Raw genomic sequence first — 132803 nt, forward strand, 5'->3', positions numbered from 1 at the left:
TTCCTTGAAGGAATCCTACTGTGCACAGGCATACTATGTTTTAAGGGAGGAGATAATACCTGGGAAATATTAAATGCCCTCCACCGCCTTATTGACCCAGAAAAGTGGACCAACGCAACAATTCCTCCGAAAGCACTTCGAGCTCTAAAGATGCTCTGCCAGCTTCATGAAATTGATGACCAAGGAAAATTGCAGACAGAGCTGAAGGTTTTTCACAGATCATATTTGGAGTTTTCATCTTTCAGTGCGTCGTCCATGCTGTCTGTCATCAAAGAAAACAATGCTGATCTGGTTTTTCCCAACATGACTGTTGCCGTAGACGTTGGTGAGGCGGCATAAGTTTTCAACAGTCCAGACAAAATATGTCTGGTGGTCTAGCTCCGATTTACATATCTTGCTAAATTGCGGGTTTGAATATTGCAATACTTTCCTATAACAAAAATAGACCTGCAGAAAGAAATTACTAATAAAATATTTTACATATGCATAGTTGTATGTTCTATAGAGATTTTACTTAGCTTTGATTGTATATCTCACAATTTTGTAATTTATCATTGTTCATTAAACTCTGAAAGCTGTGTGGCTTTGCTAATATTCTGTCCGAAAATGGGGTTAGATGTGCGCTGTTTTTTTTTTTTTTGTTTTTTTTTTGAGCACCTGCCCCTTTAGTGGTCTCTGCACAGCTCTGGATAGATAGATAGATAGATAGATAGAATGAGTTTGAATGAGTACAAAAGTAAATTCAAATACATTCACCATTTTCATATTGTTGTACTTTATTCATATAGATCACGGCCTGCAAAATATGAGTCCATCGAGAAAAGCTCATCAAGCTGAAAGAAACGGTCCAAACAGACAAAAAGCTGTGTATTAATTAGTGTAGTGTAATTTCATGCCAGTACGTCTTGCCATATTTTGCTAAAAAGCATGTAACATGTAGTCTATCGATAGAGAACGGCGGCGTATTTGGGCCAGCTCAGGGTGGAAGGTTGCAGGTGCATATTATCTCCTTCCCATTCCAATTTGAACAAGGACTTCATTTCCCAGGGTGCTCTGCGCCTCGCCCGACAATCTGTGAAAATCCGAATGCGCCTGCGTATCCAGACGTGGCAACGGCATCATGGCCTCCTGGATCCGCTACAGGAGAAAGATGAGAGAGGCGACAATGTTCGCGCTGGTGCTGCTGGTGAGTGTGCTGGCCGTCTGTTTTGGGTCGCGGGAGCTGCACGAGCTCTGCGTGTCGCTCCGGCGCGCGTGGGGGGTGAGATAGCGCGCGGTGTTGCCTTTGGTGGAGGAGGAGAGGAAGGAATCTGAGTCGGTCTCTCCAGCATGTCTCCTAGCCCTTCTCCGCGCAGGGGCTGCGGGAGGTGAAGTTGACAGCCGCTTGGTGAAGTTAGTGCCCACGCAGACCCCCCGCTACTTTTACCGTACAGTAACGACGGGCATTGTCGCTAGGCTTGTGTGTTTACCTGCAGACAGAGGGCGGGTTTCTGGTCTCCTGCGCTCCTCTGCGGTGTCCGAACCGGCTGACGTTCATTGAAAACAGTAAAGTCACAGCAAGCTGAACCACTGGGATAGTTAACCTGTAACTTTTAGTTCTCCATACATATATTGTACGTCGAGTTACAGAAGGAGTATTCAGCGTTTCAGGAGCTGCCCTGTTCTGTTCAGCAGCTTGTCAGGCGGGGAAATGAAAGTATATAACTTTCACATTAGCATACCGCAGTATATCAGTGTTTAACAGAAGTGGCCTTTGGCAGCAGTCCTGTGGGCCTTGCTTGGTTTATGGAGTAACTGGCAAGAAAATATATGATGTCTGATATTGTAAGACCTGAGGAGAAAAAGCCTGGAATATAAGAATCTCAGAGGTTGCTACTAATGAGCCACACTTACTCGGTTACATTTGCTTGAGCAACTTTGAAATAAAAGTTGCACAAGTAGCTTATTTCAAAGTTTTGGCTTTAAGAAGCTAAGACTTCTTAAAGTAGTTTTATTGTATCATACATTTTACTTGAGTAGTACTGAGTACAAGTTTTGGCTGCTCTACCCGCCTCTGAAGAATCTTGTTTTTGTTAACTAAAGTGACAGAAAATGATTGATATTTTCCATTTTTGAAATGTTTCCCCCCCCCTGTTTTGTTCAGTATACTGATTCAATCTGTGGCCTGTAATCTGAAACGGATAAAACGCTTACCGTTTTATCTGTGACGTTCTTCAAAGGATATGTCACACGTAGTTCCTGTGACAGAAAACAACAGATAAGCGGTACGAAGAGTAGAGATGCATTTGTGAATGTGGCTGACTTTTATTTTTACTATATAATAAAAAGATGAACAAACGTTGTGGAAAATGTTTTTTTTTCTCTTGTTCCTCATTCCTCCTTCATGACTTGCATTTGGAGCAAAGCTGGTGTCACCTCTGCGGTTGAGCGAGCAAGTTGTGGTAAAACAGGATTTTGCTATTTTAAAACAGAAAAGTGTTTTGTAGTTTCAATATCAGTACTACTACTCAACCCACAAAAGCATTTCCTTATCAGTGTAGCACAATGTAAGGATAAATAAACTTTTGAACTCTTAAAAAAATTGCATTATAGAGACACATTGTTACAACAAAGTTTACAAAAAATACTTTTAATTCACAAATATGTTGTTTTTAGTTATGAAATTCCTCCAAAACTTGTGAATGAGGTCAAAAAGGAAGCTGCTCACTAATGTAAGGATTTGGGTGTAAATTAGAACGAGATAGTTGATTTCAATTGAATTTTGTTTTTCCAAAATGAATTAAACATGGAGGCTAAAATAACAATAAAAAAACCCAATCCCAAAACAGAATTTCATAAAGAAACCTGTTAACATCGGCATTGAGAATGAATTAAATGTGATGGATTCGGTTTGGTTATACAGGCTGGTATTCATACAGCTGTAAACCAATCTTTAAAACAAACAAATGCTTTCCGGGTCTGCTTCCTGTATGCTGCAGCTTTGACAGACTGGGTGTTTCTGTAAACTCATCTCTGTATGCTTTTGGGCAGTGGCAGTGTTTGTTGTCTTGGCGACGGGCCACTGCTCTTTGGAGCTGAAAGACATCCATTTGTATAAAGTTAGAGTGCTCACTCTCAACTATAGTTGACAGTCTGTATCAGCAATAGATGATGCAGGAAAGATGGTTAGGGGACGTAAAATCAACTTGGTAAGTAGAAAATATTGGGGTTTTAATACTTTTATTGATCATCTCTTGTCCCAGTCCTGGTTTTGAATGGTAATGTTGACCCTTAAAGCGAGTTTTGAGATTTCTTCCTTTTTCATGTTGTGACTGCATTAATATCGGCCCATATGCAGAGATTATCATCATGGCTAAAGGATTCTTGTTTAACTCTCAATACAAAGAAAAGAAAATGCATTTGCTTTTCAGTAAAGACAACGTCATTACAGTCCTATTGAACAAGTATCACAAGAAAAATATTTAGGAATAATTTTAGATGCTCAGTTAAATTTTAGGAGCCATGTTGATAAAACCAGCAAAACTGCTAGATCAAACATAAACTGTTATAAAATTATTAGAAATTGTTTAACACTTCACTGTGCAGAGATGTTTTTGAACTCAATGATCCTCACATCTTTCCTGTGGAGCTACAGTCTGGTCTCAGAATGGTCAAACTATACTCAAACCATTAGCAAGTCTCTATAACTGGGCTTTAAAGGTTTTATGTCAAAAGCCAATCAGATTCCATTATTGTCACACTTTGGCTAAATTTGGCATTTTGGATTATGACAATTTTATAAATGCTAATATTTTAAAATTGATTTTTAAGTGTTTAGACGGATATGCACCTACACCATTAAGCGATTGCATACAGAAAAGCGTATCTAGGGACAAGTTCTGTGAATTAGCTGTTGCTAAAAGCACTACGATGCACACATGGGACTGCTGTTTTGTTCAGTTTGTCTATGTCGATGTGTCTGTCCCTATCAAATAAACTTAATAAAAATATTAGATCTAATATGTATGTTTTTGGACTGTTGCTTTTCATTTCTAACACCTTGAAAAGCCAGTAAAGTCGTAGAAAGGGATGATGTGAGTACAATACATATCTGTATTGGTTCGGTAAGTCAACTGAATCGAAATTAATAACTGACTTTTGTTTGCGTCTTGTTGCCGTTTGTTTCTGTAGGATTAAGGGAAGCGGTGGACGTGTGGTATCTGTTTGGCCATTGGCCGTGATGGCGACAATCGTTTCTTTTTCATGCCGTTGAAAGGGTAGAGAAAAATATGTAATATTGGTTAATATCGGCCATAAAAGCAATATAAATATCGGCTGTTGACATTGGCCACCATAGTTCCATCAGTGCATCCCTTTTTGCAAGTATTTATTTGTTTAAGCACAACCAAACACTAGAAATCCAACCTAATTACTCTGGACTGCCATAGGTGGTCATAACGTTTCCACATATTATTTATAAAACAAGCAGATTATTCGAGTGACTACAAACTATAGTGGGACAATGTTTGTATTGAGAGTTGAGGAGTTTTACCAACCGGATGAGGTCAAGGATTATTTGTCAATGCAATCAATATTAAAGCAGTCTTTGTTGTCCAAAGAAAAACTCATGGTTAATTATAAACCACCAGAGATGGTTGGATTCTTGCTTTTCTTCTATGCTGCTTTCCACAGATATTCACAAAAATATAAAATGTAAACTTGAAAAAACAAAAAATTTGCAGAACATTTAGAGAGACACCTAAACCTAATTATACATAAAATCAAAAAATAAAATGTATGCAAGGTAATGGAAATAAAACTCGATACAGAAACCAGATTAAAGTAAATTTTTTTTTTTTTAAATAGTAATCCAATACATCAAACAGGTCACAGCTGATAAATTGTTTGTGTCAAATGTTGCATTTGTGTCACTGATAAGGTATGGGTATTAACCATATTGACAGAAAAGCTAAAACGGCTGCAAAGCAATCAACTATAGACGGATATCTCAAGAGAAAAGTAAAGTCAAAAATGTCCACTAACTATTCTATATAACTGTAGGGCATAGGATGTACATTTCATTTTCTATCACCGAAAACAGTGCGCAAACAGTGAACGTGTAGTTCACCTGTTGCCGTAGTTTTTCGCTTTTTAAATATCCCAATAAATGTGCGATTGCAGGAACGGATGCAGGCGTGGTTTTAAACAAAGGATCTCTGCTATTAAGAATGTGATTAGGAAAGAAACAGCTCGGCAAAACAAGTGGCTGAGATAGTTTGAAGGCGTACAGATCAACAGCTGTTGGAGCATTCAAAATTCACTTCCTGCTGAAAGTCGAGGAAGATACTTGAGAAACATTAAGGTGATTTGTGTTGAAGCTACAGACGGAGAATGGTTATCTTCTGTTCTCATAGCATCCCGCTTGGCTTTTTATTGCAGAGCACGCAGCACACCTTATAGCAGATAAGAAGAGGAAAGGAACGGTTCACTCAGTTTAAAAGGACATTTAAACAAACAAAGGGCTTGAGATAAAAGCATCAGTTTTTCGATGCCAGATGACATTTAGCGTTGTGTCTCACTGGGTCTGGTTGTTCCACTGCACTGTTATCTGCTTAAAAACCAGATGGCAGAGGTTCATTCACTTTGTTTTGTTTTTTCTTTTATATCATGTAACGTTGGGAAAAAAAAAAACATGTCAAAATGTTTGGAGAGCAGCATAACAGCTCTTGATATAATCCATTGACGGGGGGGAAAAAACGAAATGTAATTTGGAACTTAAATTTGCAGCGTTTCTTTTGTGTTTAAGTATTCCCGCGTGTCCTATCGTGGGTAACAACGGGAAGAATTACTTTAACGGCTATGCTAAATTTTGGCGCCCTCCTTATCTTTTCCAGCATTGATCTGCTTCGCGGCAATCAGTCACTCCGACCCGCATCTCGTGCTAGGCAGTGTGGTGATGGTAAAGACAGAGATTGCAGTGAAACGCACCGCCATTGTAGCGGCTCTGACGGCCAACAGTTGTGTTAGATATCCTCGCCTGGTGAGACGGTAAAGCAAAACGTTCAGTTCACGGGCCGAGGTGTGAACCCAATGTGAAATGCATAAAACCAGAACAGTGTCACATGGTTTTAATAGACGCTTTAGTAATTCATCTTACGGCTTTATTTCTCTTTAAGTGAAAATGTGGCACAGATATAGAACATATCCATGATGAGTTTTTTTTTTTTTGTTTTTCATCTGAACAGGATTTATTGGAAGATGGTGACCCTTTTTTGTCATATCATGCGAACTAGATCGTAATTTATGGTTTTGATAAATGAAATGATGAGTCGGCCTTTTCCTGCTCCAAAACGTCACGCTGATGTTTCTCTGTGTGGATTAAGGATTTGACATGTTCCTGGAAAATTGTCTCATACGTCATGACAAATGTTTCTTTTGAGACGTTTAAATGGCCAGATGGTGTAACTTCCTCTCCAACCCCTAAAGGGTGGGGCATCCCTGAGTTCTTTGAGAGATAACAAGTTTTGATTTGGAAAACCAAATTATACTTACAGTCTCTTAAAAAAAAGTATTCTCACCCCTTGCATCAATACTTTGCAGATCTGCCTTTTCTACTAGTTGAGGCTGCAGGTCTACCAGATTTACTAAAACTTTTATTTTTTTTGACTAATGTTTCAAATGGAGTCAGATTGCATAGATAACATTTAAACGTAAAATTTCAAGTCTGGCTACTTCTTCTCAATTGAATCAGTCAAGATGTTGGCTGTATATTTTGATATCAATTACTCCATTTTAGTTCTAGCTGTGTGCTCATGGTGGTTGTTTTGCTCACAGACGAACATTCACACAAGTCTTAAGTCTGATGTGGCTTCTACAAGCCATTTCCAGTTAATCTTCCCGTTAACTCCGACTTGCTAAAGAAAAACTGCGCCACATCAAGATGCTACCACCAACATCGCTAGATGGTAGTGATGGTGTGCTCAAGGAGTGTTTGATTTCTGTCATTCCTCCCATCTTGTTTGCAGAGCAGAACGTTCAGTTTGGGTCTTGCCACAGCACCCCGTTTCTCATGTTTGATGTGCTCCTAGATGGCTTATGGGAAACTAAAACACAAGCGTTTATAGCTTGTTTTCTTTTCATAAATTAAAGCCAGATTTGTAACGTGCATACTTAACAGATGTTATAGTAGGATTTTTTTTTCTCTTAAATGCTTCCCTTGTATAACCAAAGTACATCCAAAAGTCGACTACATTCACTCTTCAGAAACCAAATATACCTTCAATTACCTTATTGATCAGGAAATAAACTGCAAGTAAAGCCTGGTGGCCCGCCAGGCTTATAATACACTGGATAAAACCCTGCATATGAAGATATAATTGATGTTTGAACTATTGAAATAGGCAGTTATTAGTGTTTTTAGAGGGGATCTGAAGTATTCTTTGATTTCAATTTGTGGGGGTTACCCCACAAATACTGGGCGTCCATTGTATTACATCCACCGTACTTAATTTCGTAACATCTTTACTATTTTCATAATGTGCATTACAATTACCAGTAAAGTTCATTATTAGAAAACCATTTTACTATCTTTTCTTGACTTGTTTTTCCCCAGTAAAGCAGTGAAACGCTCAATATTCTTTTGAACCATTACCAAATTGTTCAGAGCTGCAGCTCTTACGGTATTAGATGTGAGGTGGTGAACAAAGATCCATCAGAGATATTTGACTGACTGGATGATTTTAATGTAGAAGCTTTGAAAATCAACTACTAGTCCACCTGTAAAAATAATGTAATAAAAGGCTTATCGGGCTCGAAGTTATCGATTATATTGTCATTGGTAAAAAGAAATATCTCCAGCGTGGCTGTGCATTCATTTCAGCTATGAATTAATCTGTTTCTGCCTCCGTATGCATGAACTGCTTGGAGATAAAGCCTGAGATGAAATCATGACCATTGCAGTAATTCTGCTTCTGAATTGGCCTGTCACTTGCCATGTATAATGGAGAAACTGTCAGCCCCCTGTTTTTTTTTTCTTCTCTAATCATTGTACATCTGTCACTGCAGGATGACACACACCATTCAGCCGATGGAAGACATTTTATCACAGCCATCGGCAACCGCTGCCTTGACGACGGGAGGCAGCGGAGGCAGGAAGATAGAGCACATAACACCAGTTTTAAAGTCCCTACACTGGCTCCCTGTAGCTCAAAGAATAGACTGTTAGTTTATGAATCACTGAACGGTTTAGCACCACAATACCTTAAAGATCTGTTATTGCTGTACCAACCGTCTAGACCCCTCAGCTCTTCTGGTTCTGGTTCTGCTCTGCATCCCCAGAACCAGAACCAAACGAGGAGAAGCAGCATTCAGTTTCTATGCACCACAAATTTGGAACAAACTTCCAGAAAACTGTAAAACAGCTGAAACACTGGGTGCCTTTAAATCTCAAATTTCACACACACACTCCCACACGGCACAGTGGAGAGGTCAGGAGAGAGCTGAGGGAACCCCCTGGTGGCGAGCTGGCGGCAGCACGGTGACAGAAGACGACAACATCCAAACTTTTGCTCGACCGAGAAAACAACCAGTGGAAAACGACGCGTTGGATTGACAGCAGGCAGAGGTAAAACTCTGCCTTGTCCGTAAGTACCGCTATCCACCACAGTCAGCAGAACAGCGAGAGATCGGCTGTGCTTGGACAACGCGTCTGGCCCAGGGTGTCTGTGTTCACAGAGCGACAGTGCGGCTAGCTTGCTGCGGCTAGCTTGCTAACATCGCGGCTGCTAACCGGGACGAGGCCAACGCCCGGCAGCTAACCGACCTAACCGAGAAAACAACCAGTGGAAAACGACGCGTTGGATTGACAGCAGGCAGAGGTAAAACTCTGCCTTGTCCGTAAGTACCGCTATCCACCACAGTCAGCTGAACAGCGAGAGATCGGCTGTGCTTGGACAACGCGTCTGGCCCAGGGTGTCTGTGTTCACAGAGCGACAGTGCGGCTAGCTTGCTGCGGCTAGCTTGCTGCGGCTAGCTTGCTGCGGCTAGCTTGCTGCGGCTAGCTTGCTGCGGCTAGCTTGCTGCGGCTAGCTTGCTGCGGCTAGCTTGCTGCGGCTAGCTTGCTGCGGCTAGCTTGCTGCGGCTAGCTTGCTAACATCGCGGCTGCTAACCGGGACGAGGCCAACGTCCGGCAGTTAACCGACCTAACAGAGGACAAAACCAGTGGAAAACGATACGTTGGATTGACAGCAAGCCGAGAGAGACAGTGCAGTGGCCTCCAACTGCTGAGTAGGAGCCTTAAGGAAGCGACAGGCAAAAAGAAGCGAAATAATGCCTCCAAAAGGATCCAAGACCGACGGGAGACAAGATGAGGACTATGTATCACTCACGCAAGTCAAAGAGTTGCTGAGCCAGCAAAAGCAAATGTATATGGAGTTACTCCAACAACAACAGGACAATTTTAAGGGTTTTGTTAAAATCATTGTGGACACTACTAACACCAGAATGGACGCAATGACACGAGAACTACAGGACATTAAAACCAGCCTGCAATTTACACAGAAAGATATTGACGACATTAAAGTAGAAAGTGCTAAGCACAAGAACCGAAGTGACACGGTGCAGTCAGACATATTTAAAGTATGTGAGGGTATGATGACTATCACTGATAAAATGGAGTACCTTGAGGGGCAATCAAGGAGAAACAATCTGGTTTTTGATGGAATTACTGAATCACCAAATGAGACTTGGGCTGAGACTGAGGAGAAAGTGAAAACTATTTTAAATGAAAAGCTAAACTTTCAACATAAGGTTGATATTGAGAGAGCTCACCGCACCGGTAAACATAGAGGAGACAGACCCAGGCCCATTGTTGTCAAATTTTTACGATACAAGGACAGATCAACTATTCTGCAGAGCACCAAGGCACTTAAGGGATCTAAGATTTTCATTAACGAAGACTTCACGGATGCAGTAAGGAAAAGGAGGGCGGAACTAATGCCGGACTTAAAAGCAGCGCGTCAAAGAGGGGACATCGCTTACCTACGTTATGATAAGTTGATCACCCATCCACGTACTAGTACCCCTAAATTATCCAACAATGTATGACAGACAGCCAGACATAGCTGACGTTCACTTCTGAAAGAGAAACATGAAACAGATCATGGCCTATGAGGATATAGAGCTACCAGTATTCCAACACAGAAACTATCATCAGCAAGATATTGAAACTGACATTGATCCTGATAACAACTTCTATAATGTCAGCAATGATAGTTGTCACTATTACAGCGATGATCAGTTCAACAACAGCATTAAAACAGAACAAAAGCTGTCAATAATTCACTTTAATAGCAGAAGCCTTTATGCAAATTTTGACAGCATCAAACAATACCTCCAACAACTTTCACAGACCTTCAATGTTATTGCCTTATCAGAAACTTGGCTCAATAGTGATAAGGGCATAGATTTTGAAATAAATGGTTATGAAATGGTTTGTAAGAACAGAGAAAACAAAAATGGAGGGGGAGTAGCTTTATATGTTGACAAGAAGATTAATTATAAGTTGATCGAAACAATGTCAACTGTGATGGACAACATGTTTGAATGTGTGACTATAGAAATACTCGTGGAAAAAAGGAAAAATGTCTTAGTGAGTTGCATTTATAGAGCCCCTGGATCAAACATTGAAGTACTCAACAACTGGATAGAAGAAAAATTTATAACAATTAATCAAAAAATAACATTTTTCTGTGGGGATTTCAATATTGACCTTCTCAATCCAAATAAACATAGAATGACTGAAGAATTTATTAACACCATGTTCAGTTTAAGCCTGTATCCTAAAATCACCAGGCCCAGTCGCATTACATCGCACTGCGCTACCTTAATTGATAATATTTTTACAAATGTGCTGGAAAATAATTTAACTAGTGGAATATTAATGAATGACATAACTGATCACTTACCAGTGTTCATAGTCTACGACTGTAAGTGCAAAACAGACGATCAAAAAATAGAGACGCATTACAGACGGGTTACGTCTGAAGAGACACTAAAAGCTCTACAAGCTGAGTTGTTGGCCTACGATTGGAGATTAATATATAAAATGAATGATGTGAATTTAGCATATGAAGAATTTTTAAAAACATTTAAAATATTATATAACAAGCACTGCCCAATCAAACAATATAACAGGAAAAGCAATCAAAAAAATGAACAGTGGATCACAAAAGGAATACAAAAGGCATGTAAAAAGAAAAACAAACTTTATAGAGAATTTCTAAAACATAGAACGTCTGAATCAGAAAACAAATATAAGAAATATAAAAATAAGTTAACTAATATTATAAAAACATGTAAAAAGGACTATTATCATAAATTACTGGATAGGAATAAAAACAACATTAAGGAAACATGGAATATTTTAAATAGAGTTATTAGAAAATCTAACAATAACAACTATCCAGACTATTTTATAGATAATGAACAGAATATTACTGATTTGAAAAGTGTCGTCAATAATTTCAATAGATTTTTTGTTAATATAGGACCTCAATTAGCAGAAAAAATACCGACTACAAAAACTGCAACTCAGCAATATCTAATTGAGAATAATCCCAGCTCCTTATATCTCAACCCTGTACTAGAAGAAGAAATCATAAACATTGTGAATAACTGTAAAAATAAGACTTCCACTGACTGTGATGATCTGGACATGAAAACTATTAAAATAGTAATTAAAGGAATCTCTAAACCACTAACTTATATTTGCAATTTATCATTTCAAACAGGATCATTTCCCAACAAAATGAAAATAGCTAAGGTCAAACCAATGTATAAAACTGGCAACAAACACCTCTTCACTAACTACAGGCCTGTCTCTCTTCTCCCACAATTTTCTAAAATCCTGGAAAAACTCTTTAAGAAAAGACTGGAACAATTCATAGAAAAACATTCGCTACTTATTAGCAGTCAATATGGATTCAGAGCAAACAGGTCAACATCGCTGGCTGTAACTGACTTAATAGAAGAAATAACCAACGCAACAGATAGTAAGAAACTGGCAGTAGGGATATTTATAGATCTAAAGAAAGCTTTTGATACAATAAATCATGAAATCTTACTTAAAAAATTAGAACGCTATGGAATTAGGGGAGTAGTTTCTGACTGGATGAGGAGTTATTTAAAGAGCCGGAAACAATTTGTGAAATTGGGAGATGTGGAATCTGATTGGCAGGAGACTGTCTGTGGAGTACCACAAGGATCAGTATTGGGACCAATTTTATTTAATCTTTATATAAATGATATCAGTAAAGTGTCCAATGTATTAAAATTTATCTTATTCGCTGATGACACAAATATTCTAGCCTCTGGCGACAATTTAGAGCATCTTCTCTCAACAGTCACTTCAGAGATTAGTAAGTTAAAGATATGGTTTGACCATAACAAATTATCCCTAAATTTGGACAAGACGAAAATCATGGTCTTTGGGAACTGTTATAAAAATACTGAAATCCAAGTTCAAATAGAGGACGTAACTCTACAAAGGGTTTTTGCTAATAAGTTCCTCGGTCTAATAATAGATGACAAAATCAGTTGGAAACCTCATATTAAACATTTACAGAGTAAACTCAGTAGAAGTATATCCATATTGGCTAGAGCTAGACATGTATTGAATGCTAAATCACTTCATATTCTATATAACTCTCTGATTTTACCATATCTATCATATTGCTGTGAAGTGTGGGGAGTTAATTACAAGAGCTCTTTACATCCGGTAACCGTCCTACAGAAACGAGCCATTAGAATCATCCATAATGTCGGTTATTATGAGCATACAAACCCACTCTTCATAAAATCCAGAATTCTCAAATTTGACGAGCTTGTAGAATTTAAAATGGCTCAGTTTATGTTCAAAGTATCTAAAAAGTTGTTACCTGAGCACATACAGAGCACGTTTTCTGAAAGAGAAGGGGGGTATAACTTAAGGGGTCACTCAAACTTCAAGATCCGCAATTTTAGAACAACAAGAAAAAGCTTCTGTATTTCAATTAAAGGTGTAAAGTTATGGAACAAGTTACATGAAGATTTAAAACAAAGCAATAGTTTAACACAATTCAAAAGAAAGTACAAAGAGGTAATTTTCAATAGATACACATATGGGTGACAGAAAGCAATAAGGTGTGTATTGCAGATAACTTGGTGTAAGGGTTTAGAAAGACAAACCAGCATAAAATGGGAAAATGTATAGGTAAATATTAGTAACTGTTACTTCTGACTGCCACTTTGATTGTGATTTTTTTAATGACAGTAGGACTCTAAAGTTTCAAGTGTTTAGGGGGTAGGAGTTTATAAGTTCTCACTTCTTCCTACCCCATTTTGAGCATGATATGTTAACTGAAACAAAAAAATCTGTATTTTCTCTTCTTTCTTATGCACTTCTTGTTACTGTGCACTATTTTATTTTTATATTTGTATCATGTTCGAATAAAATTTCATTTCATTTCATTTCAACTTAAAACCTGTTTAGAGTTGCTTATGGCTAAATTAGGGTTAGAGTGTGGGTTTTGATGTCTTTGATGTTTTTATCTTTACTTTTAATCTATTTATTAATGTCACATACTGTTTTTATTTTTTCTTTAATTATGTAAAGCACCTTGAAATGCCTTGCTGCTGAAATGTGCTGTACAGATTAAATTTGATTGACGACGACAACGGTGTCGTTCTTTGGTAACTCCGTTTTAGGAGGAGGCGCCGGCGCTCTGAATATTTCATGTTACAGTGTTTTAGAGCTGCTCCACTTTAATAGAACAAGACACTTCAGCAGCAGGCTGTTTATCTCTCCGCAACCTTGATGTGTTGAAAGAGCATTTGAACATGTCAGACTAAGTAATTCATAATGAATATGTGAGCAACAACAACAAAAAAGAGGCTACTTGGGCTAGCATAATTCTAATTAGTGTCGATTGTTAAATTTCTGTTCGAGAGGTTTCATTAAAATGTGGTTTCCTAAAAATAAAACGCCCACACCTGGGGTTAAAAGGTTAAAAAATGTTTTCTCTGTTGAATTTGCGCCCTAATGGATAGAAGAGGCAAGTTTATGCATGGAGGGGCTTTAGTAATTTATAATGAATTCTGATAACCACCTTCATAGCACTTAGGCTCTTTTGATAGAAACGCACTGTATTCCTCTGATTATAGATATTTCAAGTGCGTCTTCTCTGGTTCTTGTCAAATTCAAGTATAAATCCTTATTAAGTCTGATAGAGGCTGTGGTGAGTGTGGGAGGAGGAAAGTCAGCACATTTCTTTCACACGCTAGGATTAGATTCTCTGCAACGTAAACGTAGACCCCAAGAATGAATTGTAGAAAATTTCTGAAGAAATTTGAACAGGGCCTGCCAAAGTGTGCCCAGTCAGAGTGGACTCATGGTTGCTAGAACTTTACAAGACCGACTGATTGCAGTAATGTAATAGGTGTAAAATATTGAATAAAATATTTTGCTACATGACTGGCTTCATTTTCACTCTTACATTTAACTTTATGACACGCAAAATTACAAGTGGATCGCCAATATTTTCTCCAAGTGTCGCTAATGTTAATGCACTGTGCTAATGTTTGCAAAAGTAGAAAATCAGATGTTTGCTTCGTGGCTTCTCGTTACCAGAAAACGTGCTCATCTCTTAGCAACAGATTAATAACAAATATTATTGTTCAAAAAACACAAGATTTCTAATGCTCTTTTGAAATACTACTTAACTTGCACTACTTACTACTTAACAAGAATGGTGCAGTTGGTGAATTTTTCAGAAAAGTGAAAATGTGTGTGTGGGGGGGGGGGTTGTGATTAGTGGTATTAGACGGACATTCAACACTGTAGTAAAAATCTGAATTATACTTTGTGGCAGTTCGTTACCAGAAAAAATGCTCATCTCTTAACACCAAATTAATCATTGCTTATAAAACATAAGGTATTTTGAAATACTGCTTATCTACCAAGAAATTTACAGTTTGGTAAGTTTTGCAAAAGTAGAAATCAGATGTTTGCTTCATGGCCCTTGGTTACTGATGTGCTCATCATCCCTTAGCAACAGATTATCAACAAATATTGTTATTGTTCAAAAAACATAAGATTTCTTCTGCTCTTTGGAAATACTATACTATCTGTATGACTGTGACAGTATTGCTCAGCATTCATAGCACCACAAACACAAATGTTCTCCAAAATTGTTCCTGTTTGAAATGGACTGCTTCAGGATGCCACTTTCTTAAAATAGTGTGATTTGTACCACTGAGTTGCACACCTGAAAGTTCATTTAATTATATTTTCTAAATTAACAATATTTACTATTATTCTCAGAAAGTGAACGGAGGAGAAAATGGCAAAAAAAAAAAAAATTCTGATCATGCGTTCAGTTTTGTTTTTTATTTACCATGAATAACTGAAATTAAGAATGACAACTAAGTCAAAAATTTTATTATGATAAATGATACGATATGTTAGCCACCCTTATCACTTATCATGCACACATTCATTGGAGCTGACAACAAAACACTTGTCTTTTCTAGCAGCCGTTGTGCAGCGGTTATAGCTGTACAATGACCAAACACACTTGTTAGCTAATGCTGAAGTGAGCAAAGCTCTGCTTGGGTTGGTGAGGGGCCGCACTCAGCTGGGGTGACTTAATAATCTGGAGGTTTTTGCAATGGCTCGTTTTCCAGACATCTACTGAACATTTGATTATTAGCACTTGGATTCTTTCTGGAAGCAGCAAAGACCCAAATGGAAGTACAAGAACGTGCAAAAGCACAACATTGCATCATAGGTCCCCTTTAAGAGTTAAGGAACAATTGTGCTCCTGACTGGGAATCAAGTCAAAATGAAGGAAGCTTATTTCCTGTGGGATTTGGATGTTCCTCTTCTCTTCTCATCTCATTCTAATCTAGCTCCTGTTGCCACTGACTGATAACCGCAGACTGCTCTCCTCTGGAACATGTCCCCAGCCACTAATGAGACTACTCTTTGCCAAGCGCTTCCCTCTTGGGTCCCATACAGACACCGAAACATCTTATGTTTACCTTGTTGGCACGGCTACTTAATCACTTGCACGCGGGTGACAAAAACACCACACCTGAGCACAAATTATACCTAGTAAGACTAATGGCGTGCCTTTCGTGTTGCCATATGGCCGGATGCAGCGGTTGGCGCTTTCTATGAACTGAAAGTGATTCGTCGCTCAACCGAGCTGTAGTCACAAAGGTCGTTTTTTTTTTGTTTGTTTTTTTATTTAATAAACATGACTTGTGTGTGAGTTTCTTACAAGTGCTAAAGTATAGTGGTTGTAAGCCTGTGAAGAAATGCTAACTTTTAATAAGCACGGAAAGCCTTCCAATACTCTTTTTTTTTTTTTTTTTTTTTTTTTGAGGGCCATAGATTTGTGCTACTCTTTAAATTGTACTTTGATGTAAGTTTCCGCCACTCGTTTAAGATTCACGGCACTCGCACCTCGGAGGGGGAAATCTCGTTAGAAATTAAAGTAGAAAATGAGGCTGACAGGTGCTTGTTTTCATTCCGGGTGATATCACTCATCAGGCCGCTGGATCCGCTAAGCGCGCAGACAATGTTCGGTGACTAATTTAGTTCTCCGTAGGCAGAAACGGAGCGCTTTTTAATGAATGGTGATGGCGCGCAGAGGATTAGAATGCAAAGAAATAGCTTTATGTGGCTGGAGTGTAATCAGTCTTCTTTTCTTTAGTCATCTTTGATTAAAGTCCAATCCACACGGTGTGGCTTTTGTTTGCCATATTTGAAGTTTCACACTATTTGCTCAGCTACTGGTAATTGTGGAGGCGCAGGACCTGCCTGTTGCAGGTTTTGAAGTCACTTATTTTTTTCAGTACTGTCACTTTAAGACATTGCTTATGTTCTTCAGATATAAATGTTGTGTAAAATGTGAATTAAAAGCTTTTTTTCCCTCATCAAAACAAATTACTTTAACGTACTTTACATTTGGAAGTATTCATATTTTTTTATTTCAGCATATACATACATAATTTTTATACATATATATATATTAAAAAAGATTTTTTTTAAAAAGTATTTTATCTATAAATAATTAAAAAAGTTAGTTGACACAACATTCTCAGCAAATGTCCATAACAAACAGACCCCAGATGCCAAGGAAAAGTATTTATACTTCTGTATTAGGGCTATTATTGATTAAAAAAAACAAACTTGAGTGATCATAAAGGAGTACATTTCTACCAAAAACCATGTTTGCAAAAAATTGGATATTCTCTGAGTAAAAACATATATTTATAATATTAAACTAGGACATTCTCTTACATTGTAAAGTCAGATGTTTGCATGAAAAAACTGACGTTTTCTGAGATTGTGAATTCAGAGATCAAACGCCAAATGTCGTCTCAGTACTTATGAATATTTGGATAGAACGGAGTCTCCCAGGTGCAGACGTGATTCGGACGAGTTGCAGCTTCTTCCTCACCGTCTCAGGAGGCTCTCATGCGAGGCGTTCATGGCGATCTGACCTCCTGAGATGTCGTTTTGATTCAGGAAAGGAGTCGGGATCTATTACTTACACTTTGGAAAATGTCCCAATACCAATCTTCTAAATTTACTACTTAAACCTTAAGGAGGTCCATCTTTTGGTCGCGAATGTCTGACTTTTATAATGTCAGAGAACTTATTAAAGTTATTTTTTTCTCTCTTTCTCTCTGATGGTACTTTGTCTTATAAATTTCTGAATTTACGATGTCAGGGAACGTCCTTGTTTTATAATATCTGCCTTTAATCCTGGGAACTTTTTTTTTTCTCCCCTCACTTTTATGGCTTTTCGACATCAGAGAATAAAGTTTTTTGGGAGAAATTCATGCACATTATTTATTTATTTTTCTTTGCAATGGTCTTAATATTCCGTAAGTATTAAACACACAAGGAAAAGGAGTGTTTGAGCCACGGTTACCATGAGAAAACACTTGTTACTTGTACAGAAGCAGTTTTTATGTACAAGTTTTATAAATGAGAAGTTTCTTTGTGCTTTTCTTAGTGAAAGTAGATCCTTGCCTTAAATCTGAGATTTCCAACAAGCGGCAGACAAATCCACATCTTTGTTGTGATATGTTTAAACTTCCTCTCGTAGCTCGATCAAACACAGACATAGTTCCTCTTGTAGAAAATACGCTTCTCTTTTCAAATAATTTCTAGCATCTAATGAAAAATCCCTAGGCGTGTCCGGAAGCTTATTTTTTACGGGGCAAGAAACTTTCCTCCTCCCTGAGAAATAATAAATTCAGCCATCGATTTCCTTCTGACTGAATGCTCAAAATGTTGAAGTTGTGTTCAGGCGTAGGAGGAAATGGGATAAATTAGGATTTTGGCTTTCGGGTTCAGGACGTTTTTCTTTTCAGCGAGTATAACATTTATCAACCAGTTGTGTGTGTGTGTGTGTGTTTCCTGTGTGCTTCCCCAGATGCTGATGCTGTCGTCGTCACTGGCAGCCGTGAAGGTGTCTCCTCTCATAGACAAGGTCAGCGACCACAAAGACTTCAAGAAGCTGCTCAGGACGAGAACCAACGTCCTGGTGCTCTACACTAAGACAGGTTGGAAACGGCAGCTGGCCACTCTGCATCCTTAAGTTTGTTCAGCCAACAGGTTTTCCAGTGTAGCTGATAGCTGCAGTCTGACATCTTTCATTGGTTTGGGTTCAGTGCATGTTTATAACCCTTTCTGAGTTTGAAAAGTCGAGGATTTGGCAGAATTTTTTTTCGCCTTTTAGAAAGTTTCAAACTTTGAAAATGTTCGACTTTTACATATTTTCTGAGAATCAAAAGTTGACGATTTTCGAATTTTGAAACTAGAAAATTACTGGGGTCAATCTTAAAATTGTGGAGTTATTTCTTGCAAATTTCAAACTCAAAAAAATTTCCACTTTTTTTTTTTTTCCAAGAAAAATTCAGATTCATTTAAAAATTTCTGGGAGATTTTTTGTGCAAATTCCCAGTTTTTCATTATTTTGTTGTTTTTTTTTTCTAGAAAATGACAGCTAGTCGGCATATCCCAACCTCTTGGACCCAACAGGGTCATAAACTGATGATGAATTCATTTGGTTTTGCGGTCATCTTTAAGGGTGCTGCCCTGAAGAATGCTGATAGTGTCTGCATCTAAAAATAGCCTGGACCTGGACCAGTCCAACAACGCGTTCGGTTCACACACTAAACAAAACGTTCTGCTTTCAGTGGGAGGATAAAAATGATGGATTGCATTAAGGAGTAGAATGTGTCTTTGCTTGCTTTGCTCAGAGGAATCCACTTTGCTTGCCATAGCTGATAAAAGTCTGATATAATGCAGAGCGAATTATATCGCAGTGTTTTCTTTTCCCTATCACAGAAAGCAAAATGTACACCTTGGTTGGGTTTTTTTTTTTTGTTTGTTTTATCTGACATAGGAGATTGAGCAAGTCTCCAGCGGACTACTTTGACCGAGTTACTGCAAAACAATCATAACATCTGGTAATATAGCTGCTGAGATGTATAGCCCCTAGAAACCTGCCTGTTTTTCATCCTCGTACCCCCAAAAAGTCGTCCCGTTTCCACCCTATTGTGTCCCAGTATAATCTTCCCATCTTCCGAACATTGGCGCTATTGTCCGGCGATGAAAGTGGACGTAACTCGAGCCGCTTGTGTTAGGCCCGTCTCATGAATCCTCTTCCGTCGTCGCTCCAACCCAAACCCAGCGAGCTCTTTTCTTTCTCACCTTTTTTTTCTCGGTGAAACGCCGATCCCCGCGGCTGTAATCCAACCCGTCGTCGACTCTTTGTCCGAATTGACGGCGTTATCTGCGTCTTGTCTGGGCTGTAAAGCTGTTTGGGTAATGAGGCTGATCATTTTATTCTCGGTCCACAGCTACGTCGGGGGACTCCTATCTGAAGCTGCTGTCTGACGTTGCCCAAACAGTGAAGGGCCAGGGAACCATTGCGTGGGTCAACTGTGGGTAAGTAATTGGATGATTGGAATAAATCTCTTGAGTTTCTTTGTTTTTTTTCCTTCTTACTTCTATGCTCTTTTCACACTTGCTCTCTCTTTGTCTGGGAAATTTTCTGACCAACTCTAAAAAGTATTTTCTGTCATAATTCATAGTTCACTGAGGCGTAAATGACTCTTTTCACAGTTTCTATTGTAAAGGGCCAATCAGAAGGCCTGCTTGGCCTTATTAGAGCAGATGAAGCTCTGGGTCTAATGCAGTACTTGTTTTAATGCTTTCGGTCAATTAAAACACAAATCATGTCTAATGTTTCTCTAACATGGATACTGGCACACAAGCTGCTTCAGCAGCGTCTGTTAAGATTTACAGAGTGTCTCTTATTTTCTGAGAATATATTATGTGCTTTACAGCAGCTTCTGTTGAAACCGTGGTGTGGGCATTAATCGTATCGTTTATCGTGATAAATTTCTTTTCGTGATAAGAATTCTGATTTATTACTCTGATAAATTCCAGTTACTGTCTAATAAAACACAAAACAGTCTGTGTTGTTGCGACTTTCCACAGTGTTCAATGACAGCATCAATAAATAATGAAATTTGCAAATATGATTGAATTTAGTTACTGTGTGCAGCTTAGGGATACAAATTACACTTCTTTGTGGGACTGGTGTTTGAAAGTAGCGTATTACAAATAGATTGTTTGTTTATTCCAAGAACAATATTTGTTTTTGTAGGGCAATGACTGCTGTGTCATGCAGTCACAGCCATAGAGTTGCCTAAAACAGAAGTAATAAGCAGTTCTTATTGTCACTTTTATTGTTATCACAATAGAACCACAAGATGTCGTCATAAAATTTTAAGTCCATGTTGCCACCCCTTTGTGGATCGGTGTCAGCCGATGCCAAACATCAGATATCGGTATCGGAAGTGAAAGAATATGGATTGGTGCATTCCTGAGCCTTTGCTGAGATGGATTAGATCTGCTTCATGTGTAAGTATCGGCCGATCACCGATCTCCTGAATGAAGGAGAATGAATGAATCAATAAATAGACGCACCTCTAAAACCAACTAATTTCCTTTCATATGGTTCAGATTATTGAATTTTGGACACAACCGAGACTCCCAGCTAGACGACAATCCTTGCTTCAACATTGGTTTTGATTTTCGCGTGTCATAAACCTGTTTCAAACCACACAGTGGAAGTCTAAAATGCTAAATAAAACAACAAAAGACTTTCCTGTAAGCTACGTCTTGCTTTGGTCCCCACTGATCTGACTTTTTGACTCTTTTTTTAGTTCTTCTTCTTTTTGCCCTTCTGATGGTCAGTTTCACCGTCTTCTTTTTCATACCTGTCAACCCATCAACTGCATGAACTCTGCTTCTCAGCAGAGAGAACAGAATGTATAATAACATTGGAAACAACGAGGAAGGGAGTAAGTCCCCTTCGACACCTGGAGCTCATTCCAGCATTCACAATCTCTCTCAAGCTTGTCCGCGGCCGAAGACGAGGTGGACGAAGGCAGAAAGAGCTAAATTCAAAAACACTTTGAAGGACCTGTCAAAGGTGCCGGTGTCCATGTTTCAGTACAAAGGCGCTCTGTGGTGCATGTCCGTCTTTAGTGTATACTTTCTGCCTCGCTCGCTCTTTTTCACTCTTTTACCCTCACCAACTTCAGAACGTTAAAGCGAGTGCTAATGCTAAGCAGAACTTTATTCTGGCCCAGTCACCCACCGGGGGAGTTAGAGTTAACCGGGTTTATCACCGCAGGACACGCGGACCCATTGCCAGGGCTCTCTAGCTAACCATTGTACTAGTTGGCGTAATTCTCCATCATCTCAAACTGGCTGGCTCCGAATCAAAGCCCCAGCTGAGGGCTCATGGCGGACAGAGGGAGAAGGAGAGGAGAGAGCGTCTCGCAGCGTGAGAACTGCTGGCACTGCCAAGGAAGACGGCCACCGAGGCCAGAATGACACACTTTGAACAGATGACAGCGACCTGAGTGCTGGCCAACCGGGTCCACCAGTGGGATGGATGATCTCACACAAGAAGGAAATGGAGGGCCGGGCTGCCCCTTTCCCATTCCTCTGGATTTTTGGAAGAGAGCAAAGAACACATAGAAAGATGTACGAGTTTTGGCTGGGAATAGTAGAGCGCAACAAAACCAAGATTTGGGATCCAAATGTAACTTTTCAAATACTACTGGATGTCAGGCCTTTATAATGGGGATTTTTAAAATAATGTTGTCATTTCTTCCTTCCTGCATGCCGTACTTGTGAAAGGTTTTACTTTCTCAAGTGCCCCAGCAATGTTAATTAGACGTGTCTTAACGTGTTATTACCAGCAAATTGATTTTTCATTGGGGAAAGACCAATAAATAATATGTTACCATTCTCAGAACCATTTCGGGTTTGAATTTACATTTAGACATTTCACTTCAAAAGCAATTCAGATGTCATTCCTGACCTTTGGTGACTCCACTAATATTTATTTGAGCGACCTATCCATCAGTCCCGTTTCCAGTTCACTCGCTCATCACTTTTTAAATTCATAAATCAATCAATCGAAGATGTTACCAGGCCTGAAAGGAAGCAAAATTGGAAAAATATTTAAAATCAGCTTAGAAAGGCAGTTTTTCTAATGACGCGTTGAGTATTTTCTTTGAGTTCTGCTTTTATGTAGAAAATTAATATTTTTATTAATGGCTTCAGGCACCTGTCTAGCCATATTTGATGTTTTTTTTTTATTGTTTTCTGGGCAGGATTTTACATCTGGGTATTAATAAAGTATCCTAACTCATTAATTCATATATATTTTATTGTAATTTTTTTTTTGTTGTCATTTCTGTAAATTAAAAACACACAAAACAGAGCAATAATCTTCTGCTTCCTCACCTTCACTCAGTCATCTCCACTAAATCGCTGACCAACATGTGATGCTGCCTAAACCAACGTTGGAAAAGACTTTCCTCAGAGTAGAACAAAACAGAAATGCCTTTTATTGTCCCACAATAGTGACTAACATCCATGAAAACGAGTCGCCATTCCCAGGTTTCCTGCTCAGCACAGTGTTTGACCATTGATGCGTGGGTTGCTGTTATTCCAGGGATGAGTGGTAAATGACTGCATTCATTCACTGAGCAAAAAGTTGCTAACGTTGTCACTCTCTGCCTTTGTTGTACTGAAGGAACATCATTTAGTACAAGTTATTGGGTCACCATAACTTTTCTGTTCTTGTTTTACTCACTTTTTTTCTCGTCTAATTGATTTGGACAGCAGTCCACCGACGTAGTAATGCGTTTTTTTTTTTCTCCCCACTGTGAGTCACTTGTAGAACAGCAACGCTACGTTTAATGTTACTGTACGTTCTGTACCTGGTTGATTCTGGTTTCAGAGGATCTGCTGATGTTTTATTCAGGTACTGCAGCTCAGAACATTTTAAAATTCTTCGCTGGGTCAGTTTGTCCTACATCTGCTCATGTTTTTAATCATTTTTCTAGGTTCTAGACCAGATGATATGAAGTTTTACAATTTTCCGTCAAACATAAGTTTTATTTTAAGAACCATGTTGTAGGCATTTTTACAGTTGGATCTCAAACCATGGTACGTGTAGCACTGATGGTTCTTGGGCTGCATTTAGTGGCTCTTGGAACTACTGATACTCCCTACTTTAATAGTTCATAGAACAAATGTATGCTAAAATGGATTAATACCCACATATTAGCACCAGCGCAGAAGCTAACATCTACAGTCTTCATGGGGTTCAGCCAATCAATACCAAAGGAAATAAGTGGTGCTCCTGAACTGCCTGCTTGTTCAAAAGATAACAATAGTGGGTCAAGTAATATTGTGCCAAAACATTTAATATTTCCAACCTGCATTTCCTTTTGAATATTTCATAAAGAAAAATCAGCATATTGGCAGATTCTCTGTGTATAATTTGAAGTCTTGTTCCATAGACAAAGTCCCCAAGTTGGACTCCACAAACAAACGGTGGTTTTCTGTATTACAAAAGTAAGAAAGTGTGGTGGAAATTATCGATTGGCTTCACACACAGAGGTCATTTCTTTCAAATGCTTCACATTTTGTTGTGTAAATAATTCTAAGCAAGTCTCTTAATCTAAAGAAACCAGCAATCCTCGCATGCTCCAGATGTCAAACCAATGCCCACCACAAAAAAATTAGAAAAGGATTACAATTTTAAATTACATCAGTTTTGCATTTTCACCCACCCGAGTCGATTAAAAAAAAAAAGTGCTTTTTAAAAAATGTGCCACTTTGAAAAGTTTCATATAATCTAGTGACTGCGAGCCATTTTTTCACCCGCAGCTGTGTGTATCAGTAATGTTACCAAGCAAGAAATCAGTGTAGGGAGTCGGAGACCAAAATAAGACATTTGTTAAAATGTGTTTAAACCTTAGGCTATTTTCTGTCAGCGATGTAACATTTTGTCTTTTTTTTTTTTTTTTTTTTTTGCCTCACAAACTCCCTGCATTCAGCATAGCGAGACCGAGAAGTCTCGGTTTCATATTCAGATGTCCCCAGGCTATGGTGGAGCTGACAGATTTGCATCGCTGCCTCCAAATTTTTCGAATAGTTTCGAAAGTGATTCTTTTCCTCCTGATTCCGGCGTCAGAAGTAATTTTATTCCCACGACTTAAGCCGCCCGAAAGACGACAAACGATACAGGACGAAATGGAAACAGTTTTGATAGCGTGTTTTTTTTTATTATTACTTTTTTCCCGTCCCCTGCTCCCTCAAGGTCACCTGTAAAACAAACGGCCCCTCCGAGAGACATTTCTGAGCGTCTTCCTCGCGGCGTTTCCCTCACGTGTCAGTTTGTCGAGCTGTTGGAAGCAGCAGACTGATCTTGAATCAGGTGACTACACGTCACCTCCAAATGCGGTTCGTGTCGGGGGTTACATCTGCTCCTGTTGTGCCCTTACTGCCGCCATCTGCCACCAGAAGTCAGCCTTGCTGTGTCCCGTTCTTCACACGCTCCTCATCTGAATTGCCGCCTGGCTGTACGCAGCAACTCAGATTCAATCTTAATGCAGAAACGACGCGGCGATTGTGCTGCTGGTACGGTGTTCTGTCAGATCAGCATACCTTGTCAGATAGTCGTACGCTTAGCTCAGACATGTATACGCTGTCATTACCATATGATTTTATTTAATCAGCAACATTGAATCATGACGTAGATCATCATACACTTTATTAACAGCTAAAGGTAAGGTAAAGGTAAAGAGAGAAAAAATAAAAGACGAGAATTAAAAAAAAATCACTTTCTGTTGGGTGGGACTCTAGTTGAGGTTAAGTAGAGAGGAACTGTGTAATGGATCAAATTATAGAGCAACAGGAATTACACTTTTTTTATGTCTATTTGCAAAGTTAACATTTCGAAACCTCTTATTTTAAAACACTTTTTTATTCACGTCCGCATGTCGATGTCTTCCAGTGATTCAGAGGGTCGTAAACTCTGTAAAAAAGTGAAGGTGGACCCGAGCTCCAAACGCGAGGGAGCGGAGCTGCTGCACTACAAGTGAGTCACCAGGCGCTCAGCCGGACGCCACACACTCTCTTCACACCTCAGTGCATTTTGGAAAGTAATGTCACTTTTGCAGCTAAAGAAAATGCATCATTCACCACTTACTTCTGGGGCGGTGTGCATTGTGCCTTTTGTGTGATTTTTTTTTTTCTTTCTTTCCAGAGATGGGACTTTCCACACAGAGTACAACAGACCTGCTACATTTAAGGTTGGGATTTTTCGCATATTAAATTCCTGCATGTTGGTAATGATGACTCTGCTTTATTTTCTACACCCACTTTCTGTGTTTAGTTTGTTTTATTGCAATACTTAACGAGGGATGTTTTATATTTATCTGATCAATACACTGATATTGATTCCAGCGTTTCAGTATCATTTTGTGTTCATCTATGCAAATCTTGCAGCAGTTATGCGCATAGAGCTAATAATTACGTATTGGATGGCGCACACAATAAAAAAAATATATTCTTGGTTCTTATTAAAGCAGCTCAACATGGTGACTTTGATTTGGTGGGATTTGTAGATAAAAGTTTATATAGCTTTATTGTGAATTTAACTTGAGAGATACTTGTACATGTTTTCAAAATGTATTACCACGTGTAGCTTTAGACTTTCCCGTCCAACATCAGTGTGTAACCTCACAGATTCACTCCTTGAATAATGTTTTAAAAAATCCCACTAACTCACTCCTAAAGCTTTCAAACTGTTACAGCTGCAAATGGGGAGCCGACAACATCAAGCTCTCAAAGGATTTTATAAACTTTTGGCAATGCAGCGTATTTTCACTACAGACACACAAACAAAATAACCTTCTTCAATCCCGCACCCACAAAGCCGCTTTCCAGTCCAATTAACAGGACACACAAAGAGATAACTGCTGAAACGATCGCAGAGCACAAGCAAAAATATGTATGAAATATGGCCAAGGTAGGACCTGCCTGTAGTTTGTCATCGTTTAGCAAGATGTGTTGAAGTTGAGATGCACTTATGAACTTTCTTGTACTTTAAAAAAATCATTCATAAATGCATCTTTAACTTCTCTTTTGCGCAGGCAACTGCTACAACCAGGAGATTTAGAAATGGAGACCTCTCTTTATCCTCTGGATTTGCTTTCGGGGATATTTGGAAAACTGCAACCTGTAAACTAATTTAGTTTAAGTTAAGGCTTATGTAACATCAAATCTTTTACTTTTTTTTCAAAATGCAACACTAACTTATAATAATAATAATAAAAATAATAATAATAGTAGTAGAAAAAAGCAAACTTTGAAATTGCTCCACTACTTTCTCTCTTTCTTTATGGATGCAGATGCGACTCTTTAATAGCGGCTCTTTGTTTGTCTAAGAAGCACCAGAATAAATAGCAACACGGTGATTTGATCTGCATTTAATAAAGCATGGAACGCTTTTATTGGGTCAGTTCACCACACAAACACAGAAATATTATTCGAGCTGTGCGCTTTATGCAACAGATTTTATTCTGTGAAGGAATCCACATCTGTTTTGCTAAATTGCTTAGGTTTAGTAAAGTTTGAAGTTTCCCTCTGAGTTTCAGGACCAGTTACGTAAAGGTCTTGTTTTTGTGTCGACTCAGCTGCTGTAGTTTTCACCTCGGTACATGTAAAGATGCATGTTGGTCTAATGTGCATCCTCCCTCAGAGAGGCATGATTGAAACTACCGAGGAACAGTAACAGGAACAGGAAGCCAGTCTGGAATAATAGAGTTTAATTGGCAACTTGACAGGGACGTTAAAGGAAAATACTGATCAAACTAAATCTGTAGCTGATTTAAAGGTCTTGAAAACCTTGATTTCAAAAATGTATTTTGTCACACACGCCTCTCAAAGTTCATTCATTTCCATTTTCTGCACTTTGTCACAATAAAACCACCAAATTAACTGTATTTCTTTTAGATAGTTATTGGATAATTGAGAAATTGACAGAAAAACTGTTTTTGTTGATTTGTTTCAAAGATGTTTTTTTGTTTTGTTTTTTACAAATAAAAATCCAAGCTATTTCTTGCAGTTTTTTGGTTCTAATACCCCTAAGACTGAGTCCAACTGAGTGTTTTGATTTTTATCTCGACATAAATACAGCTGTCAGTGAAGGCCACTCAGGCGTGTCAGAGACTCGGAGAGGACAAAAAGTATCATAAAGAGCAAAGAACGCAGCTGAAAGCTGAGGGACATGAATGTGAAGGAGTTTAAAACGGAGTAAGGCTATAAAACAACGTCTATTTCATGGAGTATGGAGTCTTGTAAGGGACATGGCAAACATGTTGTAGAATGCGACAATGCAATCAGAGATCAGAGCATGCTAATTTACACACTGCAATTATTAATTATTTTTGTTATAGATTATTGTGGCAATTAAACGGATAAAAACAATTGTCTGCAGATTTTTCATTTAGCCACTTAAGCCTATGCAGTAGGAAGAGAGATACTTATATATATATATATATATATATATATATATATATATATATATATATATATATATATATATATAATTTATTTTTTTATTTTTTTTACTGAGTTTGAATCAGGTGAAGGTAAAACTGCCACTTTAGGAGTTCTGTGTAAAACATATTTACAAAAGTTAATTGCACAATGTTTATTCTTTGAAGTGTTTTGGTAATTTGAAGTGTTTTCTTTGTTTTAGTCTGTGTACTCCAGTCATTGATTTATCAACTACCAATTAGTTGATGATTATTTCGATAATCGATTAATCGTGATTAACCTGATTAATCATTTCAGTCCTGCAGTCATGCTAGCATGAGTCGGTCAAAGCTCAAACCTAAAATGACACAAAAAACAGATTGGATGGATCTACGCTCTCCATCCAATCTGACTGAGTTGAAGTTTTAGTAGAAAGAAGTAGGGAGGAAAAAAATCAGTCTTTAGATGTGCAAATCAGTAGAGACATTCCCCAAAAGATTTACAGTTATAAATTAATATTGAGGGTTTTTGGGAGGGGGGGCGGTTTCCCCCCCACACACACACTTTGTGTTGCTGCACAAAGGTGCAGCAACACAAAGGGCTGCTGCACCTTTCAGTTTTTAAGCACAAAAAAAGTTGAAAACTGTCATTCTTCTTCCTCTTCAGGTTAGTGCTAATTTATGCCCCTGTCACAAAAAAAAATCCCAATGGAATATAATGGCTGTAACAAGACAGAGTGTCAAAGTTTAAGGAATGTGAATAGTTTTGCAAGCCGATACTTGATTTAAATATTCCAGGTCTCTGCTGCTGAATGAAATATTTCTTGCCGCCTCGTTAAGACATATATCACATCACATCCACAGCAAACATGACGGTGTCTCAACACAGTCATGCGCTAAACTCAAATTAGGAGCAACTTTTACAGCGCTAACACAAATTACATTGTTGTCCACAGCATGGTTTTGTTTGGAGTGTAGCCATCGCTTCGACACATTCTGACTTTTTGTTGTTTTTGTTTATTTGTTTTTCCGTCCTCCAGTCTATGGTAGCATTTTTAAAGGACCCGTCGGGACCGCCGCTGTGGGAAGAGAACCCCGAAGCAAAAGACGTCGTCCACGTCGAAACGGAGAAAGTAAGTAAATGACCTTGGCGAACTTTTTAAAGATTCTAAAGCAGCATCTGCTGCGTTGTTAAACGCTGGTTTTCAGCTGCCGTGATCAAAGGACTCCCGCCTAGCAGACTCCTCTCCTGTCTAGTTGAAAAAAAAAAAAATTTGAGGCGAGTTTTTGCGTTTGAAGCCAGTGGAGCGTTGTTTCCACCCGTGTCAGATGTTGGTCTTTCGTGTCCCCGACCTCACGAGGACGGAAACCGTTTCCACGCGGCTCTCATCCTGCCCAGTCTGACGAGCGCCGCCATCAAAACCTCTGACAGGCTGGGAGTTGATGCAGCCCGTCAAACTCCCAGCCGTAGCGAGCGCAGCGTGCTGAAAGGCCTTTCGTTTAATGAGCAGCAAGCCTGACAGTTTGGAGCAGCTCTCCAGCTTCCTGCTGTGGGGCTTCTTGAAGATGTCAACTAGAGATTGTGCTGAACGTGGCGTTCTGGAAGTTGCTGAGGTCATGATGGTGATTATGAGGAGAGGAAACCGTTAGGAGGACTCGTGCATCTTCACTCTAAAAAAAGCCTTCACTTTGTTGGAGACGTGTCTAAAGATGCTTTTTTTTTCTTTTTTTTTTTTTTTCCTTTTTTCTTTTTAAACATCTGTTTTTGTCAAATTTGTTGAAATGTTCACAATTTTTTTTAATAAGCCTATGTGTGGCCAGATTGTGATGCCAGTTTTAGTCATGTTCTTTTAGGACCAATAATATTCCACCAATAAGCTTCTGTGCTCCACAAATCTGCAGCAAACTTCTGGGAAACACTGAGTTACTTTTAAAAACCCGCCTGTTTGGAGTTGCTTTTGTATCATAATAAATGAAACACTAACCAACATTGTGTTGTGTAGTAACCGCACTTATGTATGCAGTGTTTCAGTTGTTGATTTTTGTGTGTGTTTGTGTGTTTTCATGATATAACTGCCTTGTTGCTGAAATGTACTATACAGATAAACTTGATTGATGACATAAAAAAACACATTAAAAGCAAATATTTTTGTTGTTACTGCTTATACACTTACTGTCTTGAGAGGTCATTGAGTTTAAAAGTGAGCACAGGTGATTTCACACCACTTTTAGCACGATTGAAACCACAGACTAACCAACTCTACTGGAATGAAACGGCAGGATTGCAGAAATGTGAACAGACTGAAACAACAAATCGCAGTAAACACGATAAAAACATGCTTGGATAAAACACGGTAGCATCAGGTGAGATGCTAAAATGCCTACAACACCTGAAAGGCTGCTAACATTTGCAAATCCTAAAAGGGCTTCATCTGGTTTCACCTATAAACTCATCAGTGTTTATAATAGTTAACCCTCTTCAATCAGTCACAACTCCCGTACCAAAGGGTGTTACCTCACAGCGCTGCACGTTGTCATTCATCCTGGGTAATGATGGCATCTCTGCTTATTTCACCATCGTCTTCCTGTTTCCCTTTGTCTTTTTTTCCAGGACTTCAGAAAGCTGCTGAAGAAAGAGGAAAGACCGGTCCTCATTATGTTCTACGCTCCCTGTGAGTCTCCGCTTTACTGTTGGACATTCACATTTCCCGATGTTCATTTTGTTTAATGCGTTGACCATCTGCCAGTACAAACAAAACAAAAAAAAAAACAAACACTCGGTTCTCACTTGGGGAGAAGACTAAAAGTGAATTAAGAAGTTTTCTGAATTCCCTTTTTTCTTCTAAATTCGGCCCCGGAGTTCTACATCAACCTTTTTAAATCGTCTTCAGCTCATAATGAGAGAGGAGTTGTTGCTTTAAGAACATTAGTTCACATAAAAACAGCAGGTCGTCGCCGCTCTGCCCTGAACCAACATGTTTCTGCTGAACCCCTTCAACAGTTCGAATGGGCAGCATCCATATGTTCAGGCAGAACATCTGTTAGCACATCTGAAATAGGTTTGTTAGAAACTTTAAAATAATAAACACAGCTGTCATTGCTGTGAATCAGTCTCTCTTTAAAGGTTTTCTTTATAGTGCATTTTTAAGAAAGATGAAGATAATCAAATTTTAAGCTGAAATTTCAGAGGTCATGATTCCATACCATTACTTAAGATGTTAATTACACACAATATTCTGACACATTGTTTAAACATCAAAACTTTCCAGATTAACGACTTCATAAGATTGCCTCTTGGTTGATATCCACGTTTTGACCCGTGTTGTTCTATCTGCAGGGTGCGGCGTTTGCAAGAGGATGCAGCCTGTTTTTCAGCAGGCGGCCACAGAAACAAAAGGCAAATATGTAAGTGTGTCGCCTGTCCGTTGTGTTGTTGCAGCAAGTCTCCACAGTCTGATCCCGTTCCTTCGGTTTTTCTGCAGATTAAGAAAGTGTTAAACTTGTTAAAGTAGTTCAGACCGCCTGCCGGTCTTAAATAAGAGACTTTTTGGATTTTATTTAAGACGCCATCAGATGCGCTCTGTAGGTTTTAATGTTTAATAACCCAGATTACCTTCAGATGACTTTCTGAGACTGTACCTGATTTACATTTGATCTGAGATTTAGCACAAAGATCTATTCAGGGGTTTGTTTGTCCAGTCTTTTCAGACAGTTTCTGTCTGGTTTTTAATTTGTTCCTTGTTGAGATTTTTCACATTTTGTCACCTTACAACATTCAAACTTCACTGTATTTTATTGGGATTTTATGATGGACCAGCACAAATGAGCACTCAGTGATAAACAAAATTAAAATTAAGCATAGTTTAGTAGAAACTTTACACAAATAAAATCCTGAAACGCATGCAAGTGTGTTGATCTGTGGCCGTTATGTCCACATCGGCAAGGTCCAAACACTCTGTGGCGGAAAACTTTACGCAGCACTCTGAGTGTTTTTCCACAGCTGAACATAGTGGTGGCAGTATCATGATGTGAGAAACTGGTTGCATATTCACCTGATACCAGGAGAACAACCCAAAACACGCAGCCAGATTTACAGTGAAATAACTTCAATAAAAGCATATACATGTCTTAGAATGGCCCAGTCAAAGTCCGGTCTGTAACAAAGTTTATGTTCATCCAGGCTCACTGAGCTTGAGTTAAGAAGATTGGGTAAAAAATGTTTAGTCTGTCTGTGTGTAACAGACAGAACCCAAAAGCTGTAGCAGCAGCAACAGGTTTTCTAAAATGCATCAACTTTGCATCCAGATTACAGATGTATGCCGCACTTTTCAGATTAAATAAAAAAACAAAAAACAGTTCATTTTCCATTCCGCTCCACACCTACATGCTCTTTTGTGTTGCCCTATCCCATTAAATCTCAATAAAATCTATTAAAGTTTGCGATCGCAGCGTCTCACCAAACAGCTAGCGTTACTCTTTGCAAGGCAGCGTTTGCAGACGCAGAATTTATTGACCGCGTTTTCAGCTCGCACCTTTATCTGCTGTTAATGACTAAAGTCCTTCCAGTTTGGCTTTACAAGATCTATAAAGATAAAATGCCACTTTAACCTACTTACTTGTGTTTAGTCTCTGCCTTTATCGTGTAAAGGGAAATCTAAAATATTTCCCCATCTTGAACTAAACACCGTCTTTCTTTAAAAGTGATGTAAAATGGAAATGTGGTATTTTAATACTTCATCTGTAATATGATTTTTTTTTTTTTTTTGGTAACTTTAATCTGTCCTTTTTTTATGCAAACTGACACCAGCTTGAAGAATATCTAATGTAGCTGCTACTGATGCTGATGGAGATCACAGTAAACATAAACCACGACACATATTTTATGGCTAACATCTCAGAGGATTCAGAATCACTCTATATTGAGAAAAGGCTGTGAATACTGATCTAAATGTGATTTTTTTTGGTATTCTATTTTTAGTAAATTTGCAAAAAAAAAAAAAAAAAAACCTCTTTTCCACATTTTAATTATGGGATATCTGTGCACACAATTTGGAGGAAAGAAAAGATTATGGCAATGTGGAGTGAGGCCGTAGCGCGGCACATCGTGGAGAAAGCGAAGCGCTGCGAATATTTTCTGGATGCTCTGCTGATTCTCAGAGCGTTGCCGCCGCCGCCGCCTCCCACGTTGCTTTGAAGCGAACGTCGAGTGGGAGCTTAACCAAGTTGTGTAACCCATTTCCCGTCTCAGTCAAGGACGAGGGAGACAGCGCGCACGCAGCATCCGATGTGTTTCATTAAGTCTCACTGAAAAGAAAAGGGAGAAACTCCAAAGATACTGCGGGGAAGTTGTTTTATTTCCAGTGATTAGGTTCACTTTGGCGGCGCTCTCATCACGTTTGCTGGTGCAGAAGAGAAAGAGTTTGGCATAACTCTGACGTTTATTTTTTCTCTTCGGCTAATCGTACGCGTTTTGCAGTTTAGTGCAATATTTGCTTTGAGCTCCTGCAGAAGCGTCGGCCGTTTTTAAGTGAGATTTTCACAGATCGCTTCGGAGAATTGGTCGGGCTTTTCTGAAGCTTTCAGGTGAACCTTAGATGATCCCTTTGCCACAGTGAAAGGTGCTCTCTTTCGAAATCACCTTGACATATATATTAACGACGCTGTTAAAAAAGAAAAAGTCACTTTTCTTTTCCTCGAACAACCTCGAAAGTTTTAAAACCTCGCTCCTTCCGATTGATCCTCAACTTCTGAGCCTTTTTCTCTCCATTATTCTGGTCTAAAACATCGACGAGACGTCTCTTTTAATGTTCTCTTTCCGTTTAAACTCTTCTTCTCTGACGGTGGCTAACCGGCTTTGATGTCCTTTCCTCCTTAGCCTTCGCCGTCACTTTTCATCCCCTCCCTGACAACTCAACGTCCCGCTTTTCTCTGGCTCTCTCTGATTTGTTCCAAAGGTGCTGGCAGGGATGAACGTTCACCCGGCTGAGTTTGACGGCCTTAAGCAGGAGTACAACGTCAAAGGCTACCCGACCTTCTGCTACTTTGAGTAAGTTGAGTCATCTGCCTCGTTAAGCCTCGTCTCGAGGCTCGGCCGCTCGCTTTCCAGGCCACTTCAAACAGAAAACGTAATCTGTTGAACACAAGCGGGTGGCAGACTTAAACCTGAAAGCGTAGACTTCAAGTGTTGGTTACTTCACTCTGACTGTAGGTGAGGTTTTTATTTCTAGAAACACTGGGCTCCTTTGGAGGAAATCATTGTAATTAGGTGGGACTAAACGGTTCCTGGTTTGACTTTGTACCTTTCCTTGGGTTGTAACTAGTCACATTTACTCTATTAAATTTACTTAGAGTTTTGAGAGTATTTTTTTTATTACACTGTACTTTTTACTTCTACTTGAGTCATTTTATTGTGAAGTATTTCCATTCATACTTGAGTAAAATTTCTGGATTTTCTTCCCGCTGGATAAAGAACAAACATGTTTTAACCAACATTTCACCAGACTCAGACACACACCTGCAGGTTTTGCTGAAGTTTCGTCAGTTTTCTACTGAAACAAACTGATTTGGAAAAATTTTCTTTTGCCCGACTTTATTTTTTGTTACTTATACAAATTATTGTCCTTAAAATACTAAAATTTCCACTCAGCTTAATATTTTAGTCCATCTGATGATGTAATTTTAAAATATTAAATAATTGATAATGTGATCAGTTATCAGTACTTGAGAAGACTTTATAAAATAACTTTTTTAAGCTTACTTGAGTAATTTCTTGGATGGCTACTTTTCACTTTTACTTAAATAAAAATATAAGTAGTCCTGCTCTTACTTCAGTACAGGTTTTAGATAATCTGCCCACCTCTGCTTGTAACATCTCTAAAGGTTGAAGCATATAGATGAAATGAATTAAAGCAACTCACCAGGTATGTTATTGACAAGGGAATAACATCATAACATGATAAAAAGCTTAAAAATAGTTGATTTTACATAATAACCCTCCTTTGAAATCTCTTGATTTTTCAAAAACATTTGATACCCAGGTTTCCAGGGAACTTTAAGAGATAAAGAAGTAAAATAAAAACTCCATGTAAACAATTTTAGTATTTTTTTGCTTCATTCAATAAAAGGACAGCTGAGGGTCAAAGAGAGTCCACTGCACTGACATGGCAGGCCGAAACACTTCCTAGCTATTCGATTTCCTGGATGCCAGCGCTCCGATCCTTATTTCTCCCCGCTCCGGCTTTATCATCCCCATTTCCACATTAAACACTCTTTCTTTCCAGTCTGGCCTTTTAATTAGGCCGGGACTGATTAAGTGCCTCTGTGGTTAGAAATTGCGTGCTCTCCTCCTCTCTTCCTGTACATCTGCGCATCTCCCTCTCTCGTGCACGCTCCCGCACGCGCCCACCCCCCCGCCTGCTGCAGAACTGGAGCCAGTCTGTTAGCTGGAAGTGCATTAGTGTCTGAGCAGAGCTAGCTAATGACCGTCCAAGTCCACTGGCTTCAATAATGAGCTCCTGGCTGATAAACTGCAGCTAATCACGGCAAAGTAAATCAGCATCAACACCTTCAGTTATCTCGCCGCAGCACCCGCTGCTAGGAAGACCAACTTTTTCAAGGTCTTCTAATGTTTTCAGTCCTGGCAGCGAAAGAAAGTGTGCTTCCCAAGAGTTTAGCCAAACCTAAAAAGTTCTATTAACATTTTGGAAAAAAAAAAAAAAAAAGAACATTCAACCTTTTTATCCTTGCTTTATACTCCAACAAAGAAAAGCCGCTGAGACCGTCAGCCGGGGGCGGGGGGTTTATGTCAGAACTTCCTCAGCATGATTTTGTGGGGTTTTATTGTACTTTACAGCTGGTGAGCTAAACCGGTGGAATACAGAGTTGGTCATAAATCTCACTGATTGAATTCGAACTCTTTCCTCCCGCGGAAGTCGGTTCCCCTAAAACGCTCCGAATGCAGGCGAGTGCCACCACGCGTCGCCTTTAATCACGTCCACTCTTACGTCCCGGGAGCCTCTGGCTGCTGTCGTCACCACCATCAGTGTGCGCAGAGTCGCTCTGCGAGGAGCCGCGGTGGCCGACGCTGATCCTGTGATGCTGGGCTGGGACGTCCAGGTGAGCCTCTCTGCCAACATTTAGCCAGAGAGGCTGGAAAACGGGAACTTGGTTAAGCTTTTAATAGCTTATTTTTATGCTGTAAAGCATAGAGCCGAAACGATTAATCATGACGAATCAATTACTGAAATAATCATCAGCTAATTTAGTAATCAATTGATCGTTTACTGGAGTATACAGACTCAAAAAAAGGGTATTTGCGCTTAAGGAAGAGCGTAAGAGTAGCAAATAACCGTACAAAATAAAGATATATAGTTTGCACTTAAAAAAATGCCTGAACATATTTTAGCTTCATCTGGTACCAATTCTGTAAATTTTGCTATCTAATTATTAATCAGGAAATAAAAAAGATAATTATCACCTCTGTTGATAAGTTGAGCAGAAAGGACTGAGCTTTTCACAGGAGTATGTTTTATTTTTTTGTTTAGCTGCAGATGAATCCTTTGATACAAATGATTGATTGTTCACTGGAATAACTTTTTTTGGTATTTGTTTCCAGGCAATGAAATGTTTATTTTGTCAATTTTAAAAGAATGAAAAACTAAACTGTCCTATGCGTTTCTAATGTTACATGATATGAGGTTAAATGAAAAATCTGCTGATCGTACAAATGTTTTATTCGATTAATCGTCAAAACGGATTATTGTGATGAATAATCGATTAATCGAATAAAAATCGGTACAGTCAATTATTCGTTTCAGTAGTCATTTAGTCATAGATTGAGACCAAATTGAGTATTTTAGTCGTTTTGGTCACAATCTGATCTAATCGTTATCATAACCATTGCAGCCGACGATTATGACTAAAAATAATCGTTGGTTGCAGGCCTAGTGAGGAAACTCTGTCTTAATTTCACTTTAAGTGTTCTATATTGTCATTTCCTCTACTTCAGTGCACCTTCAAGCTTAAAATACAAACTACTATACAATGAAAAACATACCAAGCATGTCAAAACTCCCCCTAAATTCAGAGTTTGACTTACGTAAAGGCATAAACCTTTTGTCCACATTGATTTTAGTTTATTTTTATGCAAATTCTACAGAGAGTTGAGGAACTATAGTCCTGGCTTTAAAAACACACACACAGCATCAGCGATCAAACAGTGCTGAACTCTCAAAGTTATCTTTTCATTGGGATGCTGAAAGAGCACATTATTTCTCCTTATGTTAAACATTTCAGCGGCTGGTAGGAACACTGAAGAAATTGCAAGCTTGCCACTGACTTCTTTTTTTTTTTTCTTTTTTTTGCTCCTTTGCATCAAGCAAGTCATTAGGCAGAAACTGTGCTACTGCATAACTTGATGCTGTTAATACTTGGTGGTTAATCAGAAGCCTGGACTCCCATCTGTATCGTCAGACTATTTCTGGAGTTTCTTCACCTTTGAGTGTCTTTACATTTTGTCACTTTGACAAACTTCTAGCATAGGGATTTATGTTAAGTTTCTCAGGCTTATTTAAACTATAAGGAAGGAGGTTTGAGTTGTGGCAACTAACTTCATTCAGTAATTAGTCTTTTTTTTTTTTTTTTACAAATTGGGTAACATTTATTGTTCAAGTCAGCTGCTGACTTGAAATTGATCCGTGATCATCATCTTATCTTCCAGGAAGGGGAAATTCCTTCATCACTATGAAAACTACGGCGCCACCCCAAAGGATATAGCAGATTGGCTGAAGAAGTGAGTATGATTCATAACTCTACCAGCTGCTTTTTTTTGTTTGTCTTTTTAGTAGCTGTCCTTGAAGTTGCTGAAGATTTAGAGTTCAGACTGGAAACCGTTTTATGGTCTACTAATTTAACTAATAAAACCCAACGTCTGAGAGAGAATCGACTCCAAGGAGCTTGAACGAATCTCCTTCTTTGACTTTCTGTCATCACCTTCTTTTTTCTCCTGCGCTCTTCATCACACCTTTTCTTGCCTCGACTCCCCTGGCCACCTCGTCATGTTGTCATCAATCTACACCTTCTTTCACTTGTTTTTTTTTTTTTTGCCACTTTGTCTCACAATCTCTGCCTGTAAGTCCTCGTCTCTGTCTGTAGAGAAAACTCAGCGGTGTTCGTGGAGCTGCAACCAGCCGGTGCAAAGTACCGGCTTTACAGCCAACAATAACAACGTTTCCATGACGAATGTACGCAAAACTTTGTCGATATTCCACCGATGTCGACAAAACGCAATTTTGCAACCGAGGTGTTTCTATTAAATGAGAAGCGCAATTTTAAAAAAAATCACATGTGAATAAGTTTGTTCACATGACAAGTTGTTAAATAACATTAGGCGCCTTCATCCTCTTACCACTTCCTGTCCGCCTGTAGTAACATCTGGTTGTTGATCATGTGACTTGTGTGGTGTGAAAAAGTGTTGCTAATGTAATTTTGCAAAATAGGCAAATTTTGATAAAGTCAAAATAAAAAATCTCCTCATCATAGCGCAAAAAACTTTATTACAAAAAAAGCAGGTATTTTTTATAATTGCTCTGTTTCTCTAAAGCGAAACTATGTTTCGTAATTCCTGTCTGCGCAGTTTTAACGTGATTGGAAACCCTCCTACTGGCTACGTTGTCATTACAAATGTGTAGATTTTTCACTAATGTTAAAAAACCCCCACCTTTTTGTGGTGTTTCCATGAAATAACAAATGCAATTAAGAGCACATGAGAATATGTTTGTTCACACAATAAGTTATTTCATTGTTTTTTTTTAATTAGTGTGTTTCCATTAAGCTAACTTATTTTTGTAATTTAAATTTTGCAATTTTAAGGACAATGGAAACGCATCTAATGTGACACAGGTGCACTAGCTAGTCTTTTTAACTCTAAAAAGTATTGAACGAATACTTTTTAGATAATTATAAGCAATTCTGCTCATAACTATTTATAAGCAGAATTCCCTGAAAATGCCTCAGCTGTATGACAGTGAAGTTAACAGAAATCCTACCATATTTAACTCGATAATAACCATGGATACAATAAACTAACCTACCTCTCACCTCCCAGTTTTTCCAGTTCCCATACTTAAAGCCCACTGTGTAAATATCTGCCATAAAGCCAGGGTGCATTTTACATTTTAAAATATCTTAGAAATGTAAAGGTTCAAGTTGAAAAAGTTTAGGATTCCTGTTATCGTTACATTTTACGAAATAACTCGACCACCTTGAACCAAAAGGCTGTGATTATTCCTCTGTCACTGCGAAGACATTCCTTCAGATGAATTTACCGAAGCTCACCTGTTAAAAATAGATCATTCATTTGCATATGAACGGATGTGACCTCTCGGAAACCTCATCACATTTGCGGTTTGTCATCTCAAAGGATTTTTTTTTTTTTTTTTGCCTGGAGATACAGGAGATGAGAGCAAGCTGAAACCGGGGGGTTTTGATATAAACTGTACTCATAAACTTCACAGGATTTTTACAACACTCTTATTTTTCACCTCTAGTTTTCATTCCCTCCTCTCTTCCCCAACGTTTTGATTAAGTTTCCCGAAACATCATATTCAGCAGTTTAGTTTTATTTATTTTAGTTCGCTTCTCAAGTTTTTCTGCTTTTTACTGGGCCAAATCGGTTTACTTTAGAAACAAAGGTTATGTAGTTCCTAATTGAAACTATGTTGATGATGAATGCTTCTGTGTGTTGTTAGACTTGTATTATGCCAGACTCTTGTTTTTACACGATGGAAAAGCTAGTCTTTACGTTGAGTCATATCTAGGCAACCAGGTATTAGTCAGTCAGCTACTGCAGAGGTCTAATTTTCCACAAATCACAAATGTATGATATAAATCTATTACTATATAGATTATGCTAAATTAACATTTTCAGGTAATTGTCCATTTTTACTTTAATTGTAGCAAATGCAGGTTTTTCTGCAACTAAGCCAGAATTAATCAGGCTTTTTTGAGTCATTCTGGCTCACAACGCTCACGTTGCTTTGTCAGTCTGGTAGCGTTACATAATTTCATGGAACGCTATGCAGACTCTCGCTCTGCACTGGTGAAGATTCACTTCAGTAGGCTCAGAGTTATAACTGGCTCCTGCTGATGACTCAACCCACTTTCTAATTATATACAAGAAATTATTCGACCGCTTGAAGGCACTCGCCGGAGACGCAACGACAAGTCCAACAAAATAATGCGTACAAAAATCAGAATGTAATAAAAGCAAAACAGACATGTTAAGATAGGACTTGTTTTGTTTTTTCACTTTTAGACTCAAGGATTTTTTTTTATTAACCTGTGTACATCTGTGAATAGATCACACTTCCTTTGTTACTGTTTTCACCAATAAACTGTAGTGACCCATGCTTTGGGAGCGTAGAATGATCATTGTCACGTTTTTCATTATTTTACTTCTGCTTTTATTTTGTGCTACAAGTTGATCTTAACTTTCTGCTTCTGGGATGTTTGAAGTGTTCATTTCCTTGAATTGATCTCTCTGCATTTGACCTTGTAAATCTTTTCAGGTTTGTAAATTTAGGAAAGCAAATCGTCTACTTTCTGAGTTTCTTCACAGCATACTGTACTTTTTTTTCTCAGTTTTCTTCAGCTCACCTCCCGGCCTCGTTTCAGTTGCTGAGCTCGCTCAGTGGATCTGCCGTTTTTCCTCTGGACTCTTCAGCCAGTTTTTCCCCTCTTTGATGGATTCGCTTTTGTTTCTCCAGCCCAATTATGGACCGATTCAGAACTTTTGACTTTTTGCTGAGTCTAATGCAAACGTCACCCTTGAAAATACCTCCAGACTTTTTTTTTATTTCTGGCTTAGAGAGTAATTAAAGTGGAAGCAGCTCCCATCTGAATACCAGTTTATATTTCAGCCTCATTTGTCAGTTTTATCCATTTTAAAAAAAAAGCTACATTCCTTGAACTTTTCCTCCCACTTTTTTTTTTTGTGATCAAGTTTCAAAAACTTGTATCTTGAATTTGTTTATTAAACAGCTTAAAATGTTGATATTTGGCTCCAAATATTTAGATGCGGGGAATATTTGTCCAGCACTCAGAGGACCGAGCCGAGTGTGAGACGGACGCTTCGGTCGAACTCGAGGGCTTCGGTTACATTACTCTTTTGTTTGTAAATGCTGTCCAGCCGCATGTGGTTTTTGAAGAAAACCATTTTTTTTTCTTTTACAATGATGTTTTATTTGCGTACTTGTTCAGGGAGTATATTGTTTATATCACTGTCCACTCAATTCTGGCGCTGCAGCACTGGTTCCTGTCATCGAGATGGGGCCGCTTAGTTTGTGTGCGTGCGTGCGTGCGTGCGTGCGTGCGTGCGTGCGTGCGTGCGTGCGTGCGTGTGTTTTGACACATTGGGTGGAGTGTAGGTTACAGCTGTGTTTGATTCTTTTCTTTTTCTCTTTTATACATATATCTACATATTTTGTTCATACAGAAAACAGACCAGCTGGATTTAATCTGCTTTGCAAAATGGCTCCCGGTCCGTGTCCTTATGCTGTCTTCTTTCCCGTGGTGTTGCAGCCCTCGGCCCCCGCAGCCAAAGACTCCGGAGGTGCCGTGGTCGGAGACGGACTCGCCGGTCTTCCACCTGACCGATGAGTCCTTTGACAGCTTCCTGGAGGAACATCCTGCGGCCCTGGTCATGTTCTATGCCCCCTGTGAGTAATACAGCATGAAAACACAAAGAAGAGAGGGAGGAAAGAAAAAAAAAAGCACTGCCCATTAGTGTGAAAGTAATAAATCAGTTGCAAGGAAACATCTTTCACTTTTCTTCACCTACTGGCTCTCTCTGGGTTTTGCTCTGTAATACTAGAAGCAGTTGTTCTTCTTTGACCGAGGCACTTGATTGTCATCTACGTTCAGTGCGGAACGGTTCTTCACATTTGCATTTCAACCAATATTTGTACTGATCACAGATTTTGTAAAGCTTTGATCTGCCAATACCAGTTTTAAGTTATTCCTATTTCCCTGGAAGGACTTTTACTCTTTGAGGCCAAAGTTTCAAATCTCCACCTGGATATTTTTGCTTCTTTTCATTGTACAAAGTTCTTTAAATGTCATGTGAGTAAATGAATTTGCCTATTTCTCTATAACAAATGGAACTAGCAAGTTCTTTTTCAATTTACCGGCTATTAAAAGATTGTTTAATCCGATTAAACTGAAGTAAACAGGTTTTTCCAAAGGGTTTAGATTGTGTGACGCAGTGAAAGCAGACCACATCAGCTGAACGTGTCCCCCAGTCGATTGAAGTCTACTGCACTATGACCTTTAGTCTCTCTTCTTCTGTCGTTAAATATTCAACATTCCTTCATTGGAAGCCAACAGGGATAAAAGAGCCAAGAATCGACATCCTTTTGATGCGTCTTGTGCTTTAAAACTCCACGCTTAGCGTCTCCTGCTTTTGTGCTAAACTTTTTGACAGTCTGAAAATTGTCTCATCTTTTTTTTTTACTTTCCCTCCACCAGCAGCCCTCATTGTGCAACAGAGTGCATAGTATTATCTTGAGAATTTTTTTTTTAGCAGTAAAAAATGTGCAGCATCCAGTCAAGAGGAGCTTCTCGCTCCTTCCTGCCATGGAAAACATTCTTCGTGCAGTTTTCCCGTGGGTTCAGCCGTTATTTAGTCACACTGATAACATCATTTCGCTGTCATGCGAGTTTCTGAAGTTGGAACCAAAGGAAGGACTAGAAATAGGGGGGGGAGGACAAACTCAAAGCCAGACCAAACGCAGGGAATTCGGAGCGAAAACGCTATCCATCACATACGAACCCCTCTACATCCCTGCACATTGCACCTCATTGTCGCCATATGGTTCATATAAGCCCGCTTGTTGTTTCTGCACATGCTTTACATTTCCATTCAGGCACCACACACTGTTGTTACGCAGAACTCTGTGACCCTGCCAGACTTTTTCCAACTTCCAGACACGACTTACTTTGATCAAACCCTCCTCCTCCTCCTCTTTGTTGGGGAGCTTTCCATTCTTCTTGTTGTGACATATAGCTATAAATTATTGATAAAGAAATTCACATTAAGTTAGACAACAACATCTTAATCACGATGCAGATATTTCTGGATGATCTTTTCTTTTACGCAAGTCTTGCACATCACCTCCCCACCATCAGTTCTTTCAGTCTCTATCCTGACACATAACAAAAAACAGCCACTCAAGTTCAAGCCTCAACAAGGATCTAACAAGTTTATTTGGAAAAAAAAACTGACATTTTCACATATAATTTTGTGCTTTTGGTAGCTTCCTTCTAAAAGCAATGAGCCCCACTCAGAAATCAAACACGCACATTTTCCACTGACGTACAGAAAATTGATCTTTATGTTAGATTCAGTTATTAGAGCAGAGCTACTTACTACTAAATGAAATTGTTTTAAAAAAAAAAACATTTTTGTTTTTCATTTTTGTGTTTCCTGTGTCCAGAAAAGTTCAGGCTGCTGATTTTTTAATGATCTTTTTTGCCCCTACGGTCTTCCAGATCCCCCTTTTGGTTGAGATTTTGGTCCCAAATCAACACTTGATTATCGCAGTTGAATTTTGTGAATTGTCCAGGTGGGGACAGATCGGGGTCAGATGTCAAACTAACGACGAGTCCTATTCATGCAAGAATCAGGCTGGGAGTTTTATGGCAACTAATTTCTCTATGAAATTATTTTATTTGTTTATTTCAAACAAGTTTAAAAAAATAAAACAAGAGCAGTCAGTGGGCCAGAGAAAAACATGTGCATACATAACCAAGAACAAAATATTTAGTTTATCACTACTTTTCTGTTCAATCCTACCCCTTATCTCAATTTAATTAGATATATTACCTACTGACTTGTATCAAAATGTGTCAATTAAACCATGTTATAATGTTCAGTATAAACGGATGTCACTCACACAACTAGTCCTCACTCCTTTGCTTTGGTTTAAGTCGTAGATCATGACTGTTTGGAGAGAAAATACCTAAGAATGGAAATTTGTTGCCGATAAAACTAAATATTTGCGTCATGGGTTCCTGCTGTTGGTGTTTAGACAAAGAATCATTTCGCCACAAACCGCTGGTTTCCTTCCAGGGCCGTTTTGCGTGTAGCAAAAATGATCACATCACTTCAGCTTTCAGAGGTCACTGACAGGGTGACCAAAATCATGGTGCATTATTTTTTTCCTCCCTTCTCTCTCTCTCCCTCCCCCCCTCTCTATTTTTAGCCTAAATGTGCAGAGAAGTGTTTGAGCGAGTGTCTGTTTGAACGATGCTGGAAGCAGATTGCTCCACTCTTTTCCCGCTGCGGTGTCGCAGCTTCACAGATGCCTCCGCTGCACTCGACTCTCCCCCGGAACAGCAGCCAGTCGTAAACACGCTCAGATCAAGGGCAGTCGGCTGAAACGAGCTTCATCAAATACCGCCGGCGCGCGCTCCGTATCCGCGCGCTCCGCGTGCGCGCGCCGGCGGCATATCGAATGCATATTTCACACACCATGACAAAACATTTAGTGCGCACAATTGAGCTGCGTATCTCTTGTTTCCCTCTAATGGAGGCACAGACGCATAGCTGCCCGGTTTTGCTGCTTCGGTGCAGTTTCTTGATGGCTCTGCCGTCAAATTGAGATTAATGTTCTCCCGGCCGACGCGATCGCCTTGCATTTCTGCCCGTTTTCACTGTCCTCTGAGATGCACAGCAGGGGAGCTTTGCGTGGAACTTCTTGTGGGCCTCCAGTTCGGTGCACTGAGGGCGGGCGATTGTGTTCTGGACCAAAACAAAAGTTTCTTTCAGCCCAAGCTATTGATGCACTGAGTGTTGTTTCAAAGCTAATTATAGCTGCATTGTTTGATCACTGGTCACTGGGCCTCATTTCACAGGATTCACAAAGTCTTAAATTCATTCAAATTTCTTAAGTTTATGTTTAAAAAATTGTAAGTTGGCCTTAAATACGTTAATCACAGGTCTTAAGCTTTGTTGTATATTCCAGGGTTTCCCACAGTGTATTATAAGCCTGGCGGGCCTCCTGGCTTTACTTGTGCTGACACCAGGCTTAGCATTAATTTATTCTAGTTTTTTTTTTTTTGATCATTGCCTTTTTCTTTTTTTTTTTTTAAGAATTTGTAGTTGGTGTGTAGGTATTAATCTTCCAGTCTTCCAAAAATGCATAACTATCAAGTGATATTTTCAAATTTCCTGTCAACATTAAACATTTTTTAACTCAAAACCATGGCTGCCGGCTGGATGAATGATGTTCCTAGCGCCCTGAGCGCCGGGCTTAGCAAGTTTTCTGGGGGAAACCTCTATTCTACATAATTAATTTTTACCGTGAAACTTTTCTGTCAGGCAAAAGCTTGAGTCAGACGCAGACATTTTCTGAGCGTCCTGTGACTCGGAATGGTTGAGGCTACCGCTAACTAGCTGCTAATAAACTTTTGCTAGCTAGTTCGCTAGCTTTTTGTGCTTCTATTATTGGAAAGTGTAAATTATCATCAACCTGAACGATGCTACGTGTAATCTAGGCAAAAAAACGAATAAATAAATGCTTTGCACAGCAATATAAAATGTGATTTTCTGATCTTAAATTTTATTCATGATGGTGTTGAAAAGTTCTTAAAAAGTCTTAAATTTGAGTTGGTGAAACCTGCAGAGAAGCTTTTTTACAGGAGGTTTTCCCAACACCTCCTGTAAAACGGCAGAACCTCCTTTTTATTGTAACGTCTCCGTTGTTTTCCGGAGCTTGCATGTTTACTGTTTTGACTCTGATCTCCCCACCACTCTATCAGAATCAGCAGTATCTCACACACACACCCCGCCCCCCCGCTGAGCACGCACCGACGCGCCGCCTGTTCCGAATGCAGAGCAGGCCTGACACAGAGCAAAGGACGGACATTTGGGCTTTCTCTCTTGCTCATCATTTTGAAGGGCCTTTAAAAAAAAAACAAAAAAAAAGCCCTCTGAATCACTTTGCATCTCTGCTGAGCCTCAACACACTCTGCACAAACAAACACCACAGAGGCTTAGTTTAAAGAGACGCAGGTTTCTTTGCCACAACGTGCATTATTCTTGATTTATAGCCTCCACCGGTTCTGCTTATTATACTGAAGAAAGGACTTCCTGAACCGTTATGACAAGGGCAATTTAGCAAGTTCAGAAAAAGTTTGTTTCGTTCTTCTTTCTGGGCAATCTATATATGAAAAAGATGTGTTTTTATTTTAAGATATGTTAGATGCAAGCCCCTAACCAAGGTATTCAGAATCCCCTCTCTCAACGTAAAGACGCATCATCCTTTGGAGGCGATAAAAGCCACAGCATGAAAAGACCACACACACACACACACACGCACGCACACACACACACACACACACACACACACACACACACACACACGCACACACACACACACACACACACAGCATTGCTCAGGGGAGTTGGGGACAGGAAGTCGATGATACAGTTCACCAGAATTGGACAATTACAGTCTGGAAAAATGGCAAAATTGGCAAAGACGATGGGTTTTCTGTAAATCAAAAGCCTCTGCGGACAATAAATCTCAACCTAATGGAGCAAATTTCTGCAGTGGGATGGAAAGAGTTGGTGCCCAGGTGACTCGTATCTCGACGTCAGCATGGACCAAATGGGTCTGGTGCTTTGTTCAAGCTGCTCCACAAAGAATTGAGTCAGTCCTGTAGATGAAAGGGAATTAAACCTAGAACTATAAAGGTGTACCTTGTAAAATGGCCAGCGAGTCTAGATCTCTGTAAAAGCTACATTTGTTTTGCAAATGAGGCAGGTTTTTTTTCTTCTTCTACATTCTTTTAGAGGAATGTATAATTTTACATTTTTTATTCCCCATTTCTGGATTTAACGGTTTTCCTGTTAAACACGGGCCGGTACAACTCTCACTGGATGATAAACTCGCTTTGATGGTATCGCATGCGTTTTTGTAATTATACAATTTTATTAAAACCAATAATTAGCTCTGCCTCTGCTGCAATAATATAAATGTTCATAATTACAGCTGTATGTAAGCAAGGCAAGGACAGAGATGCAGCGGCGCTACAAATAATTATCCACAGCTTTCATGAGAGTCGCACATTTTTCCCCTCATTTCTTGTCTTATAGAGTCGCACTAATTGACCCTTTTGATGATGTTTATTAATAACAGAAGGTTGGTATTAATATTATTTAGTCAGTTTTTCTTGACAAAAAATTTAAAACACCCACATTTGCTTTATTTGGTGGAGCACTCTTGCAGCCAGCTTGACCAGCAGTGCACAGCAAGAGCCCCAAAAAGCTCCAATCACATCCGTTTTGTGACGTCTAATCAACAGGATTTCTAACTGTATGAATATTGTAATTTTCTTTTGAGTATTAGTCGCGAAAAAGGGGAAAAAAGTTGCACTTGACTGTGAAAAGAAGCCTGAAAAATATGGTAAAACGTGATGAGTCAGGCTTATTATCTACTCAGTTTTGTTAGTGAAGTTCACTTCTACTGTCCAGTTAAGTCAAAGCTAAATTGTTAAAAAGGTTTCTATCAATTTGTCATTATTTTCCATCCACATTGCTGCAGCGTCTCCAGGCGAGGGGATTGAATATTTCTGATTGAGGCATGTCTGGTTGTTAGGTCCAAAATAACACTAATAAAAGTACTAGAAAACATATTTCTCCAGTTTTATTTTTGAATCGACGCTCAGTGGTGTTTCCTGTCATCATGCAGATGAAGTTGTCCACTCGGATGGATTGAAGTGTCTGGCCCTGGGCGACGGGAAGCTTCTCAGATCAAGTCATCTCTCACACCGTCTCTACCTCCCCCCCGTCGATCCCCTCGTCCCCCCCAAACCTCGGCTCTCCATGAAGCTAGCTGTAGCGTCAAATCACCGAACTGCCCCCATCCCATAAAAACCTTTTCCCTAATAATGGACGACAAAATCCGGGCTCCAAGTCCCGTTGGGTGTGCCAGAGATATTCCTTTCTCATATATATGAGCAGAAATCTCATCATTAAACTTCCCTGACAGAAAGAGATTTTTGTTTAAGAAAACACAGCTGCATTGATTCGATATGGCATTATAAAGAGTTTCGGAGGGGGGAAAATTACTCACTTCACCACTGCATTACTATTCAGAGGGGCTCCGACGCAACTTTGATTTGATTGGTGAATCAGCATGAGGCCTTACTTCCTGCTTCTTACACTTAAACTTTAATGTCAGAATGTTTACTTGCTGTCTAATCCATCCTGTCTGCTGTTAGACTTGAGTGGAGATGATTCAGGTGGTTGAAAATGTGAATTGATTTTTTTATTTTATTCTTTTATCGTTTCTCATCAGTCATGCACCTGATTCCTTACAGTATCTTACACTGCAAAAACACAAAAAGTCTTACTAAGTATTCTTTGTCTAGTTTCTAGTGCAAATATCTTAGTACACTTAAAATAAGACAAAACTAACTAAAGTAACTTCTCAGCAATTTTTACACTCTTTTATGACAAAGTGCTTGTTCTATTGGCAGATTGTTAGTTTCTTTTTCATTAATATTGAGGAATAATTTGCTTAAAACAAGCTCCTATGTCTCCCTGAAAAATTAGGAATTTTATTCATCTCGTTAAAAACTAAACTAAAATACAATAGGGAAAAAAAAATACAAATCAAAGAAATGAAAGGCAGCAGAAAGACGAAAAAAATCTTATACCTGTCCTTTTATCCCAAAAATGTATTTAAAAAATAGACATTTACAAAAAGCAAAACTAAACAAAAACATCAACTCAAAAAAATAATTTGTATGGATTCACATTATTCTATTCTACTTGCAAGTTAATCTTGTCTAATTTCAATTGTCGAGGATATTTGCAATTGAATCTAGGACCAAAGTTACTTGGTAGGATTTTGTCCTTTTTTTTTGTTGTCGTTTCAAATTAAGAAATAGTTCCTTTAAATTCTTTCACGTGTGTGACTGACTAGCGCGGAAGGTTTTGTTCCCGATGTTCTGTTGTTTACTGTAACTTTATTGATTAACGCTCCAGCTGAACGAAACCCATCTGTTTGGCCGTAACGTGTGTTCTCTGGGATCCTGCAGGGTGCGGCCACTGCAAGAAAATGAAGCCAGAGTATGACGACGCGGCCGAAGTGCTCAACAAAGCCACAGATGTAAGTTTCTGGAACTCTGTTTACATGAGAGCTGCATGCGTGTCCGTGAGCGTTTTGTCCTTCGCACTCCGCATCCCGACTTGCGTGACGTAGCTGCGCCTCACGAACAGATCGTGATTGGCCCTCCTCCTTCGCCTGCGGTTGTTGGCTGCTGCAGGTGGCACGTTGGGTCAGTGCAGCAGCCTGGTTCTGGATGTGTTTCTGATTAGTCGGGTGTGGTTCTTCTCTCTCTCTCTCTGTCTCTCTCTGTCTCTCTCTCTGTCTCTCTCTGTCTCTCTCTCTGTCTCTCTCTTTCCCACTGTTTTCTGTTTAAACCTCACACTCCCAAACCTGGGCCCGGGCCTGCAGAGGTCGGTCCAGCCCGTTGACCTCATCCCTGAGTGCTGCTCTGCCCCACGCTTGGCCTTTGTCCTTGTGGCTCTGTGCCCAGCCCTGGAGGCCAATAGCAAAGTCCTGCCTATTATCTAATATTAATGGAGAGGAGCTGCTCTCACCCTGAGCTCTTAGAATCCAGTGTATAACTCAGTTTTGTTTACTTGATTTTATTTTCTTGCTTTGAATGTGTTGGGCTGTACTTTGAAATTTGATTTCACCTTCATTTTGAGTGTACTATGTGTGAAAACATTTGCAGAGTTGCACAGCTTGAACTCCCTAATCTGCTTGAAATGCTTAATTTATCACTCAGGCTTCCTTTCTTTACTCAACAGGCCTTCAGCGTTATATGTCCATTCAATCTTTCCAGATTTTCTCCCAGTACAAAACTGGAATGAATGTCGTTGGGATTTTTTACAACATATTGTTCTATTCCATCAATACTGTGAAACAAAAAGGGAATTATTAATTGATTTCCTATTCTTTTGCTTTTTTTTGTTGTTTCACCAGTAAGTTTCACCACTTATAAAGAGCGGAGACGTCTGTCATTTTTATCGTAGGTACACCTCAACTGCGAGAGACAAAATCTAAAAAAAAAAAAAAAAAAGAAACATCCAGAAGATCACACTGTAACTTTTAAGTAATTTAGCATTTTATTACATTAAATAAGCATTTTAATACCAGTGGGAAAATAGAAGTGAACATTTGGTGCTCAAACCTTTTATTTCCGAGTTCAGAGGTTGGTTCTTCCTCTTCCTGTCGGTTCTTCCTGCGGTTTTGTCGCTACTTCTCCACACGTCTTCTCCAGATCGTTCAAGGTTTTCGGGGCTGTTGCTATAGGCAACACAGAGTTTTAGCTTTGGTCTTTCCTTTCCACTTTACATTTAAAAGGTGAAAACATTCACTTTTTTGAAGTCACTGTAGGAAGTACAGTCATATGAAGCTTTGTGACTGCATGTCACGATGAGCCCCACACGGGTTTTCTGCGTTTGCTTTCAAACTACCAGCTGGCTTCTTACACGAGGCCCCGGGAGTTTAAAATGGAGGTCCTGAAGGGAAGCGCCGTTCATGCCAGACTAGCTGAAACATGACAGCTGAAGTGGAGAATTCACAGAAGTGGTTGTGAAATCTGTGGGGCGAAAGTAAGAGTGAGCATTGAAAACACAGGCAGCAGAAAGCGTCATATCAAAATGCGATGCAGACGCCGAGAATTACGACAATTTTCCCCAGAACATTCACGGCCAGACGAGCGTCCTCCTTCGGGGTGGAGGGGGGGAGAAAACCAGCACAGTGCAAACAGATGTAGCAAAGAAGAAAAAATATTAAATGAAAATATGAAAGAAAATGATAGAACGTGTCCTAATAAAAAGTGACCAGCGGTTTGTTGTTACACAGAGCTTTTTGTGTCTTTGTTTGGAGCGCCATGGACGTCTTTGAGAACGTGTCTAAATAAACGTTTCCAGACAACTCCCATTCAGGTTCATGGAGAAGAGCAGAAGAGAGTTCCTGCTTTGGAGAAGTTTTAAAAAAAAAACTGGAGTTACTGATCATCACTCCGTAACAAATCGCTAAAAGAGGAAAAATAGACGATTGAGTCGGTGTCTGTCTTTCACCTGTACATGGATTTCCTCCATTCATATACAGTATTTTTTTGCAAATGTTACAACTAAGTTTTGAGTCTGTTACAACTCACCCTGCCTAAGTGGTAACATGTTGAAGTAAGTTTTGGAAAATTGCACTGCTCTATTTTTCATTTCATTGTTTTGTAAAAATAACAATAGCCTCACTGCCCTCCTACGGTTTGCTTTGTTTTCTGTTGGTTTGTATTCTTGAAGCAAATTTCCTTTCCACTAATTGTAGACGCATTGCTTTGCTCCGCGCGGCGTCACACCGAGCTGGTTATCGTAAAAATCTGCTTGCTGCTTCTGGAAAGTATCTCATTATTCCTCTATCTGTTCTTCAATCTGAGTCTGACTTTGAATTAATCTTATTCAAACCAGCGTCCAAAACATTAAGCCATCGTTGACATTTCTTCCCGTTCTTGCGCTTTGCATCATTTGTGTAACATCTACTGCCTTTCCACTCCTTGTATTTCTGTTGCTGCAATTTATCTTCTGCAAACCTTTCTGCAGCTCCAGCCTACTGTACTAAATTACCAATACAGATGTCAGTCCTTGCAGCAGACGTCTAAAAGTGATGATTTGACTCGGATGTTGCTTCTCCTCTGCAGAGCCCCGGCGTGCTGGCGGCAGTCGACGCCACGGTGCACAAGGCTGTGGGAGATCGCTTCAAGATCTCCGGTTTCCCCACCGTGAAGTACTTTGAGAAAGGGGAAGAGAAGTACACGCTCCCACACCTCCGAAGCAAAGACAAGATCATCGAGTTCATGCACAAGTGAGTCACTGGCTCGACACACTTAGCGAGACGTCGACTCTTCACCTTTTGTCTAATGGACGCGTGTTCCGAGTCGAGCCTCGGCTTTTAAGGGGTCGGTGTGAAATGCGCCGACGTAGCCGGCACCGACACTCCGTGTCTGGTTAGTGCAGGCGTAACAAACACATTATCTGTTGCGTTTGTCATGAAATGATAATGGCAGTAGTTACATTCATTAAAGCGCTGGAAATGCCAACTTGTTTCTTTAAGGCATCTCGTTATATTATCACAAACTTTTAAGAGTTAAATCACTCCTGGAGTGAAACTGTGGTTTGAATGTGTATCCATAAAAAGCCTTAAATTCACATATCCAAACGAAGGTCTGAGAGTTGTCCTTAAATAATCACACATCTTACGTTTGTCCTGGCAGGTCTACTTTATCTTGTACAAAACAAACAAAACAAAAAACAAACGCAGTTTGTTTTTCTCATGAGGCTTTTCTGTCAGGCCACAAAGTTTGAGTTGGACTCGGGCGTCTTCACTGCACTCTTAGACTCAAGGCGGTTGAGGCTACCGCTTGCTAGCTGCTGTAAACCCTTTGCTGCCTAGCTAGCTTTTTTTTTTACATCTATTATTGGTAAGTGTAAATTATCTGCAGTTGTATTAGCCACTTGCTCACTTCTGTTGCCAGGCTAGGTGCATTCAGGGAAAAAAAACAACAACTCGGCACTACAATATAAATATACCATTTCCTTTTTTACATTTCTGTCATGATACTGGTCTTAAATTTCCTTCATACTGGTCTTAAATGGTCTTAAATCTGTCAGGAAACCTGCAAAAATCCTCTTTTTTTACAATTGGTGTATAAATAATCATTTTTTAAAAAAATGTTAAAACATAAATGTCAGTAGTTTTTTAATTTTGTGTCATTTCTAAACATCCCTTGATCAAACTTTCTGGTGTGAAAATATTTCCCCCATTACATATATCTTCTATTTATGTTGTTTTTTTTTAATGTCAAATAATTTCAATATCACACTTAAGATAACTTAAAAACATGTACAAAATACACATTTTAAATATTGACGTGCTTTGTTCCTGTATATCCGCTAACAGACTACTGACTAACGCGTTAAAACAGGACTGTTGCTGTCATGACGGTACTTCATGAGCTGCTTTTATCTCCGCAGTCCCCAGGCTCCTCCGCCACCAGAGCAGTCCTGGGAGGACAGGCCCTCCAGTGTCAGCCATCTTGGCTCAGAGGATTTCAGAGAAGCGCTGAAGAAGAAGAAGCATGCTTTGGTCATGTTTTATGCTCCCTGTAAGACATTTTTATTACATTTTGTTTTTTAGTTCTCTCAACTCTCCCTGATATACTGTCTGCATAATGTATTCAGAAGTAAAAGCCGTTCCTACAGCCTGACATTTGGAAAACGCATCGGGTGGAATCGCAGCTCTGTTTTTGGTGCGATCATGTTCTGTTTTTAAACCGGTGTCCATATGCGCCTCAGAGGCTCTCACCTCTCTGCAGCGCGTACGTCAGCTCCACCTAATCCACAGGGAGGACAAGGAATGACTCGCGTTTCTGAGAATAGATTTCAGGATTCAACAGTTTAAAAGGCTGTCTCTAATAAGTGCTTCAGGAAGGTCTTGAAATATGAAAAAAATAACCCTGGAAATCTCCTTTAGCTGTCTAGGAAATACAGAATTGCCTTCAAACATGCAGCCTTAGATAAGAGCATTGTTTTATTAATGTTTTAAAAGTAATTCTCGTTTTGTTGTGGTGGAAAAATCTGAGATTTCAGTCTCCGGCAGCCTGTCATTTTACGACAGTTTGTGAACTGAATAAAATGTGCCAAAGTTAAAGGTTGGATTAATTTATTTTAAGAGATACAGGAAACAATTTCTTCGCCGGCTGCCGAGAGACTTATCTGTATCTGCAAAAACGTAATTACATTTTCACATGAACCTGACTGGCTGCAGGAAAAGACCATGATTAGATTCAAACACTTCATCCTTTCTACAAAAAAAAAAAAAAAAAATCAGCAGGTTAAGAAAGGACAGCATTTTTAAACAATAGAAAAAGAAAATAACCATTCATAAAATCCTCTCACAGACGCATGATGCTCCTGCGCTTCTATGCATTTGTTTGCACTTTGTTTCTGATTTTCGGACTTCAAAGTCGGAGGCGGCGGGCCGGCCAGGCTGCTTCCTCTGCCGGTTCTTTGGTGTTCTACAAAGGAAGGGTCCAGATGCACATCAAGCAGCATCGGCGCGCTGTCACGCCTGCCCGCCCACGCCACCTGCATCCTGCTCGCCGGGTTCTGATCGGTTCACAGGCTTCTCTTGATTAAGATTCAGATGAAACGCAGCAGACACTAGCTAATAAATCAAAGTTAGCGACGTTTGAAAAGCAGAGCAGAAATCTTCTACGTTTTACTGCATGTGCATGTGATCACCTAGCTGTCTGCGGTTGCGACATCCGGAGAAGCAACGGTTAAATTTGGTGTTTTGTTCTTACTGAATGCGTTTCTGAGGCAGTTTTTGGAGCTTTTCATGGATTATGACAGAAAAGTATGAGACAGTTTTAGCAAATATGTAAAAAAAACAACAAACATTTCTTATAAAAGCTAAATGCTGCAGCTTTAACTTTTTGGCCAACATGAAAATGGTTAGTTTTATAACCCTGTGCAAAACGGTGATGCACAGTGGCGGCAGCAGCAGCATGGTGTACAAATAACATAAAATGTTGGGTCATGGAGGCTTGATGCATACTTTTTAGATTTTTCGTATATATTTTTTTTTCTTACAATTTATAATTATGCTCCACTTTATAATGGTATATCACATAAAATCCCAATAAGAAACTTATTAAAACTTTCGATCTTTATGGGACAAAATGTGAACGTTCAAGGCGTATGAATGCTTTCGCAAGGCGAAAAAGTTACAGAAGAGTAAAAATGATGATCGCTTTCACTGAAAGGGGTCATTTTTTTAACTCGAGGGTAGTTTGTAAAATCTACTGAAGACTAAATAAACCTCAAGTGCTCTTGTTTAATAATTTTTCTTGAAAAACTAAATGTAGTGTCTCAGTTTTTGTCTGCTCTAAGATATTTCCTAAATGAGAATCAAAGAGTTTAGTCTGCTGCTTGTTCGAAAGCAGGTTGCTGAATACTTACAGTTCGGATATTTTATCGACGTTGGTTAGCAGAGACTATTAAAAGGATTTGTTATGACTTGATAATATTGACATTAATATCAAGCGTGAGGATATTTACAACGTAGAGCAGGCTGGTCTTTCTCGTTGTCGTGCTTCGTAATGTTTTATTTTTTACTTTGACGCAGTCATAAAGTAAACTGCACAGCATCGATATTTGCTGTTGACTTCTGGTTAGTTACGTTGCTGCTGGCTTTGGAAAAATAATGCATCATTTCTTTCTTTTAAATGATTTTTAATCACGTACTGATGCTTTTTTTGTTGGTTTATTTAGGTTTTATCTATAGCAAACTTGAGCTGATGTATGTGTATTTATAGTTTCTAATGTCGAATCCAACCAGCTTATGTGGACTAATTAGACTACAAGTGGCCATTTATAAAAACGAACATTACTTTTGTTAAAAACAAACTGTGTAAATCATCTTCTACGGGTTAAGAAAAAAAGAGAAAAATTAGCTTAAAAAAACCCAAACAGTAGATCATCGCAGCAGCTACGCTTGTACCTATAATTTGCTTCTCCCAGCCAAAAACTGAGCACTTCATTTTATTTTATTTATTTATTTATTTTTGCCTCAATAATTAAACGGGTCTCTAGTCCTCAGGCAACTCATCACTAAAGTAAAAGAGCCGTTCTATACGCTACTTATGCATTAAGATGAGGCTTTGTTTTTATTTGCCCAATAATCATTAGGGACCGTCGGCTTAGTAATGGCTTGGTCAGTTAATTAAAACAGTTTGATTCATTAAACGTGTAAGCTGTTCGATGCGCCTCTGCGGCCGGCGTCTTCACGCGAAATGAAAAAAAAACAAAAAAACTAACAAACTAAGGCTAATTCTGATAATGGAAAAGGCAGGTAAACGAGTGCATTTAGAATGTGAGCTTCTACTAACAGAAGACCTTTGAGTTGTTTTTACAGTTCAGTAAAGAACCTGTTGTGTTGAGACGTTATTTATTGCAGCAGCTTAACAGAATAACACAAGCGGCGCAGAACAGAAGCGTCGTTTCATCATCGCCACGCTGACATTAAACGTGAATGTCACGTCTGAAGTTTGATATTGTTTTAGTGAGCTGTGACGCTGATCTGGTGTTGGGGAAATTTAAATGCACTACATGGTTACTTACATGGTAGCTTAAAGGGGAAGTTTATTTCTATTGTAGTCATTTTGGATAAAACCTTGCACTTTAAGATTTTTCTGAGACTTTAAGATGGAACAAACTGTGTCTTTTTGTGTTGTTGTTTTTTTTTACCCACAATGCCTCATCAAGACATTATGGATATAAAAAAAAAAGTGAAACCCGGATTGAGGAGTGTAAAAGGAGAAAACCACCCAAACACAGTCATTCAAACATATTAGCATTTTTTAAGCTGTTGTATGATCTAAGCGTGGACTGAAATATTAACTTATTCTCCTGCAAAGAAATCTGTTTTTGCTTTATTTGCAAATGCTTTCATTCTGAAAATAATTAGCAAAAGATGTTTTGTGAAATAAGCCAAAAATTCGTAAATTAAGGTAAAGATTCTCGTAAAGAAAAAGTTTTGGGAATTTGTAAAAGAAAAACAGGCAATTTTGCAAGTGGATTAGTTTAAAAGAATCGACATTTATTGACAAAAAGCATCGTGCTGTGTGTTGAAGTAAAATTATAAAACGATTCTCAGAATAAAACCAACTTCAAAAGTCATTCAAAGACCCACTGATAACCTCATATGAAAAAAATAAATAAATAAACCTCAACATGAGTAATAAAAACAAAAATCCTGTCAGCACTGATCCAAATCAAATTTGGATTGAACAAATTAATTTGCGGGATAAATTCTGTATAGTATTTTGAATGCCATTGTTTTTATTTCATAGATGAGAAACGTCCACAGGCTCTTTGGCTAAAAATAAAAAATTCGTAGATCCAGTTTTCTTTTTCTCAGTTTGAAAACTATGCTCAGCATAGCAACCCACGGAAGAAAATGTATCCATCTTCTTTTTGCAAAAGTTTTGATCTTCTTTATTTTTTAAAACCTAAAAATAAAATAATAGTGATAAACTCTTTTAAAGAGAAATGGAGAATATTTTTCAAAAATTATTAATTTCTGCTGCACTCCGCTACATATACATATGTTCCTTATATCTACATTTACTGACCTCTCTGAATGAGTTTACCGACTACAAGCTTTTAACAACTCAGTGTAAACAGGTATATTACTTCAGATTTATATTTAAAAAAAAAATAATCTAAGTAGACTTTAAGGAAATATTTGGCTCTTTTATAACTTAAAACGGCAAACTGTGTACATTTCCATTAATGTGAAAGTATTATAAGCGCCTGTCTGTCGTGTGCTGACTGGATCGGTAATTTACTCCTACCTCTCCACGCAAAAAGCTTTTATGTCAAACTGCCTGTTGACATATATAATACCCTCCTCAAGATGCGTCCTCGCTTTTATTTCACCTCTTAACATTTCTGACAGTTTGATGATAATGAACAGAAGAGAAGATCTGCGTACTTGACATTAACAAGAAGGGAACAAAACAAACGAGCCGTGCCCACAGAATGCCAAGCTTCAGCCGCAGCTGAAGGCAGAAGACGTGTTATTAGCAAACGGGCTGTTAGAGAAACACACCGGGTTTGCATTTTGTTGCTGGAATCCAAAGAAATCCTCCTGATTATTGTATATTTTATGTGATTTAATGTGCAACTGATTATATTTTCCTCCACCTTTTTGGAGGTTGGCGAGATTCCTGTAAAATGTTTGCTGATTTAGTGCGTGAATAACGAATGCAGGGTGTAGCCAGAGAGCTGGTGTTTGGGGGGGGGTTTGCCAACAGTGAGGAATGCTCGAGTCTATATGGCAACAAATGTATTTATATGGGAAAACATAATTTCCTCACTGATTTTCCGTTTAACCCCTACATGTCAATATTTTATGAATCTATAGGTATGAGCTGTAACTTTCTCCTGCCTGTTTCATTCCCTTCAGGGTGTCCACACTGTAAAAACGCCGTCCCTCACTTCACCACAGCAGCAGAGCTCTTTAAGGAGGACCGCAAGGTTAGTTTTCCTTTTCACAATTTTAAATCCATATAGTTGAGTGATGAGCGGTTATGTTGTAAAAAAAAAAAAAAAAAAGCTGGCATAATTATTATGTTTTTTTGTAATGTTAAACTGGAGGAAGTAGAGTCGCCCACTTGCGAATTTCCTCTGTTTCGTTTTTTCTTTTGGATCATAAACAAACTTTAACATCAGAGAGAGTTCAGCAAATATAAATATAATTCCACTGTTAAATCGTCATCATAACTCAACAACAATGAGCAGAAATGGGATTGAATGTGAGAGTTCAATGACAAAACCTCTTCCAAAAACCATCTTGACGAGTCCCATGACTTTTGGTAAAATATTATAAGGACTGATGAGATAAATGCATCTTGCTGCGTTTGATGTGAACTAAAACAAAAGCATTTGAGAGAAAGAACACCACGCTAACGCGAAGCTGGTAATGAATCTGGAGCTGCTTTAGTGGCACAGGAACTGGGTGACTCACCTAGTTAGTAAAACCAAGGGTTATGCGCTTCTCCCAGAAAGTCCTGAAGGAGAATATTCAACCATAATCATCTGACCTGTTGCCCTCGGTGACAAAATTGGTTATTTTCTCAATTGGCAGAGTATTTTTCTGCATATAGATCAGAGTTGAGTTTAATTTCTTGTTTTCCTTAATAAATGAAGTTATTTTAAAAAAACAAAAAAAACCCAGCTTTTTGTATGTCTTCAGCTTATCTTTAAAATGACTGATGGTTTCAAATGTGAGTGTGATACAAAGCAGTTCTGAAGGGCAATATTACATCACCCGTGATGAGGAATTACAGAACTGAACTACTCAGTTCTAAGCCTGTTTGGTGCTTTTATGTGGTGTATGCTGCTTTCTGGGAATGCAGGAATTCACATTTGCCTGGTCAGCACTCTGAACACTTTTAGCTTCCGAAATGGTTTTATGGTGCGTTCACACCAAACGCGCTATGCACGTCAAAAACACATCCTACGCTTCAAGTTCCACTCGTTACCCTTCTTTGAATGCAGACGCTCGGCATTTTGCTCTACACCTCGCGTTTCGCGCGTCTGGCTTGCGTTCAAGGACTGTAGGGAGACGCGTCAGACGCGTCGGCTTCAGCCGCAGCTTTCCGTTGGACGCGTCAAACGGTTCAAATCGCGCCTTTACGGCCTTCGACGTGCCTCCACATAGATGGGCCCGACGCTCAAAACGCGTTTGGTGTGAACGCAGCATACGTGAGAAAAATCTAATTTTGACCTGCCAAACAACTGGCTTTTCTGTACAACTTTCCAGTAGCCATGTTACGTAATTGCAGGTTTTTCATTATTACACAAAAATCGCCCGAGTTCCACTCGAACGTAAACGATTTTCTTTTTTTGCTGTTTTTAAATTGTTCTAGGGCGCAACATCGTCCGTTCCTAATATTTCTCTCTACATGGCAGTCAGGAGAATGATCACTTTGTTCCACCCCAGGCCGTTTCATAAGATGTTTTGCCCGTTTGGGGGTTTGAAGGTTATTGGAGGTTCATGCAGTCGCAACAGGATATGCTCATCTTTCATCATCTCCATTCCGTCTCATTACCGTTCGTTCTGGGCCGTGTGTCCTTACGCCCTCCCCCTGCCACCAACCCACCCACTTCTTCTCGTCGCTGTTAATAAGCTCAGACTGCCTGGGTTTATTTCCAAACCTTCCCAACTCCGTGACTCACCCACTCTCTCTCTCTCTCTTTCTCTCTCTCTCTCACTCTCTCACACACACTGAGAAGACAAAAGGGTCGTATCTCACAATTCTCATCGCAACAATCTATCATCTGAAACTGAGAGTGGGGGGGCGAATAAAAAAGAAAAGAATCGAATGTATTTTGGCTGTAAAGCTGCGTGAAGAGGTTTGACATTAATTGCTCGGTGAGCTCAGGCGATGTTATGATCTCATTTGTTGGAATTTTTCAAAATCGTTGGCAGATGGCGTGAAACGGTGACATGTCCTCGGCAACTTACTCATGGATTTTTCTGAGGCAATCCGTTGTAACGTATAACTGAGACATTAACAATAAACAGATGAAACTGAAATGTTTTTGTCCAAAGCGCTTACTGTTGTTGGTCGGCCTCTAGATGCTGAGTTTAACCCTGACGAGCTCTCCACTCCTGTCGGCACCTTTGGTAAAGACGTGCAAAAACCCTCAGAGAATCCAACCTGTGATTAACTTTATTTATTCAGCGGAGAACAAAAACAACTTTTGGCCCTGTAACTACTCTAAAAGTAAGCCTTTTTTTAACATATGCTTTACTTTTTAAGTTGTTTCTCAAAACATCTAATTATTAATCCCAGATTTTCTTTTTAGCTGGGTTACGTTTATGTTTTGACGCAGGGCTTGTTTCTCTTAAACAGTCTTCAGATTTGTGGAAAAAAAGAAGTTTTTTTTACCTTGGAAAGTGAGCGGGATGGAAAAGAAATGTTCAACTCTTATTGTTACAGAACTCTAACAACCATTAGACAATGACTGCTAAGCGAGCCAGTTGTTCAAAAAGTGACGCCTGAAAAAGACGCATTTTTTTAGCCTTAGCTTTATAAACATATGGGCTTTGATTAACTCTACTGGGACTCTAACTGGAAGCTCAGTTTCCTGGACTTCCAGGAAACTGAAAATTAGTCATCATGTGGTCCTTCAGCAAGACGGTGAACGCTGCAACACACACTGTACCACTACTAAAAATTATAAAGAAAATTAGCTACAAATGTATATCTACGTAATTTTAACACATTTTACAAAAATGTGTGAAGAAGTCAACAATTGAATTTTTGTATACTACTCAGAAAAGTTAGGAATATTTGGCTTTCGGGATAAAATCTATGGAAAATGTAAAAAGTTTAGGCTACAATGAGATCCTTTCATGGAAGGAGGGAGAAGCCTGCAGTGGTGGTTTCCTTGTCCAACAACGTATTGAAACAAAAGCCAACCAACACCAGTGGTGGGTACGCCACAACAAAAAATGTCAGTTTTGAGCATTAATTACATTTTAGTAACGGCCTCTCATGCTGTTCACAAGTCAGCTAGCTGTCTGCTGAGGCATGCCATCCCGCTTTCTCAACGACTTGAGCGACCCCCAGGGTCGTTGAGGTTCTGAGGTGCAGAGTCACGGACCTCTTCACACCAACTCGGCTGAGCCCAGAGGTTCTCGGGTCTGGAGAAGGTGCGGGCCACTCCACCGGAGGTTCTCCAGGCTCCAGCAGATGTTCCCTCGTGATGTGACCTCAATGGGATGGAGCGCTGTCGACCATGAAGACGAAATTAGGCCTGTGTTGATCATGCAGGGACACGATTCACCTGAAAGCTAAATAACCCTAACTCTTTCTAATTGGTATGTTCTCCAAAATTAACACGAAACACAAAGTTATCCGTCTTCCATGGCCAATACAAGCCAAGACCTGTAGTCTGGATTATCTTAATAGAGGAATCACCAAGGTTTCCTCTCTATTTGCTCCAACATTTGAATGAAAGAAATTGGTTGAAGAAATAATGACCAGCAACATATACAGATATTACAGAAACAAACAAAAAAAAAAAGAAAAGCTGAACAGAAAAATAAGTGTACCAAGGAAGCACAAATCGAGAATCCAATCTTCTTTTTTTCCTCTTTCGACGCGAATGTTTTGTTTTTTTCACTAGGCACCAAAGCTACTTCAAACGGTTTGGCGTCGCTTCGCTGTTCAGCTGTGGGGTTTGGATCGGCTTCTTGATCCGAGTCCCACGGTGAAACGTACCAACTAGAGGAATCTAATCTCTGTTGTTTGGACACAAAACTATAAGTTTTGCTTTCTGCTCGTCAACTCCCCGCCCCTCACCCAGTTGCCAGAGGATGTTTGAAGTCTTGGTAAAAATCTGCAAAGTGAGCCTGTGTTTACTTGGCACTCTCCATTATTAATCAAGTCAAACCCCAGTGCATCACACCAAGCTGGTGTTGATCACAGTCTATTAGTTGCCCTTGCCTGATTCACCAAAGACAAACACGGGCTTAGCTGCCGCTTTGAAGACTCAAACAATTAGAACGATCACGTTGTGCTGCGATGCTGCAGGGCTGGAGCTGCGTGCAGGAGTTGTAATGAGTTGTCTTTTTTCTCAATTCCAAACAATGACTAAATTAAAGACTCACACTGGTTCAAACAGCTTGTGTTTTAATACAAAATAAAAATCTCTCTGCTCTAGCCGCGAGACAAAAACCGCGTAATCTAAAAAAACTGTTTGTCAAACAGCATCTAACCCTGCTGCTGACGGTGCAGCTTTATAAGTAATTTATTGAACAGAGATGTGCCTGGTCAATGATCTAAATATGGTGATTATTACTGGTAATTCAGCACAGATGCCGAACTTTATTCAACTGAAAGTTAGCAAAAGTTAGCAAATTAGCTATGCTATTAGCGCTTTAGCTGAACATGGCTATGCTTTGGTCTAAACATCATCTCTAGCCGTATGTTTAAAGTTGTTGTCCCGCTAAAAAGTGAACCTCTGCTCCCAGTCATCTGAATTTTCTAGCATGTTTTCTCCTGGGATTGTTTTGTTTTCAGCTCCTTTTATTTTCCCATCGTCTCTTACCTGCTTCCTAGTCGTCGTTTAGGAAACGCCTACTCACAACGGCATGCAATCCCAATAAAATACACAACAAAAATGGCTGCTGCAAGTGTGACAAAATGTGTGAAAGTTCCCACTGTATGAAGACCTTAGTAAAGCGCTAACAGTTTTACTGATTTGGAAGAGAATCATGACGCACTAAGATTCAAGATTCCTTCTGTTTCTTTTAAACACTGGTCCGATCTAAGAAGAGTTGTTCTTGTGAATGCAGACACACACACACACACACACTTTCCAACAGTGTATTTGCCAAGACGTACTATAAACCCAGGACAGGGGAGATGCATCGTCTTCCCGTGAAATCACTATTCTGAATCCAGTTTAAATGAGTCAAAGGGAGTATGTGTTACAGCACCTCCTTTATCTATGTTATGTTCTCTTTCTTATCAGATACCTGGTGCACATCCATACCTACTCAGCATGCGCGTTTAGCTTTGTTCAGACTCTTATCTCTGCGTGTATCGGTCTGTGCCCCGGTGTAACGCCGGGTGGATTGAAACCAGGCCAACTGGTAATTTAGCAATGCAGTGAAATTGCTTGATGTGGGAGTCCTCTGTCACTTGGAGATGGATCAATAACGAAATTAGCTGGAGCCCTTTGAAGAACAACAGCTCTACAACTTCATTTTCTCCTGTCAATTCGCCACAACTCTGATTGATTGCGCAGGGTCAGAGCAGCAGGATGGAGCCTGTAGTTACGCTACGAGCGTTTGTTATCTCTGCCGCCGCCCGCTGTTCTTTTCTTGTGGGTCTCAATCTGTCCTGACTCGGAGGTGTTCGGAGACGCAGAGGACGTCACGATGAGAAAGCAGTCAGGCTGATTGCACGACTGTGAAATCCTTCTTTTGTTGCGCCGCCCAACAAACTTACCCGACACCTAGCAGCTTTTCTAATAAACATATTTCCACTTGAGCATCTCTCAACCAGTCGTTGTATTTGCATAAAGAAGCAACTTGCATATATCTTGCAATGCCCAAACAAAGCATTTGTCACATTACAGAAGGTGTGCAAAATAAAAATCAAATGTATCGTTCCTTCTGCAGCATTTTGTTGTTATGCACGAGCGGACAGACGGGAAGCGATAATTTCACAGTGAAATTATCGCTACGAGGGCTAAGCAGTTCAATGCGTAGCCCTCGGCATCCTGAAGGAGGGGTGACATTTGGGCTGTCCAAAAGGACTTCCTGAGTGAGCTATGCATCAGTGAGAGGCATTTATGCCTCATTGGGATGGCTTGTCGCTAATCGATTCAACAACCATGCAACATAAGTCTCCCTTGTTGTTGTTGGGGGTTTTTTGTTGTCTCAGATGGATTGTTATCGGGTTTTTATCTTGCACGTTCAGTAAATGGAGCACCAGGCGACTTTACAAACAAATAAAAGGAACAGGGAGTCTATATATTTAATAAGGTTACCTTACCACCTCCGTCAGAGCTGCTGAATAGAATTGATTACTCTTTTTACACACATACACACACACACACACGCGCGCACACACATGTTTGCATGGTTATCTTTGGGGGGACTTTCCATTGACTTCCATTCATTTCTACAGCCAAACCCCAACCAAACCTCAATTCACACCTTGGACCTAAACTTTACCCCGAACCCTTGAATTACAATCAGTACTGGTTGTTCTTGAATTATTGGTTGCTATCAGAATGCTAGCTAATAATAAGACCGCAAGATAACAGTACGTAACCATGGCAACTGGAGACAAGCTAAAGGCATGCCACAGTGTTAATAAACAAATAATCCTTCTTATTTGATTACATTCTACTTGGAAAAACGTGAAGATCAGGAAAATGTCATCACGTTCCACAAAAGACCTCCACTTGTTGATGAAAATGGTTATAATGGACCTCTATAGATTACATACAAGTATACACACACACACACACTTAAAGTATTAATATGAAAATTGTGTTTCTTCTTCATAAAAACAAACTTTAACTCAGCACCGGAATGAAACATGCACAAGTCATTGTCAAAAAGAAAAACATAGTTGCTTGCTAAATGAAACCTTTTTGTACCACTTTACATTGACAGAATGTTGACTAAGATGGTTGACTCAACTATTTTCAACTATAAATTGTACTTTCTTCCATTATATATACAGCTCTGGAAAAATTAAGATCCCACTGCACTGAACCCCATTGAAAACCTCCTGGTTATTCTACCAAATACTGATTTATGAGTTCAAACGTTAGTTTTGTTGTTTCTAAATGAATATGAACTCGTTTTCTTTGCATCATTTGAGGTCTGTGAGGACTGCGTCCTTTTTGTTATTTTGTCCATGTCTCATTTTCTGCAAATATATACAAAATTTCCGCTTGTAATTTCAGATACATGGTGTCAGTAGTTCATAGAATAAAAGAACAAAGTTCATTTTACTCAAGCATATGCCTATAAAAAGGAAAATCAGAGAAACTGGTGATTTTAAGTGGTCTCTTAAGTTATTCCAGACCACACGCTAACATGTATGCTATTGAAATATTAAAATATAGTTGTGTGATCTGAGTTTTCTGACCGTTGGCGTTGCTTTCGCTTAGATTGTTTATGCTGCTGTGGACTGCACAAAAGGACTGAACCATGACCTCTGCAAGCAGGAGGGGGTGGAGGGCTACCCAACGTTCAACCACTACAACTACGGCAAGTTTGTGGAAAAGTACAACGGAGATCGCGGGGTAAGCTCCATCTTTGGTCTCACCAGTGTTTTAACACACTCATCTGAATCACAGCAGACTTTACTGGATGGGTGTCACAATTAGAACTACTTCACCAGTTCCTCCTGCAGCAAAGCAGACCCACAACAGGACGCTGCCACGCCTGTACTTCCCCCTAAATGTAACCGTGGCCATGAAGCTCAAACGGTTCCACTTTAGTTTCATCACCCTACAATTTTAACGATCTACATGCTTTTAAAACAGAACTCCTGTGTCTGTTTTTGGATGATGCTCCAGGGTTTCCCTGAGTGTAAATAAGCCTGGCGGGCCACCAGGCTTTACTTGCCCCCCCCCCCACCAGGCTAAGCCTTTGTAGTTGGTGTTCAGGTATTAATATTCCAACCTTTTAATATCACATGACTACCAAATGATATTTTCAAATTTCCTGTCAACTAAAAATAATTTTTTTACTCAAAAATACGACGGGCCGCTGGACGAATGACTGGCCTGGCACACAGCCACCAGGCTTAGCAAGTTTTCTGTTGGAAACCTTGTGCTCAATTCATTGAGAGAAATGTGATATTAGCTACAAAGCTAAACTCCCGAATCTCATTTAATTAATGTAAAAATATCAGCTTAGATGAATTATTTATGGCAAAAGCTGTTACAGCGGATTGCCTTGGCCATATGCAGAGCTGCAGTCGAACTTCAAGCGGACCATTAAATAAAGGGCAGCTGAAACAATGGCAGGTGGATCTCGATATTTCTGATTTGGCAAAGCAGAGGAAGCTGTAACCTGGCACGGCTGGGTACTTTCTCATCGTGCGGGCAGGCCAGCTTGAAGTAAAGCATAATGACACAAGATTGAATTACAAAGTTACAAAGACTCATTAATGCACTGAACTCTGGGAAGTCTTAACCCAAACTGAACTTTTCTAATCATTCTTTCACTTTGCAGGAAGCAGGCTTCATAGGATTCATGCGCAACCTCAGAGGCCGCGACCAGGAGAAGGTGGTCAAGAGGAAGGAGGAGCTCTGAGGGGGTGCGGGGGGCCGCGTGGGGGCGGGGAGGGCAATGCACTGTGACCCTTGAGTTTGGCAAGGGCCCTTTCGGCACTGAAGTGGGAGACTCAATGACCTCAGCGAAAGGCTATTTTTTATATCATGGTGATCTCATTTGTAATGATACCAACAGAGTACTGACCAACCACTTGAGACTTCTTTCTTATTGATATTTTGATGGGCACAAAATAGATATAAAAGAAAAAAAAGTGATTGTTTTTCTGTTTGTTTTTGTTTTGTTCTTTTTTCTCTCTCTCTTTTTGTTGCCCAATCACTGTGACTTGAACATGTTAAAAGCTACACCCTATCTATGCAAAAGTGAGCCCTGCTTCTGCCCGTGGGAGTCTGTGCGATCTGACTGTGGTGGAGTTCAACGTGGACGATGCATCCTCCGTCGCTCCGCAAGAGGCTTTCATCTTATTCTTTTCAACCTGGCACCGTCTTCACAGATGATCCATGCTGATTTTTTTTCTTTTTTTTTCACGTTATTTAGTGCGTCAATTTCTCTCTTTTCTGTCTTTCTTGTTTAGAATTTAGAATAAATAAGTCACGTGTTTCCATTTAGTTTTCCATTCCTGCCTAAATCCGGTTCAGGTCGGTGGCGTCATCAGGTTGACATTTTCCCAGGCCTTTAGCAAGGACCAATAGAGAGGCATGTAAGGTAGCTGAGATCCAAATCATAGTTTTTCTAAGGTTTGTTGTAAAAAAAAAAGAAAAAAAAGAAAAGTTTTTAGCTGTACAATCAGTAATGATCCAAACTAGGCAACATGGGGAATGAAGAGTCAAGGTTCTGTCTCCGTCTCCAAAATGGTGGCCTTTTAAAAATTGAAGAATGTGAATTATCTGAAACCGCAAAACGACGAAGATGAGTGGAAGAGAGTCGGAGGCCTGGTGCGACTGCAACTTGAACCAGTCCGAGTAACATAATCATCTATTTATCACTCACAGCTGTGCTGATATTTTCTCTCTGGCTTTTCGGTTTACTGCTCGCTCATAACGAGGTTTCATGAATATGCTAACAAGGTGGAGGGCTCCTTTACATTAGCATAGAAGCTACCAAAGGTTTTTGGGTTTAATTATGAAAGTTACCTTTTTCTGACGTTCCTTTACAGAAGTACTCCCTCCCTTCGAACGTCACATCAACATTCAACACACTTTCTTGGGCATTTTATTTTTTATTTTTTGTATGATGGACCAACAAAAAGTAATAAGTTGTGAAGTGGAAGGAAAATGATGCATGGTTTTCAAAATTTAAAAAAAATACAAATCTGAGATTGAATTCTTTACTTTTTTTTTGCAGAGTAACTCTGGCTCAGTCAGACTGGATGTATGTGTGAACAGCAATTAATAAGTTTTACCACAGCTTTTCAGTTGGATTTAGCTCTGGACTTTGACTGAGCCATTGTAAGAAACAAATATGCTAACTATTCTTGCTAGAAGGTGAACATCTGCCCCAGTCTGACCAGCTTTCCTGTCCCTTTAGAATAAGCTTATCCCCACAGCATGATGCTGCCGCCGCCGTGTTTCACCGTGGGCGCCACCTCTGCTTCTGAAAAGGACACAGCTTCCGCCAGCGTGTCAGGTGTGACTTTTAGGGGCAATCGGGTCGCACCGGTTTTTATTTAGGGGCATCATATTATCAGATTATACACGCACACCAAGTCTTCCAGGTGTTATTTCAAAACCAAAACCGCGTATCACTTTTGCTACACTTCTCAATTGTTAGTCTGCTGCATAAAATCAAATGAGTAGTTTTTACGTTTGTGGCTGTAGCACGAGTAAATGTGGAAAAGAAACAAAATACTTTTTGCAGGGCGATGTATCGTAGGCAGTGGTTCTATTTAGATCTTACCTTGAAGTGGATCGAAATGCAGAGCTGGATCCCTTCGGACCTCCTACTTGAGCAGCCAGCTCCGTGGGTCTGCAGCCTGCTGCGTGTGTCCACGCTGCTGCTTGCACTGACTCTTTGAAACGTCGCCGCTGCGTTCGTTCCAGTCCACGTCCGCCTGTCCTTGTCTTGAACACATCCAGGCGCTCATCCCGCTGCATCAAATTTGATTCATCATTAACACCTTTTTTCTCCCAAAATCATTTGTTTTTTTAAATTTTGTTTGTTTCCTAACATTCGAACTCCTGTCTGTTGCTCCGTTTGTGTTTATTAATCGAAACCTTTTCCGTCGATACAAACACGGTTCTCAGGGATAGCGTAGCAGTTAAAAAGGGAACGAATTTGCTTCTTTCCAGCTGAATCATTCTGAGCCCTTAGGCCACCGTACTAAATATTGTTTACATTTGTATCTCAAAAACACACGTTTCATTTGTTTTCCCCTCTCTTTTTTCCCCCCCTTCGTAAATCGATTGAGGCGTGTTGTTAGTAGAGGTTGCTGAACCCTTTATTGTAAAAAACAACAACAAAAAAATATTTTTGAATAACTTGTTCCAGTGGAAATGGCTGAAATGTTCTGCCTGGAACCAAACATGGTTTTATACCCAGTTGTAATTTCATTGTCTGCGTGATCGTCCATGAGTGTTTCATGCAGTGGGGTGGAAGAGGACGTGCCTCTGTAATTAAGGTGGCGTCCTCATCTCATTAAGCAGCAACTGCCTTTCATTCATCTTTCCACCAGTTGATGTTCAGCAGCCGCCCCACTGATGGTGTGTACGTTTGTTGAATAATCGAGAGGTTTCTTCCCAAAGGTATTCATGTTCTGTGGGTATTTTTCACAATTTATGCCAAGAAGTCATCGTTGCCTTTTGTTGATTTTTTTGTTTTGTTTGTTTTTCCTCTGTGCCCAGCCATATGTACAGTTTTGACCCTTGCAGTAAGAAAGTAAAATAAAGCCAAACATTTCCAACATTTTGTTTGATCTTTCTATGGAATAAATGGTTCTTTTTTTGTAAATCATTTCCTTGATGTTGGCATTTTTAGTTTTTTTTTTTTTTTTCTTTTCTAAATGTTGAAGTAATTACTTGTGAATTTGGTATTGACGTTTATTGCAGCAGGAAAAATAAAGTGGAGCCGGACTGTCAGAATAACCTTGTTGGGTTGCTGAGCTAGTGGACCGTCCTGGTTGATGCAGGTTTGTCCTTGCTTTTATTTTCCTTTTCTTCTTTTTTATCCTTAGAATCTTTAAAAATTGAAGCAAATCGACCAGATGGAAAATCTCCACATTCGTGTTGCTGATGTATCTGATAGTTAGCCCCCCCAAAAAATCTCATCAGAGCAGATGGTGTCTGTTTATAGAATGAAAGTGAAATGGTGGGAGTTCATAGTTTGGATGCATTTTGTAAACAAGGAAATCAAATTATGATCTTTTAATTTAATTTCTTTGGTTTTTGACAAATACACAGCTACATTAAATAATGCATTTGCATTATTCTGTAAATAATGACACTTTTAATGCAAAGATGCATTCAAATTTGCATTGAAAGTCAATTAAAATTGTCAACTTTGCATTAAAAGTGTCATTACTTGCCAAATGACACTTCATGACAGTCATAAATGTTGAAGATTCCTTCATCTTCATGGTAGTGAAGTCTCTTATGCACACCCCGTCAAATAAAGTGTCACCACATATGGTAGATGTAAAGAATTCCTTAAGCTATGATCACATCTAATTGAAAATTTGCATTTATGCATCTGAATTACTTGATTGTGCATGCATATATATATATATATATATATATATATATATATATATATATATATATATATATATATGTATATGTATATTTGTTTGTTTGTTTACACTGTGTCAGTGCAAATGACGCCGTCTTCCTCACACCTGCCACTTTCTGCATTAAAACACTGAACCCTGTGGATATTCATCAACCTGTCAGCTGCAGCACACATCCATCATCCACTTCCCCTCCGTCTCTCTGGCTCTCACACACAAACACACACACTTAGCCTACGGGAGGGTTGTGGAGCATTTCCCTTCAGGCTGACACATTGTTGTGCTCTGGGGAGATTGCAGAGGAGGTATGCGTGAAGGACGAGGCCACTAACAATCTCTGTGCTGCTGTTTTCATTTCCTTTGTGACTTTTTTTTCTCTCTCTCTCTCCCTCTCTCTCTCTTTTTTTTAGTTTTACGTTTGAAGAGAAACTGATGCAAATTGAAGAAAATGCTGATGCCAGTGAATGGCCTATTTTAGTTCTGAGTGGAGCACTAAAACTTGGCAAGCAATAGATAAATACTATTTATTATTCATTTTTTTATATATTACAGCCATAACCTAAAAAAAAAAGTGCCACCACATCAGAAAGGCTGAAAATCATGCTTTCTGCTGGTGTTTAGTGATGAAACCAGATACTTGGAGAAGCATTGTAACTCTAAAAGGCTTTAGAATAGACTGTCTTTATATTAAAGGTATAAGGATATCCATTTGTAATTATCCAATTATCAATTGGAATATCATTGAGAATTTAATTCATTTCAGCAATTCAAATCGGAAAGTGAAACTCATTTTGCACAGAATAATTCTTAAAGCTCGTCTCTTATTTTTGACGGTCATGGCTTACAGCTAAAGGAAACTCAATATTAAAAATTGTTGCTATAAAATGGCTGTTTCTGATTTTAAATGAAAAAAAATTCTTAGCGTTGATCTTTAGAGCTTTATATTATGAAGCTAATTAATGCTTTTAGTACGTCTTGCATTACTCCATTATAGTCACTGTGTGTATTCCTAACAGTATTTACATTCTGAGATTTCCAAAAGGTTAACATTTCTAAATACAGCATATTTTCCTCACTTGCAAAGACAGAAAATTCACACAGCCACAGCATGCCTTAGAAAATAGTTTCAATTTAAACAGATTTTTATACCTTTCCTTAATTCTAAATATTCTAAATTCCTTCAAGGCATCATTTTATGCTGTTGCTGTCAACGCCGTCCTGTCTGGTCACTGATAAAAATATATGTTTTTACCTAAAACTGGTTCCATGTACCGATTCACAGCTTTCTTAAATTGCTTAAATATCACTGTCTCAGTTTTTCCCTCTATTTGACTTTATGCTGTTAAAAGATAGTTATGAGGATTCCCTCTTAAGAGTTACAAAGTTCAGTTTTCTAGGTTCCTATAGCTGCCTGCTTTAATGTGGATTTCTCCCAAATAACATATTTAAGGCTTTGCAGCTCAGGTATGCAGGATTCGTCTCTCAAATGGAAGTTGTTGCTTAAACTGAAGGTTTAGATTCCCCTCTTCCATTTTTATATTGAAAACAAATTAACGAATTTGAGCTACTTAAAATTCATCATTATATTATTTAACGCATTTCAAAAATGATTTCATTGCATTTTATTTTGCGTGTCTTTGGCTTACTACTTTTTTTTTTTACCCACAATGCAAAGCGAAGCAGCCACGTAAACGATAACATCCTCACGTCGCTGCCTGCTAGCTACCTCTGCTTCCTGTGTGTGTAATATGCCCATTGCAGCCTATTCTACATAACTACATGATGCAAAACTTCTTCAACAGGTACAGTTTTTGTCAAATAGCTCTGTTAGTTTCTCTGAGATGTGAATTCATTTTACTTTGAGGCTACAGCAAACCAAAGTAGCTGAATGTTAGCTCCCGGGCTAGCCGATTCTGCTAATGTTGTTAGCTCCCTTGCTGGCTGCTTTGGTCTCTGCGGTTCAGGACTTAACCACCTTCCGTTTTCTTGCAGCCTGAGTTGATATTTTAGAATAAATGAAACTGTTTTAGTGCTTTTAATCGGTCAGTTACTCGGGTATTTGATTTATAGCACTGTTATGTCCGCATAAGTCCAATGAAGATACAGTTCATTTAATGTAATTGGATTTTAGCGTTAGCTAACCTTGCTTTGATTCTACTAGCCACTACAGAGTCTCTTTTTGTTGAACTCAAACGTAACTTTGAATTGCAGAAAAGGGAGGTTTAATGTTTAATTCACCGAGAACGCATGCAGTCAGTGTTTCACATGACTTCCTGTCAGCGTGCTTTCATTCAATCGTGGAGCTCTCCGTGGTTCTGACGCAAGGGACTACCCCACCTCCAGGTTTTGGTTTTAAATTGCATTAAAATGAGTACTACACTTTAAATGAGCTACAAAAGGATAACTGAACAGCATATTAGTTGAAATCACTCCTGAGCTAGCTGTGGGGTTAGAGTAGATAAATAAAAAAAAAGGTCCTATTTTAGGGTATTATCCTGTTGTCGCTAACGAGTATTTTTAACACCAACGGATGATAATAAAGGTAAGTAACCACAGGTGTGTGATTTGGCATTTGTCGTCTGTCGGAACACATATACTCTCGATAGTTTTTAAAAAGTTTAACCTGTAGTGTGCTATATTTCAACTAAAATTTGCCCAACGCCCTCAGCTGGAACAATGTACAAGCTAGTAGCATTTTTGTAGTAAAAAAAAGAAAAACGTCAAACAATAACAAATTTAAATCTTTTAACATAACTGATATTACAAATGCCTTCACAAAATTAAAAATTCCAACAGTCACGGTGTGATATTGATTATTAATATTGTACAGCTATATTGATTACTATTCAAGAAGAAAATAGCCTTCACCTCACCCCATTTAAGATGATATTTGTATAATTGTGTACCACTCAGCAGGGTTTCCTAATATTTCTTGGTTGTTTATGAAGAATAGGTCGGTCATTAATTGCCTTTTTGAAGATTATTACTATGAATTTTACTCCCCGTTTTACCTCCGTTTACAGCAAATCAGTGGGACAACCTCATCTGTAAAATGTCGATGGTGTTGTTTGCCTCTGTGGTTCGCGTCGCGGACGGCCTGCCTCTCTCAGCATCCACCGACTACGAACAGGAGAAAGACCTCCAGGAGACGAAGAGGCATCTTAAGGGTCTCTCCAAGAAGCTCAACCAGTTCCCTGACCGCTGCACACTCAAGTCCGGACCGTACAATGTGAAGTACGTCCTGTTCTGTAGCATTTCTTTAAATGATATTACATCTAAGAGGTAACATGTGCTTTTGTTTTTATTGTCAACTTTCAATAAGTAGGTCAGAAAACATTATGCAGTCAGTTTGCGAGTCTATAAAGTTCGATATGAAACAGCAGTTTTGATCATTCAGTTTCATCTTTAGGAACTGTGACAGTTTTCCTACTTCTTTCTTGTTTTTCTTTTTTAAACGTTTTTATTGAATGGTACCGTCTAATGTGTGTAAATCTAAAGCCAGGGCGCCCTTTAGGCTTTCTGTTTCAAAGCATTAATTCTGAAAGCCCAGCTGGTGCTCTTGGGAAAGCCTTTTAAATGCTTTTAAGCGGTGTTTGTTCGGCGCCAATTAGCAATGATAAGAAACAGGACATGACCTTAAGGGGAATGAGACAGTTACACCTTTCAGCAGCAAGAGCTTCCCTTTGATTAGACCGTCTTTAATTTATTTAAGCCTGAAGCATATGATGACTGAAGTGAAGGTCAGAATGACGCTTAGTTGTTAGAGATCACATCTTAGCCTTTTTTTTTGTGATGTTCACGACCATTCAGACGCTTTCATGTGACATTTGATGCATTAAAATCTCTAGAGTCTTAAAGCTAAATTAATTGTTTTTATGTGTTAACTATATTAGAACATAATAGAGATCTGACAGGATTAAAGGATACCCTGGTATTCCATCATAAATTTCTTTAAACTCTCTAATAAGTTCACTTATGCAGGCTCGTCTGGTGCGAAAGCTTTGCAGATTTCACTAGTTATACAAAGGCTTTTGCTTGGCTTCTTGCTTTTTAGATTTACTGAGCCAGATGTTATTGATTTTTATTATGATTACATTAGTGAAGGTGATATATGCCATCTGTCCAAAGACATTTGGGATATTGAATGGTGATGCACCAGCTAACGCTGAGCATTAATGTTTGACTGGCTTCCAAAGCTGGAAAAGCCCAAATCTTGATTCATGAACAGTAGCCGTGTCACAGATCAGTCATAAAGCAAATGCATGTCGGTTTGCATTTTTACTGCAGCGTTATTATTGAGGCCGCCACCTCTTTTCATAAACTAGCAGGTATTGATGGGGGGGGGGGGAAATATAGCTAGCACATGTGGGTAAGGGCTTATTGTGTTGATAACTGTGAATCTATAGTTGATGCAAAGATGGTAAGTTTACTGATCTATTTAAATCAGTGAATGACGCAGAGTAAGGAGTACTAGCATTGAGTTCTGTTCACAAAGTACATTTTGGGAGGGATAAAGAGTCTTTATGAAACTAAAGACTGCTGAATCTATTGACAGAATGGAGGAGCGAGTAAGAAAGCTTTGCTGTTTATGTCCCTGTGAAGCTTTTCCTGGCTGCCTTCCCTCCATTTTCTTTTTGGCTTTGTTCTGGCTAATTCCAATTATTTACTTTTTATTTTTTTTCTACTGTGACACATGAGAGAAAACACATGCTGCAGGTCCTTAAATGGAGGCAGTCGTTTTGAATCCAGCAGAAAATGAACTAAGTACAAAATAACCTTTAGCTATGCATCAGAGCATTATGTCCCTTAATTTATCCGACTTTGCTAAACCTTTAAAAACATTAAAATGCGTCCCAAGTTCATGGACTGAACATAGTACGCATTGATGCATTTAAGGGCAAAACGTCTTTTTCAGTTTTTAACCTGCTGATCAGGAGAAAATTGTTGCATACGAGTGATTTTTTTCAAGTAGCCAACAGTTACCTAATTATCCATGGTGGTCTACTTTAGTACTAGAGTTGCATTGGGAAAACAAACAGCTACCGTTTCCTCAAAAGATATTAAGTATTTGATTGTTGATTTTAAATTATGATCTTATCCCAGCAGAAAGGTTTTAGTTAGAGGGAGCTTTAGTGATCATTAAGCGCTGTTTGTTTAGGAAGTCTATCAATTGTTTGATCCCTGGGAAATAAAGAGTAATGATGTTACTTTACCCCGACTCTGACAGGCTCCCAGCCTGTCTAAATATGTTCGTTACCATAACATGCTGAAAGCTCAAATGGAGAGAAAAGCTTATTTGTTGCCTTCTACTAAGTCTCCCTGTTATATGATAAAAGTCTCACTCCACTCGGTAAAGTTTTCCACTTTGATGACTGTTGCTGTCAGTGCACCCTCATAGCACACATGCTGGTGAAGTGGCTGATTTTTAACTCCCCTACTGGGAGTTTCACCACTGAAAACTGTACAATTATTTGGTCACTTGCCGATTTCCTGGTGCATCTCTTGTTTACAGACAAATCAGTATATTAGACGGTCATGAAAACACAATAAGTTACTCACTTTGGGATTCACTTCACGCTCACACTGAACTAAGCAACAAGCTACCGTATTTTCCGCACTATAAGACGCACCTAAAAACCTTCAATTTCCTCAAAAGCCGACAGTGCGCCTTATAATCCGGTGCGCCTTATATATGGACCAATATTGAGCCACAACAGGTCCAGCAACGGACCTTACCACAGGGGCCGCGTTTCATTGGCTAATGCCCATTTTAGGTCACAGTGCAGCTACCACGTGCGTGACCGTCTCACTAACACAAGCTACAGTAGTAAACATATGCTAATGTACATTGTGGACCATCAAAACCATGAATGCCGACTTACCCAGCCTTGCAAGAACAATAGGCATCAGTGATCTTGTCCACAGCTATATTTATGCTGAGGGTGTGAGGATCTGCTGTTTTCCTCATCTATCGGTAGCTTTTAGCTGTGACGCGCACAATGTTGGAGGCATCCAGTGGCTCAAACACCTTGATGTCGTCCAAAAAAGATGACATGAACTTGTTGGTTCCCCTGTCCATTGTCGTGGCTGATATGTTGTGAAAATCCGGCAGAAATGCTACGCTAATTAACTCAGATTGAAATGAAAGACGTCATGTTTACACAGACATGCAGTAGGCTGCTTACGTAGTTGGTCCACTACGGTAAGCAGCCGCCAACTTCTTTTTCCCCCGTAGAAGAAGTAGTGCGCGGTGCATGCTGGGATAGTTGTCAGAACACTGGTTTCTTAATAAAGTTTGATAATACATTTAAAGGGGGGGAGGGGCAGGGGAAGAGAGACAGAGACTGCAGCGGCAGCGTGTCGGTTGGTCTGTGTTACCCAGAAAGCAGTTGGGCATAATATCGCAACACCAACACCGTGAGTGAAACAACGACTGGGCCAGCCTACTATATAAAGTACTCGGGGACCATTTCTTTATTAATGTGGATGTGTAATAATAGAGTATGAAGCGTCTATTCTATGCGCCTTATAATGCGGTGCGCCTAATGTATGAAAAAAGTCCTAAAATAGGCCATTCATTGAAGGTGCGCCTTATAATCCGGTGCGCCTTATAGTGCGGAAAATACGGTACATTTAATTTTACAGCTCTGGATTCCCATTTAAATTTGTTTCTCTAAATTCTTTTGGTGCCGGGTTCACATTGTGCGATTACTGGGGATCCTGTCAAGCAACTCTTCAGTCCATTTGTGTGCCGATTTCCCTCTGACCCAATCAAAGATGGACAACAAACATCAAGTGCTGGCAGAAGTGTTTTTGGAAAGTCAGCGAGCCTGCTGCTGACCTGCTAGCAACGACCAAAGCTTCTGTTTCTTTTTCCAGCTCTAATAATTAGCGCATTGACACCAGTAACTTGTTGTCTCTCTTTATTGATTATTGTTTTTTCTGTCAGATTGGTCTGATACAGTCCTGCAGATTCACCTCTTACGTTTGTAGATATTTAACTGTTTAATGTTTCACGTCTTCGCTCAGAGCACAAATGAGAGCAGAGACGTTTAGATAATGCAAGTCCTGTTTTTTAATCAGGGAAATGTAATCTGCTCATCGTATGAAGTAACACTTCCGGGCTGATGGGTATTGTGTCTGAACAGGTGCATGTGAATGTTAATGTGGTTATTAAGTTTAATTAGCTGTGAAAGCGTGATCCTATTTCTTTACCTTTACAGCAGTGTAGTGTACTTTAAACTGTTTGCACTGCGATTAGAGCGTTAACCAGCAGAATCATTACTGCTGTTATGTTACCCTCTTGTAATTTGTCGTCCTCGTTATTTCTCCGGGGTTTCTGACCTGAGCAAAAAGGCAGGATCTCGCGTTAAAATCAGGATTTTCTGCTCTTCTTTCTGCGTTTTTAGCTTCATATACTCGCTGGGTGTTGGATACCTGATGGTCTGCACTGGAAATTACCCCAATGTGCTGGCCTTCTGCTTCCTGGACGAGCTGCAGAAAGAGTTCATCATCACTTACGACTCCAAACGCATCAGCAGCGCCGTGCGGCCGTACTCCTTCATCGAATTCGGTAAGACTCTTTTGGATTTTGTGAGTAATGCGCTTCGCACTGTCATTATCTGGGTAACAAGACACAGTGCCAGCCACGTTTATTAGCAACGCTGCTGAAGATGTGTGAAAAACCTTAAAGCAATCTAAGGTTTTATTGCAACGGTGTGATTTCACTGTGAAAAAAAAACATGCTTTTAATTTGAGTACATTTATTTAGTGATGAGAAAAACAATTTCTGGAACTCATGTTTTCAGAACATTGTACAACCTGCCATTTTCCAACAAAGTAGCTCTTGGTTTAACATTTCACAAAGTGGAAGCAGACCAATGAAAGCTGGTCAATAGGATCCTGGTCTGGATGCTGACTTGACCATGGAAGATGTTTGATTTTTAACGAAGGTTTTAAATAATTATGCTGGCGACCCGGTGGCACACAATCTTATTAGTGGAAATTATTAGATTTTATTTAAACTCTCCTGGAACTTCAAAAAGTCAATGACACTTTGCAGTCCAACAAGGTTTCCAGAGTTTTTGGAGGAGAAAGTGACAGATGCTTTATTGTTCCTAATAGTGGACATTAGGTGCTAGACGTGAACATTTATTGTATCGTTTATCACTAAATATGGTGATAAAACCTCATCAACCAGCATAAAAAAACAACAATTAACTTAGCTTTATCGCAGTGTATTTGCCTCAGTAATGACAAACAATTGGATAAATTGCCCATTCACCGTAGAAAGACGGATTTTGGTCTTTGTCCAGCCCAGAGACCAAGTCATGGTTCACCTCAGGGAAACAGAAAGACATGGATTGATTAGAAATTCTTGACACTTTGTGCAACTTAAATAAAAAAAGGAAAGTCATTAAAACAGAGCTACAGTTATGTTTCTTTTAGAGACTATAATTATGCCACCGGTGATTTCATTAAAAATAACAATTTCTTCTCACCATCTGTTCTCCCCCCACTACACTCATTTATTGTTCTGAAACTAAAGCTTGTATTTTAGCTATTTGGTGAGACGTGCCGTTGCCATAAAAGGTGGATCCGTTTTATTACAAACATCCCTCTGTCTGCACTCTGCAGAGGAAACAAGTAAAATCTGAGATGCATGCTGAGACTGAAGATGTTTCTCTGCTGCAAAGATGTTTACTCCTTTCAAAGACGCCGCAGCTTCAGCTTCCTTGTGTTTACGCCAAACAGTGTCCTTATCTCTTATACGCCGAGTGTTTATCACCCGTTATTTTGCTCCCCGCGGTACTAACCGCCTTGTTGTTGTGCTGACTGTCATCCCCCAGACACCTTCATCCAGAAGACCAAGCAGCGCTACAACAGTCCTCGCTCCCTGTCCACCAAGATCAACCTGGCTGACATGCAGACAGAGATCAAGCTGCGCCCGCCCTATCAGCTTTCCCCAGAGGACCTTCAGGCTATCAATGGATTCTCGGTGCAAGCCGCTTCTAAATACAAGGGCATAGGTAGGACTCGAGCTGCCACCGCGCACAAAAAAGCCCTGTTAACATATGCGCCTTGTGCCTGGAAATTTCCATTCACATTCAGTGAAGGTTGAGTGGAAAAACATCACATAAAATAACGCTAATACCTGCAACGTTCAAGAGTGTGTGCTGATAAGAGCTGGTGCATTTTGCTGACATGCATTTTGCTTTGCTTGCTCAAAAAATACGGGGTCTTGTGTGTCAACCCGAATGCACCTCCAGTTTGCTCTTTCTTGATAAGTACAAGTCTGGTGCCTTTCAGAAGTATTCACACCGTTTTAACTTCTCCATGACTTTCTCCCGTCTGCTGTGAAGATTTAATTACAGACAGCTGTGGTCTGTTTCCTAATGAGTAGACCTGTCAAGATAACAAATCCACCTAGATGATAAAGTGTCCCAGTAGCTATTGCGATAACCAATAATATTGTTGTTTTGAGACCTTTTATGGTCAGTAATATGTTGATAATGGAATAAAAATACAAGTTCGCCCTGTGAAAGACTAATAAACTTTCATTTTGCAAAGAACACTTAACACTGGAGCTGGAAGATGTTTTAACTATTCAAAGTAAAACACAAGAACCAAAGACGACAAATAAAAACGCAACCGAAGCCATAAATTAAATGAATTATAAAGTTTGTGTAAATAAAATTGCCCATTAAGCAACATTAATAATCAGAATAATTTAATTCATCATGTGATTAATTAGTTTCTTATTGCAGCAGGTTTACCATGAAGTCATTTCTGAGTGTTTTCATAAGCAAAGGATTTAGTTTTGGGGTACCAGAGTACATTGGGGTTCAGTATGTATGCATGCAATACTTCTTAAACTTCAAATTTCTCAAATATCGTGTTACTCCATTAGTTGTTTTGCCTGTATGCACGTTTGATGTTGTATTATTTTAACAGGAACAAGAGCTGAGGTAAATGTTTCATGTCTAGTTATCTCATTTTCTCTGTGGAACAGTTCAGTTTTCAATTTTAGACACTTCAAATCCTGCTGAAACTCCACTTTTCTAATCGTTTGTGTTTTGTTTTTACTACTCATCTGTTGACTTGGAGCCGTTTTGTTCCTAAAATGATGATTCTGAGCATTTCTCTCCTGGAGGATGAAGTTCTCAGACGAGACGTATTTCCCTGCATTACAACGTCCTAAACTTTTTGTCAATTCAAACACCTTTTGGCTTCAATATGGTGGCGTGCCCTTATCCTGCTTGCAGAGTGTTTCCAACACGACAGATGATTACTTTGCATGAAATGAAACGAATCCAAGCAGTTACAGTGCGTGATGCTTGTCTATTTTTTCTCCCAGCCCCCACACAGATGTTGGAGCCGGCGACGCTCCCTGGCATTGTGTCCTGTGTGCTCAGCGTCCTCTGTGGAGGCCTGAACCTGCTGAGAGGCGTCCATGCTATAGAGAGCATACTACAGGTCAGGACTTACTGCAGGGACATTTGGACACTTGGTACAAAAACTTAATCAAAGAATCTTCAGATTACTTGTTTATAAAGTCTTTATAGCCATGTCTTCTCTGTTGCTTTAGATTAACAATCGCTGCATATTCTACTCTTACTCTAAGGAGTAATATTTTGCTCATCATTTAATTGTGCCGACTGTCATGCAGTTTCTTGTATCACTATAATCCTGTCTGTAGAATTGCACAGTGGGTAAATTAATGTGGGGAAATTTTTTGTCATGCTGCGTAATTGGTTATCATCTACATGTAATCAATAGGAAAAAAAGAGGTTTTTAGCCCATGAGAGGTGGATTCTACAATTCCTTCTACATTTAGTGAGAGTTACATCCTGAGCAGTTCACTGAAAAACCTCTTTCAGAAGGGAAAAGCGTAAAGAAAGCTGCAATAATGTGGTTCTGTGGGCGTCTGCAACCTTAATCTGATCATTTATTGATTTAATTTCACTGTTTATTCTTCTTTGGTAGAACTTTTTTCAGCAACCCACTTTTAAGTCCCAAATTCTCCAGATCTATCTTATCATGAGGACATCTGGCCTTTTCAGATCTTCATTTTTTATGGTGAAGTTACTTCATTTTTATTTAGATGTATGGTTGGGCCGACTGAGATGCTGGAAGTTAAGATTTCTCTTCAGGTTATGGCAGAAATTGTGTTTTGGAACTGACAGAGAAAAAGTGAGGGGGCAAAGTAATGCCACAGCATAATGCTGCCACTCCCGTGTTGGTACGGTGTTCTTCATAGACTAAACATATGTTTTCAAATTGTCCTGAAAGGTTATTTTGTTCCAACAGATCATAAAACATTCCTGGGTGCTTTTGTCAAGATCCAGTGTTTTCTTTGCAAGCAAATGATTCTGTTTTGAAACACTACTCCTTAGTTCAGATACATTTTGAGCAGTGGGTATTATTGTCACAACCAAGACATTTCAGAAATTCCTGCAGCTCCCTGACTGCTTTAGTTTTTTTCTTTTTGTTTTTTATCAAACATCCAGTTTTTCTAATTCCCCCGTATTTTCTACTCTTACCAGTAACTCTGTTTAATCTTTATGACCCTCTTGAAACTCTCTGAAGATAATGTGCTTATTGCAACAGTTTATATTCTTCAGTTTTGTAGAGCAAATATAAAAGGTGTAAAAAGTTTCCAGATGCCTTACGACGTTTTATCAAAATTCCTGTCCCCCCATCTGAGCTTGCGATTAAAGTCAGTCGCATCATGTTCTGTAGATACTAAAATGAATTTAAAGGGAACCAATAAACCATTTCTTGCCTCATAAAGAGCATGCATGCTAAAATGATCCCGGCCTCTGTCCATCTCCTCCCTTTGCAGAATGATGACGAGGACTTTAATTATGTGATTGCCTTCTTCCTCGGCACGGCGGCCTGTCTGTATCAGGTAAGTGATCGTCTGCGGTAAGAGCAGCCCATCGCCAGCCGGCTGACTAACAGCCCTGCACTTTACGGCTCAGCAGCTTGTCAGTTAGACAAACATTCGCTGAAGCTCAGTGGCTTTCAGGCCAATGCCTCCTCTATAAAACATTTTCATCAGCTCCTTTTGTGCGGCAAAATGGAAGCGCACAATTTAGTCGACAGATCAGAGCCGTCACATAGGATTTGTTGTCGAAGACGCGTCGGCGGCCAGTTTGTTCGGCATTAATTCGATGTGATCCCGTTTCTTTCAGTGCTACCTGTTTGCCTACTTCTCCATCTGGAGGAACAGCAAGTCCTTCTTGGCGTTTGCGCTCATCTGTCTGTCCAACATGTATCTGTATGAACTGAGGAACATTTGGCAGATCCTCTTCCATGTAGCCGTGGGGGCCTTCATGACCCTGCAAATCAGACTGAGGCAGCCGCTGGGCAAAGCGCCAGACTACAATGTTTGACAAAGAACAAAAAAAAACTAACGCGCTGTAAGTCAGGTGCCCCAACGGTGGTCCGTCGGACACACTGGAAGCAAAAACAAGCCTTCCTGATTCAGAGGAGGAAGAGGAGGGGCTGAGCATTTCACCGGAGCGTAAATGGATCTGCCTCCGTTTGGATTTGGAAAGGAAAGTCTGCTGCGGCCCGACTGCTTCATGGATTTTATTGGATTGATTTTGGAAGCTGCCTCCTTTCCTTTATTGCGTGATGATGATTTATGGACTTCTTCTGCACAGCTCTGATTTAGGTCACTGCCTGTTTGCAGGATGGCTGCAAACCCCATGCACTTGAAAAGGTTTTCTTTTACTGCATCCAACAGGAAAAGAAAATCCTAATAAATGTATGTATGATTTCATCAATTAAAGTGAAGTACCTTTCAGAAAGCATTGAAACTGAACTCAACCTTTTCCCCCGTATCTTCTTGTTAAACTAGCTCACATGTCAGCCATGAGGTTTGTTAAATGAATCCTGAAATGAATAACCTGAAACTACATTTACCCACCAGCAGATATTTAATTGTCTTTATAAGTGGAGTATCTTGCACGTCTCCCTGGTTCAGCACACCTCATTGAATTAAATTGGTCCAATTCTTGTTTCTGCAGAGCTTGTTGACGATTTCAGCCATTTAAATCAGATGTGTTGGAGCAGGGAAACGTCTAAAATATGTCGGATACCGCTATCTGTTTGATTGAAATTGGACTCGATTACATTTTTAATATAAAATCAGGGTTTTTGCCGTATCCCAGCTTTTCTCTCCTCTGCTTTAAACTCTCTCGAAGCAGCAGCACCGGTTGCTGATTGTGCTTTATTTTTGACTGTGTGGGGCAGAAATTTGACTCATTTTCCCATAAATGCATTAGTCAGCAGCTCTGTGCTTTAGAGGCATGCAGTTGGATCACAGAACCAAATGGACAACATGTGTCGGGAGTTTCTGAGGTCTGTTGTGATATTCACCCAGGTGGTTAAGATGCATCAGGACTTTTTAAACACAACCAGCCTCAGCACGCCCTTCAATTCTGTTCATTTCTGTTTAGAGGCTAAATGTTAGCTGGTTGTATTAAACACCTGCCTCCTGTTCCATGTTGGGAACTTTAAGCTGATTGTAAATAACATGACTGCAGATTGAAGGGATAATCTGAACTTGGCTTGAATAATTCAAAATTCCGTTAAATTTTACAGAAAATCAGAAAAAATGTGCAATAATACAAAAATATGTACAATTTGCAACGTTTTAAAGCCATTTTAATCAGGGCATTTTGTATTTAATATTGTTTAGGTTTTGTTTACGTCAGTGTTTTTGCCACTTTGTTGGCCTCCATCTTGTTTTAAATTAGTTTTCTTTTTGACAAACGCCTTCATAGGATTGTATCACAAAATGCTTTATTACTGATGCTTTGCAAGCAGGTGATGATATTGTCAACATGACCTACATCAAAGCTCAAAAGAAGCTCTGCAGTCTGGCTACAGATTGAAGCCTCGTCTTTCTTTTCTTTGATACCGTTTCCTCCTTTTTCTTTCCAGCTCATATTCAAAGTTATTTGGAAGTGGAGTCAGGAGAAACGAGACGGATATTAACTAACCCATAAAAACTTGAGTTTTCGAGCACAGACGCCAGAGTGTATACCTCTATCTCATTGTAATGATTTCTACATACCAGTCCACATGCATACAGTTTTTAAGCTTTAAAAACTTTGACAATTAGGTGGAGGATGTGGTAGAATTTGCATTGTGTTGCCAGTGTGTATTTATTTCATTCGTAGGAGTATATGTGGCAAGAAAGTGAAGAAGAAATCAGAAAACAACTCTTTAGACTACAAGAGATTAAATTAGGATAAAACAAAGAAAAGTTTTTTACTTTGATACCAAGAGGTAACAGCCTGAAAACAAGCAGAGAAAGTCAACAGTCTGAATTTCTTTTTCTTTTTTTTACCTTTCGTTCATGTTCTACCTACTCACATCTATGCTTTCTTTTAAACCCAGTGCTGGTATTTCTTCAGCTGTAGAAATGTCCATTTTTGGTCTTGAGGTGAAACTATGCAACGCTGCCTTCCTGTTTGAGTCACTCAGACTTTAATTTATTCACTAATCAGGGGTAAAACAGTCGTATCTTTTTTTGTGGTTGTTGTCTTTTGCAAGAGCTCATTATTTATTCAATGATTGATTTCGGTGCAAGATGTAATCATTTATGAAATTCATGTTTTTTCATTCAGACGTGTATAAATGTCTTCTTGTGACAACATAAAGCTCCTGTCGGCTCAGACGATCAGCAGTCGCATCCTTCCTCGCCTACACAGCCTCGAGCGTATGCCAGTGTCACAATGACTGTGTGAATAAACACATCCGTGTTGCCAACAGCAAAGATGCATCACTGTTTTCTTTACCTCCTACTGAGTTCTTTAGTTCAGCCATCTTTTTTTCTGCTACTTGGACTTTTACGCTGCTTTCACGCAGCTTATATGCACCGTTTAACATTTATTTGGGCAGCGTTGGTTTCTTTGCTCTCTGAACTTTTACATTCTTATTGAGACCAAAGATGTGTGCAGAGGAAGGTGGAAAGGAAAGCAAACAGTTTTAAGTCTTGCAGCTCCACGCACATCTGGCGTCAGAAGTTAACAAGTCGTTCTCATGCGACCCATTACTGCAGTCTGACTTTTACTCCGCTTTTCCAGCAGCGACCACACCTACATGACCTCATGCCGGCTCTCGCACTTCATGGCTCGGGCGTTCTGGGAGCCGAGCTGAGTCTTGCGTCACCAACTCGACATCCTGCATCTTTGCAGTTACAGTAAATATGTTGTGTGGGCGGTTTTGTCAGGGATTTGAGATTCGGGGAATTATCGACCAGATTTGTTTGTGGATGGAAAATGAAAGAGCGTTTGAAGATGTCATCACCAGGAAAAGATTCAAAATAAACCATTGAATGTAACTTGTATAATAAATTTGTCGTTTTTATTAATAAATGTAAACATGAAATAAAATTACACTTGTCTGCTTTTGGAGTGATATTAGACTGTCTACCTTCAGATGTTGAGAGAGCAAACAGTTTTAGAAAGAGGCAGCAGCACCTTTTACATCTGTTGTTCCCAAACAGCAAACGTGAAAATTAAGTCGCGTTTCAGAAATCAAACTAAACAAAAGACAGTGGTAATGCTAAAAAATATATATGCTAATCAATGGTTTATTACTCATGGGTTATAGCGATTATCGATTCTGTTTGTGCTGCCCTCATACTGCTGCATAATCGATGGACAAACATGGAAATCACAAATTTAAGAAATCGGTGTAACATTTTGGGCAGCAGTAATGTCTGTCCACCAGCCTGGGCGCGGTCTCCATGACAACCTATTCTTTGTGCAAGCCGTGTTTCTGAGAACTTCAAACTGAACGATGGAACCAAAAATAAACACATTTTCTGGTGCAAGAGGCTGCTGGGGTCGTCCACTCAGCGATTCCCAAGCAGATCCTGATTTTCTTTCTTGTCAAAAGGGAGTTGGTGCTTTCTACTGTCGCCACATACATGACAAGCTGCTGACAGCTGAGCTTCCCACGGTAACGTGTTACCAGTTGGGATTATTACTGTCACTGTTACAGCTGCTATTGGTTTGAAATGTACGTTGTTGAATTTCAATCTTGTCTGCATGAGTGTCTTCCACTGGATTGATTTCAACACATGTTGTCTGGACATGTTATGAATCTGCGCTGTATAAATGAAATGCACTCTTGCACCAAACAAGCTGGGAAAATTATTTTAGACCTGAAAATAAATATCAGTGCCTTAAATACAATTGTTCATAGAGACTGATTTGCTATGATGGAAAACGCATATAAGGACTTACTTTAGCTAAACTTTTACAGTGATGGATGCTAGGAGTGATGGGTGCAGATAATTTTTTACCTAAGAATTAACAAGGCTATGGAGAAACTGGAAGAGGTGCGTTTATTTTTCTCAAAGCCTTTTGAGTAACTTTCTTTAGTCGACATCAAGACTGAGTTCATATCTTAAGTTTCTGCTCTGCCAGTGCTTAAAATTGTTTTGCGCCTAATTAGCTGCTTTCAAATTACACTTCCTAACGGGCAACAGCAAGCTACATCTGTAGCTTGTTGTTCCCTGTTCCTAAAATCTTGTGGTAATCTTACAAGATTTAGAGACTCCACATGACGCATAAGGAATTGTTGTAATTGCTGTTTGTTTTTTTTCCAGCAGACTCATATCTAAGATTACATATGAGGTTTTTAAAAACACTTGTGCTTTTTCTTGATTTTTAGATGTGCCGCTAACTTGAATAAGATGAGTTGTATCCTCATGTGATGAGTGATCATTTTGTGGCAAATTTCACCCAATTAGGGCAGATTTTCCTGTCCAAAAAAGGTCAACGTCATTCTGTTTAAGGATTTTGTTCTGCTTCAATCAACACCAATTAAACACTGCTGTGCTTCCTGATAAAATACAAAACCTATTTTCTACTGAACGCAAGAGGATTTCATGATCAGCTTAATAATGTTGATCAAGTACCAAACTTAATTAAGCAACTAGTGATTTGACTATAATGTAAATATAGATATTAATCCAGTTATGGATGAACCAACAGTGCTAATCAGCTCGTCTGTCTTGTTTTCCAACCGTTAATCATGAACAAAATGATGGAGCTCTGCTGCCATCTGGTGGTAGAAGTTAGGTACTTTCCATAACAGATTTTTCAATGAAAACAAATCTCTCAAACTTTGGTATGCCAACACACCAGTTTTTACACACAAGACTGAGATATCAGTAACATGCAAAATATATGGAAGAAAAAGACCGATATGTACCTGTGAAACATCTCAGCAGTTTATTTTACTGTAAAAAAAAATAAAATTGTGTCGGAACAAGACAACAAAAACAACCCATCGTTTTCTCTCTGGAGCCACTTTTGTCACAGATGCTTCATGTCAGGGTCATTGTGAGAAATCAGTAGCTGTAAAGCATTTAAGCTCAAACAAATTAAAAAAACAAAAACATGGGCTTAAATTGGCACAACATTCAGCGAGTCAAAACGGCATTTAAAAGTGTAGTGGTGTTGCAGCAGCAGTACAACAGGTTACCAAGACAATAACCACCTGGGTAGGATATTGCAGTTTAATTTTCCAGAGGCTTAAAATATTGATTTACTTATTTTATCCTACCAGTAAAGTAGAATAAAGTAAACTTTTTCTTATTGCCATTAACCAAATCATTTACATATATTTGCGCAGTAGCTGGGATGAGACTCTTAGGATCTATGATGACCTCCAATAAAGTTAAAGAAGTTTCCAATTTTCCTCTTTAAAAACCCCCCCAAAAAAACAAATTTTAATAATAATAAAAAAAAATTATAACTATAACTACGTAATATAAAATTGACTTGTCCCTGGTAAAGCAAAAATTATTTAGCATGTAATTACATTTAATTTCTAGAATTTGATACATTCACAAAAAAAACCCTGATATGGTTACGTCTGAATTTTTTAGTAGTTTTAAGTTTTTATTGTACAGAAAATTGACCGTAATAAACTTATTTTAGCTGGTTCAGTTTGTTTTACCTCAAAAGAGTTTTGCTTCTTTAATTTCCACTAAGGGGAGGTTTCTGTTGAATGTTCTAGGAATATTCAACTAAAGAAGGTTATGATGGAAAACTTTTTGCAATTTTTAACTCTTGCAAGAGTTAAAAATGTATGGTATGTTCATATTGCCTATGTGTGAATATATTTATTCCAGATGTAAAACACGAGGAATGTACGTCTGAAATTTTCTCTCTGGATTCATCTTGGTATTATTAGCTACTGCCTTTTCTTTTGGCATTGCTCCTGACAAACACTGAAAACTTCCTGAAGGGCTCTTAAAGAGATAAAATTAAATTATTTTTCAAACATTACCAGGGTACAATTTATGGATGTTTGTACAAACTGTTAATGTCTAAAGTGGAAAAACTGTCAAGCCTGTTTAATTTTAAAATGGGAACTAAATGTAGCACATTTGTTAAAATTAGGTTCTGTAAAAAGGCCACAAGCAGCCAATATTTTACTGTCATAGTGTCTTTGTTTACTTTGAATCCATTACGGAGAATTCAGAAGCTGATCATTATTTGCATGATTAAATGAAATGTGTAGTTCTCACCATTAGCTTACATCCACTGAGAACAGAACATATTTATAGTAATAAAAGTTTGGTATCACAGCTTTTGTGTGGGAAAAGATCTAGTCTGGCCGAAGCTGCAGGTCGGTTTGTTGACAATTAGATTACGGCTAACAAATTACAGATTTTTTCCCTTTTTATTCAATTTCCCCCCTTTCATTGTATTTATTGACAAATATTAGCAGGTTTTGGGCATTCATGATCTTTACCGGCAATAAAAACATCAAAGGATGAAGATTTTCACATCCAAGTGCCATTTTCATATTCTCAGGTGAAAGTTTGAAGAATTTTACATTACTACAGTCCGACTCATCCAAGCAATGGGTGAAAGTTATGTGAGAGAAAGCAATGCAGAGCAATGATGTAATACTGAAAGAAAAACTGCTTTGATGAGAGAAAAACAAACAAAAAACATAAACAGCAGATTTTAAAAAGTGCACATTTTCCCACATGCTCAATCTGTCAACAGGCTGATCATCATCCTGGTAGTCGCTCTAGAGTCCGCATGAAAGGCCTCATTGGAGAACATTGGACATTCATTGTGTCGTACCACCTAACCGAGCAAACAATCAGGGCCTGCAGGTGGAGCGGTGCGCGAGGCGGAGGGGCGGACGGCTGAAAGCACCGGAGTGCAAAATGGCGTCTGAGCACCGCGGCCGACGCCTTTAGGTCCATCTAGTGAGTCGTTCCGACTGCGTTTTCCTCTCTGCTGTGACATTGAGACACATTAAAGGGGAGATCATCGGTCGCTTCTAATCAGCCAGCAGTCGACTTCCTGCAGATTAATAATTAAAAAAAAAAGTATGCTCGATTTGTTGAAAAGAGCTGGAGGGGAGAGGGAATCAGGCAACACCAGTGAGGGTTTCTGCAGTATGCACATGTGGAGACACACTGTAGATTATACATAGCTCTGTATTATATGAATGTAGAAAATATATAATCTTTAAATATCTCGTAGGGTCTGTGTTTTGACGTCAAAATACAAAACCTCTTTAGGAGTAGAAAAGCTTTTTCTTTTTTTACTGACATCCTTGTGTTGCAGGCGTGCCTATGTATTCTTTGTGAGAGGCTAACGGGAAGCTTCATATAAACACTGTGTTGGACTTTTCTATTAAACATAATCCATATACTATAGGAGTTATATCCCCTCGCCTATGAGACAAACAGTGTGCAGTAACTCATACAGTACCAAAAAAGAAGTATTCATACCCATCTGGCTTTTCACGTTTTGTCACTTTACAACGTCAGATGTCAATGGGAGTTTACTGGGGCGCAAATAGAAATTGCTAAATTGTTTCTATTCTAAAAGAAAAATGGTTCCCTTGCTTGTAAATGAAGAAGAGCGGCAAGAGAATAAGCCATACGGAGGCCCATGAGGGACAAACGTGGAAGAAGATGCTGTTATATTTTAAACTACATGCAAAACGCCATGTGTGGCGGTTAAGCCATCTAGTGTATCACGTTGGGCACACTCACCCCATCAAGAAACAAGGCGGTGGCAGCGTCATACTGTGGGGACGTTTATCTCCAGCAGAAATGGGGTTGAAAGAAGGTAAGCCTTTTAGAAGCATCAAAAGACTTGAAGTTTCCTTCCAACAAATGTAGCATCCCAAAGCTAATGGTAAAACTGACAAAGAATCTATGATGATAGAAATAAATACAGAAAAACTTAATTGAAATCTAAATGAGCTTGGGTCATTTTGGAAAAAGGAAGAGGTAAAACATTTTAGAGTTTATATTTGCAAAGCTGGTCGAGAAATTCATGAAAAGTCTTTGCAGCTGGCGGTTGTACAAAATATTGACGTGGGCACTCCACACTCTTCAGATATTTGCAAAAACGTTTTCCTTAAATCTATCCTTTTAGTTAAATTTCACATATATCCCCATCTCTGTATTGGTTTATTACATAAATCCATTTAGAAATAAACTTTAATCTTTTCCAAAGTGACAAAATGTGAGGAAGTGCAAGGGGTGTGAATACTTTTGTGAAGCGCGCAGGTCGTCCGGTGCTGATCGACGGGGAGATGGACGCACTAACAAGCGAGGACTGCAGTGCTGCTGGCTTTATGTCCGCACTTGACAGATCTGCATCTGTACCACAGCAACGGGAACAAAATATCATACAAACAGTACATAAAGTCACCCACATACACATAAAACTTCCTGGGTTTTACATGTACATAGTGTTCAGAATCAGCTGGGAAAAAAAAAAAGGCAGAGAGCAGGAGAGGAGGCGACGTAGCTCAGATCGCCCCGCAGGTTTTGTCCAAGAACCCCCTCGGAAAACCCAACCGGCCAAGTCTCCTCCAGGATCCTCGTCTTTTTTGTTGTCAGGGCCGAGCTGGACGAATCTGTCTTTGCACTCCGATTGGACATCTTTGGTCAAAAAGCAGACGTGCCCTTGGCCGTCCGTGAGCTCCTCCTGGGAAAAAAAAAAAAAAGGACGAATCCTTCCTTCCGTTCGACGTGCCGACCGGTTCAAGGACCGTCCGCTGCTGTGAGGGGAGAACCCTCAATCTGCCCTAAGCTATCAGAGGTCTGTAAGCCGGCTCGTTACGAGAGAAGGTGCTCAACCTCCCATGTGTCTGATTGTCACTCAGTAAAGGTTAACTGCCGGGGGGTCCGGCAGTGAGAAAGTAGGTCATCATCTCTCCTTTGCCTTTGACGGTGACGACACCTCGGTATTCCAGTGTGTAGCTGTAGGAGTTCAGCACCTGGTACAGATCCGCCGTCACCTGTGTGTAAACAGTTTGCTTCAGATTCACCGTCACATTTTGGTTCTTTCAACTTTTGAGAAAATGTGATAGACATAAAGTCAGTACACACACACAGTCGTGTTTTCATCACTTGTGGGGACTTCACATTGACTTCAAGTAATTTCTACAGCCTAACCCTTAACATAACCCTAACACTAACCATCACATACCTAACTAACCCTTAACGTAACCTTTACCCCAAACCTAACACAGACCTAACCACTATCCCAAAAACAACAATTTCCCTCATGGGGACCAAGAAAATGTCCCCACAAGGAGCAATGGTCCCCATAATCCCACGTTGTAGACAGAAATAGGTTCCCATAAGGATATAAAAACCTGGTACATACACGCACGCACACACACACCAAGCCAAGTTTATCTTAACCGGAAAAAAATCCACCCAAGAAATAGACATCTACATATTTAGAAGTTTTAAAACATCTAAAAATGTAGATAAACACAAACATGATATACATATTAATCTTAAAAACTATGTATAAACTTGTGTTTCATGTCATTACAGATGTTTTTTTTCTAAAACTGTAATCATATGGACACTTGTTAAGGAAACCTGCTGTTGGCATTGACAAAAAAAAACAAGTCGTCTGTTTAATGTGAACTTTAAAATGGTGAACATCTTATTCATAATTCAAAAAAAGCAGTTTTAGAACAACAAGGTTAATTAAATCACAGAAAGATGCTTTATTTCATTTTGAGCTGTATCTGCTATGAAGCTAACCATGATAACAATGCTAATTACTAATAAAAGCTGCATTGAAAATCTCTCTATATGTTCTTGACTTTAGTTCTCTTAAATGGTAAAAGGCTAGAAATACTTTCTTTGATACGTTGTAAACTCATTACCTGATCAACGCCTGATGGGAATTTCTAAATGGGTGCTTTTCTTGATTCCTGTAGAACCTAGCTCTGCTATCTTTTCCACGGGTTGGAAATTATATTTCAGCTTTGCCATTTGTATTTGCAGCCATGTCTTTTGCTGCTACAGCTAACATTTTTGTTAGCAAACAGGTGCCTCAAATTAGTAAGTTAAGTTGAGAAAGTCAGTCCAAAGCCATTTTCTGGCCGGAAAATACTGGATTATTTTAACAATAAAGGACTTTTACTTGAAGTTTTAAAGGAATTTCACGCAGAGTTTGTTCAGTTGGTTACCTGGATCCTCTCCGGGACCCCTGTGCTGTCCATGCGGCTCGCTACGTTTACCGTGTTCCCCCAAATGTCGTACTGGGGCTTCCTGGCCCCTATCACCCCAGCAACCACCGGGCCAATGTTTAGACCTGTGAAAACAGATGAATACATTACAAAATAAACGATTGTGTTGTTCCCTTTATCACTGAAAGTTATTCCAAACTGACGTTTAGGAAAATCTAGAAATCTCTTACTCTCCATGTATGTATCTTTCTCCTGCTAAAGTGATATAAACATGGTTGCAGCGTGTTCTTTCACTGACCTATTTTCATTTTGAAGTTGTTGAAGGAGTGTTCGTTGATGTATTTCATCTGGTCCATCATCCGCATGGCGTAGTCGGCCATGGCGCGGATGTGCGAGCGGCCGGCCTTGTCGTACGTGGAGTCGTTGAGGCCGGAAGCCGCCATGTACGTGGAGCCGATGGTCTTGATCTTCTCCAGCTGACGGAACTGATCCTCGCTGATGATCTGTGGAGGGCAGGAGGAACGTCAAAAATATTCCAATGTCACTCCACAAGAAAAAAGAAGTTCCGGAGAGGGACATTGCTGTGAATTTCCATTTTTCTCTTTAGCTGAAGGGGATTTTTAGATCCCGATGCGACTTTATGCAGCTGGGGAAACATTAAGTGAGAAATCTCCACTGACGCTAATGGACGAGCCACTCACAGAAGCCATTAAGAACCACAGACCGTGATCGCGGCAGCGTCTGCACTTACCTCATCAAAGTCGGCGATGATCTCATTGAGCAGCCGCAGACACTCTACCCCTTCGTTGTTGGCCTCCAGCTCCACGTAGAACTCAGAGAAGTTGCTGATGGAGGCGAACATTACAGCGACGCACTCGCAGGACTGGTAGTAGAGTTCGTCGTTGCGCCGCTCGCGCTGCAGGAAGTGAGCAGCCACGTCTTTGGGAAGGATGTTGTGGAGCAGGCGTCGGTTGTAGGCCTGCAGCTCCTCCATCTCCTCCTTCTCCTCTGTAGCCTGGAGGAGGTAGGGTCAAAGTTCGACATTTGACATTATAATCTGAATTTGACTGACTGCAAGTGGGATTAAATCACAACGTATGTTCTTAGTGAAGGACAGAAAATGACACGCAGACTGTCGGACTCCACCTGCAGCTTCCAGAGGAAGTCCAGCCTGGCCGTCGACTCCACCTGCTGGGCGTGAAGGTAAAGGGCGAGGACGAAGACAGTGATCACCACGGGGGTCATGATCTTCAGAGGAACCTTGTTGTCCACCAAACACCTGGGACACACACACACACACACGAACAGGTTGATGAATGAAACAGCAGAACAATAAGCACAGATGAAGGTGTTGCACAAGAATTAGTAAATACTTCAAGGAGGAATCTGACACAAACAAGCTGCTCTGTAAATCTCGGCTCATTAGTGCGAGCATCTGCTGCCAGCGGGTCATTATTAGATTCATTAGCGTGGCAACTAACGACGCTGCCGGTTTAACAGATGACGGAGCGGCGATGAAACCTGCCGTCGGTCTCACCTTGTGCCGTTCTCTGGTTTGCTGCGAGGGGAGAAACAGAAGAAGAGCTGATCAGACGTGAGGTTTGTACTTGGTCACATACTTGGTGATGGCGGTGAGGGAGACGCTCACGTGTAATTCAGGGCGTTTGCCATAACCAGCAGGTCCTGGTTGTCAAAGAGGCTCACTTTAGGCACCTCCATGATGAGCAGGTAGAGCAGCTCAATGAAGAGCATGAGGAAGAGTTTCCCGATGCTGCTGATCTGCAGGAAGACGGAGCAGGCCAGCAGGCTGAGCAGCACACAGCAGGTGAAGTACTGAGAGAGAGAGGAGATGTGGACCGTTAGAGCGTTGATCAGTGTAAGGCGTTGGACTATGGTATGATTCCAGCTGAATAAGTAACACACGACCGCCCCCTTCCTGATGGCGCCCTGAGTTACTGCCTGTGTTGCCCAAATCAGGGAATAAACTTTACAGTTAATCATGTGACTGGGACAGTATAAGATGAAAAGGAGCAAGCTAAAAGATTAAGTCACGATGACGACAAATGAAGCAGAGAAGGCGCCGCCATTTTGTAGATTTTTTTTAAAGGGGTAGTTTTATGTAAAATTGACACTTTTGAGCTTTACAACATGTCATAATGTTATTCCCTCATCAAAAACATAAAGTGTTGCTTTGATTCTTTCATGCATGTTTGAGAGATCCTTTAATCTCCATGGCAACTATTCTGCTGTTCAAAACGCTTGGTTGGACCTAGCTCCACCTTCGAGGACGAAGCTCCTCCTTGGAGCTGCAGTTTCCAAGCTTTCATCTAACAAAGCTCCCCTCTGCCTTCACTCCCCCACTCAGCTCCTTCAGACTAGCCAGCAGCAATTAGCAAACACCTGGTGGAGCTGCACGGCCGCTGAGCTCATTATAGGAGATACTTTTCAGTGAAATGCAGGTAAAACGTTGCTAAACGGCTAACAGAGGAGCCATGTTGTGATGACTTCCTGAGGAAGCTTCAGAAACACCAAAAGCTTCTTAAAGAGACAGAGTTAAATTATGAAGTCAAATTTCTTTTATCTTTTTACTTTATTTAATATTTGATATGTACAACATTTTTATAACAACTGAAGGCAACAACGGTACTTATTATGCTTTAAAATGATACAATGTGCCTGGTAAACTAACAATGCTGGCCCTTTAATTAGCCTACATTTAACAAAAGTCAAAAGAACTACATGGCCCAGAAGTCCTCAGTGCTTCCAGTGTTTTGTGCCTTTTAGTTAAAGTTTTTTTTTCTTTATAAAGCCGTAATCAAATCATATTACCACAAATGACCATTCTTGTTGCCACATCTTGTGAAATAAAACTGCAGAAAACAAAGCAATCTACCGAAGAGTGGGGGGAAATCAAATAAAAGTTAGCCTCAGACATACACACACCTCAGGGAAGCTGCAGATGAGGGCGTCGCCTCCGCAGGCGCCGTGCTGTGCGTCCAGGTTGTAGTTGAGGAGGACAGCGTGGCAGGCGTCCACCAGGTCCCGGCTGATGTTGAGCTCCGACTTGATGCAGCTCCGCAGGTCATGACTGCTGCAGGTGAACTGAGCCAAACGAACCGTCATTGAGCGGACTCGGGTCACTTGCCACGCATGAACGCTGACTTCGGTAAGAAATCTGTACATATCGCTTACAATGTTGATGAAAGCAGACAGGAAGACGATGATGATGGTGAAGACACCCACTAAGGTGCTGTTGAGTCGGGACTGGACGATGCTTTTGGAAAGAGTCTGCAGAGGAGCGGGGAAGATCTGGTGGGTGAACAAAGTAGAACTTATGAATTATTCACCTTCAGATTCTGACTTAGGGCTGAAGCTACTGATTATTTGGTTGTTTAACGATTAATTGGATTAAAAATATTGGCACATTCTGCAGATTTTTCATTTAATCTCAAACCTTTTTAAAACCATGTCAGAAAGAATTAAAATATGCAAATACACCTATATTCAGATACATTTTTTACATAAGAACAACATTTTATTGCGTAAAAAGCAATAATGTAGTTCCTTTAGTGAACGCTTGTAGCAAAAAAAAAACAAAAAAAAAAAACTTCTGGCATCAACATGTGAAAAGTTCAGGCCTTTCTGCTTGATTTAACATCAATACAGTTTAGAGCTATAATCTCTTGATTAACTTTTGGATAAACTGATCAATAACAGGATAGCAAGCGGAGAGTTTTTTTCTTTTTCTACAGAATTTGAACCAGGTGAAGTTAAAACCTCGCCTCTTCAGGAGTTCTGGGTTGTTGAAATTCAAAATGTTTATACTTTTTGTGGGTTAATTATTCCTCTGAGTATGTTGTTCTTTCAGCAAATTGACACTTTTTTTTTAGTCTTTATCCTCCAGTTAACGATTAATCGATCACTAAATTAGTTTGATGATTACTTCAATAATTGATTTCATCACGATTAATCTGATTAATCAGCAGAACCTCTCCTGCTACAGAACACATCTCACATTTCTTTCTATTTAAGGCACATCTTGTAGCTATGAGTCATTAGCCGCAGTGGACTGGACAAAAGACTCATCCATTATTTGTATTTATCTCCACAACTCAAAGAGACACACAGTGCAACTAATTTAAGAAGGAAAAACCATTGGCTTGTGATCCTGGTGATTTTGGAGACAGCACAGAAGACATGTATTCATAAACGCGTCCCTGCTGTGATCTTTTTTTTTTTTCTTTAAAGAACGACACGCTGGCAGATCTGCCTACACTGTGGGCAAAATAAAACAAGCAGAGGAGGACGAAAAAGAGGAGCCACGGGAATGGGTGTGTGGGAATATAAACGCATCTTTTAGAGGATGTCGGAATCAGACTGTGAGCAGTGTTTGCAGAAGCAGATGTTTAAAAAAAGGGGGCGGGGGATTGATGCTGAAGATCCAGTGTCAAAATGATACAATTGAAGCTTTCTTACTTTGTGGATTGAAAGACAACAACGAACACAAAGCTATGGTAAAGTTAACGACTGAAACATCCTTTTGATAGGAGTGAGAGCAGATTTATATCGGTGCTAACGGTATTTAGCAATGGAGCATTACTGCAGGAGAGATCCACCGATAATTCATCTGGTGATCTGAGCCGTCAGTTTAAAAAAATAAAATCCAATCTGTTCTCTGACCAGTGAACACACCACAAGGTCGTTCCAACAACAGCACTCCTTCATGGTAGTTGGACAACTTTTTGTGATTTTCAAGATCGTTCAGACCGACAGAGATGTAACAGGCTATTTGAAAAAACTTTTTTCTTTTTTCCCACGACATTGGGAGACCCGTCTGCTGTTCATTTAGGCCAGAGGTCTGCAACCTGCAGCGGCTCTTCGGGTCTTTCAGAAAGGCTCTCAATAACTAGCGAAGGTTAATTTTCATAGTGTAAACACTGCTGAATGTCTGTAACCATCATACAACACTAAGAAAGGTCTTTAATAAACAAAAATAATAAAAAAATAATAATGAGATTTTACATTTTAGCTACTGGTTGTGGATTTTACTCACTCCAAAGCAGCAGTATACAGCTGAGATGAACATGACGCCCGCCAGGATGATGAAGCACGTGATGAAGAAGCCGATCATCAGATTGGAGCTGCAGAAAGGAAACAGATTATTATTTACACGATTAGTTAATATAGACAAGCTGCTGGTTGAAAACCCATAACTGAGCTGTGTGATGTCACTGTATACATATCTGAACTGAAATCCACACGATGAGTAAAATGAATTTCTTATTTGCAGGAGGAAATGATTTGGATCCTCCCTGTAAGAACAGACCTGCGTCGTCAAGATGTCAGGTTTTTGTTGCACCGCCTGGAGTTAAATGATTCTTTTGTGTCTTTCAGCTTAATGATTATGTAAAACCACTTTAGGTTCTGATTGGTTAGGAGGAACTGGGTTATCTGAGCAAGATGTCGTTTTCTTGAGCCGCTTCCTACGAAACAAACAAAAGCCAAAGTGGCCCAAAGTGCGGCTAAACTTTTTTTCTTCCTACAGTCGAGTGTCCCGATTCTGTCAAAGCAGGACGGCTCTGACAGTAAGCCGAGGATCTGAGGAAAAACCTTTGGCGGAGAGAAGCTCACCTGATTCTACAAGGTTTTACAGCTTAAGCCACGAAGCTGCAGCAGGAGTAAGAGTTTAGTGTTTAATCAGCTTCCCCACAACTTTTGTTCTTAATCTCTGGAAGCAAAGATGCTCATGAAACAAAAATACCAACACATTAAGAGATATGCTGTAGATATGATTTATAGTGAGTTTTTTTTGCTGCTACACAGTGTTGCATCATAATTTAATTTGCTAAAAAAAAATCATTGTTGTACATCTCCTTAGCTATGAACTTAAAAACTTCATTTCTTTCAGTATTTCAACACAAAAGTTACATTACATCAGTTTATTTCTGATCATTTTAATAATAACTTGCAGGTAATGAAAACCTGAAATTCAGCTTTTCAGAAAATTCAAATATACTAAAATATATATAAGTATAAATAAAGACATGAAAAAAAAAATGTTTTTGTCGTGTTATGGCAATAAAAGGTAAGGAGTAAGCCATAGAAGGTCATCTGTAAAAAAGCTGGCTGTTCACAGAGGGACCATCCAAGCAAACTAATGGAAAGTTGAGTGGAAGGAAAAAGTGTGGTGGAATGCAAACATTTCTGGGTAACACTTTATTTGAAGGGGTGTGCATAAGACTGAACAATATCTGTCATGAACATGGAGTCTTTATGAATGTTTACAACTGTTGTCATGAAGTGTCATTTGGTAAATGATGTCACTTTTAATGCAAAGTTGACACGTTTAATTTTAATGCAACTTTTAGTGCAACTCTATATTAAAGGTGTCATTATTTACTGAATGATACTTCATGACACCGATTATAAACATCTATAAAGAGTCATTCATGTTTATAACAGTCTCATGTCAGTCTTAGCTAATAATTAATAGTATTAAAATTGTTGATTTTACACATTTATCAACCAAACATTTCCCTTCTCTTGCGTGCGGCCAGCATCTGAGCATCTGCCACCATGACAGTGTGACTCACATCGGCACAATGACGATCTGGATGAAGCAGATGAAGAAAAAGACGAGGGTGGCGCAGGCCACGTATGCACCGAACCTGGTGTCCACCTGCCTGGAGTACTGGAAACAGGGAACAACAAGCTGGATATCAGACAACCAACGTAACTAGACTCTGTCCTTCAAGGAAAAAAAAAAGATTTCCCAATAAATGTCAATAGACACAATCAATAATTACTTGATAAATACCTTTTCTTTGGCCTTATGAGTCAAGCTACAAAATGTTTAAGTAACAATGTGAGTTAGCTATTAATTTAGTAGCACATAATTGTAAAGGGACTTAATAATAAAATGTTAAACTACAAGAGTAATTTGCCATTTTGAAGTGCTAATATTTTGTCTCTGAAAGGCTTTAAATGCATTTCAACTAGATATTTGATTGTGATCTATTTTAATTTTTTGTCGATTATTATTTTGTCTTTTTGTTCTTTCTTTAGTTTTCAAATGGTTTTCTTTAAATTATTGTTTTTAGCAGCAGCTGTGTAATCCTTTATGGCAGAGGTGAGAATAACAGTGTTTGTATTTCATGACTGCAGCAGAAACAGTCAAACTGAATCAGTAACATGTTTTGTCTTGATGCAGCAATTCCCCCTGTTCTGTCCGTCTGAAGCCGTGTTCCTGCTTTCAGTACTCTACTTCCAAACGTAACCTCCCTTTTCTGTGTTTTTCCCTTTTCTTTGACGTCCTCCAGGCACAGAAAGGAGAAAGCTTTTTATTTATTTTTTCTTTGTTGCGCTCGGCAGATTGCCTGTCACAACCGTTTATCTGCCGATGCTCCGGGCAGCGCGCTTGTCTTGTGTGCGGCCTAACCTTTTTTTCCAGGTCAGGTTCTCTGAAGGTGAGCAGGAACTTTTTGACGTGTTCGGAGCGCAGGCGGTCGATGCTGCGCGCGTCGATGGCCCTGCCCAGGAACTCGTCCACCTCGTCCTCCGGGTTCAGGTTTTCCTGCGTGTTCCTGAAAATAAAATGCCTGAATAAAACGAGATGAGACGGAGTGAGGACAAAGTGGGGGGTAAAACAAAACAAAAAAGTTTGTCCTCTTGTTTTTATTTCATCTGACCAAAACAAAAAGACTAATCACCCCATGTTTGTCAGGATTGTGAGAATTTCTCTGCCTGGTTTATTACTTTACAGTTCACTGATTAGATATGCAGCAGAAAAAAAGATAAAAAAATACACATTGATGAAAATGCATCTTAATAAAAAATTTAAAAAAATCAGTTTGATCCAGTTTTATTGGAAGTGAAATATTGAAGTGTTTTTATAACTGGAGGTAACTTGTGCTGTAAAATGGCACTATGTGACTGGAAATCACATAAAAGTGCCCCGTTAAGATAACCAGTTTCTGTTATTACACTTATAATAACAGTGTAATAACAATGTAATAAGATATCTATTATTACACAGTGTAATAACCCTGTGTAATGTTTGTAATGTGATGTACAGTGTTACTCCAGTGTTATTACTGTTATTGCAATGTTATAAGTGTAATAACAGTGTAACAACACTGTACATCACAATAAAACATTACACGGGGTAATTATACAGTGTAATAACAGAGAGATAAACATTCAGGTTGTCTTACCTTACAAATCACTCAACCTGGCATGATTTACAAACTAAACTAAGAATTACACCAAGCTTATTTGAAGGGGAAAAAAAGTAAGAAAAACAAAGGTTTGGAAGAACAAGGACTTCTTTAAAAATGAGTTTTTTTCCCTCTTTATTCTCTGGTTGAAACGGTTGGCGCCGCATCGCTGGAGAACGTTACTGAGCAGGTAGACCGTCAATGACAATATCTGAGGGAAAAACTCCAGCGCCTTGTGCTCATAAAAATGAATTCAGAAACTTTGTGAAAATTGCGAACACTGCTATTTAGGTGAGCCGTAGCCCTCCAGGGAAGCATCTTTTCTGTCCGTCACAGAATAGATGAATAATAGCAGTCCAAGGACACCAAATGACTGAGTCTGGTTTTATAGTTTCAGCAGCGACTTCTAGTCTAGTACCACGCACAGAACCAAGAACAAAAAAAAAAAAGAAAAGAAAAACTGCAACAGCAAAGTGCTCTCAGTCAAAAACTACATTTATAGGTTGAGTTCAAGCCACAAGCTGAAGCTCTGAAACTCAATCAGAGTTTGACGTTTGTCTGGAGATGAAGCTGTGGTTGAACAGAAGCTCTGTGTGTTCATGTGTAACAACATCCAGAACTACAGCTGGGAATACGTTTGCTGCTGAAAATATGGAAAGAGCCTTGAAATGAACTCTTTTGCAATAATTAAAGAATCAAACTTTAGAAAAGAAATATACGGTAAATTTGAGTACAAATATTCAAAAGTTTGAAAAACAATGTTATTACACAGTGTATCTAATTGATCGACTCTCTTTTATTAGAGCTTCTAGGAACCTTAGAATCGCAAGCTGACACTAAACATAATTGAAAGCCGAGCTTCAAAGATCAACAAAGCTCCATAGCGACCATTAAAAACTAAACTACGCTGTTGGGAGTGATGCTGAAAACGTCCTACCATCACAAACATAAACATGTTAAGTTTGCTGAGCTTGAATTGGGTCTTCATCTGGAGCCATTTGCCTCGGTCAGGTGAGACAGACACTGACAACAATAAATTTGACCAAACGTTCATTGTTGAGATTCGTGACATTATCGGCCTGAGAACTAAAATAAATGGATTTGGTAGAGATGTGGACAAAGCAACACAAAGGGGTTAAAAAATAAGCAAAGAATCGACATTTCTTCAATGGGCATCATCCCCACCTGTCAGAACAACTGTACTCAAATTGAAGGTCCCAAAAGATTTTAGAAACTAGTCGGCAAGTTTGCTTAACTTTAAAGTCGTTCTCACCAGAAGAACCAATAGATGTGACCAGTACTGCATACAATGACGTAGTTGTTACTCACTTGTCTTTGGGATCCTCAAAGCCCTGAAAAGCAGGAACAAAAAAGAAAAAAACAACTATTAACTCGAGTACTGCCTGACTTATTAATAAAGCTAAAAGAGGCCATCCTTTTTTCACTTTGAGTAAAAGTAATTCTGAACAATTATCTAAAATGAGGCTCATTTGTCCAAATGGAAAGTCCCTTTACAAAAATAACCTTTAAGCAAACATACATTTTATTAATCCCATTAAAATGTGTTTACTTTTTGTTCTGATGTAATATCCAAACCTTAATTGTTGTGTTTTCTTTAATTAGCTGTCAGCAGAAAATTATAACCAACAGAAGTAAAACGTGAGTAATTAATCTATATAATGTACTTTACTAAGCGGATGGAGTTATAGAAAGAAACAAACCTGTCATTTATATTCTAATTTATTCAATTACAAAGTGAGAAGGACTAAGATACTGAAAACATACAATGACAAAATGATGACGATTAATATTTTACATATAGCAGCATTTCGATGCAAGATACTCTAGTCAAATTGTGTTTAGTGAATAAAAGTTCTATATAAGTACAAAAGTTCTCGAACAAATTTTGTTATTAGCCAGGTATCAGTGCTGTTACATAATTATCAGTCAGTATGTTTGTGAAGAATGTGGAGAAATATAGAAATACGTTTAAAGACGTGATCACTTGGATGGATTATTTTTATTTTAGCTTCAACTCTCCTACGATTCACACAAGTAGCAGGTTAGCGTCAATCAGGCTAACATCCACCGACATTAATCTAGAAACGGTGTCAAAAATGAATAATCACCATAATACTAAACCATACTTCATGTCTGCTATTTTAATTTTACCTGGGAAAACCGGTGCATCTCTAGCGCCCCCCTGAGGTTTAATGTATAAACATCCTTGCTGAAAGAACAAATCAATTCTTGAAACTTCTGCGTATATATTTTTATTTTATTTTACGTATTTATTTTTCTGTTTTTCTCCTGTTTCATGATGATAAAAGCTGGTCTCAGCTTCACCATCTGTCTCTCTGCTGTTAACAACAGAAAGGCTGAATGAGAAACAAACATCTCATTTCAAGAAAATGTAGAACACCAGTCATTACTTGTTGCTGAATGAACGTAGAAATGGAGTAACATTCAGAGTCGCCTCAGCTTTCATTTAAATCGGGGAGTTCAGTAGGTGGCGCCATTTTCCTCTTTTTCTTTTTTGTTTTTTTCCACTCAGTCCCATCTGCTGTATAAGAACACAACCCGCTCTACGTCTTGCATCCAGACTGCTAACTGGCCTCCTGCGTATCCCATGGCAACGCACTAAAATCCATGGATAAAACCCCAATGGCCGCCTTCTTCGTCTCTGAACTCCTCATCTTCATCAGTGTGCCTCATTAGGGAGAATCTTATTTCTCTTAACTCCTTTAATCTCCTGCGATTTTCACCCAAAGCACAAAGAGCATGCTAAAGTTTTTTTTTTTGGTAGCATATTTTGTACCTGAACTCACACAACAAACATAAACGTGTCAAAAAGTACCAGCGCTGCTTGTCAGAGTGATGGAAGGTGTAATAAAAACCTTGTGAGAAACTGACACATCTGGAGGAAACTTTGAAGGTTTTCAGAGTCTGATTATGTTGGATTGAGGATAATTTGCGTCTTTACTCTGTTGCTGCGCGTTTGCACCTGTCGGCCACCGTACATAAGAGTTGTTTCACCAGAGTGCGTTAAGAGGACGCTTGAGGACTGGTTTTGTTCGAGATGGATGAAGGTTGGAATGGAGAGTTGAGCATTACTGTAGTATTGATTTGAGTGCATAACCGGAGTCACAAAAATCTTTGCCTTTGTTGAAAAAGCTCATTTAAATCTTTCTCTCTCTAAACAAGCCAGCCTCAAACAGTAAAAAACAAAGCTAGGAAAGCTTTAAAATGATTCGTTTTTAGATTCTACAAATGAAAGTGCGACAGATTTGAAACAGACAAACGGGCGTAAGGCTGCCTGCGCCCATCCGTCACGTCACGGTCTCATATGTAGAAATGCTCGCGCTCGCTGAGGATGCTCCCGTTCTCAGGCCCACCGCGCATGAAGAAAACCCCACCCTCAGTGAGTTCACATCCCTCCACCGCCTCTCCTCCCTCCCCCCTCGTCACTCCGTCCCTCTTCCCGAGTGCCGCTGAGAGCCTCTCACCGCCAGGGCGAGGTGCGCCGTGAAGGGCAGTCCCCGCCGCGCCTCGGCAACGCAGATCAAAGGATTACGGTCGCTAACGACGCGCTGGCTTCGCCCTGAGACGAGCCGCTGGTAGGAGAGTCACCTGGCTGTGGCGCTCTAATGAGTAAATCATCACGACCAGGCGAGACAAGCAGTCTGACAACTTGACTTTGCTCACCATCCTCTTCATCTCCTTGGAGATGTGGTTGTGGAAGGCACGGTCAGCCCAGTGGCCGCTGTTGTGGGTGACGGAGTTGGTCCTCTGTCGACTCATTTTGGCAATCATCGCCTTTTCTTCTTTCTGTGGAGCGAAAGGAGGCCGAGGTTAACGCACCAAACGAATGAGTGCCATAAAACCTTGAAGCACACGTGTCAAACTCGAGGGTGTAACTTTTTATGTGGCCCTCTAATTTCTAAACAAGCTTAAGTATTATGTTATCAATCAAATCAATGCAGTTTTTATCCGTTTACTGCCAAATTATATCAATCAGTCCATCCAGTTTCTTGAGAATTATCGTGGAAATTCATGCAAACCATGAACCATTAGCACTTTTTTGTGCTAATAATTGGGAGTTTATTGCAGATTTTTCTCCAAAATTGTCAAAAGTTTTCTTGCTTGTACTAAACAGCTGCCTCAGCCTTAACTGATGTCAGATAATAGTCCATGATCTTTATAAAAAGTCGCATTTACCATCATAAATAAGAGCAAAAATGGCAAATAATTACAAATTAGTACCACAAATACTTTTTTTATTGCAAAATAAATCACAAAAGTATCACAAAATCCTGGAGGGACTGAAAAAATGCTCAATAATATTGTTAAATTTTAAGAATTCATTGATACGTTAACAGTTGGTGATCAGATTGTTTCACAACCGGCCCTTTAAGAGCATTCATGACCTTGATTTGGCCCAAAACGAGGATGAGTTTGACACCGCTGCCTTAAAGGAACGTCGCCTTCAAGTAACAACTTGGCCTCAGATGACGATTCGGCTCAGTGGTTCATGTTCGCAGCTTCTGCATCGATTCCATTCACAACGTTTAATGATGATTTTGCTTATTGTTGTTTTTACTGCATGTCGTCATATTTTCAATACAGAAACTGTTCTTCTCAGTAGAGAAGCCAAATTTTGAGACATTTATATTCTTAGATATTTGCTTTTCCTTAAGCAAGCCAACACTCAAGATCACATTTGACACATTGTTAGGTCTGCTTACATTTTATCTGCATTAAATATAAAACTAAAAACGGCTGAAATTCACAATTTACACCGTGTGAAGGAAGAGTGGTGGTGATCTTACAAATTATTTAACTTCTGAGCTTAATAAAAAAAATAATGGGGCCCAAACAGATAAGCCAAAAAGAAACGTTTAATTTTCACGTATTATGATTGCAGAGTTTAGGTTCTGTCTAGATTCCTTAAAAAAAACAAAAAAAAAAAACAGCTTCAAACAGTTTCAGGCGATCTCCTGAGCAGCTCTTTTTATCTCATCTGATATCAGAACTGAACAGCTTTGAGCTATATTTGTAAAAAAAAAACTGGAAGAATAAAATAAAAATTAACCAACAGCTAGACTTCAAAAAGTTCCCTCTGTCCTGAACCACAGGCAGCAGAACGAGAATAAAGTATCTCTTCACATGACTTGCTAACTATAGTCGCAGCTTGTGATACTGCCGGGGGAGGCTGATAAAAAATATCAAGTCATAAACAAACTGGAGGCTCAAGCAGGGAACTGAACTCGGTCCTGCCTGCAGAGACAAATTCAGCTTACAGACAAAACAGGGAGCAAAGGAACTTACAGCTGTTTGCTGGGAAAGAGACGTCTGTCAAAAAAGCTCCTTAAAGGAGCAGCTTTCACATCAACACAAACGTCACGATGTTTTACTGGAGTTTTATCTGAATATTTGTGAAGCGGAATCAAAACCGGAATCCATAAATGGGAAGCAAAAAATAATAAATATTAGACATAATTGTTACATTTTAGTCCCATCTTTCTTTAGTTTTGAGTTGGATTCAATCGACATCATAAAAGTCTGTTTGCCTGAATAAAGACAATATTCCCAGTCGCTCTGTATTCATCTTTTTAGACGACTCCTACTCAGCTTCCACATCCCCGCTAAAGAAAAAGAAAACATCATGCTACCAGCTCCTCCTTTCACCATCTCTTTAATTAAGTTCAAAACTTACTTGTAGTTCAAAAAACTACAGGATGTGGAAGGTAGTTTATGAAACAACGGCTTGCTCTCTGTGGAAAGTCACCGTAACGCGTCATTTTTAGGACAATTTTAGACTTTCACACATGTAAGAAACGATGAATTTAAATGAACTACTTGAAAAGTTCAAATCTCAACAAATCTCCATGTTTTTTTTTCTACAGCAAATTTTCTCAAAATTGGTCAAAAACACTGAATTTAAGTGACGCCTAACTCGATGTCAAGTTATAGTCTAATTGATGCGTCGATTTGATAAAAAGTCACATTTATCATCAAACAGCACAAATATAAAAATTCCTAACAAACATTTCTAAATTGGCATCATAAAATCTGTAATTTTAATTGAGAAAAAACCAAAACACTAAAACAATAACAAAATCCTGGAGGGACAACCATCTATTGATATTTTAACATTTTAATTTGTTTGATCAATTCATTCTGGCGCATCTGGCCCTTTAAGAATGTTCAGATTTTTGATATGAGCCAAAATGAAGATGAGTTTCATTTTGATATCATAAAAAATAATGATTCTACCATTTTTCTTGTTGGCATTTTACTGCGAAAAATAAAAAATAAAAATCTACTTTTTGACTTTAAATGAGACAGAAATGATTTCAGTTCCCTTTCACTGCCTCCTCCAGCGGTGAAAGCCGTACCCTTTTCTGACTGCAGCCCACAATGAGGTAGGTTTCTATGTTGCTCCTCTTCAAGTAGGTGTTTCTCTCTCCTCCGGCTCCCGGCTCCACGTCGTAGTCCCCATTCAGGTAGTTCAGGGTGGCCTTTGTGATGTGGATGCGCCTGAAATGAAAGCGTTCCTTTTTCTAAATGCTCTGGCTGTTGCATAAATCTCATGCAGCTGACCCTCCGCACTTATCAGAAGGAACGTTTAGGAAGCCTATTGGACGAACCCGGCCTTGCCTCCCGCCTCCATCTGATTTGCCAGCGTGACGTCGTTGGACCAGACGTCAAACTGCCACTTCCTGAGTCCCAGCACCCCGCAGTGCACCCTGCCGCTGTGGATGCCGACTCGCATGTTCACGTTCACCCCAGTCACCTCCCGCACCAGCCTGCAGAAAAAAAAAAACCCCAAACAAACCAAAAAGTGACAATCTACACGATTAGCGTGTCTAAATGTACCAGCTGTAGTCTCAGCGAATGCTGCTGAGGTTTACCAGTGAGTCGAGTTTACCAGACATTTTTTTTTAACTGGTGTATTAACGCCGTTCCCAGACTTACGAGATGGCCTCGATCATGTCCAGCCCCATCTCCACACAGCAGTGGGCGTGGTCGGCTCTGGCCTCCGGCAGCCCAGACACGCAGTAGTAGCAGTCGCCCAGGATCTTGATCCGCAGACAGTGGTTCTCCTGCCACACAGAGCAGGAGCAAGAAAGGACATGTGCGTTACGGTATTTACCGAGAAGCAAACTAATGTGAAGAGTTAATGAAGTTATCTCTATTTTGCTTTAAATAATGTGCAAAGATTGTCACAAAAATCCTGAGTGATCCATTGTTCCAATTGAAGGCCTTTTTTTTTTTTTTCGAATATTTCAGTGCAAAAGGAATAAAGTACAGCGTGTGAGCCACATTATGTCATGTGAAAATAATGAAAGAATAAAGAAGAAATCATACACCCGTCTGTGAGCAAATCTGAGACAAACATATTTTTTTGTGGGGGTTGCATGGGTTCATATTCTTCACTGCAGTGACGTCCATAGTTGGGGTTCCTCCAGCAACACTTATAGGCCTTATTCCAAATTCACTTTTCTTATACTGTGTTTTGAGTGAAGATACTGTGTTATAATCACCATTTGAAATGTAATATTTGTGGTAAAATTCCAAGGCATGAGTTTAAGCTTTGCACCTCAGTGATGTGTTGAGTCTGTCTGATGGACCATAAAATGCAGGACCAGCCAAAACTGTGAAAAGAGGTGGGATTTATAGTCCAGAAAATACAGAGTTTCATTGTATTGTTTGCATCTATGTCATCAGTACAGGATGGAAATGTGTCTGTCCCTCCTCTGGCAGAAACAGAGACGTTTGTCGTCCTAAAGACTCAGCATGTAAGACTGATTAGCTGCATTCCTGGATTATCATGCCAACCGTAAGAGCTCAGGAGTTTAGCAAACAGATGGTAAGTGACAAAAAGCAGGATTTAAAAATGTCAAAGGAAGCATGCAGTCCATTAAAAACAACAGACGCATGATATCAGCCTAGATATCACGCTGTTGATGTGTGAGCCAACAGCAAATAAATCGGTGTGTGTGTGCGCATCCCAAGGGTTTGGGAGACTATAATGTCTCATGATAGCCACCTGAGTATCCCTTTAGCACACGGACCAAAATACAAAAGGAGCCACTGTGTAAGGAACAGAGTGAGCGAGTGTGTGTGTGTACCAGGTTTTCATATCCTTATGGGAATCTATTTCTGTCTACAATGTGGAGTTATGGGGACCATTGGTCCTTGTGGGGACATTTTATTTGTCCCCATGAGGGAAATTGTTGTTTTTGGGTTAGTGGTTAGGTCTGTGATGGATGGGGTTAGGATTATGGGTTAGGCTGTAGAAATGAATGAAAATCAATGTGAAGTCCCCACAAATGATGAAAACATGGCTGTGTGTGTGTGTGTGTGTGCGTGCGTGCGTGCGTGCGTGCGTGTGTGTGCGCTTGTGCACACAGAGACAGAAGGCACATCTGGCATGGAGATAAAAGTGTCAGATGCAACATTTCTGGTTTACGACAGCATTATGCCTGTTCAGTTCATAAATATTGATCAGCAGCCGATCGTTTCACCTTTCATAAACAAATGACAGAAACCGAGGATCAGCTCAACAGACGATGACGCTGGTTAAAGGAAATATATCAGTATTCACAAGGTTGTGGCGCAACTATTAATAACCGGGAAGCTTCAGCAATGGCAGTGAAGGTAATATTAAGTTGCTGTTTATGTACAAAGCTACAGCATGTCCAAGAAGGGATTCAACATGAAAAATATTTTCAGTTTGAACTCCACTGCTTTATGCTGCTGTGTCACAACTGTTCTCATCTAAAGTGGAAGTCACTTCAATCCACAAAAGTTTTTTTTTATTATTTACTCCAACTACTTTTATCTACAATCCTTAACAGCTTGATTTGACTTTATATCCTTGCAAAACAAGTCTTAGCCGTCCAAATGATTTTGTTGTCATTTTTAAATGATTCTTGAAAGTTTTGCAGGATCAATAAATTCATATTCAAATTAGAAGAATTACTGGAGCCTCATTACTTTAGAGTGAAAAACAAATCAGTGTTCAAATAATAAAGTTTTTAAAGTTCTGATTTCTGCTGAAGATCATATTAAAACAAAAGTAAAAATAAATTTTACTTTTACCTTCAGAACCAGTTTTTTTTGTTTGTTTTTGTTACCATTTCTGGCGATTGTTTTTATTTAGCTGAAGGAAATACATTAAAAAGGCCTGAAGCTTCTGGACTTTGCTTTCCCCATCTGACTTGTCCCCAAACAACATAGAAAGTCAGTCTTGGCTTGTTGGATGGACCCCAAATTCTGCCCAAGCAGCATCTGAACCACTTAAACACTTCTTTTTTCTTTGTGTTCATTTCTAAGCAGTGAATACTGGAAGCTGGACTGGACTCTGCCCCAATGGGCCTGAAGCTTCTAGATATTTAAACCACAAGCAGTTCTGGTCGGTCACCACACCTCGTCCCCTCTCAGCCTCAGCTCCAAATGACCCCAGGGCTCCATCCCAAAAGGCAGAGAGTTTTTTTTTTATTTTTGCACAAACCATTCAGAGCATAACCATGCAGGCACATTACCAACTGGATGTGGACCAGCACCAGGCAAGACCAACGGGCCCTGAGAAGTTCAGTTTGTTCAGCTGGAACCTCCCGGGATATTTACTCAGAACATATCAAACTTCTCCACCACCCAGAAAACCCTTTTCTACTACTGAAAACTACAACTGATGTTGACGGTCTGACTGCCTGAGAGCTCAAACTGAGACTTCTCTGGAGTGAGTGAGTGAGTGTGTGTGTGTGTGTGTGTGTGTTTGTTTGTAATACCTTGTGGGGACGATTTTTCTGACATATGCTACGTTGTGGGGACCAATCGCTCCTCGTGGGGACCTGAGCCTGGTCCCCACGAGGGGAAACCCTGTTTTTGGGTCAGGGGTCAGAGTTAGGGCTAAGGTATGAATTGAGTTTTGGTTAGGGTTAGGTATGTGATGGTTAGGGTTAGGAAAAGAGTAAAGGTAAGGTTTAGGCTGTAGAAATGAGTAGAAATTAATGGAAGTCAATGGAAAGTCCCCACAAAGATAGCAAAACAAACGTGTATGTGTGTGTGTGTGTGTGGGTGTGTGTGTGGGGGTGTGTGTGTGTGTGTGTGTGTGCGTGTGCATGCGTGTGTGTCTGTGTGTGTAATTCTTCTCTATGTAATTTGTAAACACTATATAGAAGTGTAAAGTGAGGACCAATCGCCAAGTTGAAACTAGCCAGGCGCCACATTTTATTGTAAAATAAATGTATGTAAATCTATTGTGATTTTTTATTTTTTTACCTGCTCAGCAATAAATGAAGCATTCAAAATTTAACAAAGTAGAAAAGAATGAACTATTGACTTTTAGGCCACTATAAATTGGGTTTCTGTGTTTTTGACAAAACAGGTGTGGAATATGCAACATGACCTTATTTCTCTGCAACATTTCTAGTCTTCCCGTATGTCTGTAAGGCTCCATAGCAACCGCTAACCTCGCACTCAAAACGTCTGAAACAACAGTTCTCAAAGTTTACACACAGAAAAGAGATATTCAAATAAATAAAAGCATGAATAAATGAATAAAAGCATCATTGCAATCTTTGGAAAATTGCACGTGCTTGCATGCGTTGTACGCTTACCGCTGCCAACTTGTCAAAGCGGGCGAAAAGCTCATTGAGCGTCATCACCAGCTCCTGCGCTGTGCACTGGGACGCCAGACTGGTGAAGCCCTCGATGTCAGCAAACAGGATGCTGCAGAAACACAAAAACAAGAGAGGTCACGTCTCACCTAATGGTTTTTTTCTCCTCTCACTTTTCACTTCCTGTGTTTTAGTGAAGTTGAGAAGCTTAATGTGGCGGCAAAACCTACGTAAAGGTTAGCCTGATGGGGTTTCCAATTTTCAGAATAATCGCAAAGATCAACCGTGAAAATTTGGTGTGAGATAAAAGAAGAGAGTGTTGCAGACCTGCCTAAGGTACAGGGTTTTGCATTTCTTTTAATAAAAAAACCCCCAAACACAATTAACACGACCGTGAAGAGAAGTCAAATGATGAAGTGTGTGGAAGGAATATCAAATATGGGTTGATCCAGTTTTCAATGTGAAATTTAAATGAGAAGACAATAAGAAAAAACGTGAAGAAAACAACACAATCCAGGGCATTTCTAGAGACGCGTCACTGAAACATGGAACTGAATTGAAAACGATTTGGACTCCAAACAAAACCTCTTTCAAATGACGGGTGGATTTTGAAAAATTTTTCGCAAAATTTTAGGTTTTTAGGTCTTACTCTTTATGATTACTGGAATCCTGTAGTGAATTCATCCAAATTAAAAAAAACAAAAAAATATGACGAAATCCCACATATAAATGACTTCCATCTAAAGCCATTGCCGACTATTAAACTAATCATGTAGTTTCTTTTTTTCTCTCTTCTTTTACAAACTACATGAATACAAGTAGCCCTGTGACGGACTGGCTACTGCTTTTCACCAACTGAGACGTTTTTCATTATTTCCCCTGTAGCTCCGGCTCAGCGGCAGGACCGATGATGATGTCACCGGGCCGAGTCATTCCCCTCCGTGGCGAGGCCCTGTTGATAGGTGAGAGGCTGAAACAGGCTGGGAAGGACTGGCAGGTTAACCTCATGTAAACTCTCAGGAAAATGTTCGGTGAGCGCCGCATCACAAACATCCTCGGCTCGGTTCTTCCTGTCTCAACAAGCAGATTTATTCTCTGGCTATAACGGTTTTCTCCAGGGGTAAATCATGTGGGGCGCTGAAGTCAAACACAGAAGGCATGACCATGCCATGTGTTTTTTTTTTTTTTCTCTAAGGTCTTCATGGCTCTATTAAGAACAATTAAAATAAACTCTAATTCGCTAGATTATGATATTTTCCTAAAAAAAACAATCTTACATGTTCTGACAGTATTTAAATAAGCTCAAATATCTCCACAGTGCAAATGATAAACAGTAGCCTGGCAATGGGCAACATTCATGATCCAAACAATAAAACTAATTCCATAATTTAGTGAACATAAATGACATTGAAATTCCTTCTGCAGAACCTCATTAAACTTATAGTTTATGTGATTAAGTTAAAATTGTATTTCGACATGCGTCTTGTTTTCCAGTAGAGTTTATATTACAGAGCAGACGCCTTGTAATAAATCAATAAAGCAAGAAGCAAGGAAGAAAAATAAATATCTTATTAAAGTCCAGCCATCGGGACAGCTTAGGAAAATAATCAAAGAATATTTTTTCTCCTTATGTTCCTCTCTTGCCTTTTACAATTATTGGCATAATATTAACTATAATAATTTACGGCGCCGTAAAAGACTAACGTACAGATTTTTTTTTTGATAATTTATCCAAACCAGCACACAGAAGCTGGTCCTAAGAGTCCTCACTTCGAAGCTTGAAATAACGTCAGCGGTGATACGGAGAGCGAATGACAAAGGCTGCCAGGGTCATTAAGTCCCATTTAATTGTTACCTTGGTGATGAATGACTGGTTAGTCTGCAACATTAACTCTGTGAGATCTTGAAGTGAGAGCCACTGCAGGGGCGGCTGAGAGGCCACCCAGAGCGTCCATGAGGAAAACGCTGTTCACACACATCGGCGCGATGTGACGAGCTGGTCGTCACTTTGGCACAAAAACAGCTTCCCCAGTGATTTGAGACAAGAAGAATATACAAGAAATTATCTTGGATAAAGAACAATACTTGAGTTCATTGTAAAGATTGGTCTTTTTGTAATATGCCACACTTTTATTGACTCACAGGTCTCCTTACCTTGTTTTAAAAAGTAAAAAGTGTTTTAAAATAATTCCACTATTTACACCAACAGGGCTGATGCAGCAAGTGACGCCTTGTTGCCCAAACATGCCTTCATTTAGTTCATCAAATTTGGTTGTTGTGAACACCGTAACCGCCATCTGCTTGCATGAAGAACTACATGATGTATGTAGGGTGTTTTCACACCTGATACGTCTGGTAGACTCGGTTTGATTTGGGGGACTAAAACTTCAACACTTGTTCCATTTTCATCCGGTTCGCTTTCACACTCCACCGTGTCAAACAATCCAAACTAATTGAAAAACCTGTTCACCCCCTCGCCTGTGGTGGCGCTGCTCCAAGAACCACTGAAGGGCACAACGTGAAAACATCTTCCTTCCTCACAAAATGCCAGCAGAAGCAGAGCGGCATCATATTTCAGCAGCTGTAGGATTTGTCTTTTGTTTTTGGGAAAAGATCACGAGTCATTTCTCCTGGGGACGTTAGACTCTCGTGATCTTTTTAGGTTGTATTTACCCATAATTCACGGCAGCTCGCTTCCTGCTTTTGGAGTGGTCTCTGGTCTTCTTGCATCCACATATGTATTGACAAATTTACTTCAATCGAACAGAGACCTAGGCGTGTAGGCAGACCAGAGTTCGCTTTTTTGGTCCAATTCGAGTTCGATTGGGCATTCATACCGCCAAAAAGGAACCAAACGTTTTCTACACCAAGGCATTAGAGTTTGATTAAAGCAGACTAAACACAGAGACAGAGTTCAATCTGAACTATATATTCTGACAAAATGACATTAAACTATTGGACTGTATAGGTACCAATTTTGAGAGGGATACAGTCATTCCTCTTCCCAATGACTCTAGCTCCTTCTAATGGATCTCAAGGTGTTTCCACAACCATTACAGAAAGTCTCTAGAGCTCAGGAAGCATTCGGATCAGACGCCTGAACCAACTCCATGGAAACAAAATTCTTTTAGCCCGTCTGGTTCTTTAGGTCAGACCCATGTCTCATGAAAACATCTGAAAACCAAAGGAGGACTAATAAATTGAGAGCAGACACTGACAGCCTGCTTGTATTTTACAATCCAACACTAAAAATCTCTTAAAAGTTACAGTGGCAAAACTACAGATAGCTACACACAGAACATCAGTGTGCTGCTCTCCTCTCATGAGTACCAGCTAGCAGCGATGACGCAAACCCAACCGCGAGTGTGTCCACTCTGAAACCACTGGGTTTTTTTGTTGTTGCTGTTGTTGTTGCTGCAGGTTCATGTCTTGTTCATGCTTCCACCGGAAAATGGGAACAAAGGCACTGAAGGTCAGTCCCTCTAATTTATGTAATGCGGTTTGGAGAGCTGCTGGCCTACATACCTGCAACAGCAGCTTCCGTCACAATGTGCTGTTGGAGAATATCACTCGTACATTTAAAGGGCAACTGGGCAGCCTTACTACACACACACACACACGCATCCTAAGACATATCTTGCATAATCCCAAAACAAAGCAAATAAAAATCAGCATCCATTTTGACCTCAATCTGTGAGTCACTGAGCATTGATTTAGAGGATAAACACCAGACGGATGCCACCGTCTTCAAAAGGTAAAAAGGAGTTTGATGGTAAACCGATGGACATTAACCGCCATAACTTGACGTCCATTTATTGTTGGACTTATGTGTCAGATGGACATCTTGTGCCTCTGCAACAAGTCCAAGCTATCCAGATTTCGCTGTTTGGTTTTGTTATTACCTTGATTTCTGAAATGGATTCAATGACATCATGCTTGTTTTGGGGTTTTTATGTGTTCCTCAGGAAGGGTCATGACCTATTCTAATTTTGCCTCACAATTATGAAGTATTATTGGGTAAAATTCAAGAACATGGACAAGTTCTGGACTGGATGAACTGGTGTAAAAAAAAAAAAAAGAAACCCAGCAAAGTTTGGATTAGAACAACGTGGCCTAGTTTTGGAGAGTCATTCTACTAGGAACCGGATCTACCAGATCAACTGGACATAACTATCAATCAGGTCTGGCGGGTCTGGTACTTTTTTTTATCGCCACTTTTGCCTTCATGGGAATAAATACCACAAAATGTCACGATCCATTTTAACTACTTAGCTCCTGTTCCTCTCTGTCAGCACGCCATTTGTTAAATGGAGCCGATACTTGATGTGATTTTAACCTGCACCACGTGTTTTGTTTACCTGAGCCTCCGACGTGACTCATTCCCTGCGGTACGAAATGAGTTAAGTAACGGTGACCCACTCCGAGTGGGTAAAATGTGCCTCTGCGCCAGATCAAAAGGATGTAATTACATGCCTTCCATGGTTCATTAACCAATTTGCCACCTCTGTTGTTGCGGCAGCTCTGAATTCCTAAATTAAAAGCTGCGGACGGACACACGCGTAATGCATCTGTACGGCAGTGGCGGCAACTTCTGCCTCCCTCCGTTTGCCCTCTTGCTCTTTAGCCGTGGCGGTGGGAGCCTTCGCCCCTCTTCCTGTTGTTCCTCTGCCGCTCAGCGGAGCCCCAATTATAACCAGAAAAGCTGCTGACTGCTTCCCAACGCGTCCCGGTCGCGCCTTGTTACCGGACGGCGCGTTCGTGACAGAACTCGGCCCGGCTCGGTGGACGCTGCTAACGCGCTTCATGCTCTCAGCAAGTCGCACAACATCGATTGTCCAACTGGGGATAATATTTGTTTAGCAGATTTACACCCAACACTTCGGGGTATTTTGTTTTTTTGAGCTTCCACGACCGCTCACATGATTTTCTTGCAGTTTTTCTCTTAATGAGATCAAAAAAGGATATTAGAATATCCAGATTCAGTTTTCACCTCACTTAGAGTTATTCTCAGTTCTTGAGTGAAAGGACAATGACACATGTTTTTGTCCTTGGTGTTTTTGCAGTACAGTGGGCTCTTCATTTTTTCCAGAGCTGTATTTTTTTTGTCGGCGCTGTACCACCTGACCAAAGGCAGCAAAACTCAAACTGCATTTTCAGATCCAGGCTCCAGTTGTTTAGGTCGTATTTCATCCACTTCTATGCAGTTTATGCAGAAATAAATCAATTTCCTGGAGTCTTGAGGGCTCCAAAGCATAACTTCATTGATAGAGCTATGTGGTAATGTATAAATAGAAGTACCGTTTTCTTATTCCACAAGGTGGCGCTCAAACGGACACCTGTCTCCCAACCATCCATCTGATGCAGTTACAGTGTTTAATGATTCTCTCTGATATCATATAAAACACATTATGCACTAAAACCTAAAGCAACTCAACACGGCTTCATCGAAACATTAAAGATGAACATCAGAGGAGGATAAATAAACAAAAACATCAGATCAAAACTGGCCAGATGAAAGAGTCCGTTTCCCACCATATGAAATGAAAACCACATGTTTTGCACATGTATTTCTCAGGAAACACTGTAGTGATACGGAACAAGGAGTTACCAATACGACACATGAGCGATTGAGCGTTTGACGACTGTATTTGGCAATTTATCGCATTAATTCTGAATAAAATGAAGACAAAGCAAAGAGCAAAACTGTTTCAATTGATGCAAAGTCCGACCCGAGTTTGAGATTCGGTTCGTGTGGCAAATTTCTGTTAACAGACATGACGGCCTGGACCCTTACGCACAGCGATTGTTCCAAATTCCCTGAATCTTTTGATGTTGTGCACGGTTGATGATGATAACTTAAAAGTCTTTGCTATTTTACGCTGGGTAACACCATTCTGGTACTGCTGCACTATCTTTCTGCGCAACAATGGTGGAATTGGTGATCCTCTTACCATCTTGGCTTCAGAGAGACACTGACACTCTAAGAAGTTCTTTTTATACCCAATCAAGTCGTCAATTGACCTAATTAGTGTTAATTGGTCTTCCAGTTGTTTGTTAAATGTTCAATTTCCTTCTTACAGCCACTTATTGCTACTTGTCCCAACTTTTTTGGGATTTGTAGACACTGTGAAATTTTGAATCAACATATTTTTCCTGTAAAATGTTACATTTACTCAGATTAAACTTTTGATCAGCCATCTATGTTCTATTACGAATAAAATATTGACATTTGCCATCTCCACATCATTGCATTCAGTTTTTATTCACAATTTGTTTAGTGTCCCAACTTTTTTGGAATCCGCTTTGTAAAATCCTAATACATACGTTGAAGTTTGTTGTCACATGTTGGGCATTAACGTTTTAAAACTAATTTTGCATGTTTAAAATACAACATAAACATTTGCGACTTACTGTTTTTTCCTTATAAACTAAAAGCAGCCTTTATATTCATGACACTGTGACTCACATTACACTCTACATGGACGCTGTGGAAAGAGTTGGGTGGAAAATACTCTCTGAAAAATACCATAGAGCATGTTGACATGGCAACGTCTGCACTACTTCTCCCTCCTCGTCTGCCACCGTCTGTGGGTGGGCTGCACTATTCTGGATTAACATGGATTATATGAGATATATAATGTTGCAGTATATGTACTGTTCCTTATTTAAACAACGCCTTTCAGTTAGTAGCAGAGTGAACATGTCTCTTAATATCACTGCATGCATCAAACATACAACCTCAATTAGCTGCTTATGACGAAAATTTTAATCAAACTTGAGTGAATTGTAGAAAAACTCTTCCGTCCATATTTATTACAATCACATTGGTTCAATTCAAAGCTAAAGACTGATTTGTAAGTCACGGAGCAGAACATCATGTGGTGACTGAAAACAAACAGAAGAAAGAGGAGAACATACACAGCGTTGTACTGGAGAAACAGCGTCGCTGTGGAAATGTTCACCACTAGATTACTGGAGTAAATAAATACTGCAGAGAGCCGCTGAGGCTGCTGTCCCTCGTTCGTGGTGGTAAAAGTAGCCAGTTAACGTGGTAAATATGCAGTTTAAAATAAAGTACCAGCAATGGTGGAAATGATCCGTTTTTTTCTATTAGAGTGCATGCAAACAAAAAAATGTTGACGTCTGAGAACTGAACATGAATCTTTACTTGCATTAGCTCTGCAGCACAGGTAGCTGCTACAGGAAGCTAGAAAGGTTCAAAGGTTAACTTATTCTTTACAATCTGTGCATTGTTTTTATTTTTCTTTATCAGAGTTATATAGTCAGTTTTCTGAATAGAACATGTTGCGTTGCATTTATACTGCATCCATTGTTAAAGTTGTTGTCATATATTTTTAATGTTGCTGCCACATAATTTAGTTTAGTTTAGACATCAGAGGTCTAATTTGAATTTAACCAACATATTTCTAATGTCTTGGCAGTTTCCCAACCAGACTGATGATTTAAACAGGATTTGATGGAGGGAGTCAAAGATTAGGGTGATGGCAAAGAGGCCTTCCTACATAAAAGCAATGGGGCTCATTGTAAAAGATTACTACTTATAATAATAGTGGAAACGTACAAAAGTTAAGTTCAGCGTTTACAAGACGGTTTTGCTTGCTGTAACATGAATAAAAGATTTATCATTGATTATTAAGAGGGGTGGACATCGTTCCTGACATGCCATTTGTTACATAAAATACCATTTAAAACAGATTATTTTGCTCAAAAATTTACGTTCTTTAGTTGTGGTTTGAGAGACGCCTGGCTGACTTTCAAGCTTCAACTGCAAACTGATGCATTTTCTGAATATCTAGGTGTATTTTTAAGGCTTGTCAGATTCAAAATGCCTTGACACTTAATTTTTCTGAACGTTGTGTTTACCTAATGAAAGGAGCATGCAGTGGAAATTGATATTTGCTGATGTTTTGCCTGTTTTGAAAATCAAACATGAGCCCCCCCCCCACCCTCGTCGTCACAGCTCCTCTGATGTTACCTGACGTTGTCGTGCTTTTGGATGTAGATCTTGTGAAACATCATGTCCTCCTGCTTGGCATTTATGTCGGCTTTCATCTCCATGGCAACATGACGAGGAAGTACTGAGAGTAAGAGACGCTCCTGGAGGAAGAGAGAGAGAGAGAGAGAGAGAGATGAGACGTAAGTTTGATGTGAAAGTGAGTGGGGCTTGTCAGAGAATAAAAAAAAGCATTCCTGCTGTGATTTGTTTATGGAGGCTGTCATTAAATAATTAGATTTTTAACAATTAGAATGCCCAAATTTTACAAGTCAATTTACTGGTGCTTATTTAGCTTATTTTCAATGTTATCATTGGAGTTAGAAATTGTAGAAGTAAAATGTACAACTTGTTTCCTTAAACAAACTAATAGTTATTCTAAAAAGAAAAAAAAACTACTTTATTATAAAGATTTATGCACATTTCAAATTTGTATACAAATAAAGGTTGTGGTTTAAAGTAAAAATAATAAAAGATACAAGTGGAAGATACAAGCAGCTATGCTGTTTCTTATTTCAGGCCATATGCTGCGTTTCTAAAAATTATACATTTTACTAAGTGGAAATTAAGATTATTCCACAAAACTTCGAGTCATGTGGTGTATATGAAGTACACAAACGTACGTAATGTGCTCTGAATTCACATGCGTGTCACGGAAAAGATAAAATATGTATTTGTTAAAATAATACAAAAAAAGGTAGTTTGTACTTCCATTCCATCAAAGCAACCTGATGAATTTTTCCTGCAGGGCCGAGTGAATCTTCATCAGCCAAGACAGAGTGTCTGCATAGTGTGGTATGAGATTCATTTATGATATTGTCTGGTTGTGGCTGCAACATTTTCTCAGTACTTTCAGGAGCAGGGACTCATCTGTGTCATCTTCATTGCTCTCCAAAAGTTGCAATCCTCTTCCTATCACTTCTTAAAGCATGTGTGCAATAGTGTGATTGGGCTTTAGATGGAAATTAAAATGACAAAAACAAAAGTACATTTACTGCGTATTCTATAAAAAAAATTTTTAAAAACCTAAGCACATTAAGTTTGTGTCTCTGTAGTCCTAATCAATCTGCATATTTATGATGCAAAATACATCATAAATATATATATATATAAAGTACATTTTCCCCAAACATTCGACTCCGCAAATGATCAGACTTTTGCGGCTCTGAGCATTTCCAGATTTTAGGTACAGAAGAGAGCAGTCTGTTACATGATGCCATTAACCTGGATCTACCTTTGCGGATATTTTCTAAACTGTCCCATCAAGACAATCTGATGGTTCGGCAGATGCAAGGAAGGCTGAACTGATCACAGCAACTCTGCTCTGATCATCTTTCACTCAGTCTGTCACAAAATGCGCTGGATTAGCACATTAGCTGTGCTAATGGCTAACAGAAGATGCTAACCAACATCCCCACCCCCCCAATCACTTTGTTTTTGTTTTAAGTTCTAGGTCTAAACTTTGGACGCTTTCCGGTAAAACAGACCCGGAAAACCTCCAACTTTTGTACTTACAGTAAGATACGCTTTTCTCCCGACAAGATGCCACCTGTTTTATTCCAACCACATTGAGCGGATAGTGTTTGTGAGCATGGCCCCCAACCGGTGGCTTACCTAAAGCAGCCCAACACATTTCTGAGAGTCGCCTCTCAGTCGCCTACCTGCTGCTGGTTTTCCCTCTGGGAGTGGAGGCGAGCCTGGATGCACTCCCTGGTCTCCTGGAAGGCCTGCCTCTGGGAGCCCTCGGCCGGGTAGTGCGTACACACACCTACAATGTTTGAGCAGGAGAAGACCAGGATGTTGGAGACTATCTGTGGAAAGAGGAGGGAAAACGTAAGTGAAGGCCGCCGGATAAACGCATTGTTTTTCTATTCCTATCATCTGTTCAGAAAACTGCTCGTCACAGCTAACCTTTACATCCCGGTCAATTAGAATACGACTGAAATGTTGATTTCTTTCAGTAACTAGATAAAAAATAAATAAATAAATGAAACTCTGAAATATTTATTGTACACAGTGATGTAGAGACAGAAAACGTTGGAATCTGCACAAATTAAAGCCCAATACAAACATGTGAGTCGCCCTGAATATCAACAACTTATCAAAACCTTATTTATATGTTTTGTTTTTATTAAATTTTATAAAAAGCTGATAGTGAAATGTTTTGCTAGAAGATATCTATCAAATTGTACTGTACATTAGTCAGCTTCATATTTCAACAAATTAACACCACAACCCCCCTGACAGAGCATATAATTTGATATCAAGGAAGGCTGAGGCAGCACTTAAACCCATAGTTCTTTTGTTTGTTATTTTACCAATTTTGAATACAATTTGCAGTAGAATCACAAGACGTGGTAATCTGTTGATTTTTTTGTGTGAATTTTGCAGATTTGTGAAAAACTGGAGTGACTCATTGATGTAATTTGGAAATTTGAGGGCCACATAAAAAGCTTCAAAGTTTGACACGTGTGATTTAGAATAAAGATTTTTACCACATCTTAGAGTGGCCTAGTCAAAGTCCAGAGCTAAACTCTACCGAAAATCTCTGTCACCTTCAAAGTGAAACTGAAAACGCATCTGTAACTGCAGCACAGACCTACGAAATATTGGCAAATGCACGCCGCACTTTGTAGTTTTTCACCTTCTTTCCACTTCAGGTTTATGCAGTGCTTTGTGTTCGTGTGTCGCAGCAACACGGAGCTTGTAAAACTTCACAGACGTCCAAACGTTCGCTTTGTGGCGCACCTGTTCCAGAGCGCGGTGCCCTTCACTGGACTTTTACATGCCGCGTATTTGGGCTTGAAATATGCAGAACAAAGATACGAGGAGCTCCACAACCGCAGTGAGAGAGACACAAAGTGTTTGAAGCAGGATTTCCCCGCGCTGCAGCTGCTTTCCCTCCAACTGAGAGCAAAGCGCTCTTTGTTTCCGTCGGCTCTGCCGGTGCGCCTCTCCTCCCTCTCGCCGGAGGGAACAGGGCGTCTCAACCTTCTGCGGGGTTTTTCGACACGCCGTTTTTTTATTTTTTATTTTTTGTCCGAATATCTTTATCCAGGACAGTGCCTGTCTCATTAGGAGACTCCGCAGGGCCGGCTCACATACTGCCAGCTTGGGACGGACGGTAAGCAGCGGCTCCGAGAAAACTGAGCTGATGCAAAACACAAACGGACTTCTGATTTAATTTCTATCAAGTGAAGAAAATAAATGTGTTAAATCTCCAGAGCGACTCGTGTCATGTTACATATACGACTCATTAGACGCTACCACCAGAAAAATAAAAAGTACTAAGCTTAAAAAGTATTTGTATTTGAATTTAAACACTGATAAATATCAGTTTAGGGCTAATTAGCTTCATCTGTTCAGACCTCTAAATTGCAGCATAATGCTGGCCTGAATGGAAACGTGTATCATTTGTAGAATGACAATTAGAAAACCGAGCTTAACCACAAACAACCAGATTCAGGGATTTCATGGTTGAACTTAATGTCATTATCAAGTATGTGACTGCATGTTGGCAAGAGGGGATGTGATGCAAAACTTGACTAAACATGTCACGGGGAAAAAATCGGGAAAGAAAATGTGCATTCCTGCAGCCTTCATCACATTTAGTGAGATTCCATAATTGGGTTTTTGTAGCAAATGTTCTTTTTCTTTTAGAGAAACAAAAGGATAAGAAAGAAGTTTTTGATGATAATTAATAGAGACTTTATGGAGAGAAATGCAGATAAATGATGGGAAAACAACAGACTTCTATCAGGTTTAACATGTCTCGTATATAATTTTGTCAAGGCTTCTTGTCATGACAGAATGTGAAACTTCACTGTCACACAATCCCATGTGAAGCTCTTACCAGAACACTGTCTACCTCCACTGGCTGCAAATACCCCAAACCTTAGTGTGAACATGGGTTAAGCCTAATGACATCGGTACTAATAAAAAAATTCCTCAGAGACAAAAATAACGAGAGCATATAAACCTTAAGGGGACGAGGAAAAGAAAAACGGTCCCATAGGAAGCTTTACCGCCCACAACCAAGGTAGAAAATGATTTCATGGTCCTTCCACAACTCGGCTTTTTTCGAAGGTCTTTTCTTGTCGCTTTCATCTGATTGCAGAAACAGAAAAAGGTTTTCAAATTGCTCTGCGTTTGTGTGCATTCAGTGGGGAAAAAAAAAACAAAAGCTGCGTCAGCGATAAACTCAGATTTTAAAACTTCATCTCCATCCCTTCCATCCACACATATCCAGTTTGTCTGGTTTTAATCTTTGCAGGAATTATTATTAAATCCACTTTCAAGTCAACAATCAAATAAAACAGTCTGAACTGAAACATTAGAACTAGAAGCGTCCAAGTTTGGATCGAGGCACTTTTAAACGGTCGGGTTGGAGAACTGATCTAAAAATGCAACAAGTGAAAACAAAAGGTTTGCATGACGGGAATGCCTTTTTAAATGAAACAACACTAAAAAATATGGCAACCTGAATTATTAAATTATGAAGGAATTAAAATGTATGATTAAATTATCAGCAGGATAAAGACATGGGTTTAAACCTGTGCTAATTTTAGCCGGTACCTTTTTAGTAGTTTTCAGTACCAAGTTGGCCATCGGGGTTGCGCAGAAACTCAAGTTAGAACAAAAATATGTGACTGCTAACTAATAAGAAGCCTTATAGCATCCAGAGCGTCGTTGGTGGAAGGTTTCCATCCATCCATCCATTTTCTGTACACCCTTGTCCCTCAGTGGGGTCGGGAGGGTTGCTGGTGCCTCTCCAGCTAATGTTCCGGGCGAGAGGCGGGGTACACCCTGGACAGGTCGCCAGTCTGTCGCAGGGCAACACAGAGACAAACAACCATGCACACACACACTCACACCTAGGGAGAATTTAGAGAGGCCAATTAACCTGATAGTCATGTTTTTGGACTGTGGGAGGAAACCGGAGTACCCGGAGAAAACCCACCATACACAGGGAGAACATGCAAACTCCATGCAGAAAGACCGGGGCCGGGAATCGAACCCAGAACCTTCTTGCTGGGCAACAGCTCTACCAACGGCGCCACTGTGCAGCCTTCCAGGTTTCCTCCAATTTATTATAAACAAATTTATACTTTTTTAGACTTCTTGTTCCTTTGTGGTCATTTTAATATTTCACAGAGAGAGAAAGAGAAACAATGTCTGTGTCCATTTCCATGGAAAATGGAAAGGAGGGATACAAGGTAGAAAGAGAAGGACAGAAGATGGAAGGAGAGACGGTTGTTGAAGGAAGTAAGAGAGGATACAAGGGAGGAGTTATACAGGAAAAGAAAGACAAAATGACAGAAAGAAAAAAAAAGTAAAACTTTTACATAATCGTTATTTTATGACGCAAAATATCACAAATAATGGCGAATCGAACTTTTGGGACTTTCCTAATTTTAAATCACTTGAATCTGCACCGGGAACAAAAAACAATCCTGACTGAAAATAACACAACTCCAAGCATTTCTGGACTTTCAGCTTCATTTGGAGGAAAAAAAAAATAGTCGGGAGAAGACAGAGAGATAACCAAAAACAATCCCACGGACCCCTGGATGTTCGAGGGTCCACCACCAAGCCCACTCACATCTCCACACTGAGGCTCCATCTCTGTTACAGCCGAATGACCAGAACTACAACATTCATTTTTCCAAAATAGAAGCAAAAAAACAAAACACAACTTTCTAACTTGCTCTATTTCTAGCAACCTGGCTCTTGTTGTTTCTAGCTCACAGGCTGTCAGAAGCCCAGCTGCTGCAACACTTCCTATCTAATCAACGAGAGCCGTACAGTGAGGCTTGGCAGCGAGCTGAATCACTTCTGGATCCGGGGCTGGAACAAACCGAACACACACGACACGTCTGAAACCAGCCAAGAATCCCCCCTCTCTGCCCCCCATGCGATATCAAGCACAAGGTGGGAGACTCACCTGGAAGCGAGACATGACCTAGAAACATAAAGACATCATCCAAGATGGAGAGAAGGTGCTCTGATTTATTGTTGCTATTTTTTCCCCCCCGCTTCTTATCAGTAACAGTTCGGCAGTAATGGACTGACTCATAGATAAAGAACCTCTTGGATAAATAAAGTCAAGCCACCAGAGACTGGCCTGACCATAGAAGTTCATTTCTCATGATATTCTTTATTTTCTCAGCTGGCTCCCATTGACTTTGACTCTGCTATACTTGCATATTATTTCCATAAGTAAAACTGTTTTGAATTTCTAAGTCCGTGGTGGGAAACCCACACGGCTCACCGCACAAGATGAGAAAATGCTTCATATTAAGTATAAAAGCAAGACGGGGTTTTAGCACTGTTTTGGGGGGGGCGTGTTGAAGAGTTAACTCAGTGGTCCGGTTCAGGTGTGTGGGAGCAGGAATCAAAAGGCGCTTTCGCACTGCACGGAACGGAACGGTTGTGTTCGCATTACAACTTGCGAACGGTTCCACCCGGCCCCATGGAACCACAAGAGCTGTGGTTCCATGGGGCCGGCCAACCGGTTCTGCTTAGAACCAGCAGCTGATTGGCCGCTGGTTGTTATGGAGTCAGACGTTGATTTTCCTTTGACAGCTGGCTCTCAATACTATATTTTGTAAAGAGTCTGGAACAGTCTATGGTATTTTTCTTCCGTATTTCTCCTGGCAATACGTAGAAGTCGTTCAGCATTTTGTCTTCTGAGGGTAGCTTGTTGGCGGAATTTAATTAATTGTATGAGGATGATGAGCAGCAAAATTAAATCCATAGCTGTGTCCGAATTCAGGGTCTGCATCCTTCGAAGGACTGGTCTAGGTAGGACGGGTCCTTCGAAGGCCGGGAATAAACTAAGACCGGAAGAAAAATATCTGTGGATTCGGACAGGTCTAGCCTTCACCAACTGTCCCCGCCCCCACCTCAGCGTAACTCATGTTGCCAAGCAACCGTGACAGCGTGAAGCAGAGAGCGGAGAAGAAACAAAAAACAAACAACGGAGCCGAAGTTTGTTTTTCAGTCATGTATTACTGATTTCTATATTATTCTTCAACTTTTATAGTAAAGGATGTTCCATAGTAAAAAGGAAATCTCTTAGTTTGATTCTAAAATGTTCAAATGTGTACTGCACTTTTCTACAAGGAATACAAATTATTCATTTACAAATATAATACTCTCCACATCGCAGATAGGACATTACGGTTAAATAAACCTATTATGTTTGAAGGCTTAACTTTAATTAATAAATCAAACCGATGTGCCTCTGCTTTGAAATACTTTGTAAACCAAACATTTTCAACCAGACCTGTCTGAATAATATCGGTGTTTAACTCCCACTCATTGGGGAAAGCTAGCGGGAGTTTTTATAACAATGTGCCAGGAGTTAGGCGTTTTCTCTCGGTGTACCGAACCTGGAGCGCCTGGCCGGCTGACAGCTGGAGGGGAGCTGGCTGTTAAAGCAGCGGTAGCAGACAGGTCCGAAAATGTTAGAGCAATATTGCAATTAGGTGATGTATTTGATGAACCGAGCATATATTTAAGATTTACACACTTACATTCTCGCCTAAAAACGTTGAACCAAATCACGTTGTGTCATTTAAAGTGTTATATAGCTAAATAATTTGTCGCTATTCACCGCCATTATCGCTCTGCCTGAATGCCCAGTTGGAACCCGCAATGAATTATGGGATATCGCGGGCCGTGAAGGATACACCGGACCCATCCTTCAAATCTGGGGAAAAGAAGGACGCATTTGAAGGATGCATTTGAAGGAGTCTTTGAATTCGGACAGGCCTTGTCGCCACGCTATGACGTAATCGGCCTACAAATCCGTCCTTCGAAGGATGCAGACCCTGAATTCGGACACAGCTCATGTCGTCCATTGTTGTTGTCGTCGTCGTCGTAGTAACTGTTCTTCTTCTTTATTAAATTGGCAGTTAGCAACCAACCAACTCAAACCACATTGTTTAGTTTTAAAAATAATGACGTCCGGCACCGCTTCGATGGCACCCCGGAGTGCAATGCGAACGCAACCGTTCCGTTCCGTACCGTTCCGTTCTGTGCAGTGCGAAAGCGCCTTAACACTTTTTCTCCCGACAAAACAGAAATAGTGAAACAGCCTGAGCAGGCAGACAGCTTCAGGCTTGAACCGGAAAATAAATGTTCTTAATGGAAACCCACCAATTAAAAAAAAATAAAAACAAAAAAATCAAAAAACACATTTTTTGGCTAAAAAGGTTTTGCGCTACAAAAAACTAGCGCTAACTATCTTACCGTTAAGATGGTTAGCACTCCTGATAGCCATCTTAGCACCACCACACAAGCTAACGAAGACGATGGTTTTCTTGGGGGGTTTTGGCAGTTTTGAAATCAAGATATTTCGCACTTGCACTTCCTTTCGCATCGTGTGATCAACAACCGGATGTTTACTGGAGGAAGTGACGAAGGAGACGACGGGAAGTAGCATGAGGCTGACGGCGCGGCATGTTTTTTTTAAATGACATATCGCATGATTTTAATTGACTTTCTTTTGTTTAATAAAAACACAGCAATTGCAAAATTTAGTTTTTCAACTCAAGCGAAGTATCAACCAAAATTTTATGCACATTTGTAAAGGAAATGCGGCCGCTAGCATATCAACGCAGCTACGTGATTTTAGAGGAACAACACTGAACATGTCCGACACTCAAATGGAAAACTAGCAGAAATTTATATTAGTGAACTTAGTTAACAGTAATAATTGTGCTAATTAAACTACAGCAAAGCTTTAAAATGAATACAGAGATCGAAACTTAAGCAGAGTTTATATCCAAGTGTGTGTCTCTGCTGCCTCTGTGCACTGCAGCCGTGCATGCTGCTTCTCAGAGTGCATGTAGAGTCCCGCCTACACGCTGTCATAGAAACGGCATGCATCAGATAAAGTCTTTCAACAGGTCAATACAGATATTCCCCAGCTGCAGGCCTATTCTATGAATACTGCAAAGGCTCACTCAGGCCTTATTTAGAAACCACATGAGCTGTTCCTCAAGGCAGAGAGACAAAAAAATAATAAAAAATGAAAATAGTGCTTAAGGTCGTGATAATCCCCGGGTGCAAACGTAGAAATATATCAACACACAAGGCAGCAGAAAAATCTGCGAGCTCATTACAGAACCATGTAGAACAGGAAAGAATGATTTTCTGAATCAGGCGTCGTGTTTTGCTTAAATTGTTAAAGCCGGGAAATGCTCACACTTTCTCAATCCGTTAACAGAGCCGCTTTCAACAGCAAATTAAGAAAATGTGACTAAGTGACGTTCTGCGTCAAGTTTGCTGGTACGAGTACTCTGCTGCTGCAAAAAAACAAGAAGAAGAAAAAAACAACAAATTCCCAGGTGAGAAATTAAGTTAATGGAAAATGTAACGCAAAACTCCAGGCAAAAAAAACAAGAAGCACAGAGGTATTTTAGTCTTTGTTTGTGTTTGTCTCTCTTAGAGTCAGCGCTTGATTCGAGGCATACAATAGAAATGTGCATGCAGGGGAGATGCACAAGATTTTCATCTTGATCAGTCCCGGCCTGCAACAAGCCATTTGGAAATTCAAAAATACAATCTTTCCCCAATCATTGAACGCACCATCAACTACATATTATTCAGGTGGATGCGAAAACATATATCCCCCCATCCTCCCACACAAAGGAAGGTATGTCACTTTAGGTCGCTAAAGGCAATTGAAAATTTTAACTTCATAATTATTTAGTATGATTTAAAAAAATAATAATTAACAGGCAAGATCATGTTTTACAACCACTTCTCATTCTGTGAGGTTATGTCACCAAGCAAAAAACAAACAAAAAACCCCCCAAAAAACATTACAAATTCAAAGAGGTTATGTCAGAAACTACGACTGTCAACTTGTCATCCAGGCATGGAGACATACCAGGTCTGATGTTACACAAGGATAAGAGGAATCACTTAGAATTATTACTGAAAGAAAACAAGAAGCTCAAGAAAAAGAGTTAATGGAAGAATATGCTAGTTATGTTGCGTTTCCTCTCTTTCTTGTTTTGATTTCCTACACTGTGTGACTTAGAGCATTATGGGCAACGTCATTTATTTAGCCATCTATCTAACCATTGCATTAGCGTGTACAGTGCAAGATCACACCACTTAGAATATGGTGGCCAACTCTGAGCTGTCGTTTTTTTTTTTTTGCAATATGAATATTGTGCACACTGATATTAATGACAAAATATTGTTGAGATTAAATTGATTCAGTTATTCTTTGATGTGAAGCTGCAAAAAGACATGGCAGTCTTAATCTGTGCTGCAGATGCGTTAATGAAAATAATAAAATAATTAAAATTAAGATCTCCCACACACACACACACACACACACACACACACACACACACACACACACACACACAGAGAGAGAGTACCACTGGTAATGAGGCACATCAGTTTGTTGAAAACAGTAAACACTTTGAATCACTAAAAAAATTCAAGAAAATCTAAGGAGCATTTAGTTTTGCTCCTCACAATATTATCTTAGTCAGTAGAAACATGGTCACGCCACAGATATACCATTACTCACAGAACATTTTCAGCCGGCCACCTGAAATAAAAACGGAGCAAAAGAAAGAAATATGACGCACAGTGATTTCATCTTCTGCAAAGAAATTAACAAGTGGTTGGACAGCAAGTATTCTGATTAGGCAAATCCTACAGATCATGTTTGAAGTAAAGCATTAAAGCATCTGGGCCACATGAATAACAGAAAACTAACCATGTTATTTGCTGAAAGATTAACACTAAGTGAGACTTTCGCCCGCTTCCATTCACTGTTGCAATTTATTTATTTTTTTAACAGAACCGCTGTAATATGAATTAATCTTGCGGGTTCATCCTATTGGAAAAGAGAGAGATAATCCAAGCATCACAGTAACAACGTTGGTGAATCAGCAGCAGAAGTTGCCTTTCCGATCAATGCTGCCAAAATTTCAGTTTTTACCTCTGACTGTACGTTTTACCACAAGTAAACATTGCAGAGCATTTCTACTTACTGAATGCCAACAGGCAATGGTAGAAAGATGACTTTCAAACCATCTTTCTGTTGATAGCAAGAAGAGTTTACGACTAACTCTGATGAGATTGAAACTTGCCTGTCGCATCGCGCGTTAGACTCTGCCACATCTAACGTCATTTCCAAACAAGCAGCCACTGAGGACTAAAGCAAAGAGCCTGATGGCGTGTTTGTGGTTTCCAGTGCATCACAGATTAACTCGTTGGAAAACACTTAGCATAAACTGTAGAAATATGCTTGGAGTGAATCACATGCACAAGCGTCGGGAACAGTGCTGCTATTATTAAAGTTCAAAGCACAAGACGAGTTGGTTTCCAGCAGAGAACAGGCAAACTGCCGGCATGCAACGCAGCAGGGCTGGGGGGCGGCAGGGGGGTTCGGGCCAGGGGTCCGGGGGCGAACCAGAACCCACTGGTCACGTCCTTCACATGCAGCAAGCCGATAGCCCCGGAAACGGAGAATAAACGCCTTCGAATTCTGACCGACGACGCAGGAAGTGGTGCTGGACACTGAAACAATGAGGCGAGAGCAGAGTGGTTGGATTAACAACAAAAATCTTTATCAAGTATGACCATAATGCTATCGACAAATGATTGGTCTATTGTTACGTTTACATCCGACTACATCTGATCCAAAGCGAACCACCACTCGCCCCAGCAGCTGGGTGTCACACTGGGGCACTGTGTGTGCTTTAGGGATAAACGCGGATCATGTGCTGCATGCTGATTGCTGCGAGCGGCCCGCTGCCAGCTTGTCTCTGCAGGGCAGTGTGCGAGGGACTGAACGTCTCTCACATGAACCCCTGGAGTCATTTGTTACTGGATTTTACCTCGAAAGCTGTCAGCTGGTGTATTAATGGCTTTTTAAGAAGCCCATCTGCACAGCCGAGTCGACCTGACGAATATTCTGCTGAAATCGAATGTAGGGCATCTGTTAGAGGCTTGGTTTCAGTTGTTTAGCAGAGAACAGGTTGTGTGTTCTAGTTTTGTAAATTAAAGCTGTAAAAAATGGCCAAACTGCGACCGTGTCACCCAAATGAATGAACACAACGGACTGCAGTAATTTAAAAGAGCGTTCATGTGATTAATATGGACTCAAACAGAGTTATAGTGCTGTAAAAAAATGTATTAACTTTAATGAATACAAGATGTAATAATCAGCATTATATCATGTTTCATTATTGAGTCTTGCATTTGCATCAGTCGAACTCCACAATAGAAAGGTTTGACCGTTCAGCAAAGCACACTTCAATATGTAATTGGCTATGGAATGATGTGACAATAAAATTTAAGAACTAAATAAAACAAACAACAAATAATTAAATGACTGGTTCTGGAGTTGAAGATTGAAAGCCTCAACAAATGAAAGCTGTATTTTGTTTCCACGTAAGCAGGTCGTCTTTGTCAAATATTATTTGTCAAACCTTGAGAAATAATCTCAGATAGAAGAAATCTGAAAGGGTTCAAGTACCTACTTTACAGAAATGTATCTAAAAGTTTATTGATCACAATTTCATGCTTACTTGTTATCGTCGAATTAAATATAGGTGTGATCCGTAGTTTTCTGTTTATTTTTGAGTTTATTCTGTGTTATCCTGTTCCCTGTGAGTCTGTCTCTGCGTCTTCCCCGTTGATTGTTCCCAGCTGTGTCTCATTCCTTGATTACCCTCCCAGTGTATTTAGTCCCACCTGTTGTCTTTGTCTCTTGTCGGATCGTTGTCGTATGTCAGTTGTTGTGTGTCGGCTCTCCAGTGGAACTGAGAAGTCCTGGTCTGCCAGCTCTAGTTTCAGTCTTCAGTTTGTCAGTAGCTACCGGTAACTAGCTGTGTGCTATGTTCTCTGCCGTGCCGCCTGTATCGGACTGAGTGAGCGTTATCATTAAATTCATCATTTCCTTTACACCTGGGTCTCTGCATCAATCCTCACCACCATCACCAACCGCTTCATTACGATAGGTTTTATAGCTGCTTTATTAAATGAGAAAAATAGACGTTCCTGACAAAATTAGTTCACACGATATCGCTTTAAAGCTCCTATTGGTGGAACCTACTGCCATCTAGTGGCAGCAACGGCAAACCAAAAAACAAATAGAAAAAAAAATTAACTTAAATGAATGTTATTTGTTGTTACGACAGAATATGTAAACTTATTAAATGCATTTTCCTACTGCTTATTGTAAACGTTATTTTGATAACATCCCATTACACATCATTGTAA

General features: G+C 39.7%; 3 protein-coding genes across 4 annotated transcripts; 2 read left to right on the top strand and 1 right to left on the bottom strand.

Annotated features, from left to right (window-relative positions):
• The first annotated feature begins 395 nt into the window (after positions 1 to 395).
• Positions 396 to 69395, top strand: pdia5 (protein disulfide isomerase family A, member 5). The gene is made up of 17 exons (XM_015000369.2): positions 396 to 1186; positions 18468 to 18597; positions 19900 to 19987; positions 25434 to 25517; positions 25686 to 25731; positions 29001 to 29093; positions 30572 to 30632; positions 31298 to 31365; positions 33915 to 34006; positions 37679 to 37750; positions 41539 to 41675; positions 49066 to 49136; positions 51739 to 51902; positions 53072 to 53202; positions 58071 to 58141; positions 65315 to 65449; positions 66387 to 69395. The coding sequence occupies exons 1-17, from the start codon at positions 1121 to 1123 to the stop codon at positions 66465 to 66467; spliced, it is 1590 nt and encodes a 529-aa protein (XP_014855855.1). The 5' UTR covers positions 396 to 1120; the 3' UTR covers positions 66468 to 69395.
• Positions 69396 to 71825: 2430 nt separating this feature from the next.
• On the top strand, positions 71826 to 85580 carry sec22a (SEC22 homolog A, vesicle trafficking protein). 2 transcript variants are annotated; one of them, XM_015000372.2, is made up of 7 exons: positions 71826 to 71969; positions 73191 to 73401; positions 77577 to 77740; positions 79017 to 79196; positions 80525 to 80643; positions 82013 to 82078; positions 82365 to 85580. In XM_015000372.2, exons 2-7 carry the CDS (start codon positions 73220 to 73222, stop codon positions 82563 to 82565), a joined length of 912 nt encoding a protein of 303 aa, XP_014855858.2. In that variant the 5' UTR covers positions 71826 to 71969; positions 73191 to 73219; the 3' UTR covers positions 82566 to 85580. The 2 variants fall into 2 exon arrangements, with proteins under 2 accessions (XP_014855858.2, XP_014855859.2); XM_015000373.2 differs by lacking the exon at positions 71826 to 71969 and adding an exon at positions 72186 to 72709.
• A 3291-nt stretch (positions 85581 to 88871) lies between these two features.
• Positions 88872 to 121367, bottom strand: LOC106925846 (adenylate cyclase type 5). The gene is made up of 20 exons (XM_015000370.2): positions 121202 to 121367; positions 119523 to 119644; positions 111527 to 111638; positions 107877 to 108004; positions 107549 to 107707; positions 107297 to 107438; positions 104604 to 104726; positions 102228 to 102250; positions 100121 to 100280; positions 99276 to 99373; positions 97736 to 97823; positions 95875 to 95991; positions 95626 to 95784; positions 94331 to 94515; positions 94220 to 94240; positions 93829 to 93961; positions 93434 to 93697; positions 92981 to 93185; positions 92683 to 92807; positions 88872 to 91488 (listed from the first exon to the last, which is right to left on the bottom strand). The coding sequence occupies exons 2-20, from the start codon at positions 119603 to 119605 to the stop codon at positions 91360 to 91362; spliced, it is 2454 nt and encodes an 817-aa protein (XP_014855856.2). The 5' UTR covers positions 119606 to 119644; positions 121202 to 121367; the 3' UTR covers positions 88872 to 91359.
• Positions 121368 to 132803: the final 11436 nt, after the last annotated feature.

The sequence above is a fragment of the Poecilia mexicana genome, unplaced genomic scaffold (genome assembly GCF_051168715.1).
Source record: "Poecilia mexicana isolate PSO_F unplaced genomic scaffold, ASM5116871v1 scaffold_2, whole genome shotgun sequence".
NCBI lineage: Eukaryota > Metazoa > Chordata > Actinopteri > Cyprinodontiformes > Poeciliidae > Poecilia > Poecilia mexicana.

Excerpts from the sequence above, each read along its gene's own strand:
- LOC106925846 (XM_015000370.2), bottom strand. The coding sequence starts at position 119,605 with ATGGAGATGAAAGCCGACATAAATGCCAAGCAGGAGGACATGATGTTT. Across the intron at positions 108,005-111,526 it reads GCTTTGACAAGTTGGCAGCG|GAGAACCACTGTCTGCGGAT; the intron begins GTAAGCGTACAA and ends TCTGTGTGGCAG. Across the intron at positions 95,992-97,735 it reads CTGTATACTGCTGCTTTGGA|ATCTTCCCCGCTCCTCTGCA; the intron begins GTGAGTAAAATC and ends TTCACCCACCAG.
- pdia5 (XM_015000369.2), top strand. The coding sequence starts at position 1,121 with ATGGCCTCCTGGATCCGCTACAGGAGAAAGATGAGAGAGGCGACAATG. Across the intron at positions 34,007-37,678 it reads CCGACCTTCTGCTACTTTGA|GAAGGGGAAATTCCTTCATC; the intron begins GTAAGTTGAGTC and ends CTTATCTTCCAG. Across the intron at positions 37,751-41,538 it reads ATAGCAGATTGGCTGAAGAA|CCCTCGGCCCCCGCAGCCAA; the intron begins GTGAGTATGATT and ends GTGGTGTTGCAG.
- sec22a (XM_015000372.2), top strand. The coding sequence starts at position 73,220 with ATGTCGATGGTGTTGTTTGCCTCTGTGGTTCGCGTCGCGGACGGCCTG. Across the intron at positions 73,402-77,576 it reads TCCGGACCGTACAATGTGAA|CTTCATATACTCGCTGGGTG; the intron begins GTACGTCCTGTT and ends CTGCGTTTTTAG. Across the intron at positions 80,644-82,012 it reads CTATAGAGAGCATACTACAG|AATGATGACGAGGACTTTAA; the intron begins GTCAGGACTTAC and ends CTCCCTTTGCAG.